This window comes from Myotis yumanensis, unplaced genomic scaffold, assembly GCF_028538775.1.
Source record: "Myotis yumanensis isolate MYYU_CA2020_CCGP unplaced genomic scaffold, mMyoYum1.0.hap1 SCAF_1, whole genome shotgun sequence".
Taxonomy (NCBI): domain Eukaryota; kingdom Metazoa; phylum Chordata; class Mammalia; order Chiroptera; family Vespertilionidae; genus Myotis; species Myotis yumanensis.
In genome coordinates, this window is record NW_027223752.1 from 162,822,282 (window position 1) to 162,966,460 (window position 144,179).

At 43.4% G+C, this 144,179-nt stretch overlaps 4 protein-coding genes across 10 annotated transcripts in view; 1 reads left to right on the forward strand and 3 right to left on the reverse strand.

The window, feature by feature from the left end:
* Window positions 1-59,012: 59,012 nt before the first annotated feature.
* LOC138992487 (malignant T-cell-amplified sequence 1) lies at window positions 59,013-59,825 on the reverse strand. The gene has a single exon (XM_070391326.1). The coding sequence runs from the start codon at window positions 59,708-59,710 to the stop codon at window positions 59,165-59,167; it is 546 nt and encodes a 181-aa protein (XP_070247427.1). The 5' UTR covers window positions 59,711-59,825; the 3' UTR covers window positions 59,013-59,164.
* A 70-nt stretch (window positions 59,826-59,895) lies between these two features.
* On the forward strand, window positions 59,896-95,101 carry AKR1E2 (aldo-keto reductase family 1 member E2). Of its 4 annotated transcripts, none has more exons than XM_070391295.1 (12): window positions 59,896-59,942; window positions 79,457-79,547; window positions 80,151-80,396; window positions 81,568-81,735; window positions 84,003-84,119; window positions 85,992-86,069; window positions 87,851-87,973; window positions 90,475-90,572; window positions 92,432-92,504; window positions 93,058-93,136; window positions 94,197-94,284; window positions 94,556-95,101. In XM_070391295.1, the coding sequence occupies exons 3-12, from the start codon at window positions 80,151-80,153 to the stop codon at window positions 94,596-94,598; spliced, it is 1,113 nt and encodes a 370-aa protein (XP_070247396.1). In that variant the 5' UTR covers window positions 59,896-59,942; window positions 79,457-79,547; the 3' UTR covers window positions 94,599-95,101. The 4 variants fall into 4 exon arrangements, with proteins under 4 accessions (XP_070247396.1, XP_070247405.1, XP_070247388.1 ...); XM_070391304.1 differs by having other exon boundaries at window positions 59,911-59,967; window positions 79,457-79,554; XM_070391287.1 differs by having other exon boundaries at window positions 59,911-59,967.
* A 7,588-nt stretch (window positions 95,102-102,689) lies between these two features.
* On the reverse strand, window positions 102,690-124,986 carry LOC138992421 (aldo-keto reductase family 1 member C1-like). Of its 3 annotated transcripts, XM_070391198.1 has the most exons (10): window positions 124,863-124,986; window positions 117,997-118,118; window positions 115,417-115,584; window positions 113,002-113,118; window positions 111,908-111,985; window positions 110,965-111,087; window positions 108,616-108,725; window positions 106,248-106,413; window positions 105,593-105,675; window positions 102,690-102,945 (listed from the first exon to the last, which is right to left on the reverse strand). In XM_070391198.1, the coding sequence occupies exons 2-9, from the start codon at window positions 118,081-118,083 to the stop codon at window positions 105,661-105,663; spliced, it is 864 nt and encodes a 287-aa protein (XP_070247299.1). In that variant the 5' UTR covers window positions 118,084-118,118; window positions 124,863-124,986; the 3' UTR covers window positions 102,690-102,945; window positions 105,593-105,660. The 3 variants fall into 3 exon arrangements, with proteins under 3 accessions (XP_070247299.1, XP_070247315.1, XP_070247307.1); XM_070391214.1 differs by lacking the exon at window positions 115,417-115,584; XM_070391206.1 differs by lacking the exon at window positions 105,593-105,675.
* A 15,372-nt stretch (window positions 124,987-140,358) lies between these two features.
* The window catches only part of LOC138992439 (aldo-keto reductase family 1 member C15-like), a 26,760-nt gene continuing 22,939 nt past the window's right edge, over window positions 140,359-144,179 (reverse strand). For both annotated transcript variants that reach the window (XM_070391233.1, XM_070391224.1), the window contains 2 exons: window positions 143,675-143,757; window positions 140,359-140,572 (listed from right to left, as the gene is read on the reverse strand). In XM_070391233.1, the coding sequence (XP_070247334.1) occupies window positions 140,530-140,572; window positions 143,675-143,757 (126 nt within the window). In that variant the 3' untranslated portion in view covers window positions 140,359-140,529. The remainder of the gene's footprint in view (window positions 140,573-143,674; window positions 143,758-144,179) is intronic.

The following is a 144,179-nucleotide window of genomic DNA, read 5'->3' on the forward strand; positions in this document are numbered from 1 at the left end:
AGTTTGCCTTGGTACTTGGTGTGTTTCCCCATTCAGAAAACCAGGAAATTAGCTCCCTTCTCCACCTGATTCCCCACTCTGCATTTCTTTCACACTGGGGAGGAATTCTGTTGAAAACACCAGCCTACCTGAAACATTTGTGGCACATTGCATCAGATGCGTGAAGAAACTCTACTTGGTATTGTGAGAAAATTAAGCAGTATTCCCTGTTTCATGCACTCCACCAAGGAAGGTAAAACAAAAGCAGGGCCACTATTTTATAGAGATTAAGGGGCTCATTAATGGAAAACCATGCTGACATAGTCACCTAGCTGGGCAGGTGGAAGGGAAGCATCTGGTGGAAAGGTGAACTCCCAGCAGCATGGCAGCCAACATCTTCAGTGCAAGGTCATTGAGACATTGGCATCAGTTAATGTTGGAGACTAATAGTGGGACTCTGAAGGGCCAAACTGAGCCTTGTAGAGGCAACCACAGCGTGCTGCAAAAGTCTAGTCAAAAAGCAATAAATAAAAGTGATGTTGGAAGAACAGATGAATGAAAAGGTGGAGGGGAGATGATAGTAGAACCACATTATAGTTTTCAAATCAATTCTCAGTTGGGTAGTTAAGTGCTGAAATAATAAAGGACATACCCAAAAATTATTATGGAGAATAGATTGTCATGAAATAGTCTGATTTGATGAAGAATAAATAGGAAGATTACCTGCAATACACCCAAGTCACTGTGGCTACAACTTCATGGCAATAATCCACTGGTCATTGTGAGGAAAGAGTCTGGTTTCAAGGAGATGATTACTTCTATTCTGAGGGTGATGCAGTTTCTCTGCAGGATGTGGTGGGCCAGGTTCAGAACTGATGTAGGACCTCAGATCCATGAGCAACAGAAGGCAGAGGGAGGTTGCAATTGTGACTGTGGGTAGAGCCTTGAATTCTGCAAAGTCTGTGTCACCTGGGTAGAAGGTAGACTAAAGGTGCCCCTTCCCTGCTGACTGGGTGGAAAACAGGAGACAACGGAAGTGCATTCACTCAATCCATCTTTTATAATCTTATTTCATGTAAACATTGTGCTGCATATTCATTGACTTAGTAATAAACAAGGTTAGCCCTCAAGTTTTAAATGTCAACCTGATTTTTTATCTATTCCAGTTCACTGGAATTTGAAATATGCAAAACAGATATACACAGGAAATAGATTATAAAAATAGTGAGAAATCAAATTTCACAAGTCTGAATTTATCTGCAAAGAGATGAACATTGTAACTGCATGAATGTTGAAAAGTGGGGAAAAGGATAAATGAAAGATCTGTGTTAACACCAAAGGATGTGGTATGGCTCTCGACGTGAGGCAAATCCCGACTTTCAGTGGTAGCCTGGAACTTTCTTTCACTATTTCCCTAAATTATTTGTGTTGCTTTGACATTTCTCTTTAATATTATGCTATCTCTATGTATAATATTTTATTTGGGGAATCAATTATAAGATGCAATTTGGATGCTAAGAGCAATTTCAAGTGAAAAGTCAAAAAGTATAAAGTTCACATTGATAACAGTAAAGCAAATTACCACTGAGTAGACAGATAAGGAATACAATAATGATTTAAATGTGGTTTATTGAAATGAAAAATCATGTAATTTTGTAAGCCTGTCAGAATACTATCTAATAATAGGACCAAGCAAATATTATTTTCCATGACATTGCTGAATAATTTGGAAACAAGAGGCATGGGTTAAAATTGATCAGAATATTTAACTCAGCCAGTTTGATTTGAGAGCTAGAAATACCAAATTATCACATTGAAAACTCATTCTTCCTCTCCTTGATCATACATGATCATCAGAATCTTAGAAAAATGTGCTTGAAATCATTATAGGCCAGCATTCAGTTATGAAGTTTTCAATCAAGAATCTTTTATCGATACTGCTTAGTAGTTTCATTATCATCTCTAATTTTACAAGCAAAGCAACCCATGCATAAAAGGACATGAAGTCAGTATGACAGCTGATCCTTCAAAATTAACTCACTAACTCTAGTGAGGGCCACATGGTAGCAAAATAGATGACAACAAATAGTTTAAAAGGTAGTTTTGGTGCTGATAGTGTCCAGTCAGTCTTTTTCCATAAAAGGCATTTTTAAATAAACAGATACCCATTTAAAAATTATCAGATTTATTCTGATACCCTTAGAAAAATATAAGGTTGTAATGTTCTGTTTAATTAAAAAATATATATTTATAGAGATACTGTTCCATTCCAAGCTCTGTGCCAGATGATAGTTCTTAGAAAGTAAATAAGATGTTATTCCTGTTCTTATAGAGCTTTTAGTCTAGTAGGAAAAAATAGAAATAGATGCAGACTGTCCTAATCCTATCTAATAAAAGAGAAACATGGTAATTAGCCGTACCTCCACTACCCTTCCCATTGGTTAATCAGAAAGATATGCAAATTAATAGCCAGCCAAGATGGCGGCTAATTTGCATATGTCAGCCCCAAACCACGGATTGAGGCTTTAGGCCTGGGTCAGGAAGGAGCCAGCCAGCGATCGTTGAGCCAGCGATCTTGATGGCGGCGGCGGCAGGGAGCTGGGCCGGGGAGGAGCCAGTAAGCGATCCTTGATGGCAGCTGTGGCAGGGAACCTGGGCGGAGCCAGAAAGCGATTGGCAGCGGGGAGCTGGCAGTGCCTCGGCCAAGGCCTAACGCCTCAGCCAGAGGCTTTAGGCTTGGGCCAGGGAGGAGCCAGCCAGGGATCATTGAGCCAGCGATCCTTGATAGCAGCAGCAGGGAGCTGGGGGTGCCCCTGCCCAGGCCTAAAGCCTCGGCCAGAGGCTTTAGGCCAGGGCCCGGGCGGAGCCAGCCAGCGATCCTTGATGGCGGCGGCGGGGAGCATGGGGGTGGGGGGGCCGGCCCAGGCCTAACACCTCAGTCAGAGGCTTTAGGCTTGGGCCGGGGCGAGCCAGCAAGCGATCCTTGGTGGCCACTGCGGCGGGAAACTGGGGCAGAACCAGCCAGCGATCGGTGGTGGGGAGCTGGGGGTGCCCCAGCCCAGGCCTAACGCCTCAGCCAGAGGCTTTAGGCTTGGGCCGGGGAGGAGCCAGCCAGCGAACATTGAGCCAGTGATTGTTGATGGCGCCCCAGCGGGGAGCTGGGGGTGCCCCGGCCCAGGCCTAACACCTCGGCCTGAGGCTTTAGGCTTTGGCAGGGGAGGAGCCAGCCAGTGATCCTTGATGGCGGAGGCGGCGGCGGGGGAGCTGGCGGTGCCCCAGTCCAGGGTTAATGACTCGCCAAAGGCGTTAAGCCTGGGCAGGGGCCAAACCGGCAATTGGTGTGAACTACAGAGGAAACACCTTTTCTGACTGTTGATTGGTTAAGCTCCCTGTATGCCACTGGTAATATTCTTAGTAACTTGGGTAATAAGAATCCAAAAAGGTGATCTAGGCTTTGTCCACCACACTCCTGGAGAAAAAAATGAAGGTCCTCTGCTGGAGGGCTAAGAAATGTCATATCCTGCCCTAGCTGGTTTGGCTCAGTGGGTAATGCCTCGGCCTGCCCACCGCAGGGTCTGGGTTCAATTCTGACCAAGGGCATGTACCTAGGTTGCAGGTTCCTCCCTGGCCTGGGCCCAGGTCAGGGCTCATGCAGGAGGCAACCAATCAAAGTGTTCCTCTCACTTTGATGTTTCTCTCTGTCTTTCCCTTTCTCTTCCACATTCTCTAAAAACCAATGGAAACTTATCCTCAGGTGAGGAAGGAAGGAAGGAAGGAAGGAAGGAAGGAAGGAAGGAAGGAAGGATGGTCATATCGTATGAAAGACACTTCTTGAAAATGCCTAAAGAAAGTTGTCATTTTTTCATGGTAAAGGGACTGGAGTCCGTGTTGATGAAAACACCTTGGTGGCTGCCATGACTGGCAGTGGCTGCAACAGTGGGGTGTTGGGGCTGGTGCCTTCCCCTGATCAGCCCAGTCGACTTCCACAAAGGGAGGCCAGACTGTGGCTTAGGCCCACTCCCCAAGGGGAGCAGGGAGCAGGTAGTAGGACATCCCCTGAGGGCTCCCAGTATGTGATAGGGGGCAAGCTGGGCTGAGGGACCCCCCCCCCCCGTCCAGTGCACAAATTTTTGTGCACCGGGCCTCTATATATATAAAAGGCTAATATGCATAGTGTCCCCTTGGGAATTCGGCCAGGAGACCAGGAGTTTGATCGCTCGCTATGATGTGCACTGACCACCATGGGATGGCGCGGAACATGGTGGGTGATCAACGGCAGCTGCGAGGTGCTGAGGGAGCAAGGGAAGGAGGAGGTGCGGAGGCAAGGAGGTGGGGAACCTGATTGGCCCTGATTGCTGGCCAGGCCTAGGGACCCTACCAGTGCATGAATTCCATGCACTGGGCCTCTAGTATGTAATAATAATTTAAGTCATGGCCCTAGCACCCAAACTACTTAATATGGGGAAGGGAAATTCTGAGGGAATCAGAAAAGCTCCCTATAAGAAAGGTCTGTGATCTAAGATTTGGATCACAGAAATGAGCTAGGTAATGAAGGCACTGAGCAAAATATGAAAGTAAGAAGCAGCCCCTTGTGGATATGGGTGTGGGTGTGGGCCCTCCAGAGTGGCCAGATCATAAACCAATAGGGTGGACAGGCTGCTACAAACCAGATGCTGAATGAATTCCTGTAATTACAATCTGAATATAGTATCTATGTTTTTATTGATTCTGCTACTCATTCATTATTGAGAGACAGTAAAAAGGGAACATGTTTCACAAATGATTCATTCAGGATTTCTTTCCTTTTTAGTTTAAAATTGGGGAGCATGTGCACCTTGGTCCCAAGGGAAGAAATGAGGGGACTGGCCAGCTCTGTGTATGATTATTACACATCTCTGCAGAAGAGCACACGGAGTAGGGGCAGAGGGTGGAGAAGAAGATGGCAGGGGTGAGAAGCTCCTTAAGTCTCTTCCTCTGCAGCAGGCCAGATCAATTCAATAAGAACCAAACCTGCTCTTAAAGGGATTCTAGGGAACCAACCAATAGCACTTTTCATCTAAGTCCAGTCCTTGATCTGATTGAGAAATTAAAACAAAATACTGATGAGAGACCAAACTACTACCCTGGTTAAGCGGACAGTGGGAGATGTGGCTTATCTTGGGGGTAAGGGGATCCCTTGCACTGACCCCGGAATTAAGCACAGTGGGAGCAGTGCTGCCTAGGCAGGCCTTCCCAATGAGGAGCTGCTCCTACAAACTGGTGCCTGGACCAGCATAGAAATACTTGCTTCCTGCAGGCAGGAAGTTCCAAAGTGAAGAAGGAGAGGACACCCAGTGCAGTTTCTCCTTCCACACTCAGCAGCAGTAGTGCTGTTCTGCTGGGCTGGGCCAGCAGGCCAGCCTCACAGGTGTTGGCCAGTGCGGTCACATAGGGCCAGGCTCGGGACCCATGCATCGGGGTGACTGCTCTGTAGCTGCCATTCTGAGATTTGTAGGAATTTCATCTCACAATCTGTGTTTTGCTGGTGAAGTCCGATGGGCCCTTGGACATGCTCCAGGGCCTGGCGCCCTGGCTCAGGAGACCTCCACTTGACCCTGCTGGGGATGGGTTCTCAGGTATCCACTTCCCTACAGCCTGGCACCCTGGCCCCACTACCTCTTCCCCAGAAGTGCCTCCTCCCCACTCAGTTACTGTCTCAGGAGTGGGGTATGGCAGTGTCTGTTCCTTCCCTGGGCAGGTTTCAGGTGTTTTGGGGGGCACTCAGCCTGTGTGTATGAAGGGAATTATCTCATCAGCCCAAACACTGGGCAGGGGGATAGCCATGAGGGAGGGCCACACTGAAAATAGGGGTGAGGCACAGAGTCCTAGTAACTAAGTAGAAAACAGGAGGCAATGGAAGTGTGTTCACTCATCCATCTTTTACAATCTTTTTTTTTTAAATTTATCTTTATTGTTGAAAGTATTACAGATGTCTCCCCCCAACACCCCATATTGACCCCCTCCACCCTACTCCCTTCCCCTCCCCAGGCCTTCCCCACACTATTGTCTGTCCAAGGGCTATGCATATATGCATATAAGTTCATTGATTAATCTTGACAATCTTATTTTGTGTAAAAATTGCTCTGCATGGATGTTTTGTTTATTAACAGAAATTTAGGCTGTCTTGACATAATGTGGATTCAGCTCAAAACCTTTCTCTTTTTGAAGTAATATGAGAGAATTAGCCAATAAGATATAGTTGTCTTATGGTTTTATGTAATACATTTTTGAGTCGAAAACTGAAATTAATAGTAAGAAGATGTCTAGAAAATGTTGAAAAGGAGATCAAAGCCTGAAATTATATGTATCCAAATAGGTATCAACAGTGAACATTCAGACCATAGAAAGAGAAATAAAGGCTCCCACATGGCTGCGAGCTGTCTCTAAATCACAAGACATTCTTGGCAGTTAGCCTCCACAAAGAGCTGTTTATGAAGGGCAGTGACTCTCCCTGATTGTCTTTGCCCTAGAACAATTTCTAGCAGATATCTATTTTACGGTTCAGGGTCTAGCTGCTCAGTGTGTGTCATCAGTTCTCTGGACTCCATGGGTTTGTGTGTGTTTCATTGTTTGCTTTGACTACATATTCTCTGTGATGACTCATTCTGACATCAGGTCAAACTGTAGGTCTTTATACCAATTTCACAATAAAGGTGACTCACATATTTTAACAGCCACATGAATGTTGCATGTGATATTCCCAAATATATAAATATCTGGACTGGATAGAATAGAAATCCACAAATACACTATATTACAAAAGATCTTGCTTCTATGCAGCATTTTTGGAACATGACATCCTAATATAGTCATGGAAATATGTCTACTGTGGATTAGGGAAGTAAAATGTTAATCTATTTATTTTTCAACTACCTTGTCTTGCAAGTTCAAAACTCCAATGAAATATCCAAAGCTGACTTTTAAGATACATTAAAATTTAGTCATTGTTCTGAATGTAATGGATTTCAAGGGGACTTATAAGAAAATATTGCATGTTTTGTAAGTGGCATTAAAGTAGAAGCATTTATTTTTATCAGTTAATGATTTTCAGTAAATTATATGTTACTTTAAAAATAAATTTCCAAAATTTTACATTTTCATGTATAGAAAATTTTCTCTGGATTTTCAATTTTATTTATATTTATAAATTTACATTTGTTATATCTACAATAGAAAAATGTATACACTTTTTATTTTTCTTGATATATTTGAAATGAAACTCCTCAATAACCACAAAGGTTTGAAGAGACTATAAGGTAGTAATTTAGAGAAATGGTAAACATTTGGCAACATTGCTCTCAGGAACTTAATCATATATTTTAATCCAATCCTAAAGTTCTTGAGTCAAACACAGGATATGAATTTTAAATGTAGGAAATAATTCACAAATTCATAAGGATCATCTTTTATTAAAAATTCATTGGTGTTTCTTAATTGTCTAAAGTTAACATATCTTGGTTATTTTTATATTTTTATTTAAGCATAATAGTAGCATTGGGGTAGACATTTAAATATATTTCCTTTGTTTCTGAGCTATTTAATAAAAATATAAACATCATGTAAATTTTCAAGTGGTATGTAACAATCAGCTTCTCTTCTAAGTAGGGTGCTTACATAATACACTAAATAATAGTGAGTCTAGGTCTAAGGTATATCTAATCCTTGAAACTGGAAACATACCTGCAAGCCATACAAACTTGAAAAAAAAGCATTACATGAGTCTTTCTAGAACTTTGAAAATGTCCAGCATTCTACTCATACGAAAGACTATTGAAGGGAACATTTTGATCAGTGCTTTACCAAGTTTCCTCTGTTGAATAAAGTCCAGCATTCACTCTTGCTGGACTATGTCCTATGGAATTGCCACATGAGAAGGAGCTTAGTTGCGTATCCACAGTTTCTTCCCAAACATTTGGCCTTTTGATGATCAAATGACACTAGGAGAGGTCAAGGCTGACTTGTCCAAGATTTTCCCTGCTATCTGGAATCCCAAAGAGAGAGTTAGCCTCTTGTAGGCCCCCATGGTTTAAAGCAGTAAATTCTGATCCACTCTAAGATAATGCCAGAATTAGGGCTGGTGCCTTCCCAACCATGAACACTGATGAGGCAACTCCTCCTGCAAATTTACCATGACATACAGCCATAGTTGGTGACATACAGCCACAATTGCAGGACGCGAGCCCCAGCCCCCAAGTGCCTCCCCATCAATCACACCAGGAGAGGGTTCTGCTGTCAGGAACAGACAGGAGATAAGGCTTTGGGAGGTGTCTGAGCTTCTCTGCCCATTTTTTAAATGTCTCATAGCCGTAGGGTGGGGATCGTTGTGTCTGAGTCTGGCTTCAGACTGTATCTCTGTGTGCTGCCCTAGGAGAAATGGACACCCAACTACTCCTCACCAGTTTTCCCAGTGGTACTGCCTCCGCAGGTCTAATGGGAGTGCTGCTTGTCAATGCAACAGTTTCTGGCCTGATTGTGCTGTTGCTTATGCTGTCTGAGTAGCTGGGTCGTCTCTTGATAATCACGGTTCCCAGCTCCACCCAACAGCAATTTAGCTGCCCTGGGGAGGGTAAGGATCTTCTACCTCTTTGAGCCCTACATCCCAGACTCCACAAAGCAAATTCTCTATAGCATTTAGTTCGACCCCAAAACCACACTTTTCCATTTGGTGACAGTTGTCCTTCAATGTTTCTTTTCTGGGATGTGACCCCCTCTCTTTAAGCTCTCTGCCTTTTTCCATTCAAGAGTGAATGTGGATATTTCTCTTCACCACATGGCCTATATTCTAAGGCAGATAGTTCCAAACATACTCTATAAACTTGGGGAAAATCTGCCAATGATTTAGTGACACACTAAACTGCATAAGCTTTATTAACTTTTCTTATCTTTTCTTTATTTTCTTTGTTCTTGGGTCTGGATTTAAGAATACAAAAATAATACCATCCCACAAAGCTTAGGCTCTAAAATTAGAAAACTTGAGTTAGGAACTTCTTCCTGTTATATCCTTGTCTTTGTGAACTTGGGAACGTGGTTTTATCTATTTTTATAGAGCACACACATACATGTTATGCATATGTTTTATTTAAATGTCTACATATAAACATTATGTAGCAAACATATACACATACATGTTTTATACATATATAATGTTTAAATAAATAAAATGTATGTTAATTATTTAAAATTATTTAAATAATAATAAAACCCATCACCATTAACTAATGCTTCTCTCTTGTTTTCCTGGGACTGAATGAGATCTTTATCATCCAAAGGATGGCAGTGAGTCTCAAAAACTGCTGAGATAAAATGATAGTTCCATAAATTTTAAGTAAGAGGAATAAAAACAATACAGATTAATCATGACTGTTATTTAATTAAAGGGATTCTAAAAGGTCAACCTTATAGCAAATATCCCATACCGCGTATTGTCATAAATCTTCTGTATTATTATTAAAGTGATATATATTAAGCAGGTCACTGGGAGTATGTTACCTGGAGGCAAATACACAATGCCATCCACATCCATTACATTCATACAAATCAGGTCATCAAATCAGGTCTCTGAGTCACTTTTCAGAGCTGTGCTCAGAACACATGGGTTTTTATGATGGGATGGGATCAGGGAAGAGCCATAGAACAGAATATTGTTAGAGCTGGCAGGTTTGAAGGAGCATCTTAGGAGGGCTGGATTCGTGATAGATTTGCACAGAGATTCAGGTTGAAATTGGGATTTAAAGAGAAATAAGGTAGGCCAAAAAGTAGATATGGTATAAAACCAGACAACCAAAACCCTGGGCCATTTTACAATTGCAGGAACTACAAAGGGCTTTTACTCGGGGCAAAAATGCAATCTGGAGAGAGATGCATGAAGATTGCCTAAAATCTGAATGCTCATAACTTCTAGGAGATGAGGGAAAGAGGGCGAGAAACAGAGACAGAGACAAAGATCCTTCATTCTCCCCTTTTACAGTTGACTTTGTAGCTTTCCCAATCACCTAGTCATCACCAAAGTCCAACTTGAATTTTGGCCTGTAGTCATGTAGTAAACTAAACTACAGAACAGTAAACTTGTTCTTTTGGTGTAGGCCCTTAATGCCTTCAATGACTATCACAGCAAAGTGGTCTTGGTATTGAGGTAAAAACAGGGGTAGGTATTTGAAAGAATACCTAGTAAGAAGTCCAAAATTAGAAATTACCTATTATTAGCCCTAGCTGGTTTGGCTCAGAGGATAGAGTGTCGGCCTGCTGACTGAAGGGTCCCGGATTCAATTCAGGTCAAGAGCACATGCCCTTGTTTCAGGCTCATGTAAAAAAGAAATTTACTATTATCAGTTTAGAGATAAAATAGTGCTTTGCAAAACAGGATTTTTGATGTCATATACATTCTGCACTTTATATACAACTTAACTGTCTGTCAACATGTTTCCATGGAGTCCTAAGTTACTCAAATGCTTTAATTTTGCTTATATTTTCAGGTAAGGGCCCTCCAAGAGCAGTTTTTTAGTATTCATCAAAAACATGATCACTCAGCCTGACCGGCCTGAGTGTCAACCTATGAACCAGGAGGTCCTGACCAGGACACATGCCCAGCTTGCAGGTTCAACTCCCATTGGGGGGGGGGGGGGGGGGGAGGGGGGGGGGTGTGTGCAGGAGCCACCAATCAATGATTCTCTCTCATCATTGATGTTACTATCTCTCTCTCCCTCTCTCTTCCTCTATGAAATTAATAAAAATATAGCTTAAAGAACATGATCACTTGAATGCCAAAATAAAATAAAATAGATGTTTAAAATTTTAAGTTGTTTCAGTAAATAGCTATATCATGCCATTACTAACAATTTGGAAATTAATCACATAGAATAGATTTTAAAAACTAAGTTAGTTGGCAAACACACTAAAAGTATTAATGCCAGATATGATATTGACATATTTTGCAAGCAATCGTTGTTTTATCTAGAATTATGGATATTTTTTAACCCATACATTGCATTCATTAGTTGCCTGTATCAGTGCTGCACAATAGAAATATAATGAGGGCCCATAGGTCATTCAAAATTTTCTAGTAGCCACATTAAAAAGGAAAACTGGGCTACCTTGACTTTAATATATATTATTTAAACCAAATATTTAAAAATTATCATTTCAATGTGCAAGCAACATAAAAATTATGAATAGAACACCTTGCATTCTTTTTATTCCTACTTAGTCTTTGGAATTGGGTGGGCATGCACACTCCCAGCAAATCTCAATCAGGACTGGCCCCATTTTATGTATCCAGGAAGCCAGTGGCTGCTACATTGGGCCACACAAGTCTAAAATCATAATCATGATTCAAGTTCACTATGATTCATCCTCTGTCCTAAAAGCAGTATAGATTTACTTCCTTATATTCTGTATTTTTTTACATCGCTCATTGCTCATAAATGCTGATCCCAGTAATGGACCTATACATAAATGAGAGGAATAATCGAGTCATTTAGCCAATAGTGGCAGGAAGTTACTTCAAGTGTGCTGATTGTTAAAATTGCTTCTAAGGTCATAACAAAGTGACATTGTTTCTCAGTTTTTAATTTCTCTGGATAATCTAGGGACACTAGTGATTTTTTGTAAGTACTGATTTGAAGTTTCCATTTTATATGCTATGACAAAGCTCATAGACCTCAGGAATTATTTTAAAAATTATCAACTTAAGTAATTTTTTGAATTATGATTTCTGCCCTCATGAAACTAACACAATATTAGATCAGAATAGTGTCTTAGATGTGTTCCTTTGATTATATTTTATAGATCATATGTGTCAATATTGAAAATAGAGGTGATAAAATGTCTACAATATTATTGTGACGACAAAGCAATTATTGAACACAAAAGAAATTTTTTGAAGGAATGCTTCTGTGTACCCATTAATAAGAATCAATACTAAAATGTGGGTACAAGTCATAGCTCCCTTCTGACCATGACAAATGGCACTTGTAAATACTAGTGGTGGACCCAGGGTGAGCAGATCACAGACACATTCAGAGTTAGAGCAAGATGAATTAAAACTAGCATATTAATAGACATGAGTTTACTTAGTTGCCCCTATACCCTGAAGAGTTAATGGCACTTAGATAACAGTAAATATTTGCTGGCGGGGGCGGGGGGGGGCGGGGGGGGGTGGGGGGGGCAATAGCCATCTGAAGATGCCTATTTTTTTCTCAACCCTGTAAATAACAACACCTTTCTCAGGATACAAAATTACATGTGAATGGTCCTGGAATGTTAGAAAGAAGAAAAAAAAAACACTTGCTTCCTCTCTATCTTGCACATGCCCCTGTTTCAGGCTCATGTAAAAAAGAAATTTTGTTAAATAGGCAAGAATTTTTGTTAAATAGGCATATTTAAAAACTACCTATTACCACTAGGTCAATATTGTTGTGGAGATATTTGATACCTTTTCAGAGATAAATATTTCTAATTAGGGTGTAGTTGGTATTTAACTTATATAACTGTGTAGTTAGTATATAGCAATATGAACAAATACCATTTAAAAGTTTAGGTTAAGAGGTGAAATTTTCAAGGAAATTTTAATTAGAAGGGGGTTCTCATAGGAAAAACAGCATTGAGAAATAATACTCACACTTTTTTAGTTCATGCATGAACAGATCTTTGCCAGCTGGACAGAAAAATTAAGTGAAAGTCAGCATTTATTTATGTATAATGTGCCTTCCAAGGGATCATAAAGCATAGTGAAAGAGTAAAATAAGAAAAATACTAAACATTTTCAATCCACATAAAGTTCTATTTTTCTTTGTGTTTAAGGGACAACCTTCCACAATTGTCCTGCCTTTGTTATATGCAGTCATAAACTAGTAAGTCTCTATTCCAGACATTAGCAGTCATAACATGACTGTCACATTCTGGCACTAGTCAGCTGATTAATATTTTTTAGGGTCGATGTGCCTTTTTGGACTGCTGTCAATATTTACTAACAGATGATGTAAGTGAACATTTTGTATGAAATATTTGGAAGGGAACACCCTTTTCTATTATAACTATAGTCCTGGTGCATGAAATTTATGCATTTGGGGGCGGGGGTCCCTCAGCCCGACCTGAACCCTCTCGCAGTCCAGGAGCCCATGGGGAGCAGGCCTAATCTGTCAGTCAGACATCCTTAGCTGCCACGGAGGCGGGAGAGGCTCTGCTGCTGCTCCCCCGAGCCATGAGCCCGACTCAGGGCATCTGGCTGAGCTGCGTTCCCCTTGTGGGAGCACACTGACCATCAGGGGGCAGTTCCTGCATTGAGCATCTGCCCCCTAGTGGTCAGTGCACATCATAGTTACCAGTTGTTCCTCCATTCAGTCGATTTGCATATTAGCCTTTTATTATATAAGATAAAACCATGTCCACATAATAATAGGACTTGACAACTTTTATCCAATTTTGAAGAAAGATAAGGCTTTCACACAAATATTAATATTTCTTCTATTTGGTTGAAGGAACTAAATCAACAAGATAGTTCAGACCAAAAATTACAACCCTGGGGTTTAAATATTATATTCTCACCAAAAAGGATTAATAATCCCTTAAGACAGATTGAGCCACTAAATATTATGTGGTCTGTTTACCCCTATATTTTATAACAGTGGTTCTGAACATTGTTGGACTCAGGATTTCTTTAAACTTTTAAGAATTTTAGAGAATCACAAAGAGCTTTGTATCATATGGGTTACATCTATAAATCTTTATGTTACTCAAAATTAAAATTGAGAAAAATTTTGATAACTACTTGTGGACTCATTTTTAAATAATAATAATAAACTCATACCCTATTAACATACTTTCAAAGAAGAAGAATATGTTCTTTTACAAACGTGAGAAGAGGCGTTTTTTTACTTTTGTAAAAATCTCTTAGAACATAGTTGGAGTCTCTGAATTCTGAATATCTGTTTTTGCATTTATTCTGTTGAAATATGCTATGTTGGATTAGGTACATAAAACAAATTCAGCCTCATACAAGATATGTATTTGGAAAAGGGAGAATATTGTAATAGCCTTTCCAGATAACTGTTGTATTTTTGGGCATCACACCAAAATTTGACAAGTGGGAGTTTTTTATAAGCTTCAGTGTGAAAACTGTCATGTGCAATCTGAAGCCCAACAACGTTTTTTTGTACTCTGTTACATTAATATCCAGGAGTTTATCTTGCACTTTCAAAAGGATCTATTACCCATACGTAATGCCTTAACATCATTTATTTGTCATTTGGAACTATCAGTTCAAGTTGTGCAGTTCTCTCATATATTGACCTATCTCAATAAATAATACCAAAAATTCACACTTATACTATCACCACTGAGCTCATTAGAAAAGTATGTAAGCACTAGAAAGTTGCGAGATCACTGTGATGGATGCAAGTTTTCCAAATTGTATCATTTGAAAGCTCAAAACGTATTGGCAACAAGTAGTGTCAGCTGTTTTCCTTGAAATGGTGGATCAGTTTATTCCATTTCAGAAAATATCTGCTAGCTCCCCAAGCCAGAATGATCAGAAATTTTCTCTCAATCATTCTTTGAAATAAAAAAGATTTTCCATGGAAAAGTAGGCTAGTTCATCTCACAACTCAATCAGGCATGTGCTTTTTCTCATGATAATCACGCTATTTTGATAACTAAAAGTGAATGATGCATATTTCCCATTTCAGTACATGTTAAAGGTGGTGTACTGCCCATCCAGTGTGGCTCAGTGGTTGAGAATTGACCTATGAGCCAGGAGGTCACTGTTTGATTCCCGGTCAGGGCACATGCCCGGGTTGTGGGCTCCATCCCCAGTTAAGGGCATGCAGGAGGCAGCCAATCAATGATTCTCTCTCATCATTGATGTTTCTATCTCTCTCCCTCTCCCTTCTTCTCTGAAATTAACTAAAAAATATTTTTTGAAGTTGTGTACTAAAGAGTAAAATTTAATAAAATTAATATATTTTACTACCATAATAGGAATAATCTAAGTAAAGCCAGCACTTGTTTTCTTTTACTGTGCTGATGGTGAGAAACACAACTGACTGCTAGTATAGTTTTATGCCACTGTTTTGATTCATGCTAAACCATCAGCTGTTTTATCCACTATTGATTTTGCATCATCAGTGCCAATGGCAACTCAAAAGGCACTGATGTCTTAGTATAATAATACAAATACTTTTGACCATCACAAAGATCTCATAATATATCAGAGATACCATACTTGGAGAACCACTGCTCAGTAATTTCATTAAGCAGAGGTCCAGCTTCAGCTTGAACACCTTAAGTCAGAACATCCCTTCTTAGGACAGCAACAATGATCTTCTTTAATAAAGTTGAAGTCCATTACCCTATAACTTCCACCAGTAAAGCCTAACAACTTTGACTTCTTGGGACAGCCCAAATGCCTAATGCATTTGAATAGCCAAGGTAATACTTTTCTGTTCTTGGAAAATAAAAATGCATTTCCTATGTTTTATTATTTGTTAGTTATTTGGAAAAAATTCACATTTTTCCATAGTAGAAGTTTATTTTTTAATTTGAAGTAAATACCACTTCTCCCAAGAAAATAATTTCTGTGTCTCTTATTAATGGTCCCTTCCCTCATGTTCTATAATCCCTTACTTCTGTTCTGCTCCCTGCCAGAAAGACAGAGCCTATGATTTTAATTTATTTTAAATCAAAGCATATGAGAAAATAAAAGTCATCCAAATTCTACTTAAGCATTGCTAATATTTATGTAAAAAGACATGAAAAGTGTCAAATACACTCTTAGACGAGTGTATATGAGTTGTTAAGCAAAGTATGTTATATTAAAACTAGAGGGCCCTGACTGGTTTGGCTCATTGGATAGAGCGTCGGCCTGTGGACTGAAAGGTCCCAAGGTTCGATTCCGGTCAAGGGTATGTACCTTGGTTGCGGGCACATCCCCATTAGGAGGTGTGCAGGAGGCAGCTGATCCATGTTTCTCTCTCATCAATGTTTCTAACTCTCTATCTTTCTCCCTTCCTCTCTGTAAAAAATGAATAAAATATATTTTAAAAAATAATAATAAATAAAAATAAATAAAAAAATAAAACTAGAGGTCCAGTGCATGAATTCATGCATGAGTGGGGTCGGGCTGACCTGCCCCGATGGGGACCCATCAGGCTGGGCCAGCAAAGGAAAGGAGCTGTGGGTGGTTGGCTGGCCGGCCCCACCCCCAATTGGGGTATTGGAAGCTGATCAGGGGCTGGGCTAGCCTGAGGGGATGGCGATTGGGGCCCAGATCAGGCTGGTTGGCTGCTGCAGTGCGCATCATAGCCACTGGTCATTCTGGTCTTTCCGGTCACTGGGCTTTTATATATATAGACTAGAGGCCCGGTGCACAAAAATTTGTGCACTCGGGGGGGCTGGGAGGGGGTCCCCCAGCCCGGCCTGGGCCCTCTCGCAGTCTGGGACCCCTCGGGAGATAACGACCTGCTGGCTTAGGCCTGCTCCCGGGTGGCAGAGGGCACATCCAATCCCTAGGTGCAGCCCCTGGTCAGGCTCAGAGCAGGGCCGATTGGGGAGTTGGGGCGCCACCCCGTCATGCACAGAGCAGGGCTGATCGGGAGGTTGCGATGCCACCCTCAGTCACGCTGAGGGTAAGGCCGATTGGGGATTGGGGCACCGTCCCCTGTCACACTCAAGGCAGGGTCGATGGGGAGGTTGCGGCGCCACCCACTGTCACACACAGAGCAGGGCCCATCAGGGGGTTGCAGCGCCACCCCCTGTCACTCACAGAGCAGGGCCGATCAGGGGGTTGGGGAGCTCCCCCCGTCACTCACAGAGTAAGGCCGATCAGGGGGTTGAGGAGCTCCCCCCTGTCACTCACAGAGTAGGGCCGATAAGGGAGTAGGGGCACCGCCCCCTGTCACACACAGAGCAGGGCGGATCAGGGGGTTGGGGCGCTGCACCCTGTCACACTCAGGGCAGGGCCAATGGGGAGGTTATGGCTCTACCCTGTCACACACAGAGCAAGTCCCGTGGAGGGGGGTTGGGGCACTACCCTCTATCACCCACAGAGCAGGGCCGATCAGGGGGTTGGGGCGCCACCACTGTCACACTCGGGGCAGGGCCGATGGAGAGGTTATGGCTCTACCCTGTCACACACAGAGCAGGGCCGATCAGGGGGTTGGCACGCTGCACCCTGTCAAACACAGAGCTACAGGGCAATCAGGGGACTGGGGAGCTCCCCCCTATCAGGCACAGAGCAGGGCTGATCAGGGGGTTGGGGCGCTGCCCCCTGTCACGCTGATCCCGGTGCCGGGAGCCTCGCTGCTCCGCTGATCCCGGTGCCGGGAGGCATATTACCCTTTTACTATATAGGATAGAGGCCTGGTGCATGGGTGGGGGCTGGCTGGTTTGCCCTGAAGGGTGTCCTGGATCAGGGTGGGGGTCCCCACTGGGGTGCCTGGCCAGTCTGGGTGAGGGGCTGAGGGCTGTTTTCCGGCTGGCGAGTAACTGAAGCTCCCAACCGCTCCTTGTTTTCTTTTCTTTTTTTTTTTTTTTTTATTCTGGGCCAGTTTTAGCTCTGAGGCCTCGCTGCTGAAAACATCGATACAATGTTGCGGTCCGGCTGGATTTCAGTCCAGCTGGTTTCTGGGGTTTTGTTTAGCTTCTTATTTGCAACATAGTACATAGTTGCTTAGAGTTGCAGCTGAGAGGCCGGCAAGTTAGGCGGGGAACGTTGGAGTTCGCAGTCACTGAAGCAAGCAAGCCTCCCGGCTCGCTTCAGTGCATGGCTGCCGGCCGCCATCTTGGCTGACAGTTAATTTGCATAAGGATATGCTGATTAGCCAATGGGAAGGGTAGCGGTCGTACGCCAATTACCATGTTTCTCTTTTATTAGTGTAGATTATTTTCCTTGCATTTCATAGATTCTTTCTGCAAAAATGACATAAAGATGTTGAAATCCACTATTGTTTGTTAAATGTGTTTACATAAATCTGCCTTTCACTGACAGCAAGTTACTCTGAGAAGATAAATATAGGACTTGAATTATTGAACTCTTCCTTGTACTCAATAAATAACAGCTTATTTTAAGCATAACCATATTTTTGAAATTCAAGCTTATACTATAAAAGCTACTGAGTAAAAAATAATATCTGAACTAAGAGGCTTTTTCAGCTAGTACCTAAGAATGAAACTATGTCATGTTAAAACAATTTTTAAAACTATATCAGAATAATAATTACATAAATGTTCTTCTTAGAAGGGAAGATATGAATACTAATGAAGATAGCTATTTTTAAAAAAATATGTAAGCATGAATAAAAGTCATATAATTTACTTCTAAATTCTACAGATCAGTTTAGAATTTTTATTTTTAGCAAGAATTGTAAAACTTAACTAGACTTGACATTTCTGATCTAAAATATACAGAATAAATAAATGAAAAATATGAACTACTATTTTCTAAACATTTGAAAGTCTAATTTATTACTTCTGTATTTTAAAAAGTAAAGCTAACCTACTTTCTACATTTTATTATATACAAATATAGCAAGTTCATTTTGGTATGCTAATCTGTAATACATTTTAAAATGAAGAGTTTACTTGGCATTTAAAGCAAAAGTATATTGCTTTTCAAAAAAATTTTTAAATAAAACTACTCCATATCCTCTTCCAAAATAATTCTAAGTCTCGAAAAAGGATAAAAGAGTTAAGGCAATCTTATTGATCTGTTCCAGATGTTCACATTTTAGTGCACTGGGTCACTGAATAATTAATGGAATAATTAGGATCAGGTTTCCCTGAAGAATTAATGGATTAGCATAAATTGGTATTCCTTACTTGGTAGGTTTTTAAGTTGCTATTTCTTCCAAGTTTTTTATAAAACAGCTGAGTTGAACAGAGACAACCCTGGTTTCTCTACCTTTCTTTACTAAAGGACTATCAACACACAGAATGTCCCATTGCAGTAGGTTGGATTACCATTATTATTACCCATCACATGTTACTATCTCCCCCTCCATGAAATGTAGAATACAGAGTGTATGTTCCTATCCCACTGATGTTAAATTTCATCATGCAAACTATTTTAGCAGTGCAATGAAATAAACAAAAGTCTTTAGATTTGCATGGATTTCTAGCTAGCCATCTTGCACTCATATAAGCTGCCATGAAAAGAGATGTTCCAAATAGTTCGTGGTCCTCAGAGGATGAGGAAACACATAGCATACCCTTGAAATGAACTGGCATTCTGGATCTTCTAGTCCAAACTCTGGAGGTCAGCACAGCGAGGTGAGTTGCAACTGACCTGCAGTCCCATGAAAAAGGAGTAGAAGCTCTTTGTTTTATGCCACTGTAACTTTTTTTTCAATGAAGTATTGCAGCAGAAGAGAGTCAGTGTCACAGGATACAGAGTGGTCTTGACAAAAAAATAATCTCACTGTGTCCACCTTGATGCAGAGCTTGATGGTGAAAATCAGGGCTAAGCATCTGCTAGGAGAGCAAGTTGTGCCTACTTGCAAAAATAGATATGCTATGTTAGAATTTTAAGTACAGTTTTATTGTAACAGAAGACTGAGTAGAAAGGGAATATATATATATATAGGATGAAACAGCGCCATTTGCAACAACATGGATGGACCTTAAGAACATTATGCTAAGTGAAATAAGTCAGAGAAAGCTAAGAACCAAATGATTTCACTTTTATGGTTTCATAATACAATTGGGGTGGGTTGAGTCAAACTGGTAAACACAAACAGCAGTGTGGTGGTTGCCAGAGGGAAGGGAGAGGGGAGAGAAGGGAAACCTAATATATGGTGATGGGAGAATATTGGACTTTGTATGGTAGGTACGGTGCAATATACAGATCTTGTAACATAGAAACCCACATCTGAAATCTATATGTTCATGTTCACCAATGTCACCCCAACAAATTTAACAAAAAAATAAATATACACACACACCACACACAACATATATTGTCACCATATGTCGGGGTTTGGTTTTTAAAGTAGCAAGAATTAATCCAATATAAAACAAAATTATTTTCAAATAATATATATTAATTATAATAATATATTATTATATATATTTTAGTGTATTGGAATATATAGGGTATCCCAAAAAATGTATACACACACTTTGAATAATTATAAAGGCAGTATTTTTAAAATACATTTCTTTTTTGAAATTGAGCTATCATCTGTTAAAGTGTATATATACCTTTTGGAACACCCTGTATATATATAGTATAATACACACACACACACACACACACACACACACACACATACACAGTTTCTGTAGCTGGTTGTGAAGGATTGCATTTGTTGAAAATCTTTGTGAGGGGTATGTGGCTATTGACCTGTGTTGGTAGCCTATTTTATCATTTTATCCCTAATTGTCCCACTGGAAGTCAGAGATTACTTGTTCTCATTTCCAGTAACGTAGGAGTTCTAGAAGCTGAATGTGTATGAATTTTTTTTTCTCCCAGTCCCCTCTGACTATAACTAACCAAAATAATCTATTACTGACAACTAAATTGTGTAGGTCTGTCTGGAAAATGTAGATTTTTGTCTCTTACTCAAAGGTATGTACTAGCTCTCACTTCCAATTTCTTTGGCCCAATTTATGATAATAGGTAGTATATTATCCCTCATACAGATTAAAACAACATAAAATCAAAATGAGGATTAAACACCTTGGGGAAATACTGAAGCAGGAATTTTGGGGGAACATACGCAGGCTTAGGGATTTTTCAGACTTGGGGTCCACGGAAAAGCTCAGGGCTGCAGACTGGGAGAAGGTACATTTCCATAACACAAGGAAATCAGATTCACTTACATCTCCATAAGACAAGGAAGCAGCAACAGCTGCATATACATAAAACAAGGGAACTAAAGTAGCCAAGAAAGGTCTATATTTACAAAATAAAGAGAAGGAAGCCCTTCATTCAGATGGAAAAGAAGAAAGCCCAGAGGAATAGAAGGACTATGAGGAAGGAGGGCCTTAGGAATCACGATAGTAACCAATTTGAAGGGGAATATTGACCAATCAGAGGGGATATCAAGACAGAGGAACTGCAGCCTTTATAAACCATAGGGAAAAGGAACTCTGTGGAACCCTTTCCCCCTCCCTACTTGGGAGTCCATACTTGTTCTTCAATAAATCTCCACCTTTGTTATACCACTTTCTGTCCGTGGATTCATTCTTCGATTCCAGGGGACAAAGAATCCGGGTTCCAGTCCAAAAATTCGGTATCAATACTATTTTAATTTTGCAAATAAGGAAAGTGAAGTTATGTTGGGAATCTTTCCCAAGATCCCAATCTACAGAAGCACTGGCACCATGACTCCTAGCTTCATTCAACTGCATGTGTAAGGAGCCTCCTACCCTTGCATCTTATCTCAAGATCAAGGTGTCTAGGGGATGCAGTTTTTGGGACCCTATATGCATTTAAAGCTCTGGAGTAGAAGTCAAGGGGTAGGGAGAGCATCTTTGCTGGTGATGTCATCGGAGCTGAAGGTCACACCTAAGGAAGAAGCAGTGTTGGCAATTGCAAGGTGCATATTATTTATAAGACAGGTTTAAGTTTGGGGAAAGCCTGCACTTCAGCTCTTTCATGTGGTGTGTGTGTGTGTGTGTGTGTGTGTGTGTGTGTGTGTATTTGAGGTTCTTATAGACTTGTAAATATAAGAGGCAATTATGTGTAAGAGTGATTTTCCTAGGTAGCTGTATATATTTTCTGCTTATTGAAATCAGCAGTTAAAAGAGCTGAATGTAGCCGAGAGGGGAATAACCCTGCTGCTTATGAGAAGAGGCTGTGTAAATTTTGCAGAGTGGATAAACTGGTAGTGGTTTAATGATTTTTGAAAACGATTTGCAAAACTGCTGCAGGGAATGGATAGGTAAATGTTGATTGATTCATGAAAGGATGTTACTCCCAGGGGTAGTAACGGGCTGGAAATGTACATCTGTGGCTCTAGTCTTGCTCCACACCTAGTTTGCTGCTCTGGGGGCAAGCTCTTTCCATTCAACAGGTCTCTGTTTTCTCCTTATATGGATTTCCCTCATGCGCTAGTGAGGTTTAAGCTAGCTAAAGCACAGCCTACATCAGAACAAGGTGACACTGGCAAGTGAATGGGAAAATTCGATAAAGAGGTCAAGTGAACAATGGCAGTAAAGGCTGGATGTATGCAGCCTGAAATGCTCTGAGTTGCAGATTTATAGCCATTATTGCTCCCTGAGACCCACATGAACATTGACAGGCATACTTCTGAGACCTTCCTCTCAGATCAAGGTCTTCCTCACCCTGTTGATCCATGAATAAACATTTTTATAGTGCAGTATTCTACTTTTCTTTTATTAAGAGACTAGAGGCCTGGTGCATGAAATTCATGCATGGGGGTGGGGGTGGGGGGGTCCCTCAGCCTGGCCTGTGCCTTCTTGCAGTCTGGGAGCCCTGGGGGGATGTCCAACTGACAGCTTAGTGGGCCTAAGCCATCAGTCAGACATCCTTAGCATTGCCACGGAGGCAGGAGAGGCTCCCACCACTGCCGCTGTGCTTGCCGGCCATGAGACTGGCTTCTGGCTGAGCGGGCTCCCTCTGTGGGAGCACACTGACCACCAGGGGGCAGCTCCCACGTTGAGTGTCTGCCCCCTGGTGGTCAGCACGCATCATAGTGACGGGTCATTCCACCATTAGGTCATTTGCATATTAGCCTTTTATTATGTAGGATATGCTGTAGATGAGGCCCCCTAGAACCATAAGAAATGCAAAAAATTCACTGTTAACTAATTCTCGAATTGCCCCCACTTAAAATCAAATTGCCCCCATGTGGGGCATGTGCTGCACCTTGGGAACCAGTGAGCTTGACACTTTTCCTCTCTGAGCTTCATTTCTGAATACAAACGCTTATACCATGGGAATTGTAATCTCTTCTCCGCCTACCTCTCTGGGTTGTCAAGGAGGTTCTGAGCAAATAAACCTAGTAAGTGATGTCTAAATGGGAAGGGATTGTTATTTTTAAGCTCACGGGTACCCTCACAGGTAGCAGGTGCTGATTAGGGGAGGAGAGCATGATTGTTTCCTGGGACTGTAGCTATGGAAGCTTTGCAGAGACTTCCACAGGCCTTGGAGGGGCGGGCTCTGGCCAGCAGCCCTGTAGCGGTGGTCATCCCTGGAGGCTCTGGTGGGGGGCAGGGAGTTAGGGGGGTGCTAGGGAGGCAACGAGGCTGAAGGGGAAGTAACTGTAAAACCTTCCCGCTTGGCGCCATTCTTTAAATTGTACGTGGCTGTTTCGCAACTGTACCTGCTCAGGGTGGGACTCCGATCTGCTGGAGTGGGGTGGGGGCTGGGTCAGGGCGGAGCCAGGTGAGCTAGGAGGGTGGGTTTAGCCTCGGCCCCAGCGAGGTTCAGTGTGCTTCCGCTGCAGAGACAGCGCCGCTGCTGTTGGGAGGAAGGGTCTGACCCTGGAGGGCCGCTCAGGCTTGCCTCCACCCAGGTCTGGAGCTGTAGGGAGGAGAGGTGTGCCCAGCCCCAGTGGAGGGGGCCTGGCAGCGGCAGGCCATGGGCCCCGGGTGCCTTGGGGGTGCTGATGGGTGGTCGCCAGCATGCTATTGTTGTGGGCACCCCTGGTGGGAGTGGCCGGGGAAGAGATCAGGAGTCGGAGGTGCAGGCTGCAGCTACCCCTGAGGCTGGGTCTTCTCCCTGTCCAGTCAGCCTCCCCGTCACCCTCTACCCCCCCCTCCCCCCCCCCCTCCCCCCGGCATGGAGCTGGGGTAAGGAGTCCATGCAGGGATATTGGAAGAGCTCCCCATGGCCGCTTCCTCTTCCTTCTTTGCAGTCCGGGCTCCTGTCAGGCACTGTCCTCAGACCCCCAGGAACTTGGCTCCAGCCACCTGACCCCTGCTGCACATGCATCAATATGCAAATTGGTCATTATGGGGACACCATCATGGGCAAATTAGCATATTACCTCTTTATATGTATAGATGATCACAAAGGTCAAACTTTAGTATGGGTCAGCAAAATCAAATTTCTTCTCACTAATACAATGTATCTTTATTTATGGTTCATATTTTACATAGTTTATTCCTATCTTACTTTTTCAAAAGTTCCTAAATTGGCAAAAGAAGACATCCTTTCAAAGAATGAGGAAATCTGGGTGATAGGACATGATAAATTCAAATTGAAAATAACAATGAAAAATGTATGTTTAAAAATATATTTCAGGAATATTAGTCTTCAAAAGTAAGGAAATTCTAACACAGGTTGCAGCATGGGTGAACCTTGAAGGTTTTATGCTAAATGAAATATGCAGGTCATAAAAGGACAAATGTATGATTCCACTTATATAAGATACATAAAATAGTCAATTCATAAAGACCAAAGTAGAACTTAGAACAGGTGGTAGAAAACATGGTGGACCCTGGAGGAGATAGACCAGGCCAGGGCTTTGCCATGTTGGATCAGTGAACTATTACCAGCAATCAGTGTAAGAAGGTAATGATCCAAACAGGACTCCTTTAAAAGTTCTGAGAGACATATAATCTAAAACATATGTCCTCATATGTGAATATTTAGGTTAAAAGACTGGTAAATACTTAGTTATTCTCTACTTATGCTTATAGGATTCTTTAACTGCAAAATGAGTGTTGGCTGCATTTACAGCACCTTAAAATTGTATTAAAGCAATTTAAGATGATTAGGGGTGGAGCCAAAGTCTCTTGGTCCCCAAGAGGGACTGAAGACCATGCCCACCCATCCAAGCAGCTGCAGAACAGGAAGGAGAGAGTCCCAAGCTCTGCATCTCTGCTGGGTGAATACTATCGCACAAGTCTCCACCCAATGTGATCTCAGAAAAGCCAAAATTCAACTGATGGGGTAGAGTAGTGTTCTCAATAGAGAAGAATATGGGACCCTAGAGCACAGCAGTACCCTGCTGATGTCACATCTACATCTGAATGTGTAATAGGTAATTGGAATGTCACATGCTTGAACCCCCAGTCCCATAAGCACAAAGGGGATTTCCTCCATCAGGAAGAGACACAGGTAGAGAAGTGTTAATTAAACAAACTCTCCAGTCATTGGCTACTAGAAAGTGGGTTAGGATTTAGCACCAGTGCCACTTGCGCTACAGTTTGCTCTTGTCCAAAGTTTCACTGTTGGTTGGAAAGTCAGAAGCCTCAGAGGCCCAGATTGTAAATAGTCATACCATTGCCCAAGGAGAAACCCATATAAAATTCAGGGGCTTAAACACAGAATATTGTTTCTTGGGAACATATAGATGTATTCACAGCCCCCAATCTCACCAGCATCCAGTTCAACACTGCCATCTCCTTGCCTCTCTCCTCCACCAACAACCACCATGAGGAAGGACGTCATCACCTTATAGAACTCTTTGGGTTCTGCAGACAGTGTATGCCTCACTTGGGCATTCCCTGAGGCCTTTTGTTTGGCTACCATCTGAATCAGTACCCTTTGAAAGGAGTTCGAACCAGCAAGTTGTGTTAGAAACTGTTCAGCAAACTGCGATCTACTCTCTACTGTTAGGGCCCCAAACCCTAGTGACCCCTTGAACTACAATTCTCTGTGACTGATGGAATTTATCAATAGATCTTCTGACAAAGGGCTGCAGCCTTCACCCAGAGGTGCCTGGATGTGGGGGCCTGTTGCCTGCATGCCTGACCAATGGAGACCTTGTGAGTGTCTAAAACCTGATACTTTCATGTCGGTGTGGGTTGAGTAAGACTCTGTGACTAACATGGTTGGCAGGAAGCTCAGCTGCAGCGGCACCATGAGTAATCAAGTCCTTTGTCTCTGATGCAGGAGCCTCGTGTCTTCCGGGAGATTCCACAAAACTGTGGCAGCCTAACTTGTCGTTTGCAAGTTGGGCAAAAACCTTGGTGCTTCCCAGCTCTTGACAGTTCCCATAAGGGGCTACACTGCATGTGTCTTCAGAGCAGCCATATGGCTGTATAGGAAATAAACTTCAATTATCCATGGGCTTTGGAAGCCTCGAATGGGCATCTTTATAAAAATGTAAAATGATAATATGCATTTAGGTGCTATACATTAGAAACCCCCATATTAAAATCAGTATATTCCCATTCTAAATGAAAAATCACTCTAATTACCCAAAAGGCACTTCAGGGAGTATTCAAAATATGAGAGTAATATTCACATCATAATCTTGTTTTATTGTGATGTGTGAACTAATCCCATAGTCATATGAATATGAATAACCCATGGATAGGAGAGAAGGAAAAAATATGTATATATTCTGAATGGGAAAAGTTCACATTAGAGCACAGCAGGCCATTAACTTTAGTCACTGCAGAGGTTTTCTTCCCTTTCAATAGCCTCAAATGCAGTTATTCTGCCATTTAATATCATTATTTTGATTCTGAGAGAACTATTCATCTTATAAATCAATTAGTTTGACTAATGGTTAATTTTCATAGTTAGTATTTGATTTTGCTCAAGTGACTCAGAAGTTCATTGGCCCATCTCTCTTTTCAGTCTTACAATTCCTTCACTTTTCTTTCTATTCATCATTTTCTCAGTGACTTCCCAGGGACCTGCAAAGCAAATCATTGAGTTAGCATACTTCATTAGAGCAGAATCTTGCACAGAAAGGGAATACTTTATTTAAGATTTGAAATTCCTGCCTGTTCTTTTTGCTGCTTGATGACATCAAGAAAGTTGATGTCAGCTTCCTGATAAGAATGAAATAAATTTAACACAGGAAGGCACCCCCAGCTGTGGAGCTACAGAAAGCAGTGGGGACCTTAGGAATCTTGCTGTGTCCATCATGTTCTACTCAAAGCCATTCCAAGCAAACAAATAATCTACAGACAGCCAGGGAGTTTTCATAATAAGTCTCTGAGACTCCCTCTCCATAAAATTACCTTTTTTAAGTGTCTCCCTTTTAGAAATTCTAGAACTATTTTACACTGAGAGACTGAGTATGAAAAAAAAGACAACAGCTGGACCATCTCTGACAACAGAACTCTGACCAACAACCTCTGCAGCAACCAGCCCTAAAGGCCAGGACTTTATCAACAACTGCCAGCTTCCCTGTTTTGCCCCCTCCCCTCCCTTACTGAACTGCAAAATTCATAAAAGTTAGGGTTTGCTGTAGTTGTTTGTTTTTTTCAGTTAGTTCATAGGTTTGTATTGCCACACACACAATAAAAGCACAAAAGTAAAGATAGTGAAGTTTATACTGGAACCAGCAAAGTAAATACTGACAGAGTGTGCTCCCACCACTCAAGCACACGCCCTCCCCAGGTGTGAACTTCCGTCCACCTGCGCTAGAAAATGGACATCAGTGGAGGGTAGAGGCCAAGTGTCTATCCTGTTATGAAGGATCCTCACTATTGTGGAAAGAGTTAGCACAGCTTTTACTTTGTTTGTGTTGTTTTAATTGGTAAGCTCCATGGCTGCCCAGGTTCACAATTTCTTATCTACAATTCTGAAATCCAAAACATAGTTTAAAAAAAAAAAGACAAAGAAGATGTTTCATAATGGCTTTAGTCAAAACAGCTAACTTGAATGGAGGAGAAGCTATTCATAGTCCCAGTTTACCTCCACCTAACCTGTGGGTGGTCAGGGCACTGGATGCATAAACCTTAAAATGCTTGATTATGGGGATGGTTCACAGAACTAGGCCTCACATATTTGTATGTCATGATTCATAGATTTCATAATTTGGCAATGTTTTAGCAAGCAGAGACAGTGACAGAAAAAAATGGATTAACAAGTCAATTTATAAGCAATATTTTGCCATTATTACTAGGTTCAAGTTATTTTCTTGGTTCATATGAAAGTCATCAGTAGATTTTCTACTTGTTCAAACCTCTATTCATTTAAGAAAGATAAAAGCTAAGGTAGCCCTGGCTGGGTGGTTCAGTTGGTTGCAGTGTCGTCCCTTGCACCAGAAAGGCTGAGGGTTTGATTCCTGTTCAGGGAATATCCCTAGGTTTTGGGTTTGATCCCAGGTCAGGGAGTGTTCAAGAGGCAACTGATCAGTTTCTTTGTCACATCGATGTTTCTCTCTCTCTAAAAACAAACAAACAAACACAATAAACATATCATCTACGGGTGAGGATTTAAAAAAAAAAAAAGCTAAGATAAACATTAATCCAAAGAAAACATGTGATATGCAAAATGATTTCAATTTGGCTAGGGAGATAAGTTGTTAGACCTTTTAAATAATGTAGGATTGCTCCCAAGAGAATACTTTGCCAGGCTTTTGGTTCAGGATATTTTTTAACGAAGTAAGCATCAGTGAAGTCATGTCTCCTAAGATATAATTTCCAATTCAAATAGGTATTACAAATCAAATTTGTCTTACCAAATTTTCCCATAATGTTGCCAAATGGTTTGACACAGTTGTCCATACAGAGCTCTGACAGTAAAACCAAAGAGGTTTTTTTCTTCTTCTTCTTTATTTGGAACAAGATGGTAAAAATCAGCAAATGTTAAATCTCAGTAGTCTCCAAGAGAACATCTGATTATGTCATTTACTTTTATGAGTATACCAGGCCTGGACATTCAGTTATTTGATAAAGTTTCTTCTGCTCATAAACTGGATGCCAAAAATTGGATGCCCATTTTGCTGCACTTTAATGGTAAAAATAGTAATAATATTAATAGTAACAAGCTATTTGAGCCAAACAATGGGAAAAGAGCTGTACTCTGCATTTACTCACTGAACCTTGTTTCTAAACAATATGTCCCAATGGACAGCCTTTGTCAAATTGAAACTTAGTGTAATGATCTAAGCAATTTGATTTCCAGACACTTTCAAAAGGAAACTGTAAAAAAAGAAAGGAAACTGTGCGTTAAAATAATATTTTGAAGACTTCTGCAAAGTAACTCATCTTTTCCAATCAGATATTTGATTGAAGGTGTTGTTTACCTTGTATTCTCTAGTTATAACACATTGGAAGTTATTTTATGATTAAACTACTATCTCCATTGTTTATGGTTAAAACTATCACCATTAATAAAAGGAAACAAGTATAGACAGATCTTGTAGGACATCTTGGTTTTCCAGAAATTTTATCTTTCCACGCCTCTTCAACAAAAGCTTCTAATATTTTACTTTTAGTATAAATCATTTATGGTCCTTCTGCAAGTTTCTAAACCATTTGACAACATTAACAAAAATAATGTAAAATTTAAAATACTCAGTGTTTTAGAAGTCCATGACTGTCATGACAATTTTCTGTCCTTGTCATTTTTAAGAGAGGCGATTATATTTTGGGTGCACTGTGTTATTTTTAAACTCAAGCTTTCAGTGCTCTGTTTTCTATAATTCAATAATGCAATTTTATGTCAAACACTATTTTTGAATAGTAGTGTGCATTTCCATTAGCATTCTGGCAACAGGACAGAAGCCAGGTCTCCTTAATCATTCCTGTTAGTATATTTGTTGACTCTATCGGAAATATAGTAGCTTCCTAGTACAAAGGAGACGTGTGGAAAATGCTTTTCCTTCTATTTCAGTAATAGACAGAGGTTGGGGAGGAAGCATTTTGCAAAATGGGATTTCCAATTCACACTGGAAACAGAGATGCTTTAGAAAATGATAAACATGTGACAGAACAGCATATTCTCCCTGAAAATGCCATTTCTCTGAAAAGATGAATGTTCCTGCAAGAGACCTAAAGAGTCTCTACAGGTAACACCAGCTGAAAAATATTCAGTGACTTCAGTGATCCCAACACCCCCAGATTGTAATTATTGGACTAAAAATGGTATTGGCCGAGGGGCAGTGTCACTGAATCAGGAGTGCTGGACTCAGCGATGTGACCAGGATGCTCATCAGGACCTTCCCATTCGGAGCTTAAATTCAAGGTTAAGAACCTCAGTCTCCTCCACTGTTAAACAGGAACTGGACCGGAGAGCTCTGAGGTCCTTTTAAGTTAAAAAAAATATATGTCAGATAATAATAATCCTATCATCACTGTAACACAAATATTATAGTTTCTGTGGTTACAGCTTTACTTTTTATTGTTAATAAAGTCATTACATTTAGTGCATTAAGAAATAATAAGCAAAGAGAGTGCCATTTTAGGTTATTTCTGATAATGAAAGTCTTCCCGCTGACTATAAAATAGGTTGTTGCGCCATCTGCTGGTAGTTCTGAGGTTGTCTACTCTATTAGGTGACCAGTGTCTGCGTTTTAAGGGTACATTTCCTTTTTTCCTTTGTTGCTCCGAAAAGCTTTCAACATGCTTTTTGATCTCCTGGAATGGTAAATATAAATACCAAGGTAGTTATAATACTTTAAAATCATGAGCTTTTATTCATACATTTTGGCACGTTTCTCCAAAGAGATATTGATAAATCCTTTTTTTAATAAGATGTCTAGATTGAATTTGTTGGTATAAATAAGTGGAGTATTTGCACTTTAACACATAGTATTTACAATGGAATCCACTCCCGGACTCCCTTGAGGCAGCCAACGTCTGCAAAATAAAGTGGCTCCATGGCTACCACATTCTAATGATTTCTTCCCACACATACAGTAAGAGCCTTTCCTAGAATGACACTTCGCGAGGTCTCATGCATATGCATGACTTCATTGTGCCAAGGAACGGGAAAGAACGTGAGTGGCTTTGTGAAAAGGGACAACTTGATTCCAAGTTATGATGAATAAAGATTTGTTCATGAACAAAGAACAAAGAAATCTTGGGGGGAAAAATGCACTTTGGGTAGAATTATCAGAAGAATAAATAAAGGAATCTTCCATTAGTCACCACTTTCAAAGTTCCTGGAGTTGTCTTTTTCAGCAATCTAGAGGTGCCTTGAGGATGTTGTAATTGAGTTTCCAAAGATGGCAGAATGTGTCCCTTTGAGAGTAAACAAAAAGGCTAGTGCAACTCCAGTGACTTTTTAAGGTTCTAATATTGCAAAAATTAACGGAATTCTTCCATCATTTTTTGCATGAGGCAGACTGACAGAGCTTCCACTAGGAAAGTCTCCAGTTCAGGTGGATCATAGGAACTGCTCAAGTGCTACCTCAGGCCAGGTCAGCTGAGTGCACTGAAGGTGGTGACCAGGAAGGCGTCTTTAAATTCAGAAACCTGTCTTTGAATAGAGGGCATGAGGGATCATCCAAATTCGACAGACGCTACACAATCAAATTGCAATACTTGGAAGTGATCAGGCAGCTAAACACTGAAACTGCTGATATATATGATGGAACGAAGAACACATGGCATGCAAATCAAATGTGTTTTAAAATTGAATCTACTTTTAGATTAGCTCACGGAGAGCTAGTAACATCATGTCTATGGCTGAGTTTTGCAAAAGCATTCAGGGGCCCCCTGGGAAAGCTCTCTAGCTTTGAAAGCCTTTCAGTTCCATGGCAGTCTGTGATTTGACCCCAAGATAGGTGAGGGAGGACGTGTGCAGGAAATGCAAACTAATATTTTCACAAGCTTGGAATACATCACCAGCACAAGTAAGGTTAGGCAATTTGGATTGCCTGCACCCTGATTCACTGATTTCCTTTATCTCTTCCTCATTCCCTTCCACCTCCCCCTCTACCTAGGGACAATGGGCAAACTGCAGCAGGGCTACAGAACTAATGGGTAGATGGGGAATAAAGAGACATTCATTACAGGCCCTTATGCTCAAGGCGGTTTCCTTCCTAGGGCCACATGCCAAGCCCCCTGAATTAATAAAAGTCACTTCTATGCCAGAACAATCTAATGAAATCTGCATTTCCATGTCTCAATCTGTAACTGAGGCAGCAGGTTTGAATGTGTGCCTTTCTTGATTGTGTTGGGGCTTTAATAAATTTTATGGGAAAATATTTAATTACCTTAGATATAGATAGAATGGTGGAAAGAAATATTTAAATCTAATGAGCACTGATTCTTTGAAAATAATCCTGGCCCCAGACCTCATCTTGCCTGACATGTTAGGCCTGGGAAATCAAATGAATGAAAATGTCAGGAAGGGACATAATTGAATCCAGCTAGTGACTGCACAAGCCATGCCTTATTAAATAAGGCCACAGCCAAGAGGACCCTGGAAACCCATTGCCCTAACTCAGTTAGCTCCCTCGGCTTCCAGAGAGCACTAAGCAAGGGGGGAATTGGAAATAACAGATTTGAGCATGGTCAACTTGCAAACATCTAACACATAAGACGGTAAATTTTTTTTAAAATTAAGAAATTATTTTACATCCTGCTGTAGTGACATATAATTGACATATACATTGTGTGAGTTTAAGGTGTACAACATGTTGATTTGATACACTTACATAATGCCATGTGATTATCACCATAGCATTGGCTAACGCCTCTATCACATCACATAACTACCATTTCTTTTTGTGGTGAGAACACTTAAAGAGCTCCTCTCTTAGTTGCTTTCAGCTATGTAATACACTAGAGACCTGGTGCACAAAAGTCGTGCACTGGGGACGGGGGGGGGGGCTGTCCCTCAGCCTGACCTGAGTCCTCTAGCAGTCCAGGACCCCCCAGCGGATGTCCAGAACCCCTCGGGGGATGTCCACCTGCTGGCTTAGGCCCGCTTCCCACAGGAATCGGGCCTAAGCTGGCAGTCAGACATCCCTCTCGCAGTCCGAGACCGCTTGCTCCTTACTGCTTGCCTGCTCATTGCTCCTTCCTTAGCGCTGCCACAGAGGCGGGAGAAGCTCCCACCACCACTGCTGTGCTCGCCAAACGTGAGCCTGGCTTCTGGCTGAGCAGTGCTCCCCCTGTGGGAGTGCACTGACCACCAGGGGGCAGCTCTTGCATTGAGAGTCTGCCCCCTGGTGGTCAGTGCGCATCATAGCAACCAGTTGTTCTGGTCGTCCTGGTCGTTCTGCCATAACGGTCGCTTAGGCTTTTATTATATAGATTATTGCTAACCATAATCACCGTGCTGTACATTAGATCCCCACAACTTACTCATCTAACTGGAAGTTTGTGCTCATACCAACATCTCTTCATCTCTCTCATCCTCAGGCCATGGTATCAATTTTAGTGAATGCATTATCCATACCTATGCAAAAATAGTGTCTTCAATGATCTTTACAAATATCTGTCAATTGGTGTGCTTACATGATACTAATCTTTCTATAAATTTAATAGTATATAAGTCAATGTAAATTTCTGCATCACATTAAATATCAGTTCTGACTTATTAGTTCCATCTTAAAGACAGTGGTTGAAGTGTTCTCACAGGGAAATAAAAATATAGTCACTAGTGATCTGTTTTTTTATTTAGAAAAAGACAGTACAACTCAAGGTTAACATTATTTTTACTTTTTAACAAATTACAAATTATATACTTACTCACACACAAGCTGAGTAAACAGACAAGTATTTATTGTATCTCACCATTATGAAAATTGGCTTATTCCTGTAGGTCTCAAAAGCTTCCTAAACCACTGGAATTTAGATAATTACAAAAGGTTTTTGTAATGGAGTCCCTTCTGTGATTCAATATAAAATTGCTAGCTGATCCAGAAAGGGCACAGACTGGAAAGCCATTTGTCTTAAGGAGTGAGTCTTAAGCAAAGTGTGTAAAAATGAATATGCCTTTAATGTCTTCTTAATAAATCGAAAACAAGGGATTATTTGTATAATAGTAAATGTAACTTTGAGGAAACTTAATTATATTACTTTAAAAAGAATTATCCTGGATGTTGCTTTGAGAACTACAAATTTCATAATTTACCTCTTTAATATCAATATTTCTTTCCTTAATCCTTTAAATTCTAAAAACCAATACTAATGATACATCTGAATGTTAGCCAATACATAAAATTGAGTACTTCAATATTTTGAGAATTATTTGAAATATAAATTTAAAACTCATATATTAATAAAATTAACCCAATGTACTAATCCATATATGAATGCAGAAAAAAAGATATATTTATCATTGAAAATATCACAGCTTTAGAGAATTAAAATGTACACAAAAGTGTTAAAGATTCTAACATGCAGCTTAAAAATGTTAGTATGAAATTTGCTTTGCTGGGAATAGCTCTCATTTTCTGAATTTCAAAATAATTATATATCTTGGCTCAAGATCATATTTCAGGTTATAATTAACATCATTGACTCATTTTTATTTTGCCTAGGACTTAACATACAGCTACAAAATTGGAAGTTAATAAGAAAATTTTTTTAAAATTTAAAAACTAATTGAAGGATTTTTTCTTATTTCAGAAAAGCAAACTGCACTTAATGTTCTGTTGGATAAATCCAAAAGAATCTAAAACATAGGTAAATTCACTTAATAAAAGTATATTCTATATTGACATTGATATTTAAAATCCTTTAGATATTATTTGGCTTGTTCTTTTCTTTTTAAAGTATAAAATGTCTCTTCCTGATTTTGGAATAAACAAATACAGTGCTATGAGCAACTTGGTAGAAACACAATCAGATTCTTTAAAACATTTTTTTCTGTTTCTTTTTTTAAGTTTCCTGTTGGCTTGTCACATTGTGTTCTCACATCCCTGAAAACCATATGGGGAAGTAATAAAAGATATCTCTCTGTCCACAGATATGCAGTGTTTATTAACTGACTCAGAGAAATACTGAGAGCTCATTACGAATTGTTATATGTGGTCATTCAAGTATACAAAGCAAGGGACAAGACCAGTACACAGGAAACACCCGTGAGAAAGGACAATGGATAATGGGCAGTTTAACAGTTACATTGAAAAAAAAAATTCAAACATGACCATAGACAAAATACAAAACAGTAGCAGCATTGTTGGCTATTGCAGTTCAAAAACAGACACAGGACTAGTGTCTCACAATGTGTTTTTCTTTAGCACCAAATCTTGCACATTGTAGCACTACTTAGCGGAAAAAAAAGAAATTAAGAGCCTTGAGCAGCAGACATTAATATTGTCTTTTAAAGATCTTCCCAGGAATTTCCACAATGTGTAAACATATGCTTGAGGATTTAGCTCCATCTACAGGAAGCAGGAAATAAAGCAAATTCTTTGTAAATAAAGTTCTCTCTGCACACACCCTAATATTAAGATAAGATTGTTTTTGTTTCTTATAAATGATGCTTTTGGCTGAGAAAGCTCTGGAGAAGAAAAGAAAGTGAAGAGAGTGGACAATATGCAAGCGGTTAAATCCTTACTGAGTCTTTGAATCACCTTTAGATTTTTTCTCTTCTTTATAAATCAAAGAAAGTGAGAGAGAGAGAGAGAGAGAGAGAGAGAGAGAGGAGATATTCCATATACTCATTCTCTCTCTCACAAAAATTAATAAATGTTCTGGGTGGGCTCTATGTGAGCCTTTTTTTTTTTTTAAAGACTTGTTTTTCTTTTAGAGCAGCTTTAGGTTTACAACAAAACTGAGAAGAAGGTAAGGAGATGTTCCATATACTCTCTCTCTCTCTCAAAAATTAATTTAAAAAAAGAAAAAAATTATAAAAATATGTATGAAAGTTGACTGAAATGATAATAAACAGCTCCATAAATTACAAGTTTTTAAAAAGACGATAAGTGGCACAAGCATTACATCTAGAAAGAAGAATTTATTAATTAGCTGCCCAACATACCTTTATAATGCTTTCCCCTGCATTTTTTACTACATTCTCTTTGATCATCTCTTCATATGACAATAATTCTACAACTTAATTTTATATGAAAAGACGAAAAGATAATTCAAGTGTTTGTGGGGATTTTTTCCTCTAGCAAGGCTGGCCAGAATTTGAGTTCTTATTTTAGATCATTTTGAAAATTTCATGTCACCTTCACAACTCATGGCTGATAATTTTGTGTGAATTTTTAGTATTCTTGTCAAATTTAAGGAAAGCTTTGTTAAGGTTATTTGTTGTATGACCTGTAACATTTCAGAGCATTTCGAGAACTCTTGTGCAGTGACTAATTGTAAATACTCTGAATCAACAAGTTATTTTCCATCCTATTTAACATTTGAAAATTCTAAAAAGAAAAAAGAAATTTAATCTGAAATTATGACATCCACAAAAACAAACCCAATGTTGTACTAAGATACACACTGAGCAATCAGTTGGCTCTTGTACTTGCACAGTGTTACTGGAACACTTGTTTTGATTAATACTTTGTGCTATGGACTGAATGTTTGAGTCCCCCCAAAATAGAAAAGTTGAAGTCTAAATCCTCCGTGTGATGGTGTAAGGAGGTAGGACCTTGGGGAGGTGATGAGGTCGTGAGTGGGAGCCCTCATGATGTGATTAGAGGAGCCACAGAGAGATTATAGAAGAGACACGAGAGGTGATCACACATGTGAAGATATGATAAGATGGTCCTCTGCAAACTAGGGAAAGGGCTCCCCCAGGAACCTGACTATGCTGGCACTCTGACCTTGGGCTTCTAGGTTTATTGTTTAAGCTATCTGGTCTATGAATATTTATTGTAGCAGCCTGAGCTGATGCATACAGTCTGAGATTTTGTGAAGACAAGATGCCTGACTAGAGGGTTTGGGGCTATCACAGATAAATAAAGTAGACAATAGTTAAAGGAGAAGGACAATTCTAATCAATAATGTACTATTGCAATAGGGAAGAAGTTCCAGCATAAACTGAACTCAATTTCAGAGGTAACTGAGCATTTAAAAGCAAGAATGCTGTGGCTCAGTTGGTTGAACGTAGTCCCAGGTACCAGGAGGTTGCCAATTGATTCCCAGTCAGGGCACCTGCATGGGTTTTGGGCTTGATCCCCAATAGGGAGCATGCAACAGGCAGCCAATAGGTGTTCCTATCTCTCTCTTCCTCTCCCTTCCTCACTCTAAAATCAATAAAAACATTCTTTTTAAAAAAGAGAGAGAGAATGAGAGAGTCGGGGAAGAGGCGGTCAGGGCCTCAGTAGAGTCAGGGAAGTGGAAAATCACAAAGGGTTGGTCAATGCAAATGTTGGTTAAGCAGCTGTGTCTGTTAGATGGTGATTACCAAAGTTAGGAATCTGTCCTTCCACAGAGACTGGGAGACAGAGGACCTGTTCTTCCAGATGATGACATTTTAAAGAAATGAGTTTTAGATCCTTGAAAAAAAACCTCCTAACAGCCATTTTCACAACAGAACTGCTAGTAAGTGACTGTGAATTACAGAAATACCTCTCACTAAACCCAAATTAAGTGAATTCCTGACCCTCCTTCCCCTTAGCCATATCCTCAAATTTTCTGTGGTCTCTCCAATACCACTAAAAGGAAGTGTGAGAGAGGAATGATAGTTAGAGATACCAGCCAAACCAGTTCCTAGTCTTGGAATGTCCTCCAAAGAGGATTGAGTGGAGATAATGCAGACATGTTCCCTAACAGTTGAATGGCCCCTAAATTTCTGAGAGCAAGGGCCTAATTTTTCATTAGTCTAACTCCAGTTAGTTAGGTTTAAAATATTCTACTTGTACAGGGAGAGTGCCTTGTTTATACAACCAATTTCCATCTATATATATAAAAGCCTAAGTGACCAGCTGACTGGGCAACCAGCCGACCAGCCAGTAGCTATGATGCGCAATGACCACCAGGGGGCAGACACTCAAGGCAGGAGCTGCCCAGCGACAGCAACTTTGCAGAGTGCCCTCTCGCACTCTGGGACCCCTCGGGGGATGTTGGACTACTTGTTTTGGCCCGCTCCCCGCAGGCCAGGCCGAGGGACCCCACTCATTGTGCAGACGTCCTTTGAGCCCCGGCCCCGCCCAAGGTGTGGCCAACCTGGGAGGGACTGCGGGATGTTGGCTCTAGGGCATGTCGAGCCCTTCTTGCCCAGTTCTTCCCTGCTGGCCACCTTCTAATTAATTTACTTTCAATGTGCACGAATCCATGCACTGGTCCTCTAGTTTCTAAATAAAAGCACAGCATCTCAAAATGAAGAAATGTATTAGGCAAGTCTTCTGTACTAACCAAAATGATCAGATGCCTTAATTCCACAGGAGTTCATACAGAAACTCCACTGCATGTATGAAATTGTATCACCAAATCATTTTATCCCAGAGCAAGGAAAGGATTGGCCACAAAGAGAAATTCTAATTGTTATCCTTCAAATCATAAATTAAAAAGTTTATCAAATTCCAGAAATTAGTCATCTTTCAGCCTCAACCATTTTAAGATCTAGTCTCCTTCAGTTTCCATTACTTGTGCATAAATGATAAAGTCATAAAACATAAGGTTCTGCTCTTATTAATAATGCATTATGGCTGCCATATGATTTAGAAATAAGCTTCATAACATTTCTAACCAAATAAATTGTAGGAATTCTGGTTAACTGTAGTAGGTTAAATATATACTTGTCTAAGTCTGCTCCTTCTATAAGTCCTACTAAAATGATGGAAATGTATAAACTCACAAACTTCATGCATTACTGGGTGGGAGACATTAATAACTATTTGAAAGAGAGAGAGCAGGGGGACAGTGGAAACTTAGGAGAACAGAAGGAGCTGAGTCCTTAGTAGATTATTAATAAAGAACTAGGGAAAGACCCAGAAACAGAAGACCAAGTGCTGCAAGCAGAGCAAATGGATGGCTCAGACTAGGAGGGTGACGGGCAGCTTGAATAGAGTCATTCGGTGTCCAGGATTCTTTCTCCAGAGCCTAGTGACTCTGCCTCTCCAATCCAGAAAGAAATGGACCCAGAGATTCTACTCTGAGCCTGTGTGTATACCTGGCACTGAGTAACTCAAAGTTCCTCAACAAAGAAACTCTAACAGTGGTAGGTGGCTCAGAATATTGAACACAGTCTGACAGATGCATTAGCCAGAGCAGGAAAACTATGCGGGTGCATGACCTTTAGCATTCTAAATAAACTTGTGAAAGAAATGAATTCTTTCTGAGCAATATTTTACACATATTTTTAATCCGTTTATCATACAAATCAACCTTATTGTGCTTTTCCAAGGCAGCCTTTCAAATATTTGAGGACAGCTGCAATGTTCCCACCTTCCTTCATGAGTTTTTTTTCCTATACATGGATAAATATCGAAGGTTTTTCAACCACTAGTCATGTAAAATACTGTTGATCATCTCCATTGTCCTGAAACATTCCCATGGGCATTCACTACTTGGTCACTGTCCCATATAAAGCTGTTGTTGTTGTTGTTTACAAGGCAAATGAGAAGTTTTGGAGATAACTTATAGAAGAAACTAGTGCCTGACTTCTGATTTCAGTTTTGACAGGAAAAAGTGCTTAGAAGCCATCAGACCCATTTCTGCAACAAGAAACTAGACAAACTGAAAACAAATGACTTTGCTTGGACCCACTAGAGAACTGAGGCTGCAGGGCTGCCCTGAAATCTGGAGCCACAGCCAACCTGCTCACCTGGACCAGAAGCTTCTGGAGCCATAAACAGGGGGCAACCCTTAAAATATAAATGTTATGAATTTCTGAAAAATAAGTGTGGAATAGTAAGAGAGTAAGAAACTCCTAGGAGTCACAGACCTGAGGGTTAGGGACCCACACTTCCCTGGCCAAACCTCAATATAACCCATTAAGGCACTTGGGGTAAAGAGCCCAGAAAAAACCACCTTGTGGCTCTGGCAAGGAGAGGGCAGAATAATCAAGGGGAACCCAGAATCTTCCCTTTAACAGGGCCTACCTTTCAGGAGAAAAGACTTTGCTAGCCTTACCTCATCTGGGGAAGGTCTTTCTTCTGCTCCAGTTCCCTATAACATTTATATTTCACTCAAGGGGATAAAACAAAAAACAATAGTCAGATTAGAACTGCAGGGAAATAGATGGGGAGCTCTAAAGCCAAGAAAGGAAGGGAGATGAGGGGAACACTCCAAGAGAAACCACCAGAGAAACACTCATGAAGGTCACAGCCCAGAGATGCAGGCTCTCAAGACACTGAGATCTTGTCCTAAGATTGTAGAGCCCTTGCCCTCACCCATGTGTCACCAAAAAACTCATAGGGTTCCTTGAACACAACAGTGAATTATCCCTGAAAGAGTAGAATGACACAGATTCTCTCTGAGGTCTACTTAGGGAACCCCAAAGTCAAAGGGGAGATGAAAGCAAGGGACTAGAGAATCTGAACCCTCAGGCACATTTAGCTACAGCTGCCCTTAGCAAGGGGACCATATATCCTCCAACTAAAAGCCTATTGACTTTGCTACCCATTACCCAATATGTGCCCTGCTTTCAACAAAACGTTACGAAGCATGCTAAAAGACAAGAAAAAATACAATGTGAGGAGATGAAGCCAGCATCGGTATCAGAGACATGTGACACAGATGTTGGAATGATCAGATAGGGGACTTAAAATAACAATGATTACTATGATAAGAACTCTAATGGGAAAAGTGGATAGCATACAAGAACACATGGATAGTGTAAGCAAAGACAGAAGCGCTAAGAACAAAAAAGAAGCGCTAGAAATAAAGAACAGTAGCAGAGATGTAGAATGCCTTCCAAGGGGTCATCAGTGGACAGGACACACCTGAGGAAAGAGTCAGCGAGCTGGGACACACAAACAGGAATTTCTCAAACTGAAATGCAAGGAGAGAAAAAAAGCAAAACAACAACAACAAAAGAACACTTAAGAATGGAAGGACAGTAAATTCAGAGACAGAGAAGCATAGAACAGACTGTCAAACTTCAGAGGGAAGGTGGGGGGGAGAAGGGGGGCGGGGCGGAGGGAGGAGTAAGAGATCAACCAAAGGACCTGTATCCATGCATATAAGCATAACCCATGGACACAGACAATAGAGGGGTGAGAGCATGTGCGGGGGGGTGGGGATGGCTGGGGAGAGGTCAATAGGGGGAAATAGGAGAGATATGTAATACTATATGTAATACTTTAAAAAATAAAAAAAATTTTAAAAGAGAATGGAGAGACAATTTAAAGCATGTAACATATGTGTAATTGGAATATCAAGAAAATAAACTTAAATTCAACATCTAATATGTCTGATTCTAGTCTTTCCATATGGTTTTATATGACTCATCTGGAAAATAAGTACTCGAAGGGGCACCTGATCTTTGTTTTAAGCTTTCCTTACCTGGCACTGTGATCTTGGATGTCTCAGGATTTTTGCCTCTATTCTCCACTCTATAAATAAGGGTAACAGAATCTATAGTCAACAAACATTTTATCCTAAAAAAATATACAAAGGAGAGATTTGCTAAGGAGCATTCAAAAAATAATTTAATTTGAAGTTTGATTGTAAGAATGCTGCTTTTTAAACAATCATTTGCGTTTGGGACCTGGGAGAAAGGTCAGAGCACCAATAACAATGTTCTCTCCTTGGAAAAATAAAAGCTACGGAGATAACATCTAAGAATTTCATTTTCTAAATGTCTTGGCATTTGGGTTTGAGTTTTAACCTGGCATGAACATTAGTATTACAATCGAATATGCACTTGTTCCACTGAGCATCTTATTTAATGCTCAAAGAAAAATGGTTAGAAAATAAATTGTAATGTTCCAAATCCTTATTTTAAATTTTTGGCAAATATAAAATGTCATATCTTCTTCCACCCAACAAAGCAAAATAAAACAGAATTACCCTGATTCATTTTAAGATTGTGCTTTTCTTAATTTATATTTTGACATTATTATTTTCCTCTTTTTGTTTTTATCTGCAATAATAGTTTTCATTTAGGAATTCTTTCTGAGCCAGGTGGAAATTGTATATTATGATAGTAAGTCAATGTTGATAATTCAAAGAAAATTGGTAGCAGACAAAGGATTTTAATTTAGCTGGCTAATTCATCATATTTGGAGAAATTACAAGTGCCATAATTACCTGCCTAGATACAGTTTTATTTTCTAAAATTTGAATTATACCTTCAAACAAAATAAAAGTATTCTATTTACATGTGTGTATTCTACACCTTTGTTGTCAAAGTGTGGTCCATGGCTAAGCATCACATGGAATGCTTGTGAACGTGGAATCTTACTCTTTACCTGAGATCTACTACATCAGAATCTACACTTAACAAGATTCCCAGGTGCTGTGCATGTACAGTAAAGTTCTATATAAGGTTAAGAACAGTATTTTCCCCAGAATATACTGTGTAAAATTCAAGTTAAAATTTATTTTTTTTAATTTGTTGCTTTTGTTATTCATTTGTCTTTTATCCTCCTTCCAACATATGGATATAATAACGCCATAACAGCTAAAAGTAACTGAGTGCTCCATGGTGAGAGTTCATTCTTGCTTTTCATCTCCAAATAAAATATCATCAAATGAAGTAACATCCCTCCATTACATCTTAATGGTAGGGTCTACTTCCCCTACTAGTATTTCAAAGGTCAGGGTCTACTAATTGAGGTGACAGAAGGAGTTCTGGACCCATATATGCTCCTGAGTGATTCTACACTACATGCTATAGGGTGGATTCTTCTAGCTCTTACAAGTCAAAAGAGACTTAGTAACAAATAACTTTCAATCTGAAAGGCTTTAAATATCAAGGTTTATCTCTCATATTGTGTGTGTGTGTGTGCGTGTGTGTGTGAAAGAGAGAGAGAGAGAGAGAGAAAGAGAGAGAGAGAGGAAGATAAAGAGAGAGACCAATCTTTTTCTTTAATGGATCATGCTTTTGGTGTTAGCTGTAGAAATTCATCACCAAATGGAAGGTCAAGTAATTTTCTCCAAATGTATTACCTTACAGTTTGGCAGGACAAAAGTTCAAAACTGGTCTCCCTGAGCTACAATCGGGTTAGCAGGGCTATGTTCCCTTCTGAAGGCTTTTGGAAAAATCTGTATCTCTGCCTTGTCTAGCTCTAGCGGCTGCCTGAATTCTTTGGCTCATGCCCCTTCCTCCATCTTCAAAGCCAGCAGCCAAGCATCTTCAAATTTGTCTCTGACTCTGCCCTTTTCTTTGTCTCTTTCTCCTATTTCAAAGGACACTTATAACTATATTGAGCCCACCCAGATAATCCAGGAGGATGTCCTTATTTTAAGGTCAATTGAACAGCAAACTTACTTTCATGGACAACCTTAATTCCCTCTTGCCATCTGACATAACATAGTAGCAGTTTCTGTGGATTTGGATGTAGCTATCTGGTGGGGAGGTAGGCATTATTCTGCCAACCACACTCACACCATGTAGAAGAATGCATTGTGCTAACAACTGAGAGTCAACTTAAACCATATCGTTATATCACAAAAGACAGAAAGCTCTCAATAATCTCAGAGATTAATTTTTCTAACATGATTTCTAATATATATAGAAAATATGCTTGTTTCCAACTGTCTTTGGGGCATAGAAGTCAACTACTATGTAGATATTTAGACCAATATTTCTCCAACTGAGCTAGTCATTAAAAATATCTGAGGTGCTTATTAAAAATAGATTGTGAAGTGCCACATTCTAGACCTTCAGATGAGAGATTTAGGAATCCCTATGTTTATGCAGGTGCCCCAGGAAATACTACTGATGGGTGAAACATGACTGTGAAAGACATGAAAAATCATCAAGGTACAATAATGGCAGTTATGCAGGGAAGCATTTGTACATGGGGATCAAATTCTGACTAACTCAAGGAAACATTAGTGAGTCAAACATTGCTGTATTTGGGGGGACTACAAACATTCATCTACATTTTAAAATTATTTTACCAAATATAACAGTTGGCTTTAACAACATTTCCATGTACTCCCAGAGCAGTATAACCCTTATCCAAGGAAGTTTTAAAATAACAGCAAATACTCCTTGAGCATCTAGTTGAGTCACTCTTCTGATGACATGTCTATTAACTCCTCTAATCTCCATGAGAAGTAAATAAGGTAATCCATACCGTTATCTCCATTTTACATCTGAAAATACAGAGGGATGTAGAGTTTAAGTTACTTCCCCAGGGTCACACAGACTCTCAGGCACAGAGACAGGATTCCAACCCAGGAAGCTTAACTAGTGCCCCTGACCGCCAACCCTACTATATTTACCACCTCTCAGCAAAGGCCATAATGTTTCAGGGTTTCAAACTAAAGCAAACTTTGATATAAAACTTTAGTCCCAAATTTATTTTTTATAGATTATTATGTATACCTAGACTGATTTAGGGTGAGCCAAACATCATCAAGGCTAACATACAAAAATAGTTAAAATGTCAAAAACTCCATCTAAAACTTCAATCATCTTAAGACCAAATTGATGAGTCTTCAAGTAAGCCTAGTCATCAAGTATCAACTACAATTCTGTAGGGGGGTATTATGGAAAATACAAGGCATTAAGCTTGTGTAAATCAAAATGGGAGCGTGCAAATAATACAATATTTGTTATTAAAAATATAGCACATTTAAAAGTATTGCACATTTTTTTCATGTAAAGCACATATTCAAATGAGACTTTATTTTAAAAAAATATAAAAATATTGGAAGACTGAAGTGGAGAAAAATTGGTCTGAGAACAGTTTAAAATCTGGTTGTTTTTTTTTAATGATTTTATTGATTTTAGAGAGAAAGGAAGGGAGGGAGATAGAAGCATCAATGAGAGAGAGACATCAATCAGCTGCCTCCTGCTAGCTCCCTACTGGGGGTTGAGCCTGCAACCTGGGCATTTGCCCTGACCTGGAATCGAACCAGGGACCTTGGTTCATGGGTCAGTGCTCAACCATTGAGCTACAACCAGCCAATCTGTTTCTAATTGTCCCAGATATGCAGGCAGTATTATGACTATTCGAATCACTAAAATGTTGCCAGGCTATCCTCCCCATGCAGACTCATAATTTGGATGTGAGTGCCAGGAAACTAATAAGGCTGAATTGTACAGCACATAATGTTTGTTAGTACATCATGACCCTAGAGGAGAGGATGGAGGTCAGGAAGTTAAGGAAGATGTTACATGGGGAGAAAAATGTCTTATGTAAACTTCAGTTAAAATATGCCCCTTGGTCCTGGCCACGTAGCTCACTTGGTTAGAGCATCATCCTGATGCAGCAAGATTGCTGGTTCAATCTCAAGTCAGGGCACATAAAAAAAATAAAAGAATCAATCAATAAGTGATACAACACATTGATGTTTCTCTCTCTCTCTTTCTCTCTCCCTTCCTCTAAAATACAAAATCTTTTTTTAATTGCCCCTTTGAACTGGGTATAAACCACCCAGATCCCAGCTTCCTTGGTTCTTTAGGCATCTGCTCATCTATTAAATATTCCAAGATTATGTGATCTAGACTAGCCCTTAGCCCTTTGCCCTTTATTTTCCCAATCCCCAAATTACCAGAAATGTTCTATTTTTCCCTACTCTCTCTCTCTCCTCTCTCTCTTCTCTCTCTCTCTCTCTCTCTCTCTCTCTCTCTCTCTCCATTTTACTCTGGAAGTTTCAGCTGACCTATTTTCAAACTCAATGATTCTTTCTCCTATCCATCAAATAGTTTTCATATCCCCACTTACATTATTTGTCTCTTCTTGCATGTAGTCTACTTTTTCTATTAAATCCCTTAAATGTTTATTGTAGTGATTTTTAAATAATTCCAAAATCTGTATCATATCTACATTTCTGATGCTTGTTTTTCCAGACTGTACATCTTTTCACCTTTAGCATGTCTTGTGATTTAAAGCCAGACATGACATTCTGGGCAATTAGAACTAAGATAAATAGACTTTTCATGTGAGATTTGGGCTGTGTTTAATGTTTATTTTATCTGTATATGCCAGATAGTTCAAATTCCTCTAGTTCCAGTGTTTTTGTCTCCCCTGATGTCTTTGGGACTTCTTAACAATTCCTCCTTAGATGAAATTTGAATGTCACAACTCTCTCAATTACAATCTATTGTCATTATATGGGGGGGAGGGGGTCCATTGATATGGTGGTGGGGGTTGGAAGTGCTCTATTTCCTTATGATTAATTCTCAGGATCTTAATGGCTGGTGTCCCTAGGCTGGGATCCCCATGGGTGCTACTTAGCTTCAGGGAATCTGGAGGGGGCTGGCATGAGGTTTCCCTTAGGTAGAGTGGGGCCCTGGTAAAATCTTCCCCACAGAGTAGGATTTTGTTACGGAGAAGACTTGGGTGTGTTTCACCAGGACTTTTCCCCTCTCCCCTTCCAGAGTCCCAAGAAGATTCTCCTTGGCTCTCCAGAGTGCCTGGAGGTAAAACCCTACCAATTTCTCTCTTGCATGCAGGTCCATACTCTGCCTCCAGCAATTCATCAGAATTACCATTTAAGTGTTTCTCCCAGTTTAATCCCAGTGATTTCTGTTCCAGGTAAGCCAATCTTGGCTGTGACTCTTCAGGTCCTCCTTTCTCTCAAGATTGTGGAGTGGTGCCTAGACCTGAGACCTCATCGATATATATTTTTTTCAGTTTGTTCAGCTTTTGTCTTGTTGTGAGGACAGTCATAACTTCCAAGCTCTTCCTATGTCAAAGTTGAAGCTGTAAGTCTCCACCCATTTTCTGGTGCGTCTTTCTACCACTTTCCTATCTTGAGAGCTGCTGGCTCCCTCTCCAGCGCTAGCAGGGCCTGTCCCTGTACGTGGCCTCTGACCACTCTATGTTGCACCACTGCCACAAGAACACACTGATCTTGAAGGAAGGTAGGAGGCAGAGAATTATACCATCAATATTTGTATTTTTTAAGTAAACAGTTAATAAATGATTGTTATGTGATTTTAAAAAATAAACCATCATCTAACAACCCTAGCAAGATGTCCAAAACAAACTAGAAATAAAAAATTAAAAACAAAAATATTTCAAAAGCAATTATTTTACAGGCAAGTAAACGGTATTCAAGTGTATAGAGAATTTGAAAGAAAATGATCTGGAAGATGTTCTTTAAAACTCACAATTTCTGAAAAACAAAGCAAAATAATTTGCATTCTGACAATGAGCTCCAATAAAGGAGATTATGCATGTATATATGCACGTGTGCTCCAGGAACCCTTATTAAGATTTTAATTTGCTGTCAAGGACAACTTGTCATATGAAGAGGAAACTATTTTATGATTCATTTGCCAAGTGTGACCGTGACAACTGAGATTAATTTAATCTGGGATTTTATGCATTAGTATTCAAAAGGATGCTAATGCAGAGAAAAGAACTTGGTTTTGTTTTATTTTTATAATGAAAGAAATGTTTTCTGTGTTCTCTTTTTTGACAATTACAATAAGCTAGTGGGTTAAATGGTTTTATAGTTAAACACAAATATGGATTAGGAATGGAAGATATTTTCAAGATGTATCTCTGTCCTTTAGACAAGTGCTTCAATGACATTCGATCATAAAAAAGCAAAGGCTGTAACATTTACCCTAGAAAAGAAATGTTTACCTCAAGCAGCAATTGACATTTCTAGCTGATTGCATGAATGTCAAGCACTGTTTCAAATCATTTTCCCACATCAGTCCTGGTATCTTGCCCTTGGGCCTCAATAAACCTTGATTGGTGGGTTACCTTCACTTCCTAGAAATTCATATTCATATTAGTAACAAGATTGACAGATGTTTTCAGAACTTAAAATTAGCCTGCAGGAACCATGGGACCAAGGGAAAAGCTGCAGATGTTGGGGGGCTGTTCTGTGAGTTCTAACCCTTCCTACTGAAACCATGAGGCCTCCAGTCCCACAACCAGGCAGAGTCCCCATCTTCAACGATAACCTCTGACACTGAGTGATCACCTTATCACCACTGAGCACTAGGGTTACTATTCTGACTCTCCTTCATGGTTTGTTCCTGAACTTCTGCTCTGGGTTTGATAGAGGATGTCCCACTCTGCCCTCACCTTCACAAGCTCTCTTAGCTGGCTTAACTTGGCTACATGCGCTGGGCTTTCACAGTTCATGGAAAACATAATGAAAAATGCTCGAGCTGGGAGAAGTGATTTCTGTGCTAAAGAGAACTAGTTTTTAATCCTATGTCATTATCCAAGTCTATTAAATTGGACAATTTCAATTATTTTTGATGACCTCAGTTTCTCATTTATGAAATAAGGGGTTGAACTATATGATTTTAGAGGTTCCTAATAGTGTGTAGTTCTTAGATAAAATTACCAAGGCTTTCTTGCATATAGTTAGAAATAAATGATGCTACTGCATGATTTGAATATCTTGTATAATCTTTAAATCCCACTTCATGAATCAGTTATATTAGCAAATGTATCAATGCAACAAAAATGTAATCTGTAGGCTACAAATCAAATTGGCTAAAGCTGTAAAGGAAAGTAATCCTATATAATAAAGAGGTAATATGCAAATTGATCATCATGCCCTCATACAAGATGGCCACCCCCATGTCATCACAAGATGGCTGCCACAAGATGGCCAGCAGGGGAGGGCACTTGTGGGTGATCAGGCCAGCAGAGGAGGGCAGTTAGGGGCAAACGGGCCAGCAGGGGAGGGCAGTTTGGGGTGACTGGGCCTGCAGGGGAGGGAGCGCAGTTGGGGGAACCAGGCCTGCAGGGGAGGGCAGTTGGGGGAAATTGGGCTGGCAGGTGTTGATCAGGATGGCAGGGGAGTGGTTAGGAGGTGATCAGGCCAGCAGGCAGAAGTGGTTAGAGGCAACCAGGCAGGCAGGCAGGAGAGCGGTTGGGAGCCAGCAGTCCTGGATTGTGAGAGGGATGTCCAACTGCCGGTTTAGGGATCAGGCCTAAATCAGCAGTCGGACATCCCTTGAGGGGGTCCCAGATTGAAGAGGGTGCAGGCTGGGTTGAGGGACAACCCCCCAGTGCACGAATTTCATGCACTGGGCCTCTAGTGGACATATAAGGTCTGAAGAAGTTCAGGCTTCCAACTCAGTTGCTCCAGAGCCCTATTCTGCATGTTCTATTTTGCAGGATCTGATCCCCTTTGTGCTTGGGCTTCAATCAGGCTGACTTGCAATCTACTTGCTGGCACCCAAGCCTGCTGCCCAGTTTTCCTCACCAAATAGGAGTAACTGCCCAGATCCTTAAAATAATGTGTTTGAGTGAGGCTGGGGGCAGGGCAGGATTGCACTGAGGAGCTCAGGCCAGCAGGGGAGTCTGGAACCAACCAATTTTGAGGGGTGGGGAAATCCCGTAACAAAAATCTAGGTCAGCCGTGGGCAAACTACGGCCCGCGGGCCGGATCCGGCCCGTTTGAAATGAATAAAACTAAAAAAAAAAAAAAGACCGTACCCTTTTATGTAATGATGTTTACTTTGAATTTATATTAGTTCACACAAACACTCCATCCATGCTTTTGTTCCGGCCCTCCGGTCCAGTTTAAGAACCCATTGTGGCCCTCGAGTCAAAAAGTTTGCCCACCCCTGATCTAGGTGCATTTATGAAGAAAGAGGGAAGTAGAGAATAAGTAGGCCCAAACAACACAGTTGTCAGAGTAGATAAGCCTTGGAAAGTGATTCCTTTAAAAGCAGAGAAATAATAAGTGTGCATTGAGGATACTCAAAACTACACCTTAATTTATAACATCTATCTTCAAATTCACATGCAAATCTAAAATTGAATGTTACAACTTTCCGTGTAGCTGTCCCATTATTTCTTCAACACAACACATGTACAAGAGCAGTGCACACCAGCCTACAGAACACTCTGTTTCTTTGTTTGGAAGGGAAAGGGGGTGGGGTGGGCTACAATGGTTCCTAAAATCAGAACTTACCTAACTACCTAGTAAACTGAAGCTCAAAATAAACAGAATAGAAGATAAAATGGGTGATGTAGACAGAGTACTCACGACAATAAAATATTTTTAGCTGAGCATTTAGGTCAGATTTTGAAAAAACTGAAGTTATCCCAGATGAATTCTCTTTATATAATACTAGAGGCCCGGGGCACAAAATTTGTGCAGAGGGGTGGGGCCTCAGCCTGGCCTGCACCCTCTCTAATCCGGGACCCCTCGGAGGATGTCCAACATGCCTCTCGCAATCTGGGACTGCTGGCTCCTAAAACTGCTCACCTGCCTGATTGCCCCTAACCCCTCTGCCTGCCTGCCTGCCTGATCACCCCTAACCACCTCTGCATGCCTGATTGCCCCTAACCACCTCTGCCTGCCTACCTGATTGCCCCTAACTGCTCCCCTGACAGCCTGACCACCACTGACTGCTCCCCCTGCTGGCCTGATCACCCCTAACCACCTCTGCCTTGGCCCTGCACACAGGACCCAGGCTTCCCTCCCTCTGGCTGGCTGCAGGCACCCAGGATCCAGGCTAGCCATAGCCGCAGGCATCCAGGGATGGGCGGCTTCGCCCAGGCCACAGCTGCTGGTGCCAGGGACTTGGGGTGGGAAGGCTTCAGCTTCTCCCAGGCTGCAGCCACAGCCATTGGCACCCGGGACTGCAGGCAGGTGGCTTCGCCCGGGCCCAGCTCTATCAGGAAGGATGTTCGGAAGACGTCTGGTCTAATTAGGATATTACCCTTTTATTAGTATAGATGATAAACTGATAAGAGTTGAAGAAAGATACTCCAATGCATGGCTGACTAAAACACAGAATAAAAATTAGCAAATACACATAAATGTACTCAAGGTACAAATTCTGGAACTATACATTTGTCACAGAAGTATACACTGAGAGAGTGCCTGGTGCATAAAGTGCCCTAGAGCCAGCAGCTCTCAGTCTCTTAAGTTACTAAGTCTCTCATCATCTCAGGGATAGTACTTGCTATTCTAATAATTAATAAAATGTCTACACGACATAAAAATACATGGAATGTGTTCACATGTTATCAATAGTCCATCGAACAATTACAAGAGCCCTGGCTCGGTGGCTCAGTTGGTTGGAGCATCGTTTTCAGGTTCAGCAAAGTTTTCGGGTTCAATCCCCAATCAGGGCACATATGTAGGTTGCGGGGTTGATCCCCAGTCAGGGAGTGTTTGGGAGGAAAATGATTGGCATTTCTCTCCCACATCAATGTTTCTATCTATCTCTCCCTTCCTCTCTCTCTCTAAAAATCAATAAAAACATATCCTCATCTGAGGATTAAAAAATAAAAAAAAACGACAAGAGTGTTTGTAGAGTTGGTATTATATTTATTTCTGTTTACAGTTAATGAGATTGAGGTTCAAACAAGGACATATGATATGGCCATAATCACTGGGGTTCAGAAGTTTTGAAGCCTTAATTCCAACAGTTTTGACACTAAATTTTGTGGGTTTGTCATGGTATATGTAAAAACATTGTTGCCACACAACTAAGTCACGTTTTCTGACAACTTCTGTGGTAATGAATATTTTAATCCCCAGTTGCCTGATTTGTCTTTCTTTCATTTAATTCCAAATTCTTTGGAAAGGCTCGGTCATCTTCAACTCGAATCCTCACCACTTGGGAATTGCACATCTTACTTTGAAAAGAACTATTTGCCCTAAAAAAATAATTTGATATAGCATTTGGTTTTCATAGTTATTTGGCTAAGCTTCTGACATGACCATGATTTGCCTGTCAACATTTTTGAATCATTCTAACTGAAGGAAAAAGTCTTTAGAGACAGATAATCTCAAAACATGAAATTGAAATTTTGATATTTTGCATAGTCAGAAAGACTTGTTCTGCTTAGAAAGTGTTTTCTCTGTAACACAGATGTGCTTTTCAAAGCCTTGGAATTTCCTCTTTCAAAAATATGTTGAGCCAACTGAATTTTTCAAGGAAATAATTTATATCCTGAATTTGGTCTGCTGAAAAGCATGCAAGAATTGCAATCATGCTCTTTGTAAATGTTTTTACGTTTTCCTGGAGTTTATCATGTGAGGATGAACTAAAGAGACTGTAATCCTAGGATTCATGTAGACTTTGATTTTTAAAAGAATGATAAAGTGCACCAAAGTTTAAAAAAATGTGCCAACATGTATATTATCATTAATCCTCAGAATTTGAAAAGCTCAATTTGTACTATTTTAAGTCCTTATTGGTCATTATCAGCAATGTGCTTACCATTAAAAGATTTCTAGGAAAATAAAGATTGAGAGTGGGTAAATGTGTTACAACGGTAACAATGTCCCTTTATGTGCTTATAGTAGCCATACCATTTGCATTGCTACCAGCCAAGGGTAAGAGTTCCATTTGCTCAGCAGTTTTGCCAACACTTTATGTGGCCAGTCTTTTTTGTTGTTGTTCATTCAGATATGCAGGGGTATCTCATTGTGTTCTAATTTGAATTTCTCTAATGATTAGAGTTGTTGAGCATCTTTTTATGTGCTTATTTGCTATTTAAATATCCTATTTGGTGAAGTGTGTGTTCAAATCTTTCAGCCAACTTTTTTTTTTAAATTGCTCCTGCTTCTTCCCCATTGAATTTTGAGAGTATTATGTATTCTGAATGCTAATTACTTATTTGATATATGTTTTGCTGAGATTTTCTTAGTTTATTGCTTGTCTTTTCATTTTAATAGTATCTTTCAAAAACTCAGAAGCTCTTTTTTTATTTTTATTTTTAAAAATTATTTTATTTTTTTCCGTCACCTTTATTTAAATTATTTATTAATTTATTTAAGAGTAGTGATTTGGGGGGAGGGAGACCAAGATGGCGGCGTAGGTAAACACCGGAGACCACTGCCGCAAACAACCATTTCAAAAATACAACTAAAAGACTGAACGGACATCACCCAGAACCACAGGAAGGCTGGCTGAAGAGAGACTCTACAACTAGAAGGAAAGAGAACAGCAAATCGAGGCTCAGAGGCGGCGCAGTGTGGAAAATACAAAGTTACCGAGGTGCGCGCGCAAAGCGGGCTGGTGGCTGAGGGCACGGTTGTCGTTTTCGGTCGGGAGTGAGTCTCAGACTCTGGGCTCCAGATCCGGGCGAGTCTCTAGGGACCCAGACTCAAACGGGAGAAGCGGGATTATCCGGCATCAGTTGGAACCTGAGGGCAGCTTTCTCTCCGAGGTTTGCAGCGGCTGCCGGGGTTCTGAGAAGCAGAGCCTCTGGGAACGGGACTGAGCGTGGCCATAACTGCTCCCTCCGCCCGCCCTGTTGATCCCGCCCCGCCCAAACTCTGCGCACAGCCATTTGCCGATCGCCTCAGGCAAAGGCTGGATTAGCGCCTCCCCAGAAGGCAGACGTTTTCCACACAGCTGATTTCCACAGCCAGTCGACCTGGGGGTCAAATCCCTCTAGTGTTAACTACAACAATTAAGGCTTGGCTAGAACAAGACTGCGCACAGAGACCACAAGGGGGTGCACCAAGAAAGCATAAAAGATGCGGAGACAAAAAAACATGACAGAAATGGAGGATATGGAGCTAAGAATCGCAATTTTGAGGGCTTGCCATAAATTTGTGCAGAGCCTCACGAAAACTAATGAGACCCTCGATGCTACGATAAAGAAATTAGAAAGTAAGCATACACGGACTGAAATAAAGAATATTATACCCAATAGCAGACCAGAGGAGTACAATAATCAAACCAAAGATTCGACAAAAAACACCCAATTGGAAAAGCAAAATGAAAAAAGAATCCGAAAGTGTGAAGATAGTGTAAGGAGCCTCAGGGACAGTTTTAAGCGGTCTAATATCAGAGTCATTGGAGTCCCAGAAGATGAGAGAAAGCAAGATATTGAAAACCTATTTCAAGAAATAATGGCAGAAAACTTCCCCCACCTGGTGAAAGAAATGGACTTACAGGTCCAAGAAGCGCAGAGAACCCCAAACAAAAGGAATCCAAAGAGGACCACACCAAGACACATCATCATTAAAATGCCAAGAGCAAAAGACAAAGAGAAAATCTTAAAAGCAGCAAGAGAAAGAGGCTCAATTACCTACAAGGGAATACCCATACGACTGTCAGCTGATTTCTCAACAGAAACTTTGCAGGCCAGAAGGGAATGGCAAGAAATATTCAAAGTGCTGAATACCAAGAACCTACAACCAAGATTACTTTATCCAGCAAAGCTATCATTCAGAATTGAAGGTCAGATAAAGAGCTTCACAGATAAGGAAAAGCTAAAGGAGTTCATCACCGCCAAACCAGTATTATATGAAATGCTGAAAGGTATCCTTTAAGAAGAGGAAGAAGAAGAAAAAGGTAAAGATACAAATTATGAACAACAAACATGCATCTATCAACAAATGAATCTAAGAATCAAGTGAATAAATAACCTGATGTACAGAATGAACTGGTGATTATAATAGAATCAGGGACATAGAAAGGGAATAGACTGACTATTCTTGGGGGAAAAAGGGGTGTGGGAGATGCGGGAAGTGACTGGACAAAAATCATGCACCTATGGATGAACACAGTGGGTGGGGAGTGAGGGTGGAGGGTGGGGTGGGAGCTGGAAGGAGGGGAGTTATGGGGGGAAAAAAGAGGAACAAATGTAATAATCTGAACAATAAAGATTTAATTTAAAAAAAAAAAAAAAAAAAAAAAAAAAAGAGTAGTGATTTGGTGTTATGCCTAAGAAATCTTTTCTGAACTCAAAATCACAAAGTTTTTCTCCTGTTTACTTCTAGAAATTTGATGCATTTTAACATTTTGAGTTAATTTTTGTCTACATTGCAAAGTAGGGGACAAAGTTCAGTATTTTTACATATGGAAGCCCCCTGGACCATTTGTTGAAAACACTGTTTTTTTTCGCAACTGAATTACCTTTACAACTTTGTAGAAAATCAATCAACAACATTTAGTGGCTCTCTCTCTCTGGACTTTTCTCTGTTCTTTGATTCATGTGTCCATCCTTTTGCTAATACCACACTGACATGTCTACCTCAGCTTCGTAATAAGCCTTGGAAGCAGGTAGTAGGGAGCCACCAATTTTGTTCTCCCTTTTTAAAAATGGCTTGGGCTATTCTGCTTGAGTTTGCCATTAAAATTGTGGGAATAGTTTGTCAATTCTTATTTTAAAATCCAATGTGATTTTGATTCAAACTGTATTTTAAAATCTATTCATTGATTCTTGGAGAATTGACATTATCACATTATTGAGTTGTCCAATTCATGAAAAGAGCACATTACTATGTTCATTAATGTCTCCTTTAATTGGCACTTCTCTCGTGTTTTGTGGGGTCCACACACAGATTATGCACATATTCTGTTAGATTGATCCATAATTATTTCAAGGGTTTTGGTACTACTGAAAATGGTTTATATATCAATTTTAATTTTCAATTGTTCTGACGTGCACTTGATTTTAAAATATTGATTTGCTAATCTCACTTATCTGTTTTTAATAGCTTTTTTGTAGATTCCTTTGGGTCTTTCTACTTAGACAATTAAGTTGTCTGTGAATAAAGACAGCATTTTTTATTTTCAAGCTGTATTTATTATGTATTTCTTCTTCCATTATTGCACTACCTACAATGACTAATAAAAGTATTTATTGGGACTGCTGTGCACTAAATAAAAAATTGCTGTCTTGTTCCGATTTTAGGAAGAAAGCATTCAGTCTTTCACCAATAAATATGTTAGTGTAGGTATTTTGTACATCTATTTCATTAGGTTGAGGAAGACTTCTTTTATTGCATGAATATTGAACTGTGTCAATTTTTGTTTCTGCATCTAGTGAAATGACCATATCCTTTCCCTACAAATGGTTTATTATACTGATTGTTTTCTGACTATTGAACCAGTCTTCCATTTCCAGAATAAACCCCACATTTTTCCATTTTTACATATTGCTGGATTCACTTGGTGAATATTTTTTAAGGATATTTATGTTTATAATTATGAAGGCTATTGCTCTGTCCTTTTATTTTCTTATGATGACTTTGGTTGTGGTTTTTGGGTAATGCTGTCTTCATAAAATGAACTAGGAAGTATCCCCAAAACTTCATTGTAGAAGAAATTCTGTAAAATATTTATTTCTTCCTTAAATATTTGGTAGAATTCACCAGTGAAACTTTCTAAGTCTGGAGTTTTCTTTGAAGAATTTTAACTACAAATTTAATTACTGTAGTTATGTATTTCTTCCTCAGTGAGCTGGTAGCTTACCATTTTTTCTTTCTCTGTGGGTTTTTCTCAAACCCTATCAGTTGAATTCAGGTGTTTCTCACCATCATGGTAACACAGATCAAGAATTTAACACCTGTGCATTAGGGGCTATAATAGCCACAGGAGGTTGTGATGTCTACCTTGCTACTCAAAGGTGGCAGGAGAAGCTAGCCTGTGAATGGCTGGAGCAACCAGGGGCATTTTCCTCCTTTGGCACCCCCTCCCATGCATATGGACTCAGGGACTTTGCTTTTGCCCTTAGCACTTTTGGCCACCCCTACACCCAATACTGCTCTCCCCACAGGACACAGTAGAATGGTGATTTGGGCTTCTGCACCCAACAGCAGTAAAGTTTGAGCTCCTCCTAGAGTGAGCTGCTTATACCTACATGCCCGGGCTTTCCTAATTTTTCCAATGGAAGTTCAGGATCCCAGGAACCACTTCAATCCCAGCAAATTGGATGGCTGGTCACCTTCATTCCTATCCCACTGACCTGGCCTCCTTCACTGAGCTTTGTTCTAAAGCAGCTGAAGCAGGAACTGAGGGGAAGGGGCCTTAGGGACCTGCAGGGAAAAGTGAGGCTTCTCAACATGAATCAATGCTGCCTGTTCCTCTCAATAAACAAACTCTCCAGGGCCCTCCAGGGGATAGTACTGAACTTTGCCTGCCTGTCTGAGAAAGTGCACCAAAGTTTAAAAAAAAAAAATGTGCCAACATGTACATTATCATTAATCCTCAGAATTTGAAAAGCTCAATATGTACTATTTTAAGTCCTATTGGTCATCATCAGCAATGTGCTTACCATTAAAAGATTTCTAGCGAAATAAAGATTGTGAGTGGGTGGCCTGCTCTTGTAACACACACAACCAGCTCACTCTAGGAGGAGCTCAGACTTTACTGCTGTTGGGTGCAGAGGCCCAAATCACCATTCTACGTTGCCCTGTGGGGACAGCACTGGAGATCCTGTGACCCAGTAGTCATAGGCATTTTACTCTTTAGCTAGGGTCGAGGTGAACCAGGAAGGAATGGAAGGCAGGGTTGTGTGCACAGATGAAGAGAGCTGAAAGAAAGCTTAGAATAGATACAGGGGGCTCCTCTCTCAACTTTTGATGGAGATAATTGGTTGGGATAAAGTAAAAGAATTGTAGAGTTGCTTACCTTGACTGTCAGAGTCACTGGTGCTCCAGAATATTGTTATGAGATGTTTAGAGGGCCTCCAGAGGTATCCACCAATGTTCAGACTAAATAGTGTTGATTAAGGTAAAGAATTAATAGGGGCTAATGGTAAAGCCCTAATCCTCTGAGGAAAAAAAGTGTTCTTCAGAAAAGTGCTTAAGAATTGTTACATGACAACACTATGGAGAAAACAGATAATCCACATGAGGGTAAAAGGCTGTCCTTCCACCTCTCTTTCAGAGACAGGGGAAGGGGAGGGAGAGGCAAGAGAGGAGAGAGAGAGGGAGGGAGGGAGAGAGAGAGAGAGAGAGAGAAGAGAAAAGAGAGAGAAAGAGGAGGGGGAGGGAGGGAGGGAGGGGAAACATTGGTTTCCTACAGCATGCACCTCATCTGGGGACCTAACCCACAACCTAGGTATGTGCCCTGACAGGGAATAGAACCTGCGACATTTCAGTGTACAGGATGATGCTGCAACAAACTGAGCCACAATGACCAAGGCGAGTATTCCCTCTCGAAGTGAATCTTTCCCCTCAGCATATAAACATACTCAGAAATCTCATTAACAAACATGTAACAAAACAAAAAAAACAATAACAACAGCAAAATAATATAAACTCCAAAAAAATCTTAATTATAACCTTCCTCTATATTAATATCTTTGAATTCACAACCAAAATTCTGTAGGGAATAACATCAAGTCTGAACTTCTGCATCCTAGTTTCTAACTTTCCATTCACCCCTAAATCTACTGCAATTGATCTTGCATTAATAGAATTACATCAAAACAGCTCATACAAAAGTCACCGACGAACTTTCACTTGACCCATTTTATCCTCCTTTAATTTTTCAGTTGGGTGTCCAGGTCACTCTATAAAAATTGGAATACCTTTGGCTTCAATTTCAGAAAACTCAAGTAAAAAGGGAGTAATCAATAAGGGAATTTTATTATCTCACATAATCTAGCCACACTCCTTAATAAGATGCCGGATATATGGCATCTGCATGGTAATAAATCACTGGTTCATAAATCAAGGACACTGTTGCTTTTCACTTTTAATTTTACCATGGTTGGGCATGTCGCACATCAAGGTTGTGTGTGTGTGTTACTACAAGAGCAAAACTGTACATGCCAACATCCATTCAGAGGATGTTTCTCCCTGTACATCTTTCTCAGACTGTGGAATCTCAGGGGGAAGGCAAAGGTGGGTGGGTGGGAAGAGATTAACCAAAGAACTTGTATGCATATATGCATAACCCATGGATACAGACAACAGTGTAGTGAAGGCCTGGGGTGGGGGGACAGGGGCGGGCTAGAAGATGTCAATGGGAAAAAATGAGGGACATATGTAATACTTTCAACAATAAATATTTTTTTTAAAGTCTAAAATTTTTTCCCAGAAATCTTTTCATGGCCCCTAATACTATAGAGTGCATACTCACCTATACATGGTTCAAAGACAAGGGAGAAAAGATACCCATTTTCTTAAGGGATCCTAAATAGAGAAAGTTCTATTTGTCCATAGGACCCATGCCTACCTATAACCAGTTTCACTGGGAAACAGACCATCATGTGGACCCAGAATAATCAGCATTTACCTGGTTCCTGTAGAAAAGGGATGTCAGAGTTCTGCCAGCCAGGAGGGAGTTAGTGTTTTTTGGGTGGGTAACCAATGATGCCATCTGTATACTTTTTACGGGATTTTCTGCTTCCAGTAAAATTGTTTAGGCCTCCCATCTTCTGCTTATCCCTTAAATATTCATATTGGTAGAGCTGTTCAGGGCCCTTCTCCAGTCATTTTCTTCTTCCCAATTTGTCACTCACACCTTTGGGTCTGTCTACCAACTGTATACCTTGACATAGAAACCTATTTTTCTGCAAGAGATAACTTACCTGTGTTTGAACTGCTATCTGCTTGAATAGACAAGACAGCAAACCTAATTACCCCTCTGCAAACACACATGCGTGCGAGCGGGGGTTGGGGGGGGGGGAACGAACACACACACGCACGCACACATGCACACTCTCATATGCAGACATACTCACAGGCATACATACTCACACAAACATGCACACAATGACACAGATACAGACATGGACTCGTTCCAAATCTTTACTTTTTTGTTTTTGTAGCAACTGCTGAATTTATTCAGCATAACCACAGAAGCATTGTCTTCATGCTGTCACACACAGACACAAACACAGACACAGCACAATGTCCATATTTAGCCCAAGTGTTTTCCTTCTGAGGCTCACTTATACGTCTTCATATGCCACAGCCCATCATTTAAATAATGGATATTTTCAATGCCAATCCCTTTGTTCACTTTCTCGATATCTTCCGCAGACATCTTCATAACGCCAACACACAGGGCATGCTGTTTTCCTTCTGCCATGATTGCAACAACAGTATCCGCTGCAGCAGGGTAAAGCTTGGCTCCAGGCGAGGTTAAGCCTGGACACATGATATTTGCGCCACTGAGCACAAATTTGATGGCTCCTTTATCAACTTGCTGTCGTGGCAGGATAAATGGGTATTTGTGTAGTAGCCTTAGAGTTGGATAAAAAGGCCCTTCTCTCTGTCGAAAAAACAGTAACTCTCCGTTTACTGTAAGGATTTCTATATGCTCGTGGCACCGCACTATTTTAACCGGATCTTTCTTAGGCATGATTTGATTAAGCCATGGTTCAATGCCTGGAAACTGTTCTATCAACTGGTTCTTAATACCCTTAATAACTGACGTTTTCAACTGGATGCAGTTGGACACGTTTTCTTTTTCATCAAATTTCTTGAACATGATCCAAGGTGGCGGGGGCGACAGTAGGGAAAGGCCCGAGAGAGGAAAGAACTGAATTCGCGAGGGTCGGCAGAGGCGCTTACCGGAGGAAGGCCGGCAGAGACGGTCGGGGCTGCTGTCGTGAACCGGAAGGGAACGTGCTTTACAGCTCACCGTAGACCCTACTTTACGGCTCGCCGTAAAATCTACTTCCTTTCCTCCGAACGCCGTGGCGCTCTCTACGGCCGCTTGGGTCTGTGGATTCTCCAAAGCGTTTGGTAACCGGGCGGGGCTTGAGAGGGCAGATGAGTTAGAGCGATATTTCTTGTTTCGGGACCTGTGCTTTGTTTAAATTATTGGGAATCCGAATCATCACCCAGTTACCCCAGCCACAAACCGGGGTCACCTCCCCGCTGACACGCCTCTCCTCTGACGTCACCGCTAGGGGTCGAGACTTGTCTGCGTTCCGCTTCCGCGTATCTCACAATCTTGCCTCGCCTGTCGCGCTGTCTCACATTGTTGCGCTCAAGTCCGTATAATTGCAGAGAGTTCCTGCCTGTCGCCGCTGAATGCAACCCTGTCCCCTCCGAGCTCTCACCACCTGCACCCAGAGAGGAGGGTTTGTGGCCAGAGAGGATGCAAATGCTGGTGGATTCCAATCGTTTTAAGCATATCCAAACTCATCCCATGGCCCAGTACACGGCCTGTCTCGGCGAGTGGTCCTGGTGCTCCTGAGAAGAATGTGCAGCTTTGTGTGGGTTCAGCGCTCGGTGCACGCCTGTATTGCCCCGTTGGTGGAGGAAGTTGTTCAGGTGTTCTCTCTCCTTACTGATTTGCCGTCTACTTGTTATTATCAGTTACTGATCAGCATATTGAAATGATGATTATGGTCCTATTTCTCCTTCAAGTTAGCTCTGTCAGCTTTGGATTCATGTCTTTTGAAGCTCCATTTATTAGGTCCGTACCCGCTTAATATGAATTGGTTTTTATCTATATAGATTTTACTCGTCATCCGAAGAAGTGAGAGGTCCATGAGAGCAGGAATTGTGTATTTTATCTCTGTGTTCTTCCACCTAGCACAAGATCTGTTTCATACTGTATACTGTGTACACACTGAGTGCCTGATACATGAATGAAAGAATACTTCCTCTTCCCCGGGATCCGACCCCTTCTTTCCCTGACAGTGCTGTGTGAAAAGAATAAAGGCAGATCCTTGCTATCTGGACACTTCTCCTCCCCAGTAAACATGCTTAACCTGGGAAGTGTGCTGCAGCAGGAATTAGAACAGGTGCTGGATATATAGTGGAAAGATAACATACATGTCCCCATTCTGGAGAGCTTACAGCACATGAGGGTGTCATGTGTAATCGCCCCATTCTCAAGGCAAAAATCTGTATTAGTCTAGGTTCTCTATTTGTATATGTGTGTGTGTGTGTGTGTGTGTGTATCAATTATAAGAAATTGGCTCCCACAATTATGGAGGCTGAGAAGTCCCAATATTAACACTCAAGATGGAGATTCAAGAGAGCCAATGGTGTCAGTGTGAGTCCAAAAGCCTGAGAACTAGGAGAGCTAATGGTGTAAATCAGGGGTCCTCAAACTTTTTAAACAGGGGGCCAGTTCACTGTCCCTCAGACCGTTGGAGGGCCGGACTATAGTTTAAAAAAAAAAACAACTATGAACAAACTCCTATGCACACTGCACATATCTTATTTTGAAGTAAAAAAAAAAAAACAAGACGGGAACAAATACAATATTTGTATTTGCATGTGGCCCGCGGGCTGTAGTTTGAGGACCCCTGGTGTAAATTCTAGGCTGAGTCCAGGTCAGAAAAAGACCAATATTCCCCTTCAAAAGCCATCAGGCAGAAGGAATATCTTCTTACTCAGAAAAGTCAGCTAATTTGTTGTATTCAGGCCTTCAAGTGGTTGGCTGATACCTGTCCACATTAGAGAGGGCAGTCTGCTTTACCGGTTAATATGTTAATCTCATCCAGAAACATCCAAAATAATGTTTGACCAAATATCCGGACCAGCTATGTTGACACATAAAAATAACCATCACAAAGGTACCCACACCATCTTAACTGAAGCAGCATAGAGTGGGGTGTTTATGTGTGCTGACCCTAGAACCTAGGAAAGACTCCTGCTCCATTACATGGAATCCTGAGAGTTACTGAACTTGTCTGTGTTTCAGTGTATTCATCATGAATGTGTGATTAACTAGAATACCCATCTCCTGGGGATGAGGGTGAGAATTGCTTGAATTAATATTCAGAACAATTGGGTTTTAATTATTTCACATAGCTGTTATTAAATTAACATAACGGTTTCATGAATATTTTAAAAATCTCTTCACACGGGAGAAAGTAAAACTGGCTTTAGATTTGAGCTTTCCTATTTATGGCTGAGTTTCTGATCTGCCTCCCTGAGACTTCACTCCAGTCAATTTGAACCTGTGAAGAGTCACACATTTCCAGATACATCTCTGATTATTTTACAAGCAGCTGACCTTGCTTGTTATGTATGAGTTTTTTGTGCTTAACTCTTATGGGGTGATTCTTTTTCTTTTGTTCTTAGGGGTTGCCCCATTGTTCTTATGTATGAAGTTAGTACTGTGTAAGCAGCTTAAACAAAATGTCATAGAAATCCAAAGGATGAAAAGTCATTACTGGCTAGAATTAACCAGGGTGACCTATCCGTAGATAACTAATCGTTTAATCCAGGAATAATCTGATTTGGAACTGGCTATTAGAGAAATGCCCAAGGGATTTGTTTAATGAAGCTATTTTAGAGAAAGGACTCTAAAAGTGTAGTCAGTGAAAAATCTTTTTGAAGCCAATAATCCTTTTTATCTGAAATCATACTCAATTCTGTACAATGTAACTTCTCCAGAGTAAACTTTTTCTTGGCCCACAAGCATCTGTTTGCTGTCTATCATAAAGAGGACACTAAGCTCTAGTTTCTGTATTTAAATTCTTCAGTTGAAAAATGAAAAAAACTTGTTTAGTTTTCCTAAAACTCACCTTCTCTAAAATGGGGCCTGGTTCTTAAAATGTAGAGAAGAACCTAAGTCTTTGAGACTGGTATACATTAACATGAAAAAATGTGATACATAAATGTTGCTTAAATTAATATGTTAAAACATTCACCAAAACCGGTTTGGCTCAGTGGATAGAGCGTCGGCCTGCGGACTGAAAGGTCCCGGGTTCGATTCCGGTCAAGGGCATGTACCTGGGTTGCGGGCACATCCCCCGTGGGAGATGTGCAGGAGGCAGCTGGTCGATGTTTCTCTCCCATCGATGTTTCTAACTATCTATCTCTCTCCCTTCCTCTCTGTAGAGAATCAATAAAATATATTAAAAAAAAAAAAAACAACAAAAAAAAACATTGAAGTACAGTACCAAATTATCCTGGTTAGATAACTTAAAATTAATTCAAACTTAATTAACTAGATATATTTTTAAAAGTAGGAAAGTTAAGGCACCAAACTCAGTGTTTCAAGCCAGGGTGTACCACTTCCTAAGTTTTATTAGTCTCCCTTAGTATTACTTTATTTCTTCATGAAATCTGAATAAAACTGTATATACTTCACAATGTGTATGCAGTGGTTATGAGAGGAAAAAATACAGTATACAAAGGACTTAGCAGTAGGAAGCAGTACATTTAAAAGTGTTTCATTTATTTATTTATTTGCAGTCACCCTTTGTGCAGTAGTTATAAGGTCTAAGATTATACTGTGTAAAAATTTTACAGAAAATTACCGTAGCTTTGGATAATTTACTAGTCAAATGGTCAAGAGATGCCAGAATTCAATTTTACGTCTGTAATCTCGAGAGAGTATGTACTTGAGATATAGTGTTTATGTTGCAAAGTTAAAATGAGGAAACTGATGGAGGAAATTTCTCAGGTTCCTCAAATCTCCAAAATTTGAAGTGGTACTCACTCACCTGGGTTGTATTAATAGTTTCAAACGTTTCCCCTTAAAATACAGCTTTGTTTGCATTTTGAGAAATGGCCATTAGAGGGCAGGAGAACTAAACTAAAATCCACATGTGTGGTTCCCAAGCTTGAAGTACTACACTATATATTAGAAGGATTATTTTCAACTAATAAATAACTATTTTTAATCATACAATTATTTTTCCTCAATTGTATTTCCTAAATAAATAAATTCATCTCTACCGTCACAAAATATTTCCCAAGCTTAAGTGAAGCACATTCTAAATATAGGTATTAGTTTACAATTTGCCAATTTTCTCTGTATCCATCTATAAATAATCAATAAAATAATTATTTTTTTAAATGATGTCTATAAAAACACATTAGCCCTACATTTTTAACTTCTCAAATATAAAACTATTTTCACATTGCTTCAATTTATGAGCTATTTTTGGAAATTCGAAAAATTATTTGTATATTGTAAAAATAGCCTCACAATATTCAAAATGTTTTTATGTCTTCTACCTCTTTGCTCAGTTCTTTAGGTAACTCTGCTAAGTTTCTCATCTACTCCAAAAATCCAAAATTTGAAGCAGGATTCACATACCTGGGTTGCATTAATAGTTTCAAATGTTTCCCCTAATACAGCTTTGTCTGCATTTTGAGAAATGACCATTAGAGGGCAGGAGAACCAAATTGAAATCTACATGTGGTTCCCAACCTTGAAGTACTACACTATATATTACTAAGCATACTAAGCATATAGATGGATAGTTAGAATGGGGTGTGTGTGTGTGCACATGCCCTTGTGTGGGAATAGCCAGAAGAATCAGCCCCACATGGGAAAAGTGGGCAGGGGGCCCCAGGATCTTAGGTATCCTCTTCCCATATGGACACCCACCTCGCTCTGGACCAATTTCTACCTTTCCTGGCCTCAGTTTCATGATTATCTCACGAGGATTGGACAGGGAACCGCGTGAGCCCAGCTCAACGTGGATCCGGCCTCTGGGTGAGGGTGGTGGGGCACACTCAGGGGCGCATGGCTTCCCTCCACATGTGGACTCCAGCAGAACAGCCAGCCTCATGTCCATTGCGGGGCACACACAAGGTCTTGGACAGTGTGTGCATGAGATGCCTCCTCATGGCATGCACAATGTACCAATGGTTCCCAGCCCAGCCTGTACCACTGGACCTCAGCCACCACTGCTCTGAGACCCCACAACCTCTGGAACCATTGCATTACCCTACTCCAGCCAGTTGGGCCAGAGACCTGGGGACATGAGCATTGTGGAACAGCCCCTGTCCCACTGTCCTTGTCCCCAGACACTACATGAGGGGCCAGTTCTGTTCATGGCTAGGACAGGAGCCCTAGAGGAGGCAGTAGACACTCCAGGCAAGGAGGAATTTAGGCTGCCTTCCCCCTCTTCCTTTATGCCCCTCCCTGTTTCCTCTGGCAGGAGCCCAGGACATGAGCTCCTGCCTGTCCCTGGCTGGTGTAATGGGGAAGGTGGGACTCCTGGGAGGAGGTGGCCCCACAATGAGAGCAGAGTTAAGTGTTTAGAGTAATTATTGCTATTAGAGAACCCCATGTGATCGGTGAGTCCACCCCATTTTGGAGATGAGCAGTGGGTACCAGAGCTCAAGGTCCTCCAGCTGTAAGTGACCAAGGCCAGTTGAACTGAGGCTCTGCAAAGTCAGGATATGAGCTTGCTTGTCCCAGGGCTGTAACACTACCCCAGGTCAATGTGACCCCAAAGGCTGTGCTGTTAACAGAAGCCCAAGGAGGTGGCCCCTGAGCCCAGCCTTGGAGGTGAGTCCATCATAGATGAGGAGCACTGCAGGTAGGGAGCTGTGAGGCAGGCCAGGGCTTGCAGAGTCCCCAGGTGAGAAAGCTCTAGGGGAGGCTGGAGTGGGGGCAAGGAGTGCACACTGGGAGGGTGAAAGAACCAAGCCACACAGGGCTCTGAATGTAGGCAAGGAGTCCTTGGGGGGGTGGGGTGCGGGGAAGGTTGTAAGAAACAATCCAGGTAGTCTATCGGCATCCTAGAACTGGAGAGAGCTGAGTGTAGCATGTTATCTACCCCCACCAAAGCATAGATCCCCAGGAGCTCTCCAGGGAAGAGAAGAGACCTGCCTCAGTGTCCTCATGTACAGTGGAGGGCTGTGGTAGTCGTCTGCCTCCCAGCTGGTCAACAGCTGGCTTGACCTCTCCCAGAGACACTCAGAGCCTTGGGTATCTTCTACTCTCTGGGGTCTAAAAGACAAATTACTTTTGCTAAGGAATGCTGGCATGGGTCCCTCCCCACCACCTATCATTGTCCTCTGTGAACTTCCCTTGTGTCTTCTTGGGTGTGGCCATTGCCACCTGTGCCCAAGGGCACCCTGGGACACCCACTTTCCCAGTGGGGCTGGCTGTACAGTCAGACACAAGGGCTCCAAAGGAGAACGCAGGACCAGTGGCAACTCCCACTCCAAGTCCTGTGACCATTACAGATACAGTTCTGCCTCACAGAGGGTACTTGCTGGTGTGCTCAGTGAGCACTCAGCTGGCTCCTCCAGCTCTGAACTGAAGGAGATCAACATGAGCTTTTTCCTAGCGTTCTCTGATGGCCAAGAAAAGAAGGTGAGTGCCTTCCCCCTTCTCCCTGTCAGCACTGCCACAGCACCTCCCTTCTGAGCCCCATGTTCCCCAATCTGCACCCATGAACAAGTCAAGAAGTCCCAGTTTCTAGAATTTCCGGAAGCTGCACCCTGGCATGGGGTTCCCTGAAGAGTCTGGAACTTCTGCTGACCTTACCATCTCCCACTGTTCTGGGAGTCAACCTCCACTTAGTCCTTCCAAATCTGCAACATTGGTTCAACCTCCAGCAGCGTCTCGTCAGCTTCCACTGTGCCCTTGACTGCCACACAGCCACATACATGGTGCCTCCGTGGTCTGCAACCACAGCTCCTTGCAGTTGATTCACATCCAGCAGGTGGGTGGCACTGCTTCATCCCTGTCAGCTCAGAGAATGCAGCAGCAACATGGACAAGAGCACCCTCGTGATATCCATGGGTGGGGTGGTCCCCTCACTTGGACTTCTCTGGGTGTAGACCTCTCCTGAGCAGTGATTTCAACAAGTAGCCAGTCTGGCCCTTCCAGACAGCATATCTAGTTCTGAACCTGACTCTTCCTCTGAAATGTGCTGCTCCCATTCCAGCCTGGGACCGCTCTAATTCTGGAATCTGGAGCAGATTCTAGCTCTAGAAGTGGCGATGCAACTGTTGCTGGATTTGGCACAGGAGGCCAAAGTGGCCTCTAACTCTGGAGCTGGTGTTAGAGCTCTTGCTGGTGGTTCTCCTTCTGGTGGTGGCGCTGGAGCTGTTTCTAGTTCAAGAGCTGGCTGTGAAGCTAGTGCAGGAGGTGGTGCTGGCACAGGCTCTAACTTTGTAACTGACACTAGAGCTAGTCCTGCAACTGGCCCTTCCTCAAGCCTTATGGTGGTTCTAGCTCTGTATCTGGCCCTGGTTCTAACACTGCAATTGGTTTGGGACCTGACTAGGCCGAGATGAGCCTGTGTACAGTGGGGGACTCTGGTGGCCATCTGCCTCCTCCCAGGGATGCCACAATACCTAGAAATCCCAGAGCTTGTTACTTTTCAAAATAGCCATTCAGGAGGGGTATATACTCAGGTCTGAGTGAGGGAACCGAGGGGACACCGCACCTGCCCAGCTCACCAGAATGCTCTTGTGCATGTTGCGGTTGTCCACATCCAGGCTGACAAAGTGGCTCAGGTGTGGTGGAAGCTGAAGACAAAGAGGGGCTGCTGGGAGTTGACCTATGTTTGGATGACCTGGGGATAACAGGGATGTTGGCTCCCAGAGCTGTGAGGACAGCAAAAGCCACAGATGCCAGACTCTTTCAGGAATGCCAGGCCTACTTCTGGGAAGGGAGGGGCTGAGAAGGGTAATATATATCAGGAAAGTGGGGCAAGGTGAGAACTTCATGTCCTGGCCAATGGGAACCCCAGGAAGGCTTGCTTGTTCTTTTCCCCATAAGATTGAAAGAGCTGACTCAGTGAATGCTGAGCACTTCAGCACATCCATGTTGCTAAGACAGGAGACATGTTTGAACTGGTCTGAGGACGAGGAATGGAAGCTGTGCTGGCCCTTGTGGCTGGATAGTAAGATGGTCCATGTGCACCAGTGGCCATGAGGGAAGTGTACGGTACAGAGGGCAGTGTCCTGAGCTGGGCAGGATGCTATGCTCATTGCCAGTGCTCCTTGGAAAGTGTCAGCTAATCTGGTTCCCAAAGAGCAGAAGACACCCAGGGCCGTATGTGAACAAGGGGACGCCAAGCCAGCCCATTGAAGATTAGGCATTGAGGCTATAGCAGGAGAGTTTCAAGGTGAATCTGGACTCCTGGGGTGACTTGGGCTGGCAGATTGAGCAGAAGATGCCCACCTGGTCTGGGGCACTGTACTCTGTATGTGTCCTAGTGCCCTGACTAGCCTGTCCCTGGGGGATGTGGCCCTCCTTATGCTGGCCAACACAAGGGACCAATTAGAAGGTGTCCTCCACACTCCGGGGCATTATTTGCTTCATGAGAGGGAGGCTGCATGGTATAGAACAGGCTGGCGTTGTCAGGGGACTTCAGTTCTGGAGGGGCAGAGGCAGAGGAAAGGTTAGCTGTGCTTAGGAGGTGCCAATAGGTCAAGGATAAGGAATTGCATAGAAACAGAAAGACATAAGTGGTGGTGGTGGTGGAGGTGAGGGACCTCCCTGAGGGACACTTCCTGATGCCTGTGTTTCCCACTCTGCACCCACAAAAGAAGCCAAGTTCCCACAGCTCCTGAGCAGAACTCCAGGGGCCCCCCAGGCCAAACTCAGGTCCAAAGTGCCTGGCAGAGTCTGGCATCTGCATGAATGTGTACAGAATTACTGTTGGGTATGGTAAAAGCATTCTAGACATAGAGTGTTGATTATTGCACAGGATATTAATGCCACTGAGTTATACAAATTTAAAAGTAATTAAAAGCTAAAATTTCACTGTATCTAGATTTTAAAACAGAAAATCTAGTAAACCATGTAGTATATGAATTGGAAAAAGGAAATTCTTTTAAAAATTTATCATCACAAGGAAGAGAAGGGCAACTCTGGTGCTGGCGCGGGCCCTGGCTGGAGCTCAGGAGCCAATATTGACAGAGCTGCCAGGGTGCCTCCCTCATGGGAGCCTGTGTGAAAGCTGATGCTAGACATGCAGTTGGCTTTGACTGTGGAACTAGCATGGGATCTGGTGCCAGCGCTGGTGCTGGAGCAGGCTCCATCTTAGGCAGTGCTGCTACAGCTGGCCCTAGAGGTGGCTCTAGTTCTGTGGCTGACTATAATTCTGGCACTGGTACCAGAAATGATGAGAGGATGAATTATGGATATTGCTTTAGGTCCAGATATAGAACAGGAACTGGCTGTAACTCTCAATCTGGCCCTAGGTCTAGCTGTATAGTGAGTGCCAGAGCTAGCTCTAACTAACTCCATGGGTGTGCCAGAGGTGGCCATAACTTTGGAGCCTCCATTTACTGGCTGTGGGTTAGATGTTGTCCCCCCTGGTGTGCTGTGAGCTCTAAGGGCAGGGAGGGTGTCTGGACTTCACATATATCTTCTAGTTGCTTGCACACTACAGGGAGCAGTACACAGGGGCTGAGTGCATCAGTAAATGAACCAATCAACCCAAGACTTGTGTCTCAGGTCTCGCCTCTGTAAAATGAAAGCAACCACCTCATAGGATTGTTGGGAGGATTACACTGATTCAGTGCATATGTAAGTGCCTACTAGGTACTATGGGAGGAAACACACTGGAGCAGGGCTTAAAGAGGAAATGTGGGTCACAGTCAAGCCATCCCAGCTCTTTTGGGAGCAGCTACCAGGATCGGGGTCATATATATGTCTTTGTCTAGCAGCTCAGGACCAACCTGGGTGGGACTGGAGAGTATGTGGGCAGGGCCCTTGATCTGAGCACCCGTGATATTGGTGATCCCATCTGGCCATTCCCTTAACTGCCCTCAGGTTTGTCATATTTAAAATGGGCATTTGGCCCTCACTGGTTTGGCTTAATGGATAGAGTGTCGGCCTGTGGACAGAGGGTCCCAGGTTCAATTCTGATGAAGGGAACATGCCTGATTGCAAGCTCAATCCCCAGTAGGGGGTGTGCAGGAGGCAGCCAATCAATGATGATCTCTTATCATTGATGTTTCTATCTCTCTCCCTCTCCTTTCCTCTCTGAAATAAATAAAAATATTTTTAAATAAATAAATAAATAATAAAGTAGTCATTCGAGGAAACCATTCCTAGGTTCCTCCATGAAGTTTTTCTTGATCCTATAAGACAAAGAAATCCCTGTGATCTATCTTCCCACTGATAACCCCAGAAGCTGGGGTTTGAGCTTAACAGGGGAACTGGGCAATGTCTTCCGGGAGACTGACTGGGATCCTTCTGGTCATTGTACACACGTGGCCCAGATCCCTGGGTAACCCCCATTGGCCACAAAGACTCTGGCATTGGTGGCACACTAGTAAAGTCATGTTTCCAGGTGCTAAAAAAGCCAGCTTGACATGGGTGGGGCAGAACAGTGAGGGCCACCCCTGTGAGCAGTCAGCACCAGTGAGAGACCTTTGCAAATTAGTAGCTTCCTTTCTTCACTCTTTCTTCCTGATCTTTTCCCCACCTACATTGTATTCCATCTCAGAGATGGCCATCGCTCATATAACCTAGAGACAATGAAGAAAATTGGGTTGTTTTCAATCTTTTCTTTTATGAAGAAGGCTGTGATGGGTGACCATGTACATATGTCAAGTGTGGACATGTTTCCATGGGATAAATTCCCTGAACCTGGGACTATTGAATTAGAAGTAAATACATTTGTAAGTTTGATCAATGTGATCAAACTGCCTTCATTGGAAGGCAACTGGCATTTTCATCACTGATGATAAAAGTTCCTATTTCTGCACAGTTTCATAGTATATTTTCAATCTTCTAGATTGGGTAATTTTGTCAAATAACTGAGACTGAGCATATTTCATGTGTATAAGAGTACTCATTTTTGTGAAGTGTTTGATGATGTATTTTGTCCACTTTTATTGTGTGGCTGCTCTTTTCTCATCAGTTTCTAATATCTATTTATTGAGGACATTAGGTCCTTTGTCTGAGATATGAGTTGCAAATATTTGTTCCTGGCTTATCATTTCTTTCTTTTTAAGGTCTGATGTCTTTTTCCCTGGTATAGTGTTAAAATGTCAATTCTTCCAATTTGATTTATAGATTCAATACAATCCCTAAAAAGTGTCTCAGCAGATATCTTTGTAGAAATTGATAAGCTAATTTCAAAATTGATATAGAAATACAAAGGGCCAAGAGTAATCAGAACAATCTTAAACAATGTTAGAGGATACACAATTCCAGCTACTCAGATCACTTTTCCTTAAGCTACAGTGATCAAGGTAGTAAGGTAGTATGTGAGGATAGACATGGAAAACAACAGTATAGATTCCCACAAACATTTGTGAATCTCACCAGCATCAGGACAGAAGCCAAACATGATGGAGTCTATTCTGAGGATGGTTTAACATACCAAAAAACTCTACATTATCAGAATAAAGGGAAAAACAAAATCATCATTTCAACTTTTGCAAAAAAAAGCATGTGACAAGATTCAACAACTTTTCATGAGAAAAACACTCAATAAGCCCTAGCCAGGGTGGCTCAGTAGATAGAGCGTTGGCCTGCAGACTGAAGGGTCCTTGTTTCAATTCCAGTCAAGGGCAATTACCTCAGTTGCAGGTTCAATCCCAGACCCTGGTTGGAGAGCATGCAGGAGGCAACCAATGGATATATCTCTGTCTCTCTCACATCAATGTTTGGTCTTGCCCTTTCTCTTCCACTCTCTCTAAAAATCAATGCAAAAATATCATCAGGTGAGGATTAACAAAAAAACAAACAAAAATATTCAATAAACTAGGAATAAAAGGGAACTTACTCAACATAATAAAGGCCTTTTATGACAAGCCCACATCTAATAGCATACTCAGTGGTGAAAAATTGAAAGCTTTTGCTGTCAGGTCAGGAACAGGAAAGGATACTCACTCCCCCAATTTCTACTGAAAGAGTAAGGGCTAGGCCCTCCATCTTGCCCCAGGGTAAGGGCTACGCCCTCCATCTTGCCCCAGGGTAAGTGCTATACCCTCCATCTTACCTTGGCCATGTGCTTGGCAAGGAGCTTCTTCCCGGAAGTCTAAGCCTCTGCTAGCCACACCCAGGAACAAGACACCGACTTGCGCCTGGCCAATCGGCAAGGCCCACAGCCCTTTCTCCTCCCCTTACTCCAACCCCCTATAAAACCCCTCTCCACACAGAGTTCTCTCTCTCTCTGCTTCCTGCTGCTGTGTCAGTGAGGTGGGGGAGCCGAGCTAGCTCGAATACAGACTCTTATGTTTTTGCATCGGACATGGCTGGCTCCCTGATGTGGTTTCTTGGGGATCCTGAAATCTGGGCATAACATTTGGGGGCTCGTCCAGGATCCCCAAAACCATTGAGGGACCCCCCCAATCCGTAGAGTCTGACTGGCCACAGTAAGTATCTGTGTGTTGTGTATTCTGTTCTGTGTGCTAAGGGACTTGTCCTGTATCTGGAGGAAAGGCTTCTAGATGGTACTCACAGTCAAAACTTGGACTGGCTAAGGGTTCGAATCTGGCCTATCTTTTAAAAAAAGGTAGGAGAGCATGGATGGAACTGGAGAGCATTATGCTAAGTGAAACAAGCCAGTCAATGAAGGAAAAATACCACATGATCTCACTCTTTCATGGATAATTAAGACCATTACAAACTTTTGAACAATAATAAATACAGTGGCAGAGCTGCCTCAAACTGATTGTCGTACTGCAGTGGGAAGGCCAGGGAGGGTTGGGGGACAGGAGGGAAGGGAGTAAGAGATCAACTGAAGGGCTTGTATGCACCCATATAACCATAACTAATGGACATAAGACACTGGGGGGTAAGGGAGGGCAGGGGCTTGTCAAGGGTGGGGGGGGGAAAAGGACACTTATGTAATACCCTTTGTAATACTTTAAGCGAAAAATAAAAAAAATAAAAATAAAAAAATAAAAAAGGTAGGAGAGAAGCATTCCTAGGAAGTTTTCTACTGCCTCTGTTCAGGGACTTGTTCTGTATCTGTCCTGTGTGAGCTCACTTCTGAAATTCCGTAGTGCCCGAAGCAGTCTAGGTGGACGGACGCACTGCTGAAGGACCACGGGCCAGGGAGAGTTGGAAGACGTTCCACTCCCCAGGAGGGATGCGTATACCCTTCACGAGGGATGTGTATTCCCCTCACAGATTTGAGACGAGGCGGGTCGCTCCCGCCAGTTTGGCATAAGGCCATCGTCTAGTTGCTTCCATGGAGTTGGAAGGCTGTTCTTTGGGGCCCTCTGTTTGTCTGTTTCTGTGTTTTTCTGTTTTCTGTGGACTTACTGGATGGATGTTATGGGACGGACTCAGACTGCTCCTTTGGGTATTGTGATTGATCATTTCAAGGAGATTGGGGGAGGCTGTAGAGCTCCCTCAGGAGTTGGGAAGTTGTTATTGTTTAAACTCTGAGTGAATGTCTGGTGATAGTGTGTGAGTGTGGAGGGAGGGGGCCTGTCCTCTCCCCTCCTTTGTGTGGCTCCACGACTTCGGTCGGGTGGGCGTCTGAGTGAGGATCTGTGAAAACAGGTCACCCCTTCCTCAAGTAAATGCATCTGGGATTTCTGTGCACGTGTAGAGAGAAAAGCTGGCTTAAAACTAATGCACGCACTGTCCGATTTTGGATAGAGTTTTGAGCTAGAGTCTCTTTGCAGATGTGCAGGATGGAGCCCAAGACTAATCATTTACACCCCCCCACATCCAAAAAAAAGATCAGTATGTTTTTCTCCTTATATAATTCCTCTGAAATATTGGCAATGCTAAATAAGTCATGGCAATACATTTCTTTGCATAGATTCAATAAGACTGGTTCCTAATAATGGTTTTATTAACGGAAAACTTTGACTGGAGTATCATGTTTTAAAGAGCCCTGTTTGAGCTCTAAAGACAAAGCCAGTAAAAATGCCACGAAGAAAACCTGGTATCCTGCTTGGGAGCCCTGAAGATGGCTGGCGCTGGAGCGTCAGGCCCATGCCCTACCATCACTGGTGGTTGGAAAGAGTAGAAGGGGAGCAGTAAAGATGCCTCTGCATCCCTGCGGAACCCCCACACACTCTGGGCCGCAACGGGTAGGAGGGCTACTGAGATGGGCCTTAAAGCCTGGAGCGTGGGCTCAGGTGGAGTTAATACAGGTGAGGGATTCACCTAACTCAGCAGATACTGCAGGCGGGCCTGATGGCAGCTGGATGGCTTGGCTTCCTGGCCCTATGGGGCACATTAAGATTCAACCATGAGATTCCAGCAAAGGTAGTCAGTTACCATTCTTGTTGTGTTTATGCAAACATCAGGCCACATTGAATACAGTAGATAAATTAATCTTAATTTGGCTTTTTGATAGCCATGGAGGAATTTTAAGAAGAAAAATCCTATTTCAATAGAGGTTGTTAAAGCTAAAATGGTTTTTTTTCTCTTCCACCAGACCATTTGTTAAGCATATAGGGATAGTTCAATTGATAGTTCTGTATGCCCAGTACGGGCCTCTAACAACGGTGAAATAGAAATGCAGTCCATCTCATGATTGAGCCAGAAGTTCCAAGACAAAGGGGGGAATGAAAGGGTAAGGGCTAGGCCCTCCATCTTGCCCCAGGGTAAGGGCTACGCCCTCCATCTTGCCCCAGGGTAAGTGCTATACCCTCCATCTTACCTTGGCCATGTGCTTGGCAAGGAGCTTCTTCCCGGAAGTCTAAGCCTCTGCTAGCCACACCCAGGAACAAGACACCGACTTGCGCCTGGCCAATCGGCAAGGCCCACAGCCCTTTCTCCTCCCCTTACTCCAACCCCCTATAAAACCCCTCTCCACACAGAGTTCTCTCTCTCTGCTTCCTGCTGCTGTGTCAGTGAGGTGGGGAAGCCGAGCTAGCTCGAATACAGACTCTTATGTTTTTGCATCGGACATGGCTGGCTCCCTGGTGTGGTTTCTTGGGGATCCTGAAATCTGGGCATAACACTACTTAGCATAGTATTGACAGTTCTAGCCAAAGAAACTGGGTTATATATAACAATAAAAGTGTAATATGCTAATTAGACTGAACAGCTGAACGACCGTCTGGACGTCATTCTGGACATCCTTCCAGACGAAGCCACAGTGGTGGGGGCTGAGGCAGAGGTGGTTAGGGATGATCAGGCAGGCAGACTGGTTAGGGGTGATCAGGCAGGCAGGCAGAGTGGTTAGGGGCAATCAGGCAGGCAGGCAGGTGAGTGGTTGGGAGCCAGCAGTCCTGGATTGTGAGGGTGCAGGCTGGGCTGAGGGACACCCTGCCCTGCCCCTCTCCCCCCCAGTGCACAAATTTCATGCACTGGGCCTCTAGTATATAAATATCTATATAAAGTATTCAAATTGTATCTCAGAAGATTTATATAGGCAAAAATCACAAAGGTATTGATTACATCCCAAGGTTTGGAATGAGGAACCTAGTTTGCAAAAGAGCAGTTTCCAGAAGCAGACTTAAGCATGTTAATTATAGTTTTGGGTCTCCTCTGGATCACTGAGTCAGCGGAAACACATTATCTGGAGCCATCAGGTCTTGGGACCACTGAGTTAACAGGAACATATTATCTAGAGCCATCAAGGCAATTTAGAGTAATTGTGCTGTCCTGGTCTTAGGACCAATGAGTCAACCAGAATGCATTATCTAGAGCCCTTGGGTCTTGAGACCACTGAGTTAACAGGAACACATTATCTAGAGCCTTTGAGGCAATTTAGAGTAATTGCTCATGGCCCAAGGACAGAAAAGCTGCATGGCAGCCTAGAACTATTGCAAAGCCTTCTATAGTTCTGGGCCCAGCTCAAAACTAGCAGCTTTTCAGTTCAATGGGTAAATGGGCTAGAGCCGTGGTCGGCAAACTGTGGCTTGCGAGCCACATGCGGCTCTTTGGCCCCTTCAGTGTGGCTCTTCCACAAAATACCACATGCGGGCGCGCATGTACAGTGCGATTGAAACTTTGTGGCCCATGCGCAGAAGTCGGTATTTTGTGGAAGAGCCACGCTGAAGGGGCCAAAGAGCCGCATGTGTCTCGCGAGCCATGATTTGTCAAGCTGCAGTTTGCCGACCACTGGGCTAGAGTCACATACTAAAATGAGAAATATGTTGCCTCCAAAATTGAGAGGCCACTAGGGTTGTGCCTTTTCTGGTGGGAGGAGGGGCTGGGTGGAGCATCTTGGAGGGATATCTCGACTTGCCCTAGACCACCAACCCTTAGACATGTTCAAGGTCATCCCTATTGTTCAACCTTGATGTGCTTTCCTGTCTGAGAAAAAGGGGTTTGTGCCTGGAAGAGGGAGCGGGCAGGCAGTCAGGCCATTTCCCCCATCTGTCCCGGATAGCAGACCCACTGTTCTGCTCAGAAGCTAGATTATGGGGCAAGAAGGACAGGAGCATGGATGGGGCCAAGACCAGGGCAATGGCCCCACAATGAATAGTCTGTGTGGACTGTAATGGGTAGCCTTATAAATAAGCTTGGAAGAATTATGTAGGCATTTCTTCAGGATACATTTCTAGGCTCAGCACTGCTAGGTAAAGATTGTACCTTGGTACCTGTGGAACTTTATGCTCCCTCCCAGAGATGAGTGTCCTTTCACAATTCTCTCCAGGGGATCTGGTGGGGCCTCTGCTTCCTCACATTGTCCCCAAAGTTGGTTATCAACCGACATAAACCCTGCTAGAGATGGTGTTGTAATGTAGCCCGCAAATCACACAAGGACACCTCAAGAAGTCGAATTAAGGAGTCATATTTATTGCAAATCCGGGACTAAGAGGGGGCATTTCGCTCTCCCAAATCTCGCAGGCCCACCACCAGATTTATATAGGCAAAAATCACAAAGGTATCGATTACATCCCAGGGTTTGGAATGAGGAACCTAGTTTGCAAAAAAGCAGTTTACAGAAGCAGACTTAAGCATGTTAATTATAGTTTTGGGTCTCCTCTGGATCACTGAGTCAGCGGAAACACATTATCTGGAGCCATCAGGTCTTGGGACCACTGAGTTAACAGGAACACATTATCTAGAGCCATCGAGGCAATTTAGAGTAATTGTGTTGTCCTGGTCTTGGGACCAATGAGTCAACCAGAATGCATTATCTAGAGCCCTCGGGTCTCGGGACCACTGAGTTGACAGGAACACATTATCTGGAGCCCTCAGGTCTTGGGATAATTGTGCTGTCCTGGTTCCCAGGTACAGAGGAATGTGCTTTCTAAAAACAGTATGACCACAGCCAATGGGATATTCACATTACAATCAATAGGGTATTCAATCGAATGGGATTATTTGTATAATTCAGAAAATCAAAATAACTTTTCTATTGTTAATCAAAGCAAGTAAGTACAGAAGCCAAACAGCAGGGTTAAACTATAGTTTCTACCTGAGATGATTGCTACCATACTTCAGTGGTGACATGCTAGCAGTGTATGCCCTCAGCAGGGAGGTGGCCATTCTGGCACATAGGCCATGTGCCCTGCTTCCCGTTTGCACAGCATGTTTCATTTCTGGATCCCTTTAAAACTGTTTTTTCAGAGATTTTGGTACCATCAGTGTGTTCAACCTTTCTCTGTCCTCGGGTTCTGAGGAATGCTGTTTTAGTTTCCATTTGTCTTTCCACTGGTATGTTTTCCTTGTTTCAGATGGTCACCAAAGAGCCAGCTGTTTCTTTATGGCTCCTGGCTCCTGGTGACACTTAGAACAGCGGCCCCACTTCCACCCCGCCCCAGATTCTGAACATACCTACTATAAGGGCTTCAGTCTTCACATATAATCTTTTTTTCATCTGGGATTTCTCTTTTAAATAAAAAGTGCTATTTTAAATTTTAAGAAAAGCAAAAATGAGTCCTTCTTAAAATATGTGGGCATACATAAGAAGCCACATAGTATGATTCCATTTATATGAATAATCCAGACTAGGTAAAGAAACAGACAAAACAGGTTAGCTGTTGCTGGGGGCTAAGGGGAGGCAGTGACCACTGGGTGTGCGCTTTCCTCTTGGGGAGATGAAAACAGTCTGCAATTAGACGGTGGGGCTGGCTGCACAGCGTAGGGAAATGCTTAATGCCTCCAAATTGCAGTTTAAAATGATTTAAAGGTTGCATCATACTGAATTTAAATTTTAACAAATGTTTTTTTTAAATTTAAATATAAAAGGAAAACTGAAAAAAAAAAAGTGCTACCACCAGAGGGGAGAGGAGGCCAACTCTGGTGCTGGGTGTAGCTCAGGTGCTGGCGCGGAGGGAGGCTCCAGGTGCAGCTCCTGTTCCACACGCGGGAAAATAAGGCCACTCTGAGCGTCTCCTGGAGTGGCCTCTAGCTCTGGAATTGCTGTTAGAATCGGTCATACACTTGGCTCTGGCTCTGGACCTGCTGCTGGAGGTGGCATCAAATCTAATGACAGTAGTGCCTCCAGCTGTATGCGGGCTTGGGCCCCGTAGTTATACAGCTGGATCTGGCTCTGGAGATGCTACAGGAACTGATGCTGGAGCCAGAGCCACTCTGGAGATGGTGCTGGAGCTGCAAGAGGAGGAGAGGTCACCCAAATGCCTCTCCAAAGGCAGAACATGTCCCTACACCAACCTCTGGCTGCTCTCCCTGAGTAGCCCCAACACCAACCCTTCCCCTTATGCTCACAATCATCCACCCTAGGGCTCCGGCTCAGCGGGCTCCAGCCTAGAAAGGTGTCACATTGAACATCCTGTTTCCTCTACCTGCTGTGATGTCCAGTGGCACTGGCTGATGCCCCAACTGGAATGGAAGCAAGGGAGGGTAGGGATTTTAGTCTGCTCCATCCATTGAGCTATGCCAAGTGTCTAGAAAGGGGCCTGCACACAGTAGGCACTTAATAGATCTACTGTTAATAGAATGAACCTTCTCAGATATCTGAGTGTACCTGAGGCCCCTCAGCAATCCTCTAAGAGTCTTTGCTCTGGCTACACCCAGGACAGGGGACCACCCAGATAGAATGTGACACCCAGATAGAAAGCAGTTTACAAATGGGAAGCAGCTTTTCCCAGGCCACAGAATAAGTAAGGCTTGAGGCAGAGAGCTTCTTGGGGAAGAGAAAATCATAAATAAAACCATAGCCCTCAGCAGCCCTTCCCACAGGGCCAGGCACAGGGTCAGCACTCTCCATGGCTTATCCCACTTAGTCCTGACAATAGCCCTCTGAGTTTGGTCCTCATAGCACCCCAGTTTTCACACAAGCAAACTGAGGCTCAGAGAGGTGAAGTGACATTCTCAAGACACCCAGCTGGGAGGTGGCAGAGTAACCCCTGTGCTGTAGTGGGGGAGAAGCACCCACCTTTTCCACAGCAGGGGTGACCTGTTGGGTGCTGGAGAAGTTTCAGTAGATAGACAGGGAGGCGGGACACAGTAGTCTGCTCTGGAGGGCAGACACCGGGTACTTTACCAGCTTCTGCAGTGTGTCTGCCTGCATGGTCCCCACCCTGCAAGTCTCATCCAGTTCAGGGACGACTTATTTTCACGCTGGAGTGGGACAAAAGAGGGGCGACGGGTCAAACAATATAAACAGTACCAAATGCAAAAATACTTGTGGCCATATTGTGACGTGAAAGCAGTATATAAAGAATTTTCTGATATTCCCACAAATAAAAACTAATTTTTTTTTCTTCACAGTAACTGAATAAATCAATGAGAGGATCTCACAGCCCTCTTCCCGCCTCTGAGCAGCTCACATCATCATGAAGATGGAGGCTAAGAATTAAAGGTACCAGGTGGGTCAGAGGCAGGGCCACGCCCAGCATGACTGACCCCTTCCCTGCCCCAGTTACTCCATTGAGCCCAGTGGGCACAGCCCGCCCCCTGGTGGTCAGCCCCAGCACTGCAGCCGCAGGCCGGGAACAACAAAACACACTATTGGTTGGAGTCATCCAGGCACTGGGGTCGCAGGCCCTGGGCGGAGGGGAGGAGAGTGGGGCGGGGGAGATGAGTGAGACCTGGAATACTCCATGCCCTTGAATTCCGTCTATTGTGGTCGTGGGGTGCCCAGTTCCATTGCTCAGCCAGGGCAATGACTCCGCCCAGTTCCACCTGAGGACCTGAGGCTCCAGCAAGAGTGCTCCTGCCCCTGGTCCCCGGAGGAGCGGCCCAGTGCCTTGCCCTGACCTACCTTCGTCCCAGGCGCCCAGAGTGGTGCACAGAGCGCCCTAGACCGGGTCCTCTCAGGGCTGCCCTGGGGGGAGGGGGGGCTCTGCCGACCCTGGGACCCTGGGGACCCCTGCGCATCCGTCCGCCTTTGCGCCTGGGACCTGCCAGGATCTCAATTCGTAGCGCGCGCACCCCGCTTCCCAACGTCCAACTTTCTCCCGAGATGTGGGCGTGTCCACTGGCCAGGACGGTGCGGTCCGCAATCCGGACACCTCGGAGCCACCGGCCAATCGCGGCCCCCGCGTCAGGCGCCGCCCCCCCAGCCGAGATGCCCACTAACCCGCCACCTCGGAGCCACCCGCCAATCTGGAGTCCGCCGCGGTGGCTCACCTCCAGAGCAGCACCGCCGCCACAGAAGCCGCTCCGAAGGATGGAGAAGATCCCTGTTCTGGGCCTGGGCACCTGGAAGGTGAGGCGGCTTCTGGGTCCTGGAGAGGCGGCGCCTTTCCTCACCGCGGTTCGCTCTGCTGTGGAGGGGCCACCCGCAGGGACAACCTGGTGGCCACCTCCCTGGACGCCCCGGAGAGGAGAAACCCGCGGGGACACCTGCAGCCCCCAGCCAGCTAGTCCCTGTAACTCCCCGGGAGGCTTCCTGCGTCTGAAAGATGGGATTTGTAGATGGCAGATTGTCTGGAAATGGGGGTTGTCTCTGATATTGCATATTGAAGCCAAATCACAATTATTCAGAACTAATGTTTGGGGAAGCAAGCCCAGAAGAAAAGATCGTCGGGCTTGCGTACAGACAGAAAGAGTGGCAGTCACCTAACTAGATCAGAGGCCACTGTTCCTGGAAAGTTATCTGAATCAATAAGATGAAGGAATTCTGCCCTTGTCAACTTGGCTTTAAATAGGAACTTTGTAACTTCAGGTCCCCTGTGTAAACCTGATAGCGGAAGCACTTTGAACTTGGGAACTTTCTCTACTTTGGATTTCTGACCTGTCGGTGCTTTGAGACTTGGCACTAACTAACTTTCAATTTTTCTTTTCTTTTTTTAAAAAAAATGTAGTCTTTGATTATATATATATATATTCCTGTAAGAAGTCACCTAGGAAATTAGAGTAGGAATTAGAATGATCAACCCACCACTCATCTAAATATTATTTGAATTATTTCTTCTATCCACTTAACAACTCTTAGAGGCCAGGATGTGGTTTCACTGGTGGTTCTCAGCTTCTAGCCAAGGCCATGCATTTGTCACTGTTCAATAAGCACTCTATGGATTTAACTGTCTTGATTTTCTTGTCTTGACTTTAATTCTTGTATGCACTATGTCTTCTGTACTCAGCCGGATGTAGGAGTCCACACATTCTCGTACCCAGGGTAAGGAAAAGCTGTGAAAACTGTTGGACTTCGGTGGTATAGAATTGGATTAATCCTAATCACCTTTCCTTGATCCATACAAAGTCTTCATTTTATTTATTTTTAATCTTGTAAGATTACAAATCTGCCATTGAAATCTGTTGCCCAAGAAGTGCTGCATAACAGCCAACCACGAAAGCTGAGTGGCTTACAAGCACCTAGTTTATTACTGCTGCAGGTACTCAGCCGGGCAACTCCTTGGATCTTGTTCATTCTGCAGGCGGCTCCAGGGGAAGTGACAGAGGCAGTGAAAGTGGCCATAGATGTGGGATATCGACACTTTGACTGCGCCTACCTGTACCGCAATGAGAGTGAGATCGGAGCCGGGATCCAGAGCAAGATCCAGGAGGGCGTGGTTCGGCGGGAGGACCTGTTCATCGTCAGTAAGGTAGGACTTGGCCTGCAGGTAGAGCATGTGCAGGCCGCTCAGGGCTTGGGTGTTGAGACAGCTGACATAGCACGGGGATGGTTTTCTGGGCTCCCATAGAGCTGCTGACTTCATTCATATTTGAACCAGATCTGATAAGGGCTTCTGCAGCTTTGTGCACGTGCTGGGAGTGGTGCAGGTGAAGGGGTCGGGGACAGTGTGACAAGCGGAAGGGACAACTAGAGCAAAGGCAGGAGGCATGGGACAGTGTGGTGGTGGTGGGGGGTGCATGGGGACCCTTGAGAAGCTTGGTGTTCCTGGACTGAGCAATGTTGGCAGCGGAGACAAGGAGCGGTGATGCTGGAGCCGTGGACGAGCCTGATCACAGAAGACCTGATCGCCATTTAAGGAGTTCTCTTCTCACCAAGGAGCACCGCTGAAGGTTTTACCTTCTGTTGAGCCAGAGTTGTTCTGTGTAGAGGAGACTGTGAAGGTGAAAGCAGAGTCCTTTAAACATGAGACAGAAGGCACGAGACCTTAACAGCAGTGTCGGTGGGAGGGGTGACAGCCTGCCTTGGGACAGCACTAGACAGATGGCAAGGAAATGGCTGGGAAGGACAGTCAGGAGGTGGGCCCTGTAAGAAATGCTGGCGGCAGACCAAGAGAGTGGAGAATTAAAGAATTCCTTTGCTTTTGACTTTGAAGAAGAATATTAAGGCCATCAGGCCAGGAGCAGAGAGTTCACATGGCAGCTGTCCTTCCCGAGGCTGGCTCAGGAACCCGGCTCCATCGTGGAAGAGCAGACAGTGGGTCTCACAATCTCCCGAGTGATTGCCGCATCTAAATTTCCGCAATTGTGCCATAACCGGTTTGGCTCAGTGGATAGAGCGTCGGCCTGCGGACTGAAGGGTCCCAGGTTCGATTCCAGTCAAGGACATGTACCTTGGTTGTGGGCACATCCCCAGTAGGGAGTGTGCAGGAGGCAGCTGATCAATGTTTCTAACTCTCTATCCCTCTCCCTTCCTCTTTGTAAAAAATCAATAAAGTAAATTTAAAAAATAAATAAATTTTCGTAATTGCAAGCTTCAGTGCTATTCCTATAGTAGATTTGCTTGTCTGTGTTACCTGGATACAATGCTCTAACTCATCCGTGCTGTAAAAGGAGAGGCTCAGGGGACCTTGGCCCAGGAACCCAAATCTCTCCTGATCCTCCAGTTAGGGAGGTGGGCACCTGGGGTTCCTGTGGCTAGCCAGCAGAGGGGACGGGTGCTCCCAGCTGGATCACAGCCAGCAGAGGGGACGGGTGCTCCCAGCTGGGTCATAGCCAGCAGAGGGGACGGGTGCTCCCAGCTGGGTCATAACCAGCAGAGGGGACGGGTGCTCCCAGCTGGGTCATAGCCAGCAGAGGGGACGGGTGCTCCCAGCTGGGTCATAGCCAGCAGAGGGGACGGGTGCTCCCAGCTGGGTCATAGCCAGCAGAGGGGACGGGTGCTCCCAGCGGGACCATAGCCAGGAGAGGATGTGTGTTCATTATTCCTGAAATTTAGAAAAGTCTTGGAAATACAATTTTTAAAAAAATCACTGATATACTCACCATCTAGAAAGTGTTGTTTTTAACAATATGATGTATTCTAGTTTCTTTTTTGTAAACATGCTGTACTTGTAATTTGGTTTTATATATTTTTATCCTCTTTCTTTTATTTATTTATTTTTGTTTGTTTTGCTCTTGCTGCGATGGTGCCAAAATAGTATAATAAAGGAAACAATGAGGGGAAAACAAATTACAAACTTTTTACTTCACAGAGGGTGTGAAGTGCTAAGTATAAGGCAGTCTGTGTTGACTTACTTACCTAGTTTAATCTGCAGGATTGAGGTCTTTATAACAGAGAACCTTTAACATAGAGTCTGTTCAAGTGGGAAACTGAATACACAAATTCTTCTGATTTTTCCTCATATCTTTTCTGCCTGTGGGTATTTTTTATTTTATTTTATCTTTTTGGTCTCAGTGGATCCAAATAACCAGACAGCTCTTCCATCAAATAATTTCACAGTGTTTCCCCTCCCCGCACTTCCCCTAAGGAGAAATCAGGCAGGAGGAGCTGAGCTTTGCAGACCCCCTCCCTGTGGACGTCCTGGACCATTGAAGAATAATGTCATGGCCGCTGTATTTATGGCCACTGGGTCTTGGATGTTGTTTGTCTTCCAGATCCTGGATTTGTGGGACCCAGGGGCAAATGTGTTAACGCTGGCTCCGTGGCCAATTGTCACGCTTCTCCTCTCCCTCGTAGCTCTGGTGCACCAGCCATAAGAAGTCCTTGGTGAGACCAGCCTGCTCCAACACTCTGAAGGCCTTGAAGTTGGAGTACTTGGACCTCTACCTCATACACTGGCCCATGGGTTTCAAGGTACTGCCCAGGCCTGGTGAGATCCCCCACTGGCAGGCTTCTTTCCTGGTCATGTCCAGGTGGGTGGTGTAAAGAGCTGGGCCAGCAGCCAGGGCACATAGATCCCAGGGCTGCGCCGGCCACACACACACATTCAGTTATCTCTGGGCCTCAACTCAGGAGAGGCTTGGCCTCGAGGACCTCTAACCAACTATGGTTTTTGCTTCTAAGCCAGTCATTTCTTCTCCAAGCCAACAGAGCAGCCCACTTTTCCCATAGGTCTTTAGGTAAAAGCAGGTGTCCGGACAGAGGACATACTGCTACGCAAAGCTGCTGCACACGTCATTTCCCGGGTCCCAGGGAGTTCCTTGGCCCCGTCTCTTCGTGCAGGTTATGATCTCTTTGGGGAAGTGAAGGCTGCTTTGCCATATGGGAGACGCCTGCTTATCCACCTGCAGCAGGTCCGGAGGGTTCTGGAGGGAGATTATTTCTCCATTTGGTGTTATTCTCTCCACTTGATAGTGTCTCACACACACCCCCACCTTACACCCTGCTCAACCGCATTCCCAACCTGTTTAGTCCTGGCCAGGATGTCCCTGTGCAACTGCCCCAGGCCTAGATGACACCCTGCCTGGGGAAGGGCCCAGGCACACAGGTGGCACAGCGAGCCCTGAAAGAGGACGCTCTCCCTACACTGGAGTGGGTGGTGGCTGCACTGGATTCTCCCATGTGTGCACCTGGTTTGAGGAGCTTATGGTGTGTGTCGAGCTGATGGGTTTCTTTTTAGATTAAAGGACAAAAACTACTTTGTTCCTAGTACAGCTTTACTTTCAGGAGTTGTATTTAATTTCAATGAAGGACGAAGCAACTGCACATTAGTCATGCCGCTAGTGGAGAACAGAAGATGGCCAGAAAGTGAAATGAGAGAGGGTGATTCAGAAATGATTTCTGTCTGTAAAATCTATCTGTGCACCCAGAGGATAATGGGTAAGTGATGACAGTAGCTGTGTCACACTTACTGTCAGCTGTTCATGTTCTTTTAGCATTGAACCAGGCACTTTTTTAGGCACCTTACATGTATTGTTCCTTTAATCCTCACAATTACGTGAGGCAGGTACTGTTAACACCCCCATTGCACAGAGGGTACAACTGAGGCACAGAAAGATTTAGTGTCATTATCGGGGCCCAGAAGTGGATGCTCAGTCAGACATGCGTTACTCTGCCTGGCCCTCACCTTCTAGCAGATCCCCGAATGGCTCCTGGTGGTCAGCAGCCCTCAAGGACAAGGCCAGGTAGCACTTGTACACAGGTCTGGACATATGTCAACATCGGAGGTTGCTTTGACATGAGACACCTTAGTTGCTTCATCATGAAAATCCCTAAACAATGTGGGCCAAGCTGCAGTTTTAGACGTTGTTCCCACTATTGCTCAAGAGAATTATTGAAGCCCCTTGCATTCTGGCTTCGATATCTCTCACCGTGATGTGAATTCTAAGCAAAGCAGAGAAGAGCCTCACGGTGGACTTGGGAGAAAGCTGACTGAACTCTTAAGAAGGCAAGACCCCTTTCCCTCTTTTTTACCTGAAATTGCTAAGCACTGTTCTCATAATGGGCAAGGATCCCGGGTCCCCCTTTCCTGACCTGTGAGAGGTGGGCATGAACTTCCAGGCTGTTGGGAACTTTGCTGGCCACTGAGTTCACCCAACCCTCAGCCTTGTGAAGGTGAAGGCAGGGCATGGAGAAGGGAAGTCACATGGCGAGGGCTGTGCTCGGACACAGACCTTCTGGCCTAACATCCTTTCCCCATGCTTGATTCTCCCTCCATCCAGTCTCCTGTTTAGAGGATGACCACCAGTAAGCCCCCACTAAGCTCCTGCCTTCTTGTTCTGACAGCCTGGGGGGGAAGAGCTGCCCCTGGACCGCAGTGGCATGGCGATTCCCAGTGACACTGATTACCTGGACACGTGGGAGGTAAGCTGAGCTGGCCAGCAGCATCTCCCTCCTACTGATGGGCCTCGAACGGGAAGCCGTGGATCCTGAGCTCCTGGCGTTCAGAGATACCAGGTTGTCTCCTCAAAAGGCAGGTGTGCAGCACGAAGGGACACCTGTCTGCGGGACTCAGCGCCCAGTTTCCTCTTGTTCATCTCTCTGAAACGTGCATTTTAAGGATAACTAACCCAGACCTCCCTTTACTCTTAAATGTTTATTTTTGTATTAAAAAACATCACATGGTCACTACAGAAACTACAGAAGAGTATAAAAAGGAAATCAAAAGTCCATTTTCCGTGGCCACTCCTAGTACTTTATAGTTCCTTTAGCTCTTTGGTAAGCATTTCAGAACAAAAACTTTGACAGATGGTGACATTGGGGTGCGTCTTGGAGATGCATGGAGGAAGGGACCACGTTTCTAACCTGCTGCCAGCGTCCGCACAGGAAGTGATGAGGCCTGAAGTAGAATGTTGAGCATGGGAGTCAGGGGAAGTGGCAGGAGTGAGGTGTGGCAGTGAACTGATGGTGTGGCAGGAGGAGAGGAGATTCCCGCGCACTCTGGCTTCTAGCCCAGCCCACCAGGTGCCTGTAATCTTACAAATCCACATGAGGGTGAGTGTGAGGCATGGGAAGAAAGCACGTTCACATTGGAACTTGCTGAGTTTAGGGCAGGCGTCCTCAAACTACGGCCCTCGGGCCACATGCGGCCTGCCGAAAACATTTATCCAGCCCGCCGGGTGTGTTTGCCACCGCTGCCTGTCCTGCTTAGCAGCCAACTCATCCTGGGCCCACAGTACGCATGTGTGGAATGTCTGAGGGACAGTGAACTGGCCCCCTGTTTAAAAAGTTTGAGGACCTCTGGTTTAGGGAGATGAGATTCTGGACCCACTGGTGTGAGATGGGCAGGTGCAGGGGTGGGAGTGCCGGAGGTCATCCAGGCAGAGGGGGCAGGGGAGCACAGTCAGGCAGGAGCTCCCAGGTCAGGCCAACCTCTAAATGGGCGAATTGACCTCACTTAACAGAGATTAACTGAGGTGTCCGATCTGTTGGGAACAGTGCCTAGGGGGCTGCCACCCTTCGGTCACAGACACTGCCTTTCCTGAAAGGCATGGCTGCAACTCTGGGCTGTTTGTAGCATGAGTGAGGTCAGGGTGACCGTGCAGGGCACACTGACTTTGGCCACTGGCCCCATGGCCACTAGGACTCATACTTAGCCTGGCACCAGGCCACGCTCTTCCTGAAGCTGAGAGCTAGTCCGGCTTGCTGGCCAGTGAACAGCAGAGTAGGGTTCCTGCCCTCAAGTCCCTTACAAGGTAAAAGGTGGAGAGTTAGAATGATGGTACATCATCATACTGAGGAAGATGGTAATTTAGGTAGAAACTGGCTGAGCAGATACAGTCCGCTGTGGACATCCTTGCTGATATCATATCAACAGACATTCAGAGTAACAGAAATAATAGGTACATGTGCTGAGTGTTAGCTAAATGCTCTGTGTTCCTTATTTGATGTAATCCTTAACCCTGTGACACGGTAAGGTTGTACCCACTTGGCAGATGAGAAAATTGAGGCTTAGTGAGGTCATATAATAAGACCCCACAGCTATTAGATGATGAAACTGGGGGGAAACCTCAAGAAATGCTTATAACACATGAAGTCAAATATTTTAAGATATTTTAAGATGTTGGGCGAAGCCAGTTTTAGGATACTGTGCGAAGGATTGGGTGCAGAGCCCACGCACCCAAAAGAATTCTTGTTCTCTCTAGGCCATGGAAGACCTGGTGGTTGCAGGGTTGGTGAAAGCCATTGGGGTGTCCAACTTCAACCATGAGCAGCTGGAGAGGCTTCTGAATAAGCCCAACTTGAGGTTCAAGCCACTGACTAACCAGGTGAGTGTGGATGGTTAAGCAGCTTGGAAGGATGGAGTCAGCTGTTCAGCTGTTGCCTCCAGCGGGTTACACTGGAAACAAAGTGGGTGGAGCATTTTCCCCTGTGACTGTCAAAAGTCATGACTATGGTGCCAGCCGTTTTGCCTGAGTGGATAGAGCAGGGTCCCGGGTTTGATTCCAGTCAAGGGCGTATACCTTGGTTGCAGATTCCTGGCCCTGGTCCAGGTGCGTGCAGGAGGCAACCAATCAATGTGTCTTTCTCACATTGATATTTCTCTCTGTCTCTCCCTCTCCCTCACACTCTCTCTAAAAATCAATGGAAAAATATCCTCAGATGAGGATTAACAACAGCAAAGAAAGTCATGACTATGGAGCAGTTAGGCAAATGGCAGGTGTGCAGGCAAGACCTTTTTAAAAGGCTTGTCAGGGGAGGTGGTGTCCTGGAAGGCAGGGTTTTCACTTCAGCCGTGGGGTGAGTCACCAGGTGGCTCAGAAGTGGCAAAGGGACCAGCAGGTCCTAATCCCTCTCTAATGATGGTCAGAGGTGGTGCTGGCTTCCTGGGGCCTCACCAGGGATCCTCCCTCTGCCAGATCACAGCCTCTGTGAGACTTTAATGCTGAGAAATGACTTGTGAGGAAAGGGTTACAGTGCTTTCTAGACTAGCTGCCTTCATGTGTAAAAAGGGGCACTTATTTTACTTAAACTTTTATTAACGTGTTGTGTATGTGCAAAAAAGCGCACACATAAGAATGGAGCTTGATAAGTTCTCATAACTGGACCAGCCCCCAGAGCAGGGGTGGGGAACTTCTGGTCCACGGGCCATATACCCGTAAGACCCGTGAAATCATTTGGTCTGGCCCTGCCAAGGCATTAGGGGTGAGTTAATGAAATGCTTGACCAAATATATCAGGCTAATTTTTAAGTTGATCATTTTGTGTGGTGTTATAATTATTTAAGTGGCCCTTGGTAGAACAAAGGTTCCCCACCCCTGACCCAAAGGCAGAAACAGCTAAGAGCCCCTGCCCTGCTGCTTCTAGTCCCTGCTCCTTGCCAAGGGCAGCCACTGTCCCGATTTCTGACAGAACAGATTAGCCTTTGGACTTTTACAGAAAATGTGACGCGTTATGTGCTCTTCTGCATCTGGCTTCCCTTACTCAGCATTGTATGTGTCAGGTCCTCCTGTATCCAGGTGTGATTTGCCCATCCTTGTTTCCCTGTGGTATTCCATCCTGTGACTATCCCGTCAGTTGGTGATGGACATATGGGTAGCTTCCAGTGTAGGGATATTAATAATAGAACATCATGTTCTATTCTTTTTATAAATAAACTTTTCAATGGAGGTATAACACCAGTACAGAAGAGTGCATGGATCTTAAAGGACACAGCTCAGTGAATTTCCACAAGTGAACAGACTCAAGTCGTCAGTACCCAGGGCAAGAGCTGGAAGTCCTCAGCCTTCTGAAAGTTCTTCTGGTCACATCCCACGAGGAGTGGTCGGTGCTCCAACCTACAGCCTCGCTGAGCTCCTCTGCTTTAAAACCTCACTCACAGACTGTTTCTGTCTGTGCACAAGCATTCAGTTCTGTGTCGACTTCTGTTGCGTGGCACTTTAAATCATGGGGAGGGGTGTGGCCTGGTCTGTGGGTTTGAGGAGGGGCAGCAGGATCTGTTTCCTAAATATCCTGGGAAATCCTTTGGGAATGCGCCCTCAGAGGAGTTCTCAGAGAGCCAGTGGCTTATCTTTGGGGTCCTTGACAACTCTGCCTGTGGGTCCTGACAGCTCACCTGGGAACCAGCGAGGGCACTGTCCCCGGTTCTGAATTCACTTCTGCCAGTGAATCTGATCAGCTTCTGCCAGTCTAGGACTTAACTTTGAGTTTACACAGAACCTGGAATCATACATGAGAATTTAGAGAGTGGGGAGGAGACAGGAATCTGCTCCTGATTTTCTTACGCCGTCCCTTGGAATCAGCTGTAGCCTGTGTTTGTCACACGTAACTCCCCAGCTTCCTTCATTTACTCAACACTTGCTGAGCTTTGTTCTGTGCCTAGCTTATTCCAGAGCTGGGGGCATGTCTTAAATAGAACAAAATCAGACCCAGATCCCGGCCTTCATGGAGCTTATGCCCTAGTGGCAACAGTAGACAGTTGCAAAGAATGACAACATGTAAGATGTCAGCTAATGATCCGTGCTACAGTGTAAGGTGAAGGCGAGGAGGAGGTGGGAGGGTCGCACTTTTACCTCAGGTGGTCAGGGAGGGCCTTGCTGAGCAGGGATTCTCGAGCGTTCAGATGGTAAAGGTGTTCTCGAGCTTGCTTACAGAGGGCAGCCTCTCGGAGACCCCTCAGCTCAGCCTGGCACTTCACAGGTGCGGCCACGCGAGCCCGGAGGCGGGCCATGCAGCTCATCAGTGAAGGAGCCAGGGCGCTGATGTGGGCCCTCTTTTACAGTGCCCTGTTAGTCTGAATGGTCTCTGGTCAGCTGGGATTCTCTTTGCAGATTGAGTGCCACCCATATCTCAATCAGAAGAATCTGATCAGCTTCTGCCAGTCCAGAGACGTGTCCGTGACTGCCTACCAGCCCCTTGGGGGTTCCAGGTAGGGGTTTGTGGCCGGAAATGGATGCATGCCTCAGTTTCACTCACAGAGTTAGGTGTAAGGAAGGTGTAGGCAGGCTGTGGAGACCACAGGCCCCCAGCAGGTGGGACTGCCAGCACCCTGGTCTCGGTGGGCTGGGCTGAGGGAGGAGCTGGTGCACGTAGAACAGTCATCTTCAGTGGCTGCCTGCAGAAGGGCAGTGACCTTTAAGGGCCATAACCAGCAGGAAGCAACCTCTTTGCTGAGCTCTTTCCTGGTACCTCCCGTGCTCTGCCAGACCTCTCTCTAGGGACAGGTCACAGACATCCTGATCTCTATAGAATCATCTTCCCAGAACCCAAACTGTGTGCTGTGCCCCCTACATCAGCAGATGAGCCACCCCCCACTGGCCACATGAGCCACAAATGTATTCCCTTTTTGATCTCTCCTCCTACCCCCAATCCAACTTGACAGCACTGGTTATTTTGCCAGGAAACTTGGATTCTATCTCTTGCTCTCTATTCTCACTTAATGCCTTCATTAAGTACAGATTCTCTCTGGTGATTACAGCAGCCTCTTAACACCTCCCAGGTTTGCCTGGTTCTCAGCCACTATCCACACAACAGCTGAAGGGAGCCACCTTATTGTGACAGTGTCATTCTCCCGCTCACAAATCCTTCAATTCCTGGTCTGGCCCTGCCTGTGTCTACCTATTCCTGCAGCATGCTATGCGTCAACCATTTGAAACTATTTGGGGCTCCTGCTTTCTAGTCTCTGTGCCTTTGCAAATACAGTGCTCTTTACCTAGAAATCTTATCTTTTTTTTTTTTTTCCTTAACCTGGCTACTCCAGTTTCTAATATAAGGCTCAGTTCAGCATCATCTCCTTCAGGAAGCCCTTATTTGTGTTGCATCCACAGCCCTTATCACACTATCCTGTCATTATTTTCTTCTCATTCTCTTCTACTTGAGTTGTGGGGACTGCATCTAAGTCATGACTCTCATACCAGCCCCTAGCTCAGTGCCTGGGACGTATTAGTGGTCCAGGAAAGGCTGAGCTTTTTGGATTGTTATTGCCTGTGTGTTTCCCATGTGAAGTGGGGCAGATGTGTGTGACGTTGGTAGAGTGAGGGAGTTCCTAGCGTCTGGGTCGTATTCACAGCTGAGCTGGGGGTGGAGGAAGCCAGTGAGAGAGTGGGTGGTGGGAGCCACATGAGAGAAGGGAGATGGCCGATGTCCCAGACCCACAGCCAAGTGGGGTGGGCTCTGTTTGTTCCCTTCATAGACATTGAGGATGGTTTTTATCTCAGTAATTGCTTGAAACACACTAACTGCTTAAAAATGTTCGCTAAGAGCAATAGCTCTCCCAAGTGCTTAGGGCCTGGCGGCTTGACATCATGGAAGGGCAGACCCGGGGTCACTCTTCAGTCTCTGCATAAAGGCTCCACAGTCCACTGTCTCAGCTTTCTCTTGGGATTTGAGGTGAACTTTTCTGAGATTGCTATCGATTATCTATTCATGCCGATGGTGCTGCAGATACCACCCTCGGTCCTACAGAAGAGGTCAGAAGTCCCAGGGGCACCGCACAGCGGCGAGCCTGTGCTTTAGACACTCCGATGCTGCCGCCTGGGTCTCCAGACAAAGCACCAAATAGATGCGAAGGCCACGTGTCCAGCTGTGTCCCCCCAGATGTCAGCCGTGGTTATCCTAGATGGTGGATCTGGTGACCAGCTTTTCTGCACCATTTAGATTTCCCACACTGAGCAAGTATCATGATCAGACAAAAGTAGATCTAGAGTTTCCATTTTGGAGAAAGTCTTGTTTTTTCAAAGAAGGAGGCGCACACATTTGGTCTCACAGCCCCTGCGATGTTCTCCCTAGTGGGGGTGTGGACCTGATGGACAATCCCGTGATCCAGTCCATCGCACAGAAGCACCAGAAGTCTGCAGCTCAGGTAGGTGGGTACCCGCTGGGCTGGGAGGGCCCCTCTCTGCTCACTGCAGGAGCCATGCGTGGGCATGGACGGATGCCTCGCTCTGGCCCAGCAGGTGACTAGTAGAACTGTCCAGTGTTCACCAGCCCCTTGAGGGCACTGTGGTCCCATGGTGCCATTCATTTAGGCCCCATGATCAATTCTCTGCGTGCCGTGGCCCCAGGCTTCCTCCCGAGGCCCACCAGTTGAGTGGACCCCAAAGGAGTTTATGACCCTCTTCCTTGCTCTAATGTCCAGCGGTTCACGGGACTGGACACGATAGCGAACTCTGTTAAGGCGTTGGCAGGTCCTCTGAGCTCCTGGGGCCAGCGGCCACCCCTCCAGACATTCTATGGGACAGTGCAGAAATGCCATTTTCTCCTAAGGACTGCGGACTGGAGCGCTGGGCACTACAGTGCCCACTGCCCGGGTCACTGGGCTTCCCTGCACGATGAAATGTGACCCGTAGGGGAAGCAGCTGGCTTCTGACTCCACCTGGTTCCCTTGGTCTCATAATATCCGTTTTCCCCAACAGATTTTGATCCGGTTTCAGATCCAGAGGAATGTGATCGTCATCCCCAAATCCGTTAACCCGAAGCGGATTCTTGAGAATATCCAGGGAGGTGTTCTCCTTCTCTGACATCAGTGGGTTTGGGGTCATGCGTGAGCTACACTGCAGCTAGCAGCCGGCCTGTGAGGCTCTGACACAGCAGGGGGGTGGGGAAGCAAAGGCACACCCAGGGGACACGGAGCTGCGCCTGGCAGGCGCCCACCTGGGAGATGCAGACAGGATTAAACAGGGAAGGACAGGTGATGGGGGGCCAGGGTGCCACCCAGCGCCTGCTCTGCACCCAGTGCCTGCTCTGCGCCCAGCACCACTCACTAGTGCTGTCCCAGGGCTGCCCACCCTGGTGAGAGGGACCCTTCCAGACTGTTCGCTTCTCCTCTTAACCCAAACTGCCCAGGGCCAGCGCCCCCTCCAGGCAGAACTGCTAACAGGGAGCCCGTGGTTTCTGCTAGGCATCCTGTGGAGGGTCTCCGGTGGGTAGGGGCTGGTCGGGGCCTGTGCCCTCCTGAGCGAAGATGGACTCACGCCCTGCACCTTCTTTCCTGGTCCTCAGTGGTGGCTCAGGGCTGGCTCTTCCATGTGGTCGTAGGAGCAGGTCACAGTCCTCAGGCCTGTTAGGGGCCAAGTGAGGCGGCAGCTTAGAATACATTTTAGGAGGAACAGAAAGTGAGTACTCAAAAGTACAATGTGTTACGGCCATTGTTAGAGTGAATGTTCTTGAGGCCCAGACCCTCCCTCGCTGCCGGGGTGTGTGGAACAAATATGTCTGTGTCTTGGATTTGTGGTGTTTTGTGTGGCCTGTTTTTGTGAGCGCTGGGAAAGATCCTTCGCTGCACCCTGTACTGTCCTGGTATGCTCCTCACTCCTGTGGGATGAGTGCAGCCCAGATCTCATCTCTCCAAGGGTCCCTGCTGTAGCCCACGCTGGGCAAATGGCCCAAGTCCCAGTGCATCCTGGGAACTGGGGCTGAGGGCCAGGGGACGGGCCAGCTGCCACATGCAGTGTTTCTTTTACATCCTAGTGTCCCCCACACGGTGCTTAGCAGGTGACACGTGCTTGGCTAGGTGTTCACTGAACTGACTTTCCCATGAACGTTTTGTTTTGGTTCCAGGTGTTTGATTTTGAGTTACCAGAAGAGGATATGAATGCCCTTTTCAGCCTGGACAGGAACCTCCGACTGACCAAATTCCCCACGTAAGGACAGCTCCTTCCCTACTCTGGAAATAGAGGAAGCAATATTCAGCCGGAGCCATTGGTTCCTGGATGGATATTTATCCTATATTTTAGGTTCATGAAATCATCTCAGAATTCTTTCCTATTTGGGAATGGGCTGGTGAGGGAACCCAGGGATGAATTTTAGACACTAGGGAGTATAAAAATATGTAATTGTGTCATTTAAAAATGTTTCCCTTAAAAATAGTAATCCCTCTTTGTTTCTGTCTTTGACTTGTTCCCCGGTTTCCAGAGCTAAAAATCACAAGGACTATCCTTTCCACATAGAGTACTGAGCCGGCTCCCGCTCCCTCCCCCCGCACCACCCAACAAATCCAGGGCTGAGGGGCTCCTGCCTAGCAGCAAAGCACAGGGCTCTGCCTCAGAGGCACAGACAGCCTGGCCAGGGATGGGAGGGACGGAGGCTAAGCTCCCCAAGAAATCATCAGACTCAGTGAGATCGAAGGAGGAAGCGTCTGAGAGTGTGCTCGCCCCACGGAGCACAGTGGTGGTCGTCTCACAAGTACTGGGAGAACAGCATGAAGAGCCTCTACAGCTGCGACTCAGCTTCAGCAATGAGCCCCTCCTCTCTGCCGCCCACCAGTCCCCCCAAAGGATTTTACAGTGAAACCCTTACCTTCACACCTGGAAAGGAAGACTGGGTGAAAGTGGTGAGCTGTCTTAATTCAACAGAGGAATTTTTTTTTCTTACAATCTAAAATTTAATTTTAAAATGTTAATGTTTAAGAAAGTTTCCGAGGAAATCAGATTGAATCAGAAATAAACCTGTGCAAACAAATCAGAGATGGATGTGGTCATTTCCCCTCATGCTCTCGGTGTTCAGTCCCAGACAGTGGAGTGGATCTGGGACAGGAGTCCCGCCCCCTTAGGAAAGGACAGGGTGGGTATCCACGCAGGGCAGTGTGTGACTCCTGCCCCCTGCACATTCCTTCCAGCTTGGCCCAGGAGCTCCCCGCCCCCTGGGACCTGCTGCCAGGGCTCCTGGATGCATCTCCACCACACATCCTGGCCAGCTCCAAGCCCCGCTCTAAGGATGGGACTTACTTGACCCACTGGGCATTTCCGCCTGCCCCAAGGACTGTGCCCCTGTCCACAGGAGTTAGTGGCTCCTGGCTGTTGCCCAGGCACCCTCACCTCAGGCTACCATCCACACCCAGGGTGGGGGCTTCCTCACCCAGTGGTGAAGCTGTCTGTTTAGAGGCCAGCCAGTCACAGACTTGTCGTGTTTTCTGCCTGTTTCTCACGGGGTCCTCTGGTCTTCCTCATTTGTGAGGCCATCCTTCCTGCTGTCTTGGGTGCTCTCAGGACTCAGTGCACCACCCACCCCTCCTTGATGTTTAAGCCTCAGTGCCTCGTCAGGGAGCTGGCATGTGGCCCTGAACCCCCAGCCCCTGGCAGGAGCAGTAGACGAGCTTGTTCGTATCTGCTCCTGAGGCCACTGAGCCAGAGCGGGTCCAGGGCTGGAGTCCCAGGGATCTCCCTCCCACATGGCCTGGGTGTGATGCACCTCGTGGGGTGGAGACACACTTCCTACCACAGGCAGAGGGTGGTCTAGAGTGCCAGGAACAGGGAGGGGCAGCACGAGACCCAGACTCTAATGTGCAAAGTTGAGGTCTCTGGTCTCTTCCCGAGCTCACTATTGCCCTGACTTGTGGCTTAAGCAGCAGACACTGGCCTTGGTCTATCTGGGGAACAAATGTGTGGCCCAACCAAGCCATGGGTGTCCTCGAGCCCTGAAGGTGTGGCCCGCACGTCCTGCCTGTGCTTTCACTCTGCTTGTCTGTTTGGGGCCTTGGGTTCTGCTGCTGGGCTCACGGGAGAAGGGGGCCCACCCATCCAGGGAGGGGCCCACCCACCCACTCCCCAGATCCCTGTCCTTTAACAGGGTGGGGGCATGGATACAGCCTGGGAGTCTCTGTTTGGTTTCCAGCTGACACGACACCCAGAGGACATAAAAACATCAGTGACAGGAAAACAAGCTTTCTCTACTGGAGTGTCAAGGATAAAGTCTGTGGTTTTCCCTTCTTTTGGTCCTGCGTATGTGACTGCAGAGGAGAGGATGGCTCTGCTATGAGTCTGGGTTTTTGCTCCTGAGAGACAGAAGCCCGTGTCTCAGCCCATCCTCAGGCACAGCGGGTTCTCATTATCTGTGTTATAGACAGATAGCTCTGAGCAGAGCAAGGACTATGGGCCAGGCACAGAAACTCATCAGGGCAGAAAGCCCCAGATGCCTAGCAAGGGGCAGTGCTAGGAAAACAAGGACCTTGCCCCCAGGGTAACCTTTCCTCCCCTAGCATATTGCTGGTCATGGGGTTTGGAAGCCCTGACCTTTCCCTCCCTAAAGATAGCATCTAGGCCTCAGTTGCATTTCAGCTCCCAACCCAGAAAAGCAACAAAACCAGACAAGTGACGCTGTGGCCCTGGCTGACTCAGGACCAGAGGCATTGACTAATGATCCCCTGCTTTGGTGCCTACCAATCAGTGGAGACCATGACCCTGAAAGAGCACACCTGGAAAGCTGATGCATATTCTCTTGAGACCGTTCCCCGAAACCTCCCCTAAGATTTCCACCTGCAAGAGAGAGAGAAATATGCTCAACACAGAGGACCCAGGAGGAGCCCTTCCTGGAGGAGCAGGCAGATACCATTCCCTTCCCCCTTCTTTCCTCTAAGGGACCCCAGGAGGAGCCCTTCCCCAGGGGAGCAGGCAGATACCATTCCCTCCCCCATCTTTCCTCTAAGCCAGTGGTTCTCAACCTTCTGGCCCTTTAAATACAGGTCCTCATGTTGTGACCCAACCATAAAATTATTTTCGTTGCTACTTCATAACTGTAATGTTGCTACTGTTATAAATCGTAATGTAAATATCTGATATGCAGGATGGTCTTAGGTGACCCCTGTGAAAGGGTCGTTCCACCGCCAAAGGGGTCGCGACCCACAGGTTGAGAACCACTGCTCTAAGGGACCCCAGGAGACTTGCCACCAGGGGAGCAATGGGCAGGGGCATCTCCTGGGCTAACCTCCCGAACCTGTCTCCCAGCCCCCCTTTTCTCTGACTTCCCGGTGAGCCAAAGCAGCCAAACCTAGGCTCTCCTGCTGGCCCTTCTTTGTTTCACTGTCCTCAGTATACTTTTGCTGCAGCCAATAATTTCTTATATACTTCGCTACACATTGTCTCTTTATTGAAATCTTTCCTTCAAGAAGACAAGTACCGAGGTCTTGTCGTCTCACCAGTAGCACCCACAGTGGTTGTGTTCTACAGTCACCGCAACCCAGGCTCGCAGGCACTGAACTGCTGCTTTGAGCCTCTGGTCTCAACATTCTCATCATCCAATCATACATCGCCTGCTCCATGTGTGTCTCTGTCTAAAGACACCTTATTTTGCATTTACAGTGTTGGGTCATTAGCACTGAACTCAGCCAACGGCACTGTGATTCACGCCGGGACAGAGCTTATCTAACATTTATTTTTCCCATAAAACACTGCACAGCCTCCTTGCTCTTAGGAACAATAGGCAGCACTTCAGCACGACTTTGGGGACATTTTTAAGCTGCTATAAAATACTTTATTATGTTAGATTAAAAAGGCTCATTTTCATAAATTGATTGCCAGATGTTCCTTGTTTATGTTAAGAAAAGTTCTGCACACTTGCCTAATAGAGTGTTTTATTAATACTGATGGTATTTTTCTGTTTAATTAAATCATTCCACTTGTTTGAGAATGCAAAGAAATCAGAAAAGCTCAATGAAAGAAAATAAAAGTGGCCTAAAATACCAATATTTAAGAATAATCATTTCTGTAGTGGATCCTTTTAATCTTTGTTCATGTCTATGACATACAGAGATAGATCAGTTTTATAAAATATGTAATAAATGTGCATAAACTCATCTCACAAGACCAGTGACAACAAACATGTAATTTGTAATTTTCTTTTTAAAAAGACAAACACATACTGGACATACAGTTCATGCAACTGTTCACTTGAGAGTTTTATAAGCGACATCAATAAACATCATGGAGCCTTTAATTTTGTATGTTTTAAACTACATAATTTTAACTCATCATAGTATCGTCTAAATGATCTCCACATGTTACACTGTCTCATTGCCATAAATAATTGACACCTTTCAAACACCCTGCAGACTGGAGAGAAAATTTACATCATTATACTTTAAGCTTGGATGCTGATGACATACTCAAGTTACCATGTTGTAATGATAGCTACCATTTTTATAATCACTTTATCTTTTATAGAAACAGTTTTACAAACTTTTAAATAGCTTTTCTACTGGGAACACTTAAAATAGTAAAATCACCAACAAGAATCATGCAAATGAGGAGCACCTGGCACCAAACAGAGCCTGTGAGGGACACAGTGAGAGCTGGAGAGACACAGCAGTGCCTCCTTGCAGCCCAGTGGGAATCAGCTCAGGGGGCCCCAATTCTTGTTGCACTATGCATGTCTGAAAATGAGCAGGGAAGCCCCGGGAATGTGGATTTCAGTATTACAAGTAAATTTTGGCCTGTAAGCAAACACTCAAATATGGAATCCTGAATAATGCATGCATCACCTGTCTTTGCATTTACAATTTATTTCCCAGCCAGCATCAGAGCTGTTGAGTACATTTGCCACCAGGTGGCGTCAGAGACCAACTAACTTTCAAGCTCAAGATGGCGCCTTTGTAATGCCTGTTAGATTTTTAAGATTTTTAAAAAAATATATTTTATTGATTTTTTACAGAGAGGAAGGGAGAAGGATAGAGAGTTAGAAACATCGATGAGAGAGAAACATCGATCAGCTGCCTCCTGCACACTCCCTACTGGGGATGTGCCCACAACCAAGGTACATGCCCTTGACTGGAATCTAACCTGGGACCCTTGAGTCCGCAGGCTGACGCTCTATCCACTGAGCCAAACCGGTTAGGGCAAGATTTTTTTGTTTTTGTTTTTATTTTTAAACACTTTGTGAGTCATTGTGAGGAAAGAAACAACAAGTAGCAAAAATAAGGGAATTACCGTATTTTTCCGTGTATAAGACACCCCCATGTATAAGAATACCCCCCACTTTTCCAACCCAAAATTAATAAATCGATATTTTAAACTTAGAACACTTTTTGTTTAGTAATTACTGAAGGTAATGTTTACATACCAGTACTATGATATTATGCAGCATGTCACTTTACTCAGCCTCTGTCGCATCACTGCTTTTTTCTTACTATTAGTTCCAGATATATCAGTTTCTCCAATTTCCATACTATTGCTGCTGTCTTCAGAGTCACCGCCTATTAATATATATGTGAGATCATCCTCATAAACTGGTGGCATTTTCTGAACTAACTTTGTTCATGTTCTCATGGCCAACCCTTCTCTCCTCATGAAATTGAAGCACCATTTTGCCTTTCCTATAAGATCAACAATGTTCATTTTGCTTGCAAACATTCTTGCCTAACATTGAATAAGCTTGGTTGACACAAATAAGCCACTCTGGCGCTGCTCCATAACCCAAGTCTTAAGCCTCTGCTCCAAGTTTGCCCATTTTGCTGGTTTTCCTCTTAAGGCCTTCTTTTTTAGCTTCTTAAGGAGTTGTTCTTCCTGTTTTCTCCACTGTCTGAACATACACTCAGTGGAAGGAGGTACCAATTGTCTCTCTGCAGCTCTATTTCCATGATCTTTTGCATAACTGATTAAATTCAGTTTGAATTTTGCAGAGTAAGACAATTGCTTACTGGTATTTATTTTTATTTTTTGACAGCTTTATGGGCTCAGAATGCTGCATTCTCTGTTGCATTTGTGCACTCTCCACCTCCACCTCCAATTATGGTATCAGCTGACGTCAGTAACAATAAGGCTCGTGATTGGAGGAAGCCTGTTTGACAAGGTATGGGCAGCTATGTACCTGCATGGCTCCCTCCTTGGCTTAGTTCTGTGTATAAGACACCCCTCAATTTTCAGTCTGATGATTTTAGAAAAAATAATGGCCTCTTATACACACACAAAAATACAGTATAAAGCTTAGGAAGTTTCACAGAGTTTATGCAGTCACATTCTCCATCAGTTTCCTACACATGGTACTTGAAAAGCTCTGTGCAGCTTGGCTCACAAGCCCTCCTCCCCTGGGACCTGCTCTTCTCTGGGTAACATGACTTCTGTGGGAGTTCTTTCCCACCCAAGGGCCAGCAGACACAGGCTCTGCGAGAAAATACAGACACTTGTCCCCTTCAAGGAGCCTACTTGTGTCAGCTGGCTGGTTTGTGTCCTGATGACTGGGAATGGGGTGGGGTGGGAGTGGCTCATCTCAATCGATACCTGTCCCATTGGGCATTTTCTCCTTTCATTGGAATGGAAAACCCAAAGATACGTGGAAAATGAGAGGCACACACAGCAGGGAAGAAAACAGCCTCAGCAAAAGGGAGATGTGGCCAGGCCCTATAGACAATCCTATCTAATAAAGACAGAATATGCAAATTGACTATCACTTCACAACAAAGATGGTGGCACCCATAGCCAATAAGGAGGGAATATGCAAATTGATGTGACAAAGATGGTGGCAGCCGGGCCAGGATGCTTCCGTCGTCACCATGGTGACAACACAGGCGTTCCTCCCTGCCCCGGCTGATCTGGGCCTCTGGGCAGTGTGCGAAGGCAGAAGGCAGTTCTGGGCCAGAGTGAAGGTGAAAAGGCACCTCTAGCTGGAGCGAAGGTGGTGCCAGCAGCCAGAGGAAGGAAGGCCTATTCTTGCATGAATCTTCATGCATCAGGCCTCTAGTGGGTAAATAAAGTGAAACAGGAGATTGTGGAGAAAGTGGGAAAAAGACAGAAAGTAGGTAGTGAGGGCCTTTTCCTCAACCATGTTATGAGACCCGGGTCTACTTAATGAGGGCCTAGGCCACCCACCCAGCAGACATTTAAGAGGTGGCTCTGGAGCTCACCTGCACCTTAATCTACCCCTTCTTCTCTGAAGTGAAATGAGACCATAATGGAAGCACCAGGTAGCAGTGCACATTCATTACTCCTGCCCTGTGCTTTGTTATACTGATTCCTCCAAGATGTAATACACAATACAATGTTATCATTTTTCCTTTATTTTTATTTTTTAATATGTTTTTATTGTTGATAGTATTACAGATTTCTCCCATTCCCCTTTTACCCCCCTCCTCCCAGACCCTCCCTACCCTCCCAGGTTTTCACTACCCTATTGCCAGTGTCCATGACCTGTACATATCTACACTAATAAAAGAGAAACATGCAAATTGGTGTCACTCCGCTATGCCCACCAGCCAATCAGAGCGACTATGCAAATTAACCCAACAAAGATGGCAGTTAATTTGCATACACAGGCGCGGAGCAAAGACTGAAGGCTCTGGCCAGAGTGAAGACTGAAGACTGAAAACTAAAGACTAAAGAGGCTTGGCTTCTTTCCTGCAGCTGGAGTGGAGAAACCAAGCCTCACAGCGGCCACAGCGGAGAAGCCAAGCCTCGTTGTGGCTGCAGCGGAGAAGCCAAGCCTTGCTGTGGCCAGAGGGGAGAAGCCTAGCCTTGAGGCTTGGCTTCTCCGCTGTGACCGGACCAAAGGCCTGGGTCCCAGGAGCTGGAGGAAAACCGGTGCCAGCAGCCAGGGGAAGGAAGGCCTATTGCACGAATCTTTGTGCAACGGGCTTCTAGTAAGTATATAAGTTCTTTGGTTTATCTCTTCTCATCTATTTTTCTTTTAAATAGTCAGTGTTCTTGTAAAGAATTTCAGCCATAAGGAAAATATCTTGCACATCTTCAAATGTGTGTACCATTCTGCTGGTGTCCCTGCCTCATTGTGTCTGGTTTCCCTGAGCACAAAGTTTCTTTGTTGAAATTTTTTTCTTTTTTCATTTGTCCCAACTTTATTTGTAATTACTTGATGAAACAGTTGTATGGTGGCTGCTTTGAAACCTTTGTCAGATTATTCTAATATCTAAGTCATGTTGGTGCATGAATCTGTTGCTTATCTTCCATTCAATTTGGTATCTCCCTTGTTCTTGGTATTGTGAGTAATTTTTAATCCAAATCTGGACCTTTCATGGATTTGTGTTAAGTTTAAGATCTCCTTAAAATGTCTCATTAAGTTGTATGGTGTGGCAAATTCATAGAACAAAAAAGAAAATAAAACAAGAACTACAGACAGGTAAAAAAGTGGACTCTGAACACTTAAAAGTATAGTAAATGGTTAGTTTTCTGTGAGCGTGTGTGTGGTTTTTTTGTTTTGTTTTTGTTTTTGTTTTTTTGAGAGTTCATATCCACTATGGTTACTTCCTGGGATGTCAGCATTTCAACCTCAGTGACACAGGGAAACACAAAACAAAACAAACAAACAAAATAGCCAAAGCAGTGGTAGGTTAGGTTGTTCAAACTGTATCATTATTTATTCCGGGGGGCGGGGGGGGGGGGGAGGGGGGAAGAAAAGTTTAGAGACTTTTATTTCCTGGTCCAGGGACTCAAGCCATATTGTGACTGGTCAGGCTGAGGGGCACAAAATAAACCAGACATCTTCTCATCCTTGATGTTCTCCAATCATCAACCAAAATCTGGAGCAGCCTCTGACACTGTTGTCAATATTCATCATTAAATGGATAATTTGGGTGGTCAGCAAAACTAAAAGGTAAAAGGAGAGCCTTAGTCAAGTCACTGTTTCTGGGCTGAATAGAGAGGTTTCCTTTAAACTGGCTTAAGTATGAAAATTAATAATTAATAATTTTCTTTACCGGAAAGTGCAAACCCAACTAGTATTATAATAACCATGTACTAATGTAATACATACATTATAAAATACAAATATACTTACTTGCTCTTGAGCACCTACACAAAAATAAATTATTATATTCTATTTTTGCAGGTATATTATTCTACAAATTAAGGAGATAAAACTCTTTGTTTTGCAATTTTAATCTCCTAAAAGGGCAGAAATGAATTATGCCTTCCTTTAAAACAATGTTAATCTGGTTAAATATATGAAGTTAACAAACATTTCAAGTTGATGATGAGGAATGTGATAAAAATATGACTGTTCTTCAATTTCTTCCACTCAGAAAAGTATATACTTGTCCTGAAGATGGATACAATGATTATAAAATAAGTCACTTCAATAGAGAGCTTCCAATTAGCAAGCTCTACATACATATAATTTTTGAGATAGAAAATGTTAAATCATCCCTAGCTGGTATGGGTCAGGTGGTTGGGTGTTTTCCTGTGTACCAAAAGGCTGTTGGTTCAATTCTGAGCCAAGGATTTGATCCATGGAAGAGAGCATGCAGGAGGCAGCTGATCAATGTTTTTTTCTCTCTCCCTTTCCCTTCCTCTCTCTCTCTAAAAATCAATTAAAAATAAAGAAAGAAAATGGTAAATCACTGAATAATTATTGATTATTGTTAAGGTGTACCACCTGCTCCTCTATTCTCTCTTCCTCTTACCCTTCTACCTATTCACTCAACCAATATTTATTGATTATTCAGGGAAAGAGTAGCTTATTTAAAAACCTGCCCTAGGATTTGCACAGCCAGCATGGCTCAGTTGTTGAGTTTTGATCTATGAACCAGAAGCTAACAGTTCAGCCTAGGTTGTGCCCAGTGTGGGACTTGCAGGAGGCAGCCGATCAATGATTCTCCTTCATCATTGATGTTTTCATCTCTCTCTCCCTTCCTCTCTGAAAATAATAAAAATATTTTTAAAATACAATAAAAACATGCCCAAGGATCTAGCATTCTGTGCTCAACAAAAAACAACGAAAAATAGGTTAGTGAACTATATGGCATGTTAATTAGGGATAGGTGCCCAGAGAAAAATAAATCAGGATAGAGGGAAAGAAAGTGCTGGACAGAGGTGCATTTTTAGATAAAGTGACAGAAAAGGTATTACAGAGGTGACATCTGAGTTAGGACTTCACGAGGGGGAGAACTGAACATCCAGCCACCAGGAGGAGGAGCATTCTAGCAGAGAAAAGAGCCAGTGCAAAGGCCCGGAGACAGACTTGGCATATGTGACAAGCAGCCAACGTGTCACTGGAGCTGTGTTGGAGTCAGAGGTTGAGAGCAGTAGGTCCTGGGGCCAGAGATGTAGGGATGGAGCCCCCTGTTGGCTCTTGTAGGTTGTGTAAGGAATTTGGCCTTTGTTCTTAGTGACATGGCAGGCCAGCAGGTACCACAAGGTGGAGTGCTTTATCAGGTCTACTGTGTAACCCCTTGGCTCTGAGGATGAAGTAGAGAAGCCAGGGAGAAGCCAGTAGTGACTTGATATTAACATGAATGGGGGGCGGGGGGGGGGGGAGAGTTTGTAAGGGGGGAAAGGGGTAGCCCTGCAAATACCATCACTGGTGATAAATTTAAGATGCTTATTAAACATCCAAGTGGAGTTGAGTAAATGGATCTGTAACTCTTGTTCCAGGGCCTAGGTCTGGGCTAGAAGTAATTTGGGGGGTGGGGGGGAGTCTCTATTTAGATGGTGTTGAAAGCACAGGACTAGATGAAATCACCGGGGATGCGGGTATAGATAGAAAAAAGAAGAGGTCTGGGATTGAGCTTTAGGTCACTCCAAAGTTAAGAGGTCAAGTTGAGGAGGAGAAACCTGCAAAGGACTTGAGACCATGAGATGAGATGGTGAGAGAGGGAAGGGCAAAGGTCAGCAGCCAAAGAAAGCAAGTGTTTCTTGGAGGACAGAGTGGCCTACTCTGGTGTCAGCAAAAACGAGGTTGTGGTTAACTTGATAGTAGTGTTGGCAAAGTAGAGAACAAATGCCTGATTTGTGTGGATTCGAAAGAGATGGAGAAGAGAGACCCTGGAGGCACAAGTATAGCCTGTTCCTAGAAGTTTTTCTATAAAAGGAGAAGTGGGTGGAGCTGGGGTACCTGGGAAGTGAGGTAGGCTCCACTGAGGATTTTTTAAAGATGAGCACACATTTTAATGCCTTAAGGAATAATCTTGTGAAGAAGGAAAAACTGATGATGTGAATAGAGATGGGACTTAACCAGGTTTTGTTTAGATCAATGAGTAAGACGGGGAGAGAAGGCAAGAGTTGAGGCACTATGCAAAGGATATTAATAAATTGACCCTAGAATTTAAGTACCATTAGGACAGAGGGAACACAAGGGTAACAGTGAAAAGGTGGTCTGAAGGCTTCAAGAAAAAGGATTTCCAACAAGTTCCCTAAAGGAGGAGGGCAGAGAAGACCTTGTCCTTTGTGGATGGGAATAAGTGGAGTTCCTTCCCTGTCATGCTCCCCAGTGTCTGCAATGGAACAAGCTACTTACTAAGTGTCTTTGAAATAGCGAAGGTTCCTATTGAGGCCATCTAGAGTTTTCATATCCTCTGGTGTCAACTAGAAATCAAAAACCTAGTAGAAATGTGAGAAGAACTATTAAATTTCCCTGAGGCAATTGCTTCCCACCTTCCATCTCCCCAGACACAGACACAAATGAAGTAAGCATTTATGTAGGTTTTATGAGATAATTGTCATTAACATGGGGGGTCATTCTCTGGCAAAAGTCATGAGAATTTTCCACTCTGATAGTTGAGATTGGCAATTCAGACCACACTCAAAGACTTCTCTGGGGTAGCTGTGCTGATGTAGCAAAGGAATCCTACAAATATTTGAGCCCAAACCTCATCTCATTTAACTCCTTCATTTTGTAGCTGAAGAAATTAAGGGATGATTTGCCCTGGGGCTATGCATTTGGATTAGAAATCAGGATTGAGACTAAACCTGACCCTGTTTAGTATTCTTTCCAACCCTCATGCACCCCCTCATCCTGCAGCAGGTGGAGGACAGAATGATTAAATACAACTCTTCTATGCACAGAGTACAGGAGACAAATTTGACCCAGTACACGTTGATAGCCTCATCAATAAGCATACTAGGGAAATGCTATACTGTCAATCCCTGATGCCCTCAACCCTACCCTGTACCTGGAAGTTCTCTCGGATTCTCTTCTCAGTGAAGCTTTTGGCCAGGACCACCAAGCCCCGCTGCAGCTGGTAACGCAGGGCCACCTGAGCTGCAGTTCGCTGGTGCTTTTCAGCAATGACATTGAGCACCGGATCCTCCAGGATAACTGGGTAGTTCTTGGTAACCCTGGGAAGGAGGCAGAGTGCTCTGAGTCTGAGGCTGCATATTCATTTCACAGGAACCCGGGGGGTGGGCTTCTCATTTGGGCTGGGGGAGTCTAGTCCTCTAGAATCTTCCTCATTACTCTCTGGCTACCTCAAGGTCCAGTTTTGCTTCTTTTGGTAAATCCAAAGAAGAACAAGAGAAAGTAAGACAAAGGGAAACCAAGTATATTTTAAAAAACATTTCTGAGAAATTTAGTAAAAGTTTGAATAAGTCAAAAAGACAAAATGGTTACCCAAACTAAAACCCAATAACCACGATCATAAAAAATAACTACCTATTGTATAAGAATTTGCTATTTCAAAAACATACTTTCAATTAATTCTCTAAGTTCTGTCATCCAGCACTAAAAGGTGCATAATTTATATTGCTTTTGAAGAAATAAACTAAAACTCACAGAAGAGGTTGCTTATATCACATGACTCAACTATTAAGTGCCTGAATTATGGCTTGGGCTGTTTTTTTTTCACTCTTCATAGCCAACCCTGGAATTTATGAACATCTTACTCATAATGTTATTATTTAATAACTAGAGGTCCAATGCACAAAATTTGTGCACTCTGGAGGGGAGTGGTCCCTCAGCCAGATTGTGAGAGGGTGCAGGCCAGGCCGAGGGACCCCACTGGTGCATGATCCAGGCCAGGGAGGAACACGGGAGGTTGGCTAGCTGGGGATGGAGAGCAAGAGGGCTCCAGGGCGTGTCTGGCCCTCTCGCCCAGTCCCGATTGGCTGGACCCCAGCAGCAAGCTAACCTACCAGTGGGGGTGTCTGCCCCCTGGTGGTCAGTGCATGTCATAGTGAGCAGTTGAGTGGCCTTAGCATATCATTAGCATATTACACTTTGATTGGTTGAATGGCCAATTGGACAACCGGACACTTAGCATATTAGGCTTTTATTATATAAAACTAGTGGCCCAGTGCGTGAAATTTGTGCATGGAGGGGGAGGTTCCTTTAGCCCAGCCTGCACCCTTTCCAATTGGGGACCCCTTGGGGGATGTCCAAATGCCAGTTTAGGCCCAATCCCTGTGGGACATCCCTCTAGCAATCTGGGACCACTGGCTCCTAAACGCTCACCTGCCTGCCTTCCTGATTGCCTCTAAACTCTCTGCCTGCCTGCCTGATCACCCGTAATTGCCCTCCCCTGCCAGCCTGATCTCACCCCCAACTGCCCTCCCCTGCTGGCCTGATCTCCCCTAACTGCCTCTGCCTTGGCCCCCACCACCATGGCTTTGTCTGGAAGGAAGTCAGACATCCAGAAGATGGCCGGTTGACCCAGTCTAATTAGCATATTATGCTTTTATTAGTATAGATAGATTATATAGGATAGGATTGCTTAAATAGGGTGGAAAAGCCTTCTTCAGCAGGAGGAGATGCTCTTGGCAAACAAAAAGACATAATCCCTATATCTGAACTGATAGCTAGCCATATGCACTATACTGCCAAACCGGTCATTAAAAAAATTGAACTGCTTTCTTACACCTTACACCAAGTAGCTGTTGCCCTTAAAACCCCTCCTCAGCCCCCACCTTAGGTTCTGCTTTTGCAGTTCACCCAGATTAGGTTCTGATTAGTCAGTTTCTATGCCAGTCAGCGTCAAAAGCTCCGCCTCCTAGGCAGCCATTGGCTTCTGGCACTTCACCCAGATTTGGTTCTGATTGGTTGGTTTCTATGCCAGTCAGTGTCTCTGGGCCTATCTCTAGGTCTGATCAAAGAGGCGGAGCTGATCAGCAGTCCCTCCTCCCCCGTGGAGGCTGGGAGAGAAACAGAGGCTTGGCTGCTGGCGAAGCCCAGAGAGAGAGAGAGAGGCAAAGGCTGATCAACAGCTGCCACAAAGGCTGTGGATCAGAGCCTGTCTCTCTCTCTGCAGACCTATCTCCAGGTCTAATCCACAGCCCGCTCAGCAGTCAGTGCTGGGTCACTGTGCTGGCACTGGCTTCAGTCAGTGCTGGGTTGCCCTGGCTGGTGGTGACTTCCGGTGTTTGGTTGAGCCTTCGGTCGTTGTGGACATTACGGACCCTGACTCTTTATATATATATAGATGTTCATAGAGTCTTCACAATGTAGGCTAGGGAAAGGGTTGACAAAGATGAGTTACTAATTTCCCGCAGACATTTGAGAGAGGACTCCAAGAGGAATGGCATCTATGATGAGAATAACTTTTTTACCACTCCTTTTCGGGGTCAGAGCCCAGGACACCATATGCAGTGAGGACTATGTCCTTGGACTTGCAGAAGTCCAGCAGTTTGCTCTGGTTGAAGTACAGGTGACATTCTACCTGTAGAACACCAAACAGAAGCAATGGATTATAGAACCACCAACACCAAGTTTACAAGGAACATACAGTGCTGTATTGCATAGTGTCAAAAATAGTTAGGAATACAAGCTACATGGACAAACACATGCTTGTCACACAGCTGTGCTACTGGAGCTTCCCAAGTCTCAACTCTGACTACCTACCCAGAGATAGCATCACAATATTGATCTCAGTGCTTGGGATAGGGGAGATCTAAATCTAATAGATAGAGCACCTGAATTAATCTGAAAAGTAATCATGCTATTTTAAATCTTAGAACACATATACTTATGTGAATAGGGGGTTAAGTTTTTCTTAAAGTTTCCTTTTCAAGGTCTGTGCGAAGCGACTGAGGAGCTGATTCAGCTGTGAATCCAGCAAGCAGAACCGATAAGCATGGTCAGGCCAACACACCAGGAGTCAAATCATCATCTCATCAACATCATCTCATCACCTGATGACTAATTACAATAGCTGACGTCTGTGACCCCCAGGCCTGCACGTAGCTACATTCCTCACCCCAGACCCTTCCCCTTTATAATCCTGTCCCCTGCACTTTGCTGGAAGGCAGGATTTGATGCTTGTAAGTGCCCTGTCTTCTTGGTTGACTAGCCTTCTCAATAAATGCTTTATATGATTCAACCCTGTCTTCGTTATTGGACCCAGCAATAGGCAGCCGGAGCCCAACCAGGGATTTCGCAGTAACACTTGTGGAAGATGAGTCCAGATGATGAGATGAACAGATCTCCCTGACTCTCAGGCTGGAGGCCATGGTGGTGTTCTTGGGTCTTCTTCATGTAAACGCCCTCCAACCAATCAGCCTCAAGTTGGCCAAACACTATCCCCCTTTAGAGCTCAGGAAATATCCAGCTTCTCCCTTAATTTTTCACCAACTACTCAGTCAAAACCAACTTTCTTTCCTTTCTGGTAATTGGTGATTTCAAAGTGGAAGTAAACCTCCCAAGGGGCACAAAATACAACTTTTTAGAACTCTCATTTGCACTTTTATCTAAAAATAAGAAAAAAATAAGCCTTACTGACATTTAATATATCGATTGACTGCCATCCTCTCAGTTTGCATGGAAGATGTTTAAAAGGAGATGAGATAATCCAGGGAGTGTAGGCCATTTCAACACGCCTGGTTTCTTTCACTATTCTCCAAGACAAGTAGGTGTATGTGTTGCTCATTAAAGTGAGTTTATTTTAACAGGTAGCCTTCTTAATTAAAAAAAACTGTATGGTGGTAAAATATACATAACAAATTTGCCACTTAAACCATTTTTAGGTGTACAGTTCAATAGTATTAAGTACATTCACATTGTTTGTGAGTGATTTTGTTCTATCAAGGGGCTCAATGGTTCTCATGCACAAAACTCAAGAGTTGTCAGACTTAAAGGTGAATCACCCACTTTTTTTTTTTTAAAGAGAGGCCTTTTTTAAAAAAATATATATTTTATTGATTTCTTACAGAGAGGAAGGGAGAGAGATAGAGAGTTAGAAACATCGATGAGAGAGAAACATTGATCAGCTGCCTCCTGCACATCTCCTACTGGGGATGTGCCCACAACCCAGGTACATGCCCTTGACCAGAATCGAACCTGGGAACTTTCAGTCCGCAGGCCGACGCTCCATCCACTGAGCCAAACCGGTTTTGGCCCCACTTTCTTTTATACATAAGTGTTCCAACTTTGTTGACCTTTTATGAGATAAGAAAACTCAGTAGTGTGTTGGTTCTAAATTTTTAGGACCAATCCCCATAACACCTAGTAGATTATACTCCAATCTGACCCTTACATGTTTTGTCTTGTTTTTAATAAAGTGACATGGCCTTGGCAACTGTCTTCAACAACTTGAAATACATTCTGTTCTCTTGAAGCAGCTGATGTCCGAAATTACAATACACTACAGCAGTGGTCCTCAACCTTGGCTGCACATTAGAATCACCTGGGAATCTTTTAAAATCCTGATTTCTGGGCCTCATCCTCCAGAAATTCTGTTTCTTTGTTATGGGGTGGGGCCACAACATTAATAACAAAGAAACAGAATTTCCGGAGGATGAGGCCCAGATACCAGGATTTTAAAAAGATTCCCAGGTGATTCTAATGTGCAGCCAAGGTTGAGGACCACTGCACTAGAGGGAGTGCCCTTGGAAACTTGTGGACGTGAGAAAAAAGTAAGCTCAAGTGGGAGAGGAAGTCAGTGGTGCATTGATGGGGCTCACCTGGTTGCATACAGGCTTGTATTTGAGTCCTGGTTTGTTCAGGATCATCTCCAGCTGCTTGCAGTTAAAGTTGGACACACCAATGGACTTGGCCAATCCTGCCTCCTTACACTTCTCTAGGGCCTGGGGAGGAAGGGATTGTTAGAGGTCATGTTTGTAACTGGATAGAGAAGCCTAATGGGAGCACAATGAGAGTAGGGAGTGGGGAAGGGAGAGATTATGAGCCAGAGCAGGAGAGAAAGTCTTGAAAGGTTCAATTGTCAATCAACAAAACAGCAATTGGCCAAAGGAGGAGAATAAAAAATAATAGAAAAAAAATGGGTAAGAACATAAGAGCAAGAAAAGAATGCAAGTGGGCGAGACAGAGCTAAAGGAGCCAGATGATCTTTAGCTGAACACCAGGTAAAATTTGATTGAATGATGGCAAAACCAGCCCCAGGAGAGCAGGAAGTGGAGCAGCTGAGCACAGGGAAAAAGAGGGTGGCCCCCTCTTTTTACTCTGACCCCATTTCCTATTATTGCCCTTCAAACTCCCTTTGTTCTAGTCACACATGTCCTCTTGCTGTTTCTGGAACATGGTAGGTTCTCTCCCATCTTAAAAATTCTGCCTTGGTCTTCTTTTGGCCTGTATCACTCTTTGTTCAGATATCCATATAATCAATTTTCTCACTTCCTGCAAGTCTTTGCACTCTCAGTTCCCTTGGGGCCAGAGACCTTGGTGTTATTCACCAATGTTGCCTGAGTATTTAGAAGCACTAAGTACTAAGTATGTCATAGGCAATCAATAAGTATTAATTGAATTATTAAATGGATGAATTGAGAAAATTGAGGCAGAAGGTTTTCAGGAACTTGCTTGAGTCTACTCAGGTGGCAGAACTGGACTAGATCTACCTTTCCTGAATTCTCATCTGTCCTCTCTCACCACAGAGGCAGCTATACTCACCTCCCAGGTGGTACAGAGATCCACGGTATCAAAAATGAGTTTCCCATCTGTGTCCTTTGGTAAAATCTCCTCCCCAGGCTGGAATACAGGCAAGAAGGAGAAGGTGTAGAAAGCCATGTCTGACTTTACCCAAGCTGTTGAGACTAACGGAATAATCTATCCTTATTTTTGAAAGGAATTTTAAGGTTAGGATAAAGGGAAAGGAAGTACACCTAGAATTGTTTTTAGCCGTTAAAGGTTTAATAAATATCGTTTGTGTCAAGGACAGTTTGAGACCCCCCCAGGACATCATTCTTGAGCAGGGGTGGGCAACTCCTGGCACGCGTGCCAAACATGGCACGCCAGTAACTTTTGCTGGCACGCGAAACCCTCTCTTATAATCTTCCATTTACAATTTTTTTCTTAATATCGACTTTTTTATTTTTCAGATAAATTCAGTATAGCTGCATCTTAGATAAATAAATAATTTTACATAACATGTATACATTAAAAAATAAATGTATTTTTCACCATCATATACTGTGTTTTTGTCGCTCGAATGATTTTTATTATTTCTTCAAGGTTCTTCACATATGTACACCTTAAGAGATATCAAGTAGGTGTAACATGTTCTCAAAAAATTAGGGTTGGCACGCAGAAGAATTTTGAATCAGAGATTTTGCTGGTTTTGGCACGCACTCACAAAAAGGTTGCCCACCCCCGTTCTAGAGAGAGCCTGGCTGGGAGCATGGCTCAGCAAGCTCCTTGCTCCTGTGCTCTCCCGCCTCACTTTCCATTCGGAGGTGGTCAGATGAGAGAGCGACCTGTCAGCCTCTCAAGGGCTGAGTCTCATCCTCTGTGGATTTCCTGGACTTCAACTGACCTCCAGATCAGGACATTCCCAGACACAGGTGGGCATTGGGTTCAGATTCAGGAGCATAGGGGTTGTCTCTCTGGAGCTGAAATAATGAACTGAGATGGAGATAGTTGCAGCCAAAAAAATAGGGAATCTTAAAGTATTATGTATGTCTCTTCTCATTTTACAAACTATTTCCTCTCTTGCATTCAGCTACAATGTTTATATTGATAACCAAAGTAAAATAACTTTTGCTCACCTTCAAAGCTACTGGGAAATGAATAAGAAAAAGATCCACATAGCTCAGCTGAAGTTTCTTCAGTGACACTTCCAGGCCAGTTTGGACCAATTCTGGACGGAAAAAGGTGCCCCACAGCTGCAATGGTTGAAAGAGGAGGGGTGTGGGATTATTTTTTTAAGAGTCTTTCAGCCCTAGCCTATTTTGCTCAGTGAATAGAACATCAGTCCACGGACTGAAGGGTCCCTGGGTTCGACTCCGTTCAAGTGTATGTACCTGGTTGCAGGTTTCCTCCTGGCCCTGGTCTCCATCCTGGCCCTGGTTGGGGTGCATGTGGGAAGCAACCAATGATGTTTCTCTCTCTATGTCTCTCCCCCTCCCTTCTACTCTCTCTAAAAATCAATAGAAAAATATCTTCAGGTGAGGATTAACAACAACCAAAAAAAAAATCTTTAGAAATTAACAACAACAAAAAAGAGTCTTTAGGAGAAACTGGCTGGAGTGGCTCAGTTCGTTGAGCCTTGTCCTGTGCACCAAAAGTTTCCTGGTTCAATTCCTGGTCAGGGCACATGTACAGAAGGCAACTGAGCATTGTTTCTCTCTCTCCCTCTCGTTTCCTCTCTCTAAGCATGTCCTCTGGTAAGGATATATATATATATGTGTGTGTGTATATATATATATATATGTTATAGTTATATGTATATTGTTATATATCCTATCTAATAAAAAAGTAATATACAAATTGACCATCACTCCAACACACAAGATGGCCACCCCCATGTGGACACAAGATGGCTGGCAGGGGAGGGCAGTTGTGGACAATCAGGCCTACAGGGGAGGGCAGTTGAAGGTGAACAGGTCTGCAAGGGAGGGAGTTGGGAGGTCCAGCCCTGCAGGGGAGGGCAGTTAGGGGTGACCAGGCCTGCAGAGGAGGACAGTTAGAAACAATTGGGCCAGCAGGGGAGCAGTTAGGCATTGATCAGGCTGGCCAGGGAGTGGTTAGGGGGTGATCAGGCTGGAAAGCAGAAGCAGTTAGGGGCAATCAGGCAGGCAGGCAGATGAGCGGTTGGGAGCCAACAGTCCTGGATTGTGAGAGGGATGTCCTACTGCCTGTTTAGGCCTGATCCCACAGGGCAGTCGGACATCCTCTGAGGGGTCCCAGATTGGAGAGGGTGCAGATTGGGCTGAGGGACCACCGCCCCTCCCCCCCAATGCACAAATTTCATTCACCAGGCCTCTAGTTGTGTGTATATATGTATATGGTATATATACACACAACTAGAGGCCCGGTGCATGAATTCGTGCATGGGTGGAGTTCCTTGACCTGGCCAGCAATCAGGGCCAATCCAGGCCGGCTGGGGGAAGGGACCATGGGTGGTTGGCTGGCCGGCTGCGGGAGGTTGGCTGTGGGAACACACTGACCACCAGGGGGCAGCTCCTGTGTTGAGCATCTGCCCCCTGGTGGTCAGTGCACATCATAGCTACCGGCTGGTCATCCAGTCATAATGGTCACTTAGGCTTTTATATATGTAGATTCTAAGCAACTGTCTGATCTTCTGACTGGTAGCTATGATGTGCACTGACCACCAGGGGCAGATGCTCAATGCAGGAGCTGCCAAGCTGTGGTGACTTGACAGTGTGGTTCTCGGGTGCCGCACCCCAGAACCAGAGAAGAGGGAGCCCGATTCCAAGGTGCATCATCCAAGAACCGCCCTCTCGCAATCCGGGACCCCTCGGGGGATGTCAGAGAGCTGGTTTTGGCCTGATCCCCGTAGGCCAGGATGAGGGACCCCAACTGCCAGAGGGAACCTGCTCACTCCACAGATGCCCTTTGAGCTGCAGCGCAGCCCCAGGTGTGGCTGGCCACTGGGGAGGGACCATGGGAGGTTGGCACCAGGGCGTGTCCAGCCCTTCTTGCCCAGTCCTGCCCCTCCAGCCATCTTCTAATTAATTTTTTTCAATGTGCATGAATCTCTGCACTAGGGCACTAGTATATATATATATTTATATATACATATACACATATATATGTGTGTGTATATGTATATATATATACATATACACATATATATGTATATATATGTATAAGTATATATGTGTATATATGTGTGTGTATATATATAATGTTTTCCTAAAAGCTTTATATGTACTTATATAACACCTATAAAAATTCTGTGACATAAATAATATCATCTTCATCTTACAACTTGGGAAGCTGAAGCATGGAGTTTAAGTAAGTTTAAGTTCAAGGTCACACATTGAGTAAGATTCAAATATAGGAAGTCTGAAGAGAACTCACATTCCCACCCAACATGTTCCTAATCAGTCTTCCATATTCTGAGAGTGAGTCAAAATGAAACCAATGAGAGGATTACCAAGAAATTGTTCAGCTAAGAATGAACTTCCCTAAGATTCATATGCAACACTACAGAGCACCTTTGAAGTGCAGAATATGTCATCTCTCTTCACAGTGCCATTGGCAATTTTCTTCCGGATGGCCCTCCCAATTTCTTCTTCATTTAGGTACAGGTAAGCTGAATCAATATGGCGATAGCCTACATCAATTGCTCTCTCAAGGGCCTCTTCCACCTTGCTCTTAGAAACCTAGAAGAGCATAAAAAATAAAGACTCACTTATTGAAAAACACATGATCAATTCCATGAGCAGAGCTAGTGGACAGAACCTCTTGCTTTTCTAAGGTCTAGAAGCTAGAGGTGACAAAGCTAATTGTTGACTTATAACATGTGATAAATGTTTAACAACTGACTAAAGAAAAATCTTGATTTCTAGTATTTGATAATTTCTATGGTGCAAATACTCCCCCCATGGCTAATTTCAAGCTACCAATATGGGGGAAAGATGCTCACAAGTGAATCTTGTGAGCCATGAGCTGGCCCTAGCACATTGCTGTGTTTAATCCCCTGCTTCTGCATTTATACTCTCTATGTGATCTATAGATTTACACAATCTTTATATTTACATTCCTAAATTAATTCACTTTATAAGAAATTATTAAGTTGGTTCCAGCCCAGAAATCCAATGCTAAAAATTATCTATCAATGCAATGAAGAGGTAACTTTAGATGGACTACATTAGTGATTTATCTATGTAAACTTGGAGAAACACGTCAAACAACATCTGAGGTAGGACAAAAATGTAAAAGAAAATAAACTCCCTTTTCACTCAAAAATACCTCATAATTATTTTTTGGTGATCATTTTTGATTCACAGCTTTGTTATTTTTCATAGCTGCCTTCTTTTCACCTGGCCCACCAGGCTGAACCTTTTAAATTATCTGTAATTATCCCCTCCCCATTATCCCCTTCTACCTCACTTTGTAATGAAAAGGTCTGGGTACAGTTTAAAATTTTCAGCTCCTGATGAGTTAACTATTTCCATGGAGATTAACTGGCTATGCTTAGATTGAAGAGCCAAATCAAAGGAAAAGCAACACATGCCAGTGTCTTGCTGCAGTCCTCAACATTCACACCACATGGCTCTCACACTCGAGAAACTATCCTACAACTTTCCCCAAACCACCATAAACCTCACCAGAAAACACTGAAGCTGAGTTCTTGTAAGGTTGTAGTGCTTGAACCAGACACATGCAAGGCATTTGATAGACCTGGAAAGTGTTATGCTAAGTGAAATAAGCCAGTCAGAGAAAGATAAGTACCATATGATTTCACTTATATGTAGAATCTAATGAATAAAATAAACTAAGAAATGGAGACAGACTCATGGATACAGAGTAGAGACTGACAGCTGTCAGAGGGGAGGGGTTGGGGGCTGAGTGGGAAGAATAAAGGGATTAAGCAAAGAAAAAAAAAGACTCATGGACACAGACAATATGGTGATTTCCAGAGGGAAGGGGGGTAGATATGGGTAAGGAGGGGATAAATTGTGATGGACTGAGACTAGACTTGGAGTGGTGAACACACAATACAATATGCAGATGATGTAGTGTAGAATTGTATATCTGAAACCTGTATAATTTTATTAACCAACTAGAGGCCTGGTGTACGAATTTGTGCATGGGTGGGGTCCAGCCCGCCCGCCCCAATTGGGGCCAATCAGGCCAGGCAAGCCAGGGGCAGGGGAAGCAGGAGGTTGGCCAGCTGGCCCCACCCTTGATCAAGGGAGGCCGGGGGAAGGGGCTGCCTCCTGATTGGGCAGGTTGGCTGGCTACAGTGTGTATAATAGCTACTGGTTGTTCCAGTCACTCCTGCGTTCCGGTCACTTGGTTTTTATATATATAGATGTCACCCCAATAAATTCAATTTTAAAATAAATAAAAATAGTCTTCTGAAAAGAGAGAGAATTTCCAAGTGCCACTTGGCCCTCCCCTTGACACAGTACTAACAAACTGGCCTTAAGAGACTATTTCTACCCAGACCACCAAAACTCTAACATGAATTTTGTCTCTCTTCCTCCATGTATTTTTGTCACTGAGATTTCTCTCAATATTCTGTGTAGTGAAGGACAGGGGCAACTTGGATATTAGAAATTATAGAGAAACTTCATCACAAGCAAGCTTACTGTGAAGTCTCTGACCTATGGTAACATGATAACTGGGCTCCATTTATTCCAGTATACTGTGAAATGGCTACAACTGGACAGTAGGTGAGAATAACAGAAACAGACTTACCCACCCCTGAACTACTGAAAGATGACACCCTTCATCTCCCTTGATACAGTGCAACTCTGAGATCTTTGGACAAACAGCAGCAGAATCTCTTGGTAGCTCATTAGAAATATGAACTCTGAGCCTTCTCAAGGATCCATTCAATCAGAAACTTTGTAGGTAGAGCATCTAAATCTGCATTTCTAACAAGATCCTTAAATATTTTATGCTTATTAAAATTTTAAAAGCACTGACTTACTGCACAAAATAACCTAACCTGGAGAGAAATTGGCCTACCAATGAAGAATGGGATGCAAATCTGAATTCCCCAAATTCGAGCAGTGACTAGTTCTGATCTGCTGCCCTTCCATCTCCAAGGCCACTATGATTACCTTTTCAGGAGCTGAGGTGCCAAATCCCAGAATAGGCATGGAGTGCCCATCATTCAGCTTCACAGAAAAGTGTCTCATTGCACGCATCTCCTTTCACTCTCTTGGTTAAACAAACAGATTTTCTTTATTAAAAGTCATTTGGAGAGAAAAAAAAAAGTACAATTGCTATTTTTAACAGCTTTAATGAAATAAAAGTCACATATCATAAAATCACCCCTTTTTAATTACACAATTCAACAACTTTTAATAATTAATAATTAATAATTATTAATTAATAACTTTTAGTGTATTCATAGAATTGCTACCACTATACAACTTTGGAGCAATTTTATCATCCTCAAAGATACCTCACACTCATTAGAAACAAGTCCCATTTCTCTCTCCCTCCAACCCCTGGCAACTACTTCCTGTCTTTATAGATTTGTCTATTTTGGAAATTATATGTAAATGTATTCATACACTTTGTAGCATTTTGTGGTTAGCTTTTTTCACTTAGCACATTAAGGCCCAGCCATGTTATACTTCACTTAAGAGTATTTCATTCCTTTTTATGGCTAAACTAGAGGCTTGGCGCATGAATTCGGCCCTCCCCAATGGGGGTCAATCAAACCAGTCAGTGGCGGGGAGTGGACACAAGGGTTGGCTGGCCAGCCCCACACCAATCAGGGTGGGTGGGGCCAATCAGGGGTGGGGCCAGCCAGGGGAAGGAGCTGAGGGAGGTTGGCCAGCTGACCCCACCCTTGATTGGGGTGGGTGGGGGCCTATCAGGGGCGGAGCTGGCCAGGGGGAAGGGCCCTGATCTGGGGTTGGCCAGCCGGCCCTGTTCCTGATCAGAATTGTGGGGGCTGATTGTGGAGGGAGCCAGGCAGGGGGAGGGGCCACAGGCAGTTGAGGGGTCCAATTGGGGCCCTGATGGGCCAGTTGGCCTCCCCAGTGCGCATCATAGTGACTGGTCATTCCGGTCATTCTAGTTGTGCTGTCATTCTGGTCGCTTGGCTTTATATATATATAGATATCATCCCTTTGTATGGATATACCACATTTTGTTTATTCATTCATCAGTTGATGAACATTTGGCTTTTTCTACTTTTTGCCTGTTATGAATAATACTTCTATACACATTCATATACAAGTTTTTCTGTGGACATACATTTCCAGTTCTTCCAGTACATGAAGCTTTCCATCTATTTGTGTCTTCAATTTCTTTCATTGTTTTGTAGTTTTTAGTATACAGGATTTTCACCTCCTTAGTTAAATTTATTCCTAAACAATTTATTCTTTTTGGTGCTATTATAAATGCGATTGTTTTCCTAATTTCTTTTTCAGACAGTTTGCTGTTAGTGTATAAAAACACAAATGATTGCTGATTTAGATTACTTTTATTTCTTTTTCTTGCTTTAAGACTTCCATTTATATATTGAATAGAATTGGCAAGAGTGGGCATCCTTGTTCCAGATACAGATAGTGCCTATGTCTTCTCTCAGTTCTGCCTACATTTGCTTTGTATATTTAGGTATTTTGGTGTTGGGTCATTATCTATATATATAAAGAGGTAATATGCAAATTTGTCCAGGACACCGTAATGTCATAACCAGCTCTAAGCCTTAACAGTCATGACCAGCATGGCTCGGAGCATGCCTCCACCCCAGGGGACACACACAGGGGTGGGGGCCTGCTCTGAGTGGCCGCGGCACTGCTCTGGGAACAGGCTCCCAGCAGACACACACACAGGGGGGCCTCTGTGCATGAGCTACAGAGGAAACACCTTTTCTGACCGCTCATTGGCTAAGCTCCCTCTATGCCACTCGCAGTGTTCTTGGTAATTTGGGTAATAAGAATCCAAGAAGGTGATCTAGGGTTTTTCACCTCACTCCTGGAGGAAAAAACAAAGGTCAGGGACTAAGAAATGTCATATCCTGCCCTAGCCAGTTTGGCTCAGTGGATAGAGCCTTGGCCTGCCAATCACAGGGTCAGAGTTTGATTCTGATCAAGGGTATGTACCTAGGCTGCAGGCTCCTCATTGGCTGGGGCCCAGGTCAGGCTCATGCAGGAGGCAACCAATTGAAGTGTCCCTATCACATTGATGTTTCTCTCTGTCTTTCCCTCTCTCTTCCACGCTCTTTAAAAATTAATGGAAAAATATCCTCAGGTGAGGATTAAAAAAAAAGAAAGAAAGAATTGTCATATCTTATGAAAGAGACATCTTGAAAATGCCTAAAAAATAATTGTCATTTTTTCATGGTGAAGAGACTGGAGTCCATGTTGATGAAAACACCTTGGTGGCTGCAGTGGCCAGCAGTGGCAGCAGCAGCTGGTGATGGGGGTGGCGCCCTTCCCTGATCAGCCTGGTCACCTCCTGCAGAGGGAGGCCAGACTGCAGCTTAGGCCCACTCCCCTGAGGACATCCACTGTGGATTCCCGGACTGTAAGAGGGGGCAGGCTGGGCTGAGGGACCCCCCACCCCCAGTGCATGAATTACATGCACCAGGCCTCTAGTCTAGTCTTATATAATAAAAGAGAAACATGCAAATTAGCCATCCTTCTGCTACGCTCAAGTCACGCCCACAAGCCATGCTCACCAGCCAATCAGGAGTGAGCATGCAAATTTACCCAACTAAGCTGGTGCTGGCCACGGAGCTGGAGTGAGCAGGAGGCTTGGGTTGCCCCTGGCAATGGAGGCATATAAGCTTCCCACCTGTCCTGGCTGGCCCTGGGCTACACTCAAGGCTACAAAGTTTCAATTATAGAAGATAAATAAATTCCAGATACCTGCTTCCAGCCAGTTGTGGCCTCCACTCAAGGACCTGGGCTCCGCTCAAGGCCACAAAGTTTCAATTATAGAAGATAAATAAATCCTAGAAAAAAAGAAAAGAAAAAAAGGAGAGGCTGGGAGCTTGGGTCACTGGGGAGCGTGGACAGCCTGAGAACGACCCTCAGCCCCTCACCCAGGCTGGTCACACCCCCATGGGGTGAGGGTCCCTACTGGGGGTTTGGCCAGCCTGTAAACAACCATCAGCCCCTCACCCAGGCTGGCCAGGGACCCCCACCCTGACCTGGGACACCCTTCAGGGCAAACCAACTGGCCCCCACCCATGCACCAGGCCTTTATCCTATATAATAAAAGGGTAATATGAAAATTGATCCTAACAGCAGAACGACTGGTCACTATAACACACATTGACCACCAGGGGGCAGATGCTCAATGCAGGAGCTGCCCCCTAGTGGTCAGTGCGCTCCCACAGGGGGAGCTTTGCTCAGCTACAAGCTAGGCTGGTGGCTGCCAGCACAGCGGTGGTGGCGGGAGCCTCTCCTGCCTCCTCAGCAGTGCTAAGGATGTCAGACTGAAGCTTAGGCCTGCTCCCCGCTGGCAAGTGGACATCCCCCGAGGGGTCCCAGACTGCAAGAGGGCATAGGCCGGGCTGAGGGACCCCCCAGAGTGCACAAATTTTTGTGCACCAGGCCTCTAGTGTACATATATAATTATTATGCCTTCCTGATGGATTGGTCCTTTTGTTGTTTTATAATGCTCCTCTTTGTCTCTTGGGATAGTTTTTTATTTAAAGTCTATTTTGACTGATATGTATAACCACTCTTGTTCTCTTTTGGTTACTATTTGCACACTTTTTCTCTCCCTTAACTTTCAGCCTAAGTGTGCTCTGTATTCTAACATGATTCTGGAATTTAACATGATTCTCTTATAGACAGCATATAGTTAAGTCTTGGTATTGTTTGTTGTTTGTTTTAATTCAATTAGTCACTTTGTCTTTTGATTGGAGAGTTTAACCATTTACATTTAAAGTAATTACTGATAGGGAAGATTCTACTATATCACTTTGATAGTTGTCTTCTGTTAATCTTGTTCTTTCATCTCTCTTTCCTTTTAAAAAAATATATTTCAATTACAGATTACATTTATTGTTATTTTGTATTAGTTTCAGGCATCTGTCTTTTCCTCTCTTGATGTCTTCCTCATGTTTTGTTGATTTTTTGTAATGGATATCCTTTGAATTCTTTTTCTTTTGTATAACTTCTATAGGTATTGTGTGTGTGCGTGTGTGTGATAACCTTGGAGCTTACATACAATATTGTTATTTCAACTATGCTAAATCCATCAGAATTTCAGGACTGGTGAGGAAGATCCTAGTTCTCTGGTCAGCCACAGAGAAGATGGAGCAGGATGCATAGATCAATTCTGTTCTTTCCCAGGGGGAGCTGAAAGCTGTGGCTTTGTATCATCTTGCTCTGTGCTCAGCAGAGGGAAGAATCTATGGTATCTGCTAGCCCATGCCGCCATCTCTGTCTACCCTGGGTATCTAGACTGTGGCAGATTCATCAGAGCTCCTGGTGAGGAACTGTTAGTTCTTTGGGAAGTCCTGGAGAATTTGATGAGCTGGAGATAGAATGATGGGCATAGGGCAAGTTAAAATGCCACAAAACTCACTCTTCTTAATAATGTTCAGTGATTTTTCTTCAATGAGTACTCCTTGGATTTTTACTTTGGTTAATTTATAGCTTTTGTTTTGTTTTTAATCCTCACCCGAGGATATTTTTTCCATTGATTTTTAGAGAGAGTGTAAGGGAGAGGCAGAGAGAAACACTGATGTGAGAGATACACATGGATTGATTGCTTCCTGCATGCCCCCACCAGGGCGGGGAGCTTGTAACCGAGGTATGTGCCCTTGACCAGAATCGAACCTGGGACCCTTCAGTCTGCAAGCTGACGCACTATCCACTGAGTCAAACCAGCTAGAAGGAGTTTTAAAAATAGATTTTGACTATTTTATCCATTGCACTCATTGCTCCTGTGGGGATCACATTTTGGAAGTGATTTTCTATTGCTATTTTATGCTTAGTTTCATATTTTATTATAAAATATTTTAAAACATGAAAAATGGAGAATAACATAGTGAATCTCCATCCATATACCCATCACCCTGCTTCCACATTTATCAGCATTTTACCAATATTATTCCATCTCCCTCCCACTTTTGTTTTCTGGTGCACTTTAAAGCAAACTCCAGAGTAAAAAGTTCATGCCCAAGAAAAAATGTGGGCCTGCTCCAGAGAGAGCCCACACTGGGTTCTTTGTCTGGAGGCTTTTCTCTCTTTTATAGGCAGGAATCCTAGGAGAGGATCTGGGGTATGGGGGGTTGTTTTAACAGAATATTCATTAGTTTTCTTTCAATATATTGATTCACCAAAATTAGTTTTTCAGAGGGATCAGGCTCATTCTCTGGTCAGTTTCATCTCTAAAGATAAATGTCATTGAAGAGGGACCAGAACCTATGTGGGTCTGCCCTGGCAAGGTTTGGAATGTGTAAATCATTTGCTCCTGAGTGTGCTTGGTGAGGGAAGATAAGACCTTGTGATTTGTTAGCTGGCTGTATTGATCAAATTATTTGGCCTTGTTTAATTATTTTGTTTCAGTTACCCCATTCCACTTGCCCTGGAATTTTCCCAGCTTCTTACTATCCTTCCTCAATTCCACATTCTGGATTTGTCTTATTGGTTCATTTGTGGTTTTCCTGAAGTTCTCCCTCCATCCCTTGAATTTCCTATAAATGAATATTGGCTTTAAAGGCTTGATTAGATTGTTTTAATCTAGTTTTCAAAAATACTCTTTAAATGGGTGTTTTACTTCCTATTGCATCACATTGTGAGGCAAATTATGCCTGGATTTCAATTGCCCTTTTAATTTATTAATTTAAACTTAGAAATGTAGGTGGGCCCAGGGTTAGAACTTCATTAAATAGCTTACGGAGAAAATAATTAAAGATTAATCATTCTAAGACCATGTTAGAATAATATAAATGCATTGGGGTTGTCAAATTCCTTTCCACCATGCATTACCCCTAATAATTAGAGGATATTTCATTAAAAGGGGCTGATAAATGTTGTTAGATTAATTTCTGGATTCTAACTAGCTCTGCTTTAATCTTTCAAATCCCTTCCTTCTCATGCCTGATTTGGTGCATTAAAATATACCCCCACTCCCTGAAAAAGCACTCTAAATTACTATTAAATATATTCAACCTCACTTGCATGTATGAAATATGCATTAAATGTATGTTAACTACACTTATTGTGAGGATTGTTTCACAATATGTACAAATATTTAATCACTATGCTGTATACCTGAACTAATGTTTTATGTCAATTATACCTCAATAAAGATCATGTTTCTGTGCAAAAAATGAAGTACTAATTTCATCAATCTGTTTAGACATTCTTAAATGAGATATTCCAAGACTGTTACAGATTCAATGAGACAGGAATTTTCTTGTTCTGTTGATCAGAGTGTAAACACTGAGGCACAGCCTTTTGAGAAATTGATTTGGTAATGTCAGAAAAGAGTTCAAAATATAGCATACCTTTGATACAAAAACAATCTAATTTCTACAATTCCATCCTAATTAAACTATCTAACTTTTTAAAATAGATGTTTATTGTAGCATTACTAGTAATAGAGAAAGCTGGAGAGTAGTTTAATGACCAAGGACTTAAAAATCACTACAATTCAGTACAGCAATTATAGTGCATGGCTAATATATTATAGCATAATGATAGAATAATGTACAAAGAGTAAAAATAATGCATACAGATGATGTTTATGCAGATTTTATAATTAAATGGGAAATTATTAAATTGTTAATTAGATAAAAGTATGGAGTACAGAGATGTGAATGAAGCAGATTTAACTATGTAAACAATGCATACAAGGAGTGTGAAACTCCAAAATGTTGACAATTCCTACAATACTTTCTTCATTGTGATTTTGTTCTCTTATCTATAAGCCAATTTTTAAGATTTCTAAGTGAAAATATATTACTTTTGAAAAAACAGATTACAATTTATTTTAAAATTACCTGGATTTGCAGGCTTTATTACACAATTTGCCGCAATGAACTTCTCAGCATGTGCCCAGCCTCTCTGTGTTTAGATTCCTAAAATGCCATCTTCTCAGCTTGTTTGCCACTGAACTCTGTTCAGGCCTTTTCTGGCCTCTCACTGGGCATCTGACCTTGGCCCCCCTGCCTAGGTCTGCTTCCTTCTCTGTCTTGCTGATTTAGAAATGCTTCTGAGAACTTTGAGCTGGCACAAAACCTCCTAGGCAAGTGGCACCAATAACACCAGGGCTTGTTGAGAAATGCTTGTAGCATTACTAGTAATAGAAAAAGCTGGAGAGTAGTTTAATAACCAAGGACTTAAAAATCACTACAATTCAGTACAGCAATTATAATGCATGGATAATATAATTGGATAGTTTAATTAGGATAGAATTGTAGAAATTAGATTGTTTTTGTATCAAAGCTATGCTATATTTTGAACTCTTTTCTGACATTACCAAATCAATTTCTCAAAAGGCAAGTGGCACCAATAACACCAGGCAATTTGAAACGACTTTTGGTATTTTGCACCCATCAATACAAGCTGCCAGCTTGATTTCTTCCCTCTGCAATTCCCCCTCAATACTTATTCTCAACATTCTTCAAACCTGAGTTCCTATATGCCTGCTGATGCCTCCATTTTCTTTTAATTTCCTTTAAACAACTTCCTTAAAATAAAGTCACTATTGACATAGTAGAAAATACTAGTGGTTGACAATATGTCAGACTGTAAGAGACAAAATATATTAAATTGAAAAAAATTATGTGAAGTCATACCTTTAAAATAATGTTTCTAGCCCTGTCTCTCCTAAAGGAGGTAAATGGTATCTAGGGGCACATTTACCCATCAGCAATTTTTATAGGCAATACCAGTGACCAGAAGTTGGTCCCTAACCCTATTTAATTCTAAAAGAAATCCCACTGCGGCAGAGCACGCTCTGAAAGGGTGGCTGGGAGCAGTGCCTGGTGTAACTCCCTGAGGCTGCAGAATGAAGAATCAGACCTTTAGGAATCCCTGCCTAGTGCTAGGGAGGGGGAGATGAAGAGATGGAAGCAATCTGGACAATATGTAGATGATGAGGGATCACTGAAAGTTCACCAGAGGACAACAAAATGGTATTTCAGAAAAATCAATTAAGTATACTGTACAGCTGTAGTTAGAAAGGATAGCATATCAGGACATGATTTGACAGTTTTAAAACCATTTTGAAAACACCCAGTTTCATTTTCTTTGCTCACCATAGTACCCAACAGGCAGGCCTTAGTAAATAAATGTTAAATATGAGATGAAAAAGAAAAAAGAAATCTATCTTCTTAGAGAGCAACTATTTTTATCTCGCATCAGGAAATTCAAGACAGAACTAAATATTGTTGCCAGAAACCAAGGCCGATCCCAGTGGCTGCCAGAACAGCTCTGAAAAAACAAAGGCATATACTGAGGGAATCCTGCCAGACAAGCCCTGACAACTGGAAAATGCAAGTCACGCTACCTTGTTAATTGGAAAAAGTTGAGGCTGTGAAAAGCCATGAGTTCACAATTATACTGAAAAAAATAAAATTAAGATGAGTTTAGGAAAAGACAGTTAAAATGTGTATGTTTTATTTAAAAAAGGATGAACAAAAATAAAATACATTTAATTTCTCACTGATTTTAATAGGGAAGGTAAATGTATATGAGTAATTTTTCTTGTATATTTATATCAGGTTATAAATAGAGCTATGTACTTCTCTGCTTATGTAAGCAGGAAATTGAGGATAAGCCCAGCACTTAGAAAGTGTATGTACAGGAAAGACTGTGACTTCCATTGGCAGGAAGAGGGCCACAAAAGAGCAATTTGGTGAAACCTTGGAAATGTTGACACAACTAGAAAACACAAACAATTCTATGAAAAAAAAAACACACTTGCATATACTAGAACTTGTTGTCATTGACTGGATACAAGACAAATTCACAAAAATTGTGACAAAGTTCCTCAAAATAGAAACAGGTAAAATATCACCTTTTTTTTCTAATGATAAAAAATTCAAAATACTTAGGAATCAATTTCACAAAAATTATACAGCTTCTATAGGGAAAAGAAACTATAAAATATCATTGAAGGCATAAAATAATATCTGAATAAGTGAAAATGTATGTAAATTTTTGGATAGTACATTATAATTTAAATTCTTATAACATAATATACACTTCCAAGCAATTCTACTTAAAATTCCAACAGAATTTTTTGAATTAGATACAAATTGCATATAAAAATACCAATGCGGAGAGAAAATTTATGAAGGAGACTTTCTTTACTGGACCTCAGAACTTATTACAAAGCCAATGTAATCTAAACAATAGCAATGGCATAATGTTACACAGAAATACAGTGGAACAGAATAGAAAATTCAGGATTAGTTTTTATTTATATGAGAATTTAAGATATGATTAAAAGGGCATTTAATTCAGAGAAAAATGATGAATTATTTTATACATGTTGCTGGAACAAAGTGGCTATCCACCACAAAGAAAATTAGAATTGGGTTTCCCCTCTCACATCTTATATGTAAATAAATTACAGATATGTAAGTAATATAAAGTGTGAAAAGGGAAGAGAAAAATACAAGAAACAACAATGCACAATCTTGTGTGAGAGAAAACCTTGATATAAATAGACCAGAAAATTAAATGCTATGAAAGAATAAATAAACATATTTGAGTACTTAAACTTTTGCATGGTTAGAGTTAGTAGACAAATGACAAATTTAGAAAATATTTATAAACCAGATGAAAGGAGCTGATATTATAACCTAAAAATGCTCTTAAAAATTGACCAAAAAATAGACTAATAAGTTGTAAAAATTAGACTATGATTATGAGGAAACATACACAGAAGAACAATTCCAATGCCACAAGCATAGTACAAAGCATTTAGATTCACTAATAGTAAGAGAAAGCAAATTAGAGTAACAAAGAGATTCCCATTTATAGCCACCTGACTGGCAAAAATATAAGTCATATTATATTATCTCTTGGGGGCAGGAGTGTGGGTAAGAAAGTAATCTCATGTATTTCAGCTAGCTGTGAGACACTGAATTTGAAAAGGAACCTGGTAATAACTATTGAAACTAAAATTCATATCCCCTTTAACTCATGGATCCTGATTCCACAGAAGAAAAGTTCCTGTGTAATGGTATGTATATAAGGCTACTATTTTATATAAACATGCTTAGTGCCAACGTGGTAACCAAATGAACAGTCAAAAATCACTGAATGATTATGGTGCAGTCACTCCATGTAGTATGCTACAGTAGTGCACTTGGAGGAATTTCCATGTGCTGAACATAGGAAAGTATGCAGTCATCCCCCCTTATTCAAGGGGGATCCGTTCAAAGTCCTGCAGTGAATGCCTGAAATTGCAGATAGTACCAAACTTTATATATACTATGTTTTTTTCCTATACATACATATCTATGATAGTTTAATTCATAAATTAGGCACAAAGATTAATAACAATAACTAATAATAAAATAGAACAATTATAGCAATATACTGTAATAAAGTTATGTGAATGTGGTCTCTCTCTCCCCTCTCAACATATACTGGCCCTAGCTGGTTTGGCTTAGTGGATAGAGCATCGGCCTGCAGACTGAAGGGTCCTGAGTTGGAGTCCAGTCAAGGGCACATTGCAGGCTCGATCCCCAGTAGGGGACATGCAGGAGGCAGATAATAAATGATCCTCTTTCATCATTGATGTTTCTGTCTCTCTTTCCTTCTCCCTTCCTCCCTGAAATCAATAAAAAATATATTTTTAAAAAGTCATACTGTACTGTATTTGCCCTTCATGTGATAATGTGAGATGATACAGTGCTTACATGATGAGATGAAGTGAGGTAGATACGCTGGGATGATTCACATCCTGGGCAGGATATAGCAGGAAGGCGTAAGAGTTCCTCAGGCTACTCAGAATGGTATGCAATTTAAAACTTATGGCTTGTTTATTCCTGGAATGTTTTATTTAATATATCTGGACCACAGTTGATTGCCAAAAGCAAAACCGTGGATAAGGGGAGACTACTGTATCAGGATCCAGTTTTAAACCACAACTAATACTTCCACATAATATATATATATATAAGCATATAAAAAGCCCACATTAAGCTGTTCATATTATTAACAGTTGGTTGCCTTTTTGTTTCGAGGAGTTGCTGAAAAGAGTGAAGAAGAGAGGTTATATGTGAATCCATGCAAAAAGGAAAATTTCAACCAGAAAGCATGTATTCATTTAAAATTATATATTTATAAGTTTCTTTACATATAAAGAGGTTAAATTAAGTAATATCAACTTACAGAGACAGCAAATGATATAGCACTCGGTATGATCCCTTGAAAGACGAGGAGGAGTGCATTATAATTTATAGCTGAGTTACTGGGAATGTTCCAATAGTGAAAAAGGGAGAAACCAGACATCAAGGATGATTTCCTGTATGCAAAGTGGATACCTGGGACATGTCCAATTGCACAAGTAAAAGCAGAGATGACAGTTGCCCAATAGATACTGGCATTATTTTTTTGTGTGTGTGCTAACCTGCCTCTCAATATTTGCTTTGAGAAACTTGCAAAACAAGTAGGTGTTGATTGCCAGGGTACTGTTTTGTACACCTCTGTCTTATGATACAATTAAAGTTATAGACCACATTATGTACTATAATCAAAGAAGAAATAGTCAAGAACAATTTCAAACATTAGGAAAAGGAAACAAAATCACCTCTGCTGTTCCTCAAGACAAACACTAACACTTTTAAAGATGGGAAAATTCAGCGGTGTAATTGTCTTTCAGAAAGAGGTCTGAGCCTGATTTGGAAATTTAGAATTTATCCAGGCAACATAACATTTTCAGTTGGAAAATGTTGACTGTCTAATATAGATACAATAAGGCTGTCATTTATAAAATCAAAACTATGGATATCATGATGTGAATCAGGTGCCTAAATGGTGAGAAAAATGTTATTTCCACAGTTAATGATTCATCCATGACCTCCTGAAGAGCCTTCATCCCTTCCTTCTTCTTCTCTTTCTTCCCTCCATATCTATGGCAATGGGTTGTAGCCACTTGGATTGGGGATGGTTGGATTCCCCACACTTTGCAATACTATGGGAGACTAAGTAGAAGTATCAGTGAATCAGCCTGTGTTAGGTTTGCTCTCCCACCATCTACACTAATAAAAGAGAAACATGGTAATTGGCGTACGACCGCTACCCTTCCCATTGGCTAATCAGCATATCCTTATGTAAATTAACTGTCAGCCAAGATGGCGGCCGGCAGCCATGCACTGAAGCGAGCAGGGCGGCTTGCTTCCTCCAGACACTACAGACTCCAACGTTCCCCGCCTCACTTCCTGGCCTCTCAACTGCAATTCTAAGCAACTATTACTGTGTTGCAAATAAGAAGCTAAACAAAACCAGCTGTCAGTCAGCCCGGGACCGCAACATTGTATCCATGTTTTCATCAGCGAGGCCTCAGAGCTAAAGCTGGCCCAGAATAAAAAAAAAAAAAGAAAACAAGGAGCGGTTGGGAGCTTTTAGTCAACTGCCAGTGGGAAAACAGCCCTCAGCCCCTCAGCCAGCCTGGCCAGGCACCCCAGTGGGGACCCCCAACCTGATCCAGGACACCCTTCAGGGCAAACCAGCCGGCCCCCACCCATGCACCAGGCCTCTATCCTATATAGTAAAAGGGTAATATGCCTCCCGGCACCGGGATCAGCGAGACAGGGGGCAGCACCCAAACCCCCTGATCAGCCCTGCTCTGTGCCTGATAGGGGGGGAGCTCCCCAACCCCCTGATCGACCCTGCTCTGTGTGTGACAGGGTAGAACCATAACCTCTCCATCGGCCCTGCCCTGAGTGTGACAGTGGCGGTGCCCCAACCCCCTGATTGGCCCTGCTCTGTGGGTTATAGAGGGTGGCGCCCCAACCCCCCTCCACGGGCCTTGCTCTGTGTGTGACAGGGTAGAGCCATAACCTCCCCATTGGCCCTGCCCTGAGTGTGACAGGGTGCAGCTCCCCAACCCCCTGATCCGCCCTGCTCTGTGTGTGACAGGGGGCGGTGCCCCAGCTCCCCTATCGGCCCTACTCTGTGAGTGACAGGGGGGAGCTCCTCAACCCCCTGATGGGCCTTGCTCTGTGAGTGACAGGGGGCAGCGCCCCAACCCCCCTGATGGACTCTGCTCTGTGAGTGACAGGGGGCTGCACCCCAACCCCCTGATCGGCCCTGCTCTTTGCGTGACAGGGGGTGGCGCCACAACCTCCCCATTGACCCTGCCTTCAGTGTGACAGGGGGCGATGCCCCAACCCCCCAATCAGTCTACCCTGAGCATGACTGAGGGTGGCATTGCAACCTCCCGATCCACCCTGCTCTGTGCATGACGGGGCGGCGCCCCAACTCCCCAATCGGCCCTGCTCTGAGCCTGACCAGGGGCTGCACCTAGGGATTGGGCCTGCCCTCTGCCACCCGGGGGCAGGCCTAAGCCAGAAGGTCATTATCTCCTGAGGGGTCCCAGACTGTGAGAGGGCACAGGCCGGGCTGGGGGACCCCCCCTCCCCCCCCTCCCCCCCCCCCCCCCCCCGCCCAGTGCACAAATTTTTGTGCACCGGGCCTCTAGTTTACTTTATAAAAGAGATGGATAAAGCACTGGTAATTCCCAGACTTTTTCCAACGCTATGTCCTGTTCACATGTACAACACTCTCATGAATGTGCCCAGAATTTAGTGTTGGGCTGAAGCACAGGCACCACATGCCTGCAGGTGCCAGGGTTCCCATATTCTAGCTTCACTGCTCTCCTCTTCCCCAAACCTGACTGCCGTGGACCAGTGTCAGCACGCCTGTTGAAGAGCACTGTGCTCGTGAGCATTCACAGTGCAGGGCCCTGACCTGAGTCCAGGTGGCTTGCTGAAGTGTGCTGGGCTTTGGATTATCTCTTTGGAGCTGGCTCTAATAGAAGAGTCTATCATCTTATGAGCCTGAGAACTGCAGTGTATGATCAGGCACTCACCATGCAGTTTTCTTACAGCTCTTTGAGGACACATGGCCTCACCTGCCCGCTTCTGCCCATTAGTCAGCCCTTTCACCATTCACTGCTCTCTTCTGCCTCAAAAGAGGCATTTAGGTTCCTAGATCATTTAGGCTATGGTTGCCAGTGTTTTAACCAATTGTCTTGAGAGAGTAAGGCACAGATCAAGAAAGAGAGAGAGCTGTGAAGCTGAAAGGTCATTTGTAGTCACAGTTCACTGGGGCAACACAACATGCCTTACATGGCCACTCAGAAGAAACACCAGGGCCAGTCACATGAGGTAGAAAGAAGAACTACAGGAAGTGACTTTAGTGTGGCTTCCATGAGAAAGATTGGGAAAGGCAGGGTAAACAGGCTTATGACTGGCTAGCTCTGTTTGACAGTGCCACCCTTTCCTCCCAAGGTTCACTAGAGAAACTATCTGGTCTATGGGGGTTTTTGCATGACCAGTCTGGGTTAATAGAGTTGGTGGGGACTCAAACTTTCCCCAGTTGTACACGTCAGGCTGAACAAAAAAACTGTGTGTCAAAAGACCTCAGGATTTCCAGTCCTGTAGCAGACAGAGAGGAGGGGCTCAGGGAAGGGAGAAGGCAGAAAGCAGGAAAGCAGGAATGACAAACTGGGGAGGAGAGGGAGGGAAAAGGTCTTCCTTGAGTTATACATACATATGCTTACGTGCAACAAGTGTATAATTGCTTTTATTCTCTCCTTCCTCAGTCTCTAGTAGAGAATTGCCAGTGTAGAGAAAAACAAATATTTGCTCAGCAAAGGGTATATTGACATGGTTAAAAACATAAAATATGTTGGCAACAGTATTTGTCCCTAGGAAGTGAGCTATTTTATATAATGAAGTGTCTATGGTGAGACTGGGGTTATTGTGGGCCTTTGTGTGAATGGGTGGGGAGTGAGGGTGCTGAGGGGCTGTGCAGGCCAAAGGTAGGTACTGCATTGCTTTTGGAAATAGAGTAGATAGTAGAATCTGTATGATAGGAGGGATGGGAAAAGAAGTAAGATGTAAAGAGAAGATATGAAACACTGTTGTTGTCCTGAGAGGAACTTGGGAGGGAAAGAACAGAGATGTTTAAATAGATATTTGCGAAGTTTTAATTATGATGTTTGAGGGCATTCATAACCCAGGAAAATTTGAGTAAAATTTAGTACATTCACTGTTGTGTCATGGAGTGAATTCTGTTTGAAGACCAATATATGTTTCAAATGTGTCCTCAAGATGAGGGAAATAGAAAGCTGAGGCTCTTTGGGAGAATCACTGCCTTTTCTGTATCATTTTTTAAAATTTTAATACCACCCAATACTATGATCAAATCCTTAGAATCCACTGGAGCTCATGCTCAGAGAATGAGTCAGCAATTTTCACAGACTCTGAAATACCTAGCTAGGTGCAAAGTACAGGGGAGTTGTAAAGAGAAAATTATTAACTTTGGTAGCTGCTTTGGTTAGGATACAACCAGACCAAGAAAAGCTATCTCAAACTGGTTTAAGCTCCACAACAAGAAGTCTTGAGGAAGGCTAGCTAACTCTGGGTATCATTCATGGGAGGCCAAGACCTTCTCTGATATTACCTTGGCCCTCCCTTCTTCTGTGTATCAGCAATATCCTTGGGCTCTGTGAAGACAGAACAATTTCAGACATCACATCACAACAAGATATATCCAGTTGAATGGGAGCCTGTTTTTAAAAATAGAGAGCAGGCAGACAACTTAGGGGGGGGGGGGCGTAATTAGGGGAGTGGAGGATTGAGCAAAATAGGGGAAAAAAGTAGAAAGTACTCATGGACATGGACAAAAGTGTAGTGATTGTGGGGGTGGAAGGGTTGGGTGGAGATGGAAGAGGTCGTGGAGGATATAAATGGCAATGGAAATTTTTAAATTACGTTTAAAAAATTCACCCTATAGTTTTCTTAGTATAAATCTTATACCTCTTTGATTAAGTTTATTCTCAGGTATCTTATTTTTTTATTGCGATGATAAATTGAACTGTTTTTTAGTTTCTCTTTCTGAGAGTTGAATATTGGTGTATAAAAATACCATCTATTTCCGGATGTCAACTTTGTATCCTGCTATTTTGCCTAATTTACTTATTAAATCTAGCAGTTTTTTGGTGGAATCTTTAGGGTTTTCTATGTACAATATCATGTCATCTGAGAATAATGAGAGTTTTACTTCCTCCTTGCCAGTTTGGAAGCCTTTTATGTCTTCTTCTTATCTGATCACTGTGGCTAGGACTTTGAGTACTGTTGAGTAAGAATGGTAAAAGCAGACGTCCTTGTCCTCTTCCTATTCTTAAGGAAAATGTTTTTAGTTTATGCCCATTGAGTATGATGTTTGCTGTAAGTTTGTCATATTTGGCCTTTATTATGTTGAAGTATGATCTCTCTATTTCTAGTTTGCTGAGAGTTTTCATCATAAATGAATGCTGGACTTTGTTAAATGTATTTTTGCATCTATTGATATGATCATGTGATTTTTATGTTTCATTTTGTTTACATGATGTATCATGTTTATTGATTTGTGAATATTAAACCAACCTAGTATCCCCAGCATAAATCCCACTTGGTTATGGTGCATAACCTGTTTAATGTATTGCTAGATCTGATTTGTTAATATTTTGTTGAGGATTATAGCATCTATGTTCATCAGGGATATTGACCTGTAATTCTCTTTCTTTGTAGTGTTTTTCTCTAGTTGTAGAATTAAGATAATGCTAGCCTTGTAAAAACAGCTTGGAAGTCTTCACTCCTCTTGAATTTTTTGGAATAGTTTGAGGAGGATAGGTATTAATTATTACTTTGAATACTTCATGCCATTCACTATGGCCTGAAGTGTTTCTTTGAGAAATCAGCTGACAGTCTAAGGGGTACTCCTTTGTAGGTAACTTTCTGGCTCTCTCTTACTGCATTTAAGATTCTTTGTTCTTAATGCTTGTCATTTTAATTATGATGTGTCTTGCAGTGGTTCTCTGGGTTCATCTTGACTGGAACTCTCTGTGCTTCCTGAACTTCTGTGACTTTTTCCTTCACAGAGGAAAGTTTTCTATCATTATTTCTTTACATGGGGTCTCTATTATTTGTTCATGTTCTTCTTCTTGGTACTCCTATGATGTGGATTTTCTTATGTTTCATATCATCCCAATTTTCCCTTAAATTATACTCTTGCTTTCAATTCGTTTTTTATTTTTGCTGCTCTAATTGGGTGTTTTTTTTTTTTTTTTTTACCTTGCTTCCAAATCACTGATTAGATCCTCTGCCTTATTTAATCTAATTTTGATTTCTTCCAGTATATTCTTGATGTCAGATATGGTATTCTTCATTTGTAACTGATTCTTTTACATTGTTTTTATTTCCTTTTTCATGCTCTTGTAGTTCCCAATAATACCCTAGTAGTTCTCACTAAGTTCCTTGTGCATCCTTATAACCATCACTTTTAATCTTGCATATCTGATGAATTGCTTGCCTCCTTTTTGTTTAGCTCTTTTTATGGAGTTTCCTCCTTTTTTCATTTGGAGTGTTTTTCATTGTCTCCTCATTTTTGCTGTCCCTTGGTATTTGTTTCTATGTATTAGTATTCTGTGATACTAATAGTATTAGTATTGGCTTTATGTATTAGTGTTCTGTGATACCCAAAGGTGCATTCCCTTTGTTCTCATGAGCTGGATGCCCCAGGAATGTCCCTTGTGTGGGTTTTGGGAGGGATCTCTCTCTGTTCCAATTGCGTCTTGATTGTTAGTCCCATTTGTGGGTGGGATCTCCTCTCAAGCTGGCTGACTATGAGGCTCAACCCCAACCACGCTGTGTGAGCTGTTGTGCAATTGCTGACAAAACAAAACAAACCAAGAAACAAAACAAAAATATACAAAGGCCCCTATAAGAACAACAAAAACAACCACAAAATAAAACAGAATTAGGAAAAAGAACAGGAATAATAAAAGAAAATTAAAAAAATATGAGGAGAAACAAAAGCTGGTGATAAAAAGGAATATTAAATAAAATAAGGGAGATAAATAATAAAAATAAATAATAGAGAAAGCAAAACAGTATAAAAGAAAAAGAAGAAAAATTATGAAAAGTTAAAATGAGGTGCAAGAAAGACAAAAAATAAGAAAATGAAACAAGAGTAAGAAGAAGAAAGAAAAAATAGTGTAAGAAAAGGAAACAGAAAAATAAAAGATATGAAAGAAAAAAGAAACAAAAATAATAACAAAGCAATAAAGAAGAAAAAATTTAAAAAAAACAATTCAGAAGAAAAAGAAGGAGGAGGAGGAGTAGAGGGAGTAGGAGAAGGAAAAAGAGAAGGAGGAGGAGGAGGAGGAGAAGAAGAAGAAGAAGAAGAAGAAGAAGAAGAAGAAGAAGAAAAAGAAGAAGAAGAAGAAGAAAGTAGTATTCATTTCAGTAGAATTTAGTGCCTCCTTGTAGCTCCCTTTGGATTTTGCTCTTATGTTGACTGAGGCTTCCAGTTTTGTCTGCCACTTCTGGGATTCCTGGGAAGTGCTGCTAACCACTATCAGAAGCTGTCCATGTTTGGCTATCAGCAACCTGTTCAAAGCTTCAAACCATCCACAGTTTGTGTCTGTCTCTACAGGGCTTGGCTATGAGTGGGAGGGCTAAGGTGAGCTCTAGATCCCTGTTGTTATCAGCATGGTGTCAAGGGAAGGGCCAGCAAATGGCCCAAGGCTGCTAGAGCTCTGCCTCTGCACACCTCCCTGTGCTGGCCAACTATAATCTTAGTCACTGAAAAGGCTTTTTCTCAAAGGGCTTTAGGCTGAATTGGCTGTATGAGATCTCTTGGTCTCTCATGAAGGGGAGGGGTATTTCAAATTTCAGGGAAGATGGTCAGTGGGTTTCCCCATCAAAGAGTCACTTCTCTGAGACTATCCTATCTAATAATAATAGAGAAACATGGTAATTAGCCATACCTCCGCTACCCTTCCAATTGGCTAATCAGGGTGATATGCAAATTAACTGCCAACCAAGATGGCGGCCGGCAGCCAGGCAGCTTGAAGCGAACAGGAGGCTTGCTTGCTTCAGTGATGGAGGAAGCCAACATTCCCCGCCTGCCGCTGCCAGCCTCTGAGCTTGCAGTTTAAGAAACATTGTTGCAATTATAGAAGCTAAAAAAAACCCCAGAAACCTGCTTTCAGCAGCCGAGGTCTCAGAGCTGGAGCCGAGCCTCAGAGCTGGAGCCAAGCCTCAGAGCTAAAACCGGCTCTCAGCTCCAGTGACAGCCATAGAAGGTAAATAAATCCCAAAATTAAAAAAAAAGAAAGAAAAAAAGGAGAGGTTGGGAGCTTCAGTTGCCCACCAGCCTGAAAACGGCCCTCAGCCCCTCACCCAGGCTGGCCAGGCACCCCAGTGGGGACCCCCACCCTGAAGGAGGTGTGACCATATGCAAACAGCCATCATCCCCTCATCCAGGCTGGCCAGGAACCCAAGCGGGACCCCCACCCTGATCCGGGACACCCTTCAGGGCAAACCAGCCGGCCCCCACCCGTGCACCAGGCCTCTATCCTATATAGTAAAAGGGTAATATGCCTCCCAACACCAGGATCAGTGGAGCCACACGGCTTCTTGGCACCGGGATCAGCGGAGCCACGAGGACTTCCAGCACCAGGATCAGTGGAGCAGTGACGCCTCACTTCCCCGGTGTCAAGTGGAGCCGCAAGGCCTCCCAGCACTGGGATCAGTGGAGCCACGAGGCCTCCTCGCCCCTGGAGCAGCATGACAGGGGGCAGCGCCCAAACCGCTTGATCGCCCTGTGGCTCTGTGTGTGACAGGGGGTGGGGCCACAACCTCCCTATCCGCCCTGCTCTGTTTGTGACAGGGGAAGGTGCCCCAACCCCCTGATCGGCCCTGCTCTGTGCCTGATGGGGGGAGCTCCCCAACCCCCTGATTGGCCCTGCTCTGTGTGTGACAGGGTGCAGCACCCCCCACCCCCCCATGGGCCCTGCTCTGTGTGTGATGGGGTGGAGCAGCAACCTCCCCATCAGCCCTGCCCTGAGTGTGACAGGGGGGAGTGCCCCAACACCCTGATCGGCCCTGCTCTGTGGGTGATAGAGGGCGGCACCCCAACCCCCTGATCCACCCTGGTCTGTGAGTGACAGGGGGCAGCGCCCCAACCCCCTGATCCGCCCTGCTCTGTGAGTGACAGGGGGCAGTGCCCCAACCCCCTGATTGGCCCTGCTCTGTGCATGACAGGGGGTGGCGCCACAACCTCCCCATCGACCCTGCCTTGAGTGTGACAGGGGGTGGTGCTCCCACCCCCCAATCGGCCCTACCCTGAGCGGGACTAGGGGTGGCATCGCAACCTCCTGATCGGCCCTGCTCTGTGTGTGACAGGGGGTGGCGCCCCGACTCCCCAATCGGCCCTGCTCTGAGCCCAACCAGGGGCTGCACCTAGGGATTGGGCCTGCCCTCTGCCACCCGGGAGCAGGCCTAAGCCAGCAGGTCGTTATCTCCTGAGGGGTCCCAGACTGTGAGAGGGCACAAGTGGGGCTGAGGGACCCCTGCCCCCCGCCAGTGCACAAATTTTTGTGTACTGGGCCTCTAGTTTAAGAATATTTCCCTTCCTTTGGCTGAGTGGATCCCCTCGTATGCAGACCAGTGGTATCTGCTGGAAGCCGGGAGTTTCTATTAGCTCTCCTGTAGGAGGAAGTACCAATTAGGTTCTGGGACAGTGGGGAGTATGGACCTACCCCAATGCCAGTCACTGACTCCCTCTGATACTGTTCAAATCTGGAGGCTTCGACTCTGCTACCATCTCCTCAGCAGGGGTTGAGATGCAGAGTGGAGCAAGCTGTATCCTCCAGGGAAGGATATTTGCCTTTTCCTAAGCTTTGGTTGCTAGAAGGGGCCTGAACCTCACTGGAAAAATGGTCACTGCAGTATGAGGTGGACAACAGATTGCAGGTCTCCCAGCTGCCACTGTTCCACACTCCCCACAATGCTTCCCACCCCAGCCTCTCCTCAGGCAAATCCAGTCCGCCCTCCACTCCCTCCACTGAAGCCTACTCAAATGAGTGGCTGTAAACATAAATCTTGTGTTCTGGGAAAAAAATGCCTTTATCTCCAATCGGCTCTGCCTCTCCTTGGCAGTCAGAAACCCCACCACCTTTCATGGCTGAATGTAATGTGGGCCGTTGTTCTCAGCTCTAGCGCTCTGGGCTGGGGATCCCAGCCTTGAGTCCAGGCTTCGTTTCTCTCAGAGATCCTCCCCACACATACCCCTGGTCCTGTCCACCCCGACCCATCAGCTCCACCTCCACTCAGACTCAAGATATCCCTCCTCACTCTTGGCTTGCCCCAAGGTGGGAGATGGGTCAGCCCCTCTCACGATCCTGCCCTTCCTACAACTCTGCAGGTGATTTCTGCCCTCCCTTATTAAAAGTCTCCTTCTCAGCTAGTCCTCAGTTGGTAATTCCTGGTGAATGTTCCCCAGCTTATGTTTTTTTTTTTTTTCCAGTCTGGCCCTGGGAGGAGGTGCAAGAAAGGCCCACCTACTCCACTGCCATCTTGAAACCCCTTCAGTGCTTCACACTTGTAGCGAGAAGAGGGACAGGAGGAAGCCCAGCACTGACATGCAGTGCAGCCAGTAGTTCCTCATGTCCACTGAGCTCAATGCTCCCTCACATACTCAGGCTCTCAGCTCTTCCACTCTTGCTGTCTCCTGAAAAACACACCAGTCATTTCCCTCCATTTCCCTATAGGCTCTCAGGGCTCCAGCAACCCAAACAGATCAGACTCCTGCCACACCACAGCTGGACCCAGAAGAGTCACTCTCTCCTCCACAAGAGTTCGAGCCTCAGGCTGGGGAGGGCGCTTAAAACCCGTGCCTGGGGTAAACACAGTGAGCCCCCTTCTCCCTCAAGCGCTCCCACTCTCCTCCTTCCTACCCTCCTCTCCCTTACAGCCCTGCAGCTCCAACTACATGCCTCAAGACATTTCTTATTTGAGTTTAATTCTTGTCTAGGTTATTTATTGATAAAACAATGGCACATAAAGGATGTTCAATGAAGATGTGCTGAATGAATAAATGAATGAATGGCAAAATATGTGAGAACTAATCACAATGCCAAAACGTAGGCAGATGATTATTAAATTAAATAAATTAATAAGATGCACTGCTTTATAATAGCAAAATATAGTACTGTAATTTTTAAATAATATTTGGTTACTTGGAGAAAATACTTATGCTAAGTAGAAAAAGTTTATAGCCTGTAGGTTGAGGATTATTTCAGTGTTGTAAATGAGCACATACATTTTGTATAGGGAAATCATGAATGAAAATTCCCCCAAGTTCCAGAATTTGTAAATACGCTAAGTACAGATTATCTTTGTTTTCTTTTCTTTCCCTTTCATTGTCCCAATTTTCTGTCATTGGTATATATTACTTTAATTCTCAGGAAAAACAAACACCTTCATTTGGAAGTCTTTATTATTTCACAAATTAAAAGCATTTTTAAAAATAAAACAGGGAAGCAGCGTGAAACTACAGAACTGCTTTTAATCAGCTCCCCCAAATGCAGAAATCCTCTCCACACCCTGGGAGCAGGAGATTCGGGGAGAACACATGATGGGTAGTTGATGGTCAATATTCTTCAGAAAATGGATAATAGGGGTGACCTACAGCACTGAAAGAGAAAGAGGGATATTTATTTACTAACTCGGTCCCATGCTGTCAAAGAGAGGGTTTCTTTGTGGATGCAGTCAGGATGGGCTAAAAACTCTCTATTTCCAACCATGCCCTTCCTTCTGCCTCGACACACAGACATGCAGCTCCTGGTCCATGTGCTCAATTCCCACATTCACATGGGGTAGAAAAGCCAAGTGACAGGTAGTTTGCTTTAGATTAGAGTTTGCCATAGGATGGGACAGCCAGGGCTGAAATGTGTTGTGTCAGCCCATGTGTCACTTTTTTCCCTAGATCATGAGAACATTCACAGTGAGAATTCTGCTGCTCTTTTTAACCAATTCACTCAACAATTCAGGGTCCTCCTGTAACTCTCTTGAGGAGCTAATATGTATAACTGCCAAATGAAATTATTGCTTTCATACAATTTATAAAAGTACTTGTCCAGGTTCTTGTTTTCTTTTTAAAAATTGTCCTTTCTGATTTGATTGCATTAAAGAGTGCATTCTGAAAAATTGTGTGCTCCAGGACCTACCTGTGTGTTGACAAAGGTCTCTAGACAGTGGTTCTCAACCTTCTGGCCCTTTAAATACAGTTCCTCATGTTGTGACCCAACCATAAAATTATTTTCTTTGCTACTTCATAACTGTAATGTTGCTACTGTTATGAATCGTAATGTAAATATCTGATATGTAGGATGGTCTTAGGCGACCCCTGTGAAAGGGTCGTTCGACCGCCAAAAGAGTCGCGACCCACAGGTTGAGAATCGCTGGTCTAGGAAGACAGGTGCATACAATCACAGGCCTGATAAAGATCACAGACTTTGACTTTAAAGTCCTGGGAACAGAGCCGAAACTGGTTTGGCTCAGTGGATAGAGTGTTGGCCTGCGGACTGAAAGGTCCCGGGTTCGATTCCGGTCAAGGGCATGTACCTGGGTTGCGGGCACATCCCCAGTAGGAGATGTGCAGGAGGCAGCTGATCAATGTTTCTAGCTCTCTATCTCTCTCCCTTCCTCTCTGTAAAAAATCAATAAAATATATTAAAAAAAAAAAAAAGTCCTGGGAAAAGAAAAGTTACTTCCCACATTTTTTCATTTATAATATCTTTTCTCAAATTCGCAAAATAGCTTTACAAACAAGGAGTTTTGAGATTTTTTTGAAACCCAATCTTTATGCTATAACTAAAATTCTATTTCCTTATCTCTAAATTCTCTAACAAACTCCTCTCATTTGATGAGTCTTCCTTCTCTTCAATCCTGAGACCCTTCTGCAGTTACTGAACAAGGGGCCTGTGATGTTGTGAATAAGTTGAAGTCAAAGAGTCAGGGGCTGCCAGGGGCTAATCTTCTGATGGACAAATGTGACCCTGAGCAAGTCTGGCGCCTAGAAACCAGAGAAATGCAGAGGATCTTATGTTGGTGTATGCCACTGGGGACACATCATCACTAGGAGCAATTAATTTTGTGATCCATTTATACATTTTGGTGAGATTATATGACTGATGGAATGGGGCTTGTAATAAGGATAAAAGGCCAACGGAGGGAGAAATTTGGAAGAAATGGACAATGCCTTGGAAATGGAATACCCAGTGAAGGAGAAATGCCACTGACCCTTTGGGGAAGCGGTGGAACCGGGTCCAAGGATGACTTTCTGACACCCACACATACACTTGCCTTCCTGGGCCCGTCCTCCATTAAAAATATTAATGTTACATTTTATAGTTGTGCTAGGAAAAAATGAATAGAGTCCAGGCTGGATTCATTATTACATGGTCATTACTATAACCATGTTTCCTCCTGATTTTAAAAAGCATTAAAGATGAAACATTTTCATAGGCTCCTATAAACAATAACATAACCTGAGCCACTTTAAAATGGCACCAGAGCTGCCATGCCAGAGGAACTAATTCCCCAGCATGTCTTATGCCTCACATTTTATGGAATGTTAAAAAGGGCAAAATATCCTTTTGACTGGGCATAGGCAACACTGTCTCGGGGAACTGTTTGCAAGGATAACAAGAAGACAGTTATCATGAGTAATGGACTGATGACTACTAGACTAAAAATTAAAAACATTTTTTGGAATTAACATCACTGCTTTCCTTCTGGAGATGTAATTATTGCTCCCCTTCCCTTTCTTATAAATAACCAATGCCCCTGTCTCCCAATCTGAACATTATTGGGGCTTCTATCTAAATTAATGCTTTCCCATTAGCTATTCGTATTGATCTCAACAAGTACTTGTTCCCTCTTACTTTTATTTTTAGACTAGAGGCCTGGTGCATGAAAATTTGTGCATTCAGGGGAGTCCCTCAGCCCGGCCTGCACCCTCTTGCAGACTGGGACCCCTCGGGGGATGTCTACCTACCGGATTAGGCCCACTCCCCAGGGGATAGGGCCTACACTGGCAGTCAGACATCCCTCTGGCAGCCCGGGAGCTCTAAGGGGATGTCTGACTGCCGACTTAGGCCCACTCCCCTAAGCTGAAGTTGGACAGCCTTAGCGCTGCTGAGGAGGTGGGAGAGACTCCCACCACCACCACTGTCCTTGCAGCCGTCAGCCTGGCTTCTGGCTGAATGGCACTCCCCCTATGGGAGCACACTGACCACCACGGGGCAGCTCCTGCGTTGAGCCTCTGCTCCCTAGTGGTCAGTTCGCATCATAGTGACTGGTCATTCCCAGTGGTTCTGCAGTTAGGGTTAATTTGAAAATTACCCTTTTATTATAAAGGATTATTATATAGGATTAGTACCCCTAAAGTATAGTGGGAAGTCGGCACTGAGCCTTCTGTGTCAAATGGGTAAGTCAGATCTTAGTGGGAGTATGTATACCAGGCACAGGAATTAGGGCATAAAAGTCATGTATTCGCCATGATGCAAACTTGGGCCATTTTACCTATGGTCTGTTCTGGGCCCTGCTCATACTTCTCTTGGGTCAGAGACTGAACCTGGAGTAAACCTGTGGTCTGAGGTCACCAGGAAGCTCCAGATTTACTTCTGTAGTAGAAATCAGGCCCATCTTTCCTATTTAAGGAAGCTGAGTCCCTCTGCTAACCTACGCATCACAGGAAAGAACCCAGGAAAAACAATCTACAAGTCACTTACAATGGCAATTTAAAAAATCTGAAATTTCTGTTCAGGCCATCAATTGCTTTCATGTCTTCTGGAGTCAATTCAAACTCCAAAACCTGGAAGGAAGGAAAGAATCACATTAAACTCTCCCCAAGGTAGGGAGCTTCTACCTGGGAACATGAGGGCTTCCTGGTGGACAGAGGCAAGGAGAGCACTAGGGGAAGTGTCCACTGCCATCACTTCCAGGTGTACTGGCCTGAGAACTCCCCTCCTGGTCCACCACGGCTCCCACTCCCTCTCCTCCTCTGCTTCACTCCACTAAATGAAGTTTTTTATACATCATTGGCCCCAAATCTCTCTGAGTGAATTGTTTGCAACAGAAATAACAACCTTTTCCTCCTAAACAAATAGATAATTGCATAATCTGGACAAAATATGTGCTGACTGGATCAAACTTTCGTTCTTGCCTCCACCCTGCCATACAAACACCCTAAATTTTGACACAGCCTCAAACTTAAGCATGGTTTGGAAGAGCAAG

Excerpts from the sequence above, each read along its gene's own strand:
- LOC138992487 (XM_070391326.1), bottom strand. The coding sequence starts at position 59,710 with ATGTTCAAGAAATTTGATGAAAAAGAAAACGTGTCCAACTGCATCCAG.
- AKR1E2 (XM_070391295.1), top strand. The coding sequence starts at position 80,151 with ATGTGGGCGTGTCCACTGGCCAGGACGGTGCGGTCCGCAATCCGGACA. Across the intron at positions 81,736-84,002 it reads ACCTGTTCATCGTCAGTAAG|CTCTGGTGCACCAGCCATAA; the intron begins GTAGGACTTGGC and ends TCTCCCTCGTAG. Across the intron at positions 94,285-94,555 it reads CGACTGACCAAATTCCCCAC|AGCTAAAAATCACAAGGACT; the intron begins GTAAGGACAGCT and ends CCCGGTTTCCAG.
- LOC138992421 (XM_070391198.1), bottom strand. The coding sequence starts at position 118,083 with ATGCGTGCAATGAGACACTTTTCTGTGAAGCTGAATGATGGGCACTCC. Across the intron at positions 113,119-115,416 it reads ACATATTCTGCACTTCAAAG|CTGTGGGGCACCTTTTTCCG; the intron begins GTGCTCTGTAGT and ends CAACCATTGCAG. Across the intron at positions 111,986-113,001 it reads ATTTCCCAGTAGCTTTGAAG|CCTGGGGAGGAGATTTTACC; the intron begins GTGAGCAAAAGT and ends CCTGTATTCCAG.